This window comes from Stenella coeruleoalba (assembly GCF_951394435.1).
Source record: "Stenella coeruleoalba genome assembly, chromosome: 15".
Taxonomy (NCBI): Eukaryota; Metazoa; Chordata; class Mammalia; order Artiodactyla; family Delphinidae; genus Stenella; species Stenella coeruleoalba.
In genome coordinates, this window is record NC_137161.1 from 5,708,634 (window position 1) to 5,850,627 (window position 141,994).

The following is a 141,994-nucleotide window of genomic DNA, read 5'->3' on the forward strand; positions in this document are numbered from 1 at the left end:
ACGCGGATTCACGTGCCCGGGACTTCCTGAGGATGTGTGTCCAGGGCAGCTGGACGGGGCGGGCAGACGCCAAGCGTGGGGGGTTGTCAGGCGTGCCCAATGCCAAGCTCAGGACCCTGCCTGGTGGGAGTTCTGTCCAGAGTGTGAGTGACACTCGGAGCTCAGCCTACCTGGAGGCAGGGGCTGGACTCTCGGTCGTCGGCTAAGGGCCGCTGGGACCTCAACAGCCAGGTGTCTTGGGCTCCCTGGGCCTGTGACGCAGCAGGAGCAGCTGCAGGAGGAGAGCACAGAAGCAGAGAGGGGCGTCCGAGGGGGCACAGGCAGAGGCTGGCACTTGGCATCTGCAGGGCAGACAGTGAGACCAGGACAATGGATGTTCAGTGGGGGAGGAACCTGCCAGAACCCACAGGCATGAGCTGGAGCCCACGAGGACGGACCGGAACCTGTGTTGGTTCTTGTCCCCTCTGACCATGGTGATGGGGGTGTCTTGCTACGGCCGGGACCTTCACCAAGGAGCTGAACACACGCCTGGCCCGGGAGCTGGAGGACCTGCAGGAAGAGCCAGGAGAAGGGGGGGCAGTGGCAGCCCCCTGTTATGGGTCGAACTGTGTCCGCCCCAGAAGATAGGCTGAAGTCCTAACCCCCAGGGTCTCAGCGTGTGACCTCACTTGGAGATGGGGTCGATGCAGATCCTATTGGGTAATTAGTTGCGGTGATAAGTTGAAGTCCTGTTAGAGTAGGGTGGGCTCCCAATCCAGTAGGACTGGTGTCCTTGAAGGGAGAGGGCAAGGTGGACACAGATACATGGGAGGAAGACGACGTAGAGATGCAGGCAGAGATCGGAGGGGTGCAGCCGTAAGCCCAGAACACCGGAGCCGCCAGAAGCTGGGAGAGGCCAGGAAGGATCCTCCCCTAAAGGCTTTGGCCCTAATTTGATACCTTGATTTTGGACTTCTAGCCTCCAGAATTTCGAGAGAATAAATTCCTGTCATTTTAAGCCATCTACGTTTTGGGTGCTTTGTTATAGCAGCTCTAGGAAGTGAGTGCAACCCCCTACCCAGGCACCGCAGAGGAGGGAGTTCCAGGAAACAGGTCGCAGACTGGCCACGGCAGTGTATCAGAGCCACCCAGCCTCTTAGATGAACGTCACCGCCTCAAGGAGGAGCCCTGAGCTGGGCCCCTGCCCAGCTCCTTACTGGTGCCAGCCGTGCATGGTTAAGTGGCGTTGGGTCACTGGGCATCCTTGCCAGCTCCCCCGGAGACCATTCGTTCTGGCAGACGAGCGTGCCATCTGGTTCCTTCTCTCTGTTGTCTCAGGCCTAGCAAAGTGCCTGGCACATTGTAGGGCCTTTGGTAGCTGACAGAAGGGGGCGGGCTTTGCAGGGAGAGAGACGTGACCATCGCTGGGCTGGCATCGCAGCCTCAGTGGGCGGGGGAGCTGGGGCCTCCTTTTCCCAGACCCGCACTGGTCAGCAGATCAACGTCTCAGAGAAAACCCGGCTTTTCTTCCTTGCTCCTTTGGACAGACAGCCCCCAACCCTGACCTACCAGTTTCCTCCAAGTGCTGATTTATCAGGACAATAATAATCTTGGGGATGATTTATGGTTTGGAGGGATTACCAGCCTGTAGTGGTGGAGCTGATAGGCGTTTATTACCTACTTAACCATTTAAGTCGAACAAAAAAGGAAAGCCTTGTTGCACAAAAGGTGATGAATGTTTCTGTTAAAACACCCTGTTAACATGATTCATTAACATGACAAAGAACGGCTTGGTCTCCTGACACCAGCTATAGGAGGTTGGAAGATCCCACCAGACCTGCGCTCTGGGGGCAGGGAGCGGGGCGGGGGCTGGCGGGAGGCTCCAGGAATTCAGGGATTTGCTTCGACTCTGCTTGGGGTGGGGTGTGGGGCATATCTGCCCAGGTCTCAGGCCAGCTGCTTTGTGGGATTTGGGTCTTTTTGAGAACCCTGACCCACGTTCACCTCCGGCAGCGGCAGCGGCGCTGCAAGCTGTACTGGGAAGGAAGTAGCTATAAAAAGAATCCCAGAGGTTTCCCTCAAATCTCCTCCGTATTGAATCATTTCTAAACAGCAGAGGGGTTGGGCAAGGATGTCACGACTGTGCCGCCTCATGCCAGTGTCAGGTCACTCAGCAGCCGACACAGAGTAGTGGATAATGAGCCTTTAATGAATAGAAACGTGGCAGAAAGCGATACAGTGGAGTGACCAAGAGCTGGAGGTGGGCAGTGGCAGGGGTGCTGTGGACTGGCCTGGGTTTAAACTCTTCCTCCGCCCCGCCCTCCCTGTGCGATCTTGAAGAAGTCACTTCTCTCTGAGCCTCAGTTTCCTTGCCTGTAAAACGGAGCTGACACCTGGACCTAGTTCCAGGGTTGTTGCCAGGGTTCAGTGAAAGAATCATAGCAAAGCTCTTGGGTCAGTTCATGGGTGGAGCGTAGCACAGTGCCTGGCACAAGTGGATACTGAATAAAGGATCTTCGGGGGTATATTCAGGCTGTTTAATGAAATTCCTGGTTCATCAAAGGTACCATCTGGGCAGTGCGCTCAGGATCAGCCCTTCTCTGGAGTTCTGCCAGCTTGTTACTGCTTTTTAAAAAATACAGATGACATTTATCCAATACCACCTCGTCTTTCTCCCTTGATTCTCACCCCATGAGGTCTGCTCTGTCATCAGCTCCATTTTCCAGATGAGGATTGTTGAGGTTCAGAAAGGGTTAAGTGACACCCCAAATCACATGGCCAGGAGAGGATGGGTGCCCAGTTTGAACCCTAATCTGTCTGAATCTTTGGTATTTAAAAGTGTATCCTGCCAGCTGGGAGAGGCAGGAAATGGGCAAATGTTTCTTAAGGAATCACGTACCAGAATCTCTCATGCCCTTTATCTCATTGAATCACTGTGGCAGCACTTCAAAGTGGTATTTTATTAGTCTTGATTTATAGCTGCTTGCTCATAGAGTGTTAGTCCTTCAGTACAAGGAGTGACTTTGGGGAGGCAGGCTGGCTTTGGGGCAAACCACTTTCAGGTTCAGCTTCACTATGGAGCTGTGTGACCCAGCATAAGTTGCTTAACCTCTCTGTGCCTCAGCTTCTCGATTGGTAATCCTGGCACCTACCTCCTAGGGTGGTTTGAGGCTCCATGACTTTATATCTCCATGAGGGGCTCATGGTCAGGGCTCAGTACTTGTTTTCTGTGACAATTGGGCAGCGGCGGGCTGGACTCCGGCAACATGCCCCCCTCTGTCCCCACACCCGTCATTCCTCAGAGGGTTACAGCAATCTACAGGGTTTCCATCACTAGAAACTGTTCACGCCGATCTGACCCCATTGATAACAACTCCCCCAAACACACCTCCCTGTTTCTCTCTTTTATTTGAAGATGAAATTCATATTTCTACTATCTACTATAGGTGTGTCTGAGAGCAAAAAAAAAAAAAAGTAATTTGAAAGCCTGGAATTCAAAACCCGCAAACCTTTGAAGCTAGAGCCAGCTGAAAAAATTGTAGTCAACTGTAGTCATTCATGTTTATCACGAAGAGAAAAAAAGGTTCACTCCAAACAAAGGCGCTTACCGGGGAGAGGGAAAATATGAGAAGTATTTGGTCAAATGCCGTCCTCTGAGCAGCTTACCCAGCAAGGCATTTCACCCACCAGGGGCTTGGCCTCTCCCCCCACCCCAGGAAGTTATTAAGTTGAAAATAATTAAGGTTGCTACGTGATTTCACCTCTTGTGAAACCGCTAGAAAGGAATCCCGTCATTGTTTAATTAAAAAACGAAGAAGGGAAAGAAGGGGAGGAAGGAAGGAAGGAAAGAGGGATGGGGAAGGGAAGAAAGGAAACTGTGTGATGTGCTTAGAGGACGGGGCTCTCCCCGGGGAGGGGGGGCGGGGGGGGGGAACATCACTTCTTATCACAGAATGAGCTCATTTCCCACTCAGCTGGAAAGTGGTCCCTGCCAGGCCTTCCCCCTGTTGCTCCCACCCCTTGCCGGCACCTCTGCGGTTGCCTCTTTCCTGCACCCAGGAGAGAACAAAGGGATTCTGAAGTTCTTTTGGCACCATATGCCAACTTCTTCTAAAGGCACACAGGGTCCCAGTTAGAACCCCGAGCAGAAGTTCTGGATTCAGACTGGCTCCAGCGTTTCCCCGTTATGTGGCCTGGGGAAAGGTCCCTGGCTTTTGCTTGACTATGATTTTACTTACGTGCAAAACAGGATCAGTAATATACTTGTTCTGCCTATGTATTTAGACTGAACTCTTTTCTATTTTTTGGTAGGTCAAAAATGGCCAAATATCAGTAATTCCATAAGGTTCTACCTGAATCAGTTAAAAAGGAAAGAGCATGGGAGTGTTTTGAAAGTGGTTAAGTGTTGTACCGATACAGTCATTAAGTCATCCCACGGGTAGTCGCTGAGTGTCTCCGAGATGCCAACACGGCTAAGTCAGCACGTACTGTGGACCCCGCTTAATCCTGCGACAACCCCAGGGATGGATGTGACTGTTCCTCATTTTATGGATGAGGAAACTGAGGCTCATATGTCCAGAATCACATACCCTAGGACATTCAGCGGAATGTAGAGCAGCCAGAATTTGAACTTGAGCAGTCTGGCTTCCGAACCCAAGCTCTTCATCGTTAATTAATCAATCATCAGTTATTTTTTTTTAAATCTTTATATTCACTCAATAAATATTTATTGAGTTTTTAAAATGGGCCAGGCACTGTTCTAGGCATTGGGAATACAGTGATAAGGAAGATAAAGCCCCTGCTCCTACGAGAGAGAAAGACAACATACAGCAGATGAGTAAAAAGTATTACAGATGCTGGTAGTAACAGGAGGGAAGATAAGGGGTGGGGTGGAGAGGCTATCTATAATGGGAAACTCTTAAAACCTTTGGAATTTTCTGAGTAATAGGGATGATAGGAGCATCTTTTGTTATAGTATTTGGTGTTTGGCTCTGGTTCCTGACACAGAGCTCCTAAAGCCTTTGGAATTTTGTGATAGCAACATGTTTTGCTCTAATGAGGTGACTCTGGGCAGATCCCTGAATAGCTTCCTGATGGGGACTGGTCACCGGAAAGACTGGATCTTGATGAGAAGCTTGGGACTTTCAGCCCTACCCCCGCTCCCCATCTCAGGGGAAGGGCGAGGGGCTGGGGATTGAGTTAATAGTTGATCATGCTTATGTGATGAAACTTCCATAAAAAACTCTAAATGATGATATTCAGGGAGCTTCCATGTTAGCGAACACATCCACACGCTGGAAGGGTGGAGCACTCCAACTCCACAGGAACAGAAGCTCCTTTATAATAAACCAGCAAATGTAAGTAGTCCTTGAGTTCTGTGAACAGTTATAGCAGATTACTGAACCTGAGGAGAGGGGTCATGGGAACCCCCAATTTATAGCTGGTTGGTCAGAAGTGCAGGAGGTCCAGGACTTGTGTTTGATATCTAATGTCAGGTTAGTCTTTTGGGACTCAGCCCTTAACCTGTGGGGTCTAACTCCAGGTCGTTAGTGTCAGAATTGAATTGAATTGTAGGATACACAATTGGTATCCAGAGAGTTGGAGAATTGGTTGGTGCAGGGAAAAACCCACACACACATTTGGTGTCAGAAGTGTTGGGAGTAGAAACGGAGCATATAGTTGGTGTCAGAAGTGGGATTTGTTAGAACAGCCCTGGCTCATGGAAACATGTGGCTTGAGAAGAGAGAGGATGGACGGGTGGGGGATGAGGAACTTTTGATTCCTGGGTGGCCACGTGGTCACCCACAGTGTGGAACAGCAGCAATGCTGCAGTCAGTTACTAAAAATAAAAGTTGCTCATGGAATTCAGAGTTGTATCCAACTCCTAGGGAGTTTGTTCACTGGATGCATCAGGAAATGTAAACTAATAAGAAAAAAACAAAATATATTCAATATAATGCTTTGGTTATTGTTGTCTGTAAGAGCTAAAATGAAATTAAAAGAGAATGCTGGGCTGGACCTTGATGCAAGACAAAGCTCAGATTTCAGTCAGTCTGTGCTTGGCTACCACCCTCAAAGCCACCCATAAAAGGAAAAATTATGTGGGGGCCACAGAGAGTACCCCCAAGGCCTCTAGTCACCAAAAAAGGAGTCCATGTGAGGGGAGGGAAGAGTCAAGAAACTTTTGAAACCAAGGGGGATAGTGTGAAGGAGTTGTCTCATTTTGTGGATCAGTGTCACCAGATTCCTGAAGAACCTTAACTAAAATGAATTTCGAGAGTGATTACCTCAGGGGCAGTAGCCTCAGTTTGTAACACTGCAGAGTAGAAGAGGCTCTTCTGATGGGTGGTCTGGGTGCTGATATTGGAGGAGGCCAGGGTGGCTGGGACATCTGGAATGGAGTAAGAGCAGTAAGGGCGGCCAGAGAGGCAGAGCAACTGTGAACCGTGGCCTGGGCTTCTGGAGGAGGCCAGGGCCACCATCCAGGCAGAGGTGACGGGGGCCTGGGTCTGGGTGCAGGCGTGAGAGGTGGGTGGAGTCAGAATATACCTTGAAGGTAGAGGGGGCAGCACCTGCTGATAGACTAGGTGTGTGAGAGAGAAAGAGAAGGCTGTTGTTTTTGTTATTCCAAGTCCACAGCTAATAACTTGCAGAGGGGGGACTAGAGGTCCAGGCTCTTGATATTGGTCAAATGTTGTCCACCATTCATTCATTTCACAAGCATTGATTGAGTGCTTGCTGTGTGCCTGTGCCTGGCGCCGAGTCAGACCTGCTCTGCTCTCATACAGCTTACGTTCTCGAGGGGAAGGCAGATTCCAAGTCACAAGTGTCCTAATGGCTACTATAATCACGTGGATGTAGAGAGGTGGGGGGTGCCCCAGGAATACAGAGGGGACCTCCTTACCCCAGGCTCCCCTGGACCTGCCGAAGGACAAAGCTGGACCAGAAAGATAGCCAGCGTCTCCTGACCTCCTCCCAAGGGCTGGGGAGTATGCAGAGCAGCTTGCATCCGGGATCTCATTTTAATCTTGGTAAGAACCCTAGGAGAAAGGAATTATGTTTATTCCCCTTTTATAGATGAGAAAGCCCAGGGTTCGGGGGAGCAGGGCAGGTAGCTCAAGGTCACACAGCTGGCCGCGCCGAGACTCAAATCTCGAGATCTGGATCCTAGGTTTCACTGTCTTCTCTGTTCAGCGTTCTCTGATATCAGCCCCTTCCCATTACTTCTTGGAGCAAAAGGGAAGTGATTAATAAATCAATATGTCACATAATAAGCATGGTTTACCTCCAGACAGTCCCCTGTGATAGAAGCAGGTGTGTTTTTTTGGGAGGGGGTGAGCATGAGGGAAACTTGATGAAAGTCCAGAATTTTCCCCACAAAGTCCACATGACCTTTAATTACTTACAGATTTAATAGAATATCATTCCACATGATTTATTCCACTGGAAGATTGATTAGTAATATAACTTGAATTGTATTCCATTTCCCCATGCAATTTAAGATGATTTAGTGCCAAATAAAGACTAACCTCAAAGCCCTTGCTTCAAAGAACAGCAGTCCCCCTTCCTGTTCGAATGCATGTGGGAGGGAGAAATTGTGCCTTCCCCCACCCCCACCCCCCCACCCCCACCCACCCCCCCACCCCCACCCCTCCCACCCCACCCCCCCCACCCACCCCCCCACCCCCATCAGAAAGCAATTCCATCTCTCCTAACCTTTAACTAAGTGAGGATCCGGATCCTTGCAATCTTGGCCGTGGATCTGGGTCACTTTCTCTTAGCCCAGGGTTTCTCAGCCTCGGTACTGTGGACATTTGGGTCCGTTCCTTCTCTGCTGTGGCCTGTCCTGTGCACTGTAGGGCGGTGAGCAGCACTCCTGGCCTCTGCCCACCAGGTGCCAGGAGCACCCCCTGCAGTTGTGAATAACTAAAAATGTCCCCAGGGCTTCCCTGGTGGCGCAGTGGTTGGCAGTCCACCTGCCGATGCAGGGGACACGGGTTCGTGCCCCGGTCCGGGAAGATCCCACATGCCGCGGAGCGGCTGGGCCCGTGAGCCATGGCCGCTGAGCCTGTGCGTCCGGAGCCTGTGGTCCGCAACGGGAGAGGCCACAACAGTGAGAGGCCCGCGTACCGCCAAAAAAAATAAATAAAAATGTCCCCAGACATTGACACCTGTCCCCTGGGAGCAGAATCTTCACCCCTGGCTGAGAACGACCGATCCAGACTTCACTGATGTGGGGAGAACCAAAGTATGTTCTTTAGAAAAGAACAAATGAGCACAGTTAAAATCTCACTTGCACATGTATAATTAAAAGAGGGGAAACTCTCTCGGAGGGATAAATCACACCTTTTGTTTCTTGTGTCTCTGGTCCCTGTTGTTACATAGACAACATCCTTCGGGTCCACCTGGGAGACCCTCAGGGGACACTCAGGTGGGCCTCAGGCCTCAGGTTTTAACAGGGGTGTTGAGCAGGCAGCGCGTTGTGACGTGTGAGTGGCTGGTACATTTCAGTCTGTTTCTTCCCTTCTATGTCAGATCCTGCAGGAACCAATGGGACCCCGAGGCCTCCACATGGAAGCACAGTGGTCAGAATGTGGCTCCCCCAGTGCAGGCTGAGTTCTCGGGCCAGGGAAACCCATGTTGCACTTAGTACATTGGCTCTACCAGCTCCTGGGTTTTCAGCTTTTGGGAACCCCTGTCCCTCTGGGATGACATTTGATGTTACTGTGTGTGTGTGTGCGTGTGTGTGTGTGCGCGCGTGCACGCATGTTTGAGTCTCTTAACACGTTGCAGACACTAATTATGGAAATCTGTGGGACAGTCCGCCTCACACCAGCCCCCTTCCCTTTTCCATTTTAGACAACAAATAAAACAGCCCTGTTCTCCTTTGCGGCAGGACCACCAAGGCTGAGCAAAGGGCCGCCAGCCCCTCCCAACGGTTCCCTTGTGCTCTGCCCCGCTTGGCTCTTTCAAGGACGGCTCAATGAGTGGCCTTGTTGAGACTTCCACTAAGGCCCGGCCTAGAAGGGACCATTAAAAACAGTTTAATCAGAACAAAAGAAGTTCTGTTCTTATTGTCCCCCTGGTTGCAGTTTGGATGCAGCAGCTGAAAATCTATCTGCACTAAGCCACAAATCCGGACCCAGCCATGCCTCGAAGTTCGCCCTCCACGGAGATTTCTGGATGGATCTTTGGAGCAGATAATTTACAACGAAAGCAAAATGCAAGGAGAAGCCTTTTTATTTGGCACAAATGTTTCCCATTAAAAGCCTTCGAAAGCCCCTGGTAACTGGAGTGCTCCTTTTGCTGCCCCAGCTCAAGGTGATCATGTTTATGCGTACAGAGCACCTTAAAAGAATTCCTGGCTGGGATGCCCATCCTGTCTGCGAGGAACAGTGTGGAACCCGATTGTGAAAAAGGATACAGAGGCAGAGGCATGTGAAAGGGAGTGTCTTTCGGTTGATTTTAAATGCCTGCCCTGGAAGCTTTGTGGTCAGTGATTTTCTGCTGCTGAGAAGTTCCAAACAGGTAGGGGCATTTGTGGTAAGCTTCCTGAACCGTCCGGAAACAGGGAGAATTGCCCCGAAGTGGAGCCGCTTGTGTGTCGTGAGGGGATGGGAATTTTTGTGGCCGGCTTTCTGGGACACAAGGGAAGCTCAGTGCTGCCTATTCTTTGGAATAGACCATCTAAAAGAGGTTATTTTTAAATTTTTGGTTTTCTAAAAATTCGTTTTTAATTCTATTTTTTTCTGTATCGGCAAAGATGAAATTCCTAGGGAGACGAGGTTCAGAAGCTCATCTTATTTGACCTCGAGGTTCCTCGTCCAGATTTTTCCAGAATGGGCAGCTCGTGGGGTTGTGGGCTCTTTTTGCTGTGCAGGGCCTAATGCAGCTCAGAACCGTTTTCATCCCAGCTCATGAGTAGCTCTGAACAAAAGGAGTCAAAGGAACAAGTCTTACTGTTTGGGCCTCAACTTGGGGGAAAATGTGTCTGTTAGGCCCGAGGAGGACCCTCCTGTGCAGACATCAAAGAACCAGCCAGAAAGCAACACGGGAACGGCTGGGTGGAAGCATTTCCGTGTGATGTCGAATAAAAGCCCCAAAGGGAATTCAATGCCAGGTGGATGTTTCTCTCCTGGTGCCCAGCAGCCCCAGAGTCCAGGCCCCTGTCATTCTTTATCCCCCGTGGAATTCCTATGTGCCCATCTTGGGCAGTGAGGGTTATGAGGCTGTCATGAGACCAGTACTTGTGATTAGTCACCATTTCTGGTTTTTTTTAATAAATGTATTTATTGTATTTATTTATTATTTTTGGCCGCATTGGGTCTTTGTTGCTGCGCGCGGGGGCTACTCTTCGTTGCGGTGCGTGGGCTTCTCATTGTGGTGGTTTCTCTTCTTGTGGAGCACGGGCTCTAGGTGCGTGGGCTTCAGTAGTTGTGGCACGTGGGCTGAGTAGTTGTGGCTTGCGGGCTCTAGAGCACAGGCTCAGTAGTTGTGGCACATGGGCTTAGTTGCTCCGTGGCATGTGGGATCTTCCCGGACCAGGGCTCAAACCCCTGTCCCCCGCACTGGCAGGTGGATTCTTAACCACTGCGCCACCAGGGAAGCCCTAGTCACCATTCCTTTTTTTTTTAAATTATTATTTATTTTATCTATTTATTTTTGGCTGCGTTGGTCTTTGTTGCTGTGCATGGGCTTTCTCTAGTTGTGCCGAGCAGGGGCTGCTCTTCATTGCGGTGCACGGGCTTCTCATTGCAGTGGCTTCTCTTGTTGCGGAGCACGGGCTCTAGGCACTTGGGCTTCAGTAGTTTGGGCATGAGGGCTCAGTAGTTGTGGCACGAGTGCTCAATAGTTGTGGCTCACAGGCTCTAGAGTGCAGGCTCAGTAGTTGTGGCGCACGGGCTTAGTTGCTCCGCGGCATGTGGAATCTTCCCGGGCCAGGGCTCGAACCTGTGTCCCCTGCATTGGCAGGCGGATTCTTAACCACTGTGCCACCAGGGAAGTCCCTTAGTCACCATTTCTTAAGTAATTAGCATATGATGGGCACTTTCCATGGATTTTCTCGCTGACTCTTCCTGGCAACATGGGGGAGATAAATGAGAGAAGTAAGTCTCCCCATTTTACAGATGGGAGAATGGAGACTCGGCAAGGGTCAGTAAACTGTGCAGGCCCCCACGGTGAGCAGGTGGACGGTTCTGATCAGCAGGCCTGGGTGGGCTTGAGGTTCTGCTCCCAGTGATGCCGGTGCTACTGGCCCACCAACCACACGTTGAGAATCAGGATTTAATGCAGGAGCCGGTCAATGTTTTCTGTAAAGTGTGGTTTACAGATTGTAAATATTTTTGACTCTGCAGACCATATGGTCTCTGTCCCAGCTATTCAACTCTGCTGTGTAGCATGAAAACAGCCATAGACAATACGTAAACAACTGGCGTAGCTGTGTTCCAGGACAACTTTATTAACTAAAATAGGTGACTGAATGTGGTCTGGGGGCCTTAGTTTGCTGACCCCTGACCTAGTCCCTAGACTAGATGCACAGTCTGCACTTCACAGAGATGTAGGGAGGCTGAAATGAGTTCGGCCTGTGATGTGCTGAGGCAGATGCTGCTGGTTGCTGGCCCTGTACCCCTTCTTCCCTCCTTCCTTTCTACCAGAACCAACATGATGCCAATTAAAAATACCCGCTGATTAGCCTCTGTTGCAGCTAAGGATGGCTGTGTGGCCCAGCGATGGTCTGATGAGATGTGAGGATGAGATATGTTGCTATCAGGAAAGGCTGTTGTTTCCCCTTGTCCCCCTCCTTCTTCCGTTCATCCTACCTGGAAGACTGATGTGATGGCTGGAGCTGGGCAACCAGGGGGACACTGAAACCATGAGGAAACAAACCACAGCCTTCGGACAGCAGGGCAGGAAGCTTAAGAAGAGGAAGGTACTTGTGGTGTTTTCTGAGAAGCTACATCAACCTTGGACTTCCTACCTGTACACTTCCAGTATGGGAGAAAACCACACCCTCTTTTGGTCAAGCCATTATGGGCAGGTTTCTGTTAATACAGCCACGTGCAATCCTACCAGTCCAGTTCTGGATGAATAGTGAGTATTTAATAAGTGATTGATATTCAGTGTTGGTAATGTCAGAAGTGAAATCTTTGACCTCTTGGGCATCTTGAATGATGGGTAGGGTGGTAAGGTGGCATGTTTTGTCATGGTATCAATTTTAATGCCTTTTTCCCCCTTTAATTCAGTGAGCAGTTAGGAGGTTGGGTAAAGAAGTGGAAAGAACAATGCCTTTGTATTTTTCATTCTGTCATAATTGTGCCTGTTTCTCTCCTTTCCCCAAAGACACAGTTGACCTCTGTCTGAATCATCCCTGTGCCCCTGGGTACTGGTCCCTGCAACTCACCCACCACATGCTTGTAGAGGCTCGGGGGTGGGGACTTTTTGCCCAATGTGATGGTTAATTTTAAGTGTCAACTTGACTGGGCTAAAAGATGCCCAGACAGCTGGTTAAACGTTATTTCTGGGTGTGTCTGTACGAGTGTTTCTGGAAGAGATTAGTATTTGAGTTGGTCAACTGAGTAGAGACGATCACCCTCACCAGTGGGGGTGGGCATCATCTGATCCATTGAGGGTCTGAATAGGGTGAAATATGGCGGAATTGCCAATTCAGTCTCTCTGCCTGTGCTGGGACATCCATCTCCTGCCCTTGGACATCCTCACTCCCGGTTCTCAGGCCTTCAGACTCAGACTGAATTACACCGCCAGGGCTCCTGTTTCTTTAGCTTTCAGAGGGTAGATTGTGGGACTTTTTGACCTCCATCATTGCATGAGCCAATTCCTACAATAAATATCGATAAATATTGGTTCTGTTTCTCTGGAGAACCCTGAATAATACACTCCTATGGCATCACTGTTGTTTGTCCTTCCAGCAGTCCCTCTCCACCTGCTTCTTACAACAGCAGAGGAGCCAAACCTCGTACTTATTTTCCCAGCCTCCCTTGCAGCCAGGTGTGGCCATGTGACCTGCTCTGACCAATGGGATGAAAGGGAGGTCCACTGGGGACTTCTGGGAAAATCTTCAGTCCCAATAAAAAGAGAGAGGGGCAGAGGAGAGGTTTCCATGCCCAATCCCTTCTGTCTTTGGCGCAGGTTGTGTGAGGGCATAATACCTGGATCTGTGGCAGCCATTTGTGACGTTAAGGTAACAAGTCAGAGAAAGAAAAGCCAACCCGATGAGCAGGGCAGAGAAGGGAGATGGAGACAGCCTGAGTCCTTGGTGACTCTGTTGAATTTCTGAGCCAATTCTAAAACCATTTTCCTCCTTACCTGTTGTTCTTTGAGATCATATAATAGCTGTATCATTTAAGACACCAGCCAGGGTTTCCCTACAGCCAAACACATCGCAAACGCATCACCTTCTATGCAGTACCTTTTTAAGTTTAGTAAGCGGAGCTCTTCACAGGGTCCCCCACCCCCCAACCTCTTCTTCCTCCCCGTTCCCCACCTCAGTCCATGACACCACCCTTTACCTGGTAATTCAGGCCGAAAACCTTGACATCATCCTTAGTCTGTCTTTCCCCCATGCCCTACATCCAGTCCATCTGGAAATCCTGCTATCTGTCTTCAAAAGGAAACCAGAATCCAATCAGTTCAACATTCTTACAAACTTAGTGACTTAAAGTAACACATGTTTATTATCTTTTAGTTTCTGTGAGTCAGGAGTCTCTGTTAGCCTAGCTGGGTCCTTTGCGGGACGGCAGTAAAGGTATTGGCCAGGGCTGGGTTCTCATCTGAAGGCTCAACTGTGGAAAGATCTGCTTCCAAGTTTATGTGGTTGTTGACAGGACACAGTTCCTTGCTGACCGTTAGCCAAAGACCACCCTCCAACTTTGTTCCCTAATGCTCCAGCCGCAGAGACCTCTGGCTACCTTCAACACATAAGCATGTCTTGCTTCAAGGCCTTTGCACTTTCTGTTCCCTTGACCTAGAATGCTTTTCCGCAGGGATGTGAGCAGCTCCCTCCCCACTGCCTTCAGCAGGCTCTGGTCAGACACATGTCCTCCAGGAGGGTTTACCTGGCCACCGTAGCTAAAGTAGCACTCTTGTCTCTCTCTGAACCCACGCTCTGCCTCACTGGGTCTTCTGTCTGACAGTCCCATTAGGATAGAAGGTCAACAAATCAGGAATTGTATTTGGTCCTTGTTGTTCACCCTGTACCCACCATTCTCAGGAGAGTGCCTGCTGGGCACACAGTTATGCTCCATAAGTATTTATTGCATGCAAACAGGCTGAACCTCTAGAAGGATGAACCCTTGCTCTTGAAGAAGAGGAAGAAAAGAGTTTTAAGGTGCAAGGTAGGAGCAAAGACAGGGAAAAGCCAACCAACACACAAGCAAAAACCACTGGCACATGACATCCGCCCCTAATTAGCATCTCCGACCATGTGCCAGGCGCTGTCCTCAGAGCTCAAGGCAGGTGGACTCTGCTGTTTTAGCGAGGGAGGTGGACAAGAGACCAGGAGCTGCACTGAAGCGAGCTGAGTTAGGCTGTGGCAGAAAAAGTGCAGGGGGCTCTGCATCTCCTCTGTCAAGCAGGTATTTATGGAGCACTGACTGTGCAGGGTCCCTAGTTAGACACAGAAAGTATAAAACAACGGGATCCAGTGTGCCTCTGGGACCTCAGAAAGCAATGGGCGCGAGGCGTCCGCCCCTAACGTTCGGCCAGCAGTCAAGCAGGGCTGGGATTTGGAGGATGGAGAGACCACGTGGCAGTGATAATTCTGGCTCCCCAGGGTGTCTGTCTGTCTGCAAAACCCCAGCTCAGCTGGATGCTTGACCAGAGAGGGGATTCTTTGATCAAAGGTGGTGCTGGTATCTGCTCTTTCATTTTCACCCACCTGGCATCCCTTTCCCGCTTTTTCTAGTGACAGCATCCCTTGTTTTGGAGGGACAGCTGCTGCCCCACGGCAGGCACGGGTCTCTGTTGAGGCTTTCAGTACCTTGATCCCCACCCTGACCCAGGGGCAGTCAGGTGACCCAAGTCAGGAAATCCAGGTGCTCCACTAACTGGTCCACGAGGTGAGCCAAGATCTGGACATCCTCTCCTGGGAGTGGATCCCCCCGCCCCGCCCCCAGGGTCACCAGCCAACACTGTATGGTGGCTGAGACCCCCTGCCATGCAAAGAAAGCTTGTCTGTGGTAGGAAAAAATGAACATTCAGACAGATGCTGAATCAACAGAGAGAGACAGAGAGAAACTAAGCCACAGAGAAGAAAGCACGGTAAGCCCCAGTACAGCCCAGACAGAGCTCCCTTTAGCGGCTCCACTTGGATTTGGGCTGATACCACTGGGACTTGAGAGACCCCCTGACTTACTGTAACAGCTCAGGGAAACTCTGCACTTTAATTAAAGACCGAGGAGGCCCGCAGTGAAGAAACCTGTTTATCTTTCTTGAGCTCATCATTTCTTAAACTTACTTGACCAGAAATTCCTTTTTCCGCAGGACACGTGCGGACATTTTGATGACCAGGGAGAAAGAGACGGCACATTCCAGGTGATGAGACAGCAGAGGTGTGGAGGTAACATTTGCAACATAAAAACTCATCTGGGCAATGGGGCTTTGAGGTAGCTTCTTGAAGCCAGAAGTAGGGAATTATCTAAATCCCCCCAAACCTTCCTGCCTCTTGTAGGGTTCACTTCCCGAGTGAAGAGATCTGTGTCCACATGGGACCATTTTTACAAGATGACTTCTCTGAGTCACATTCCGTTGTTTTATCTATAAAAATTCTGCCTCGGAGACAGACCAGCTTTTTAAACACAGGATGGTTTTATCTCCTTGGCCTGTTTATTGCTTAATGCCAAGAAGGCTTTCTGAAGACACAGATGCCTTGAACTAACCTCCGAGCAAGGGGGACTCAGTGTGGTCACGCTCAAAGGATTTTTTTTTTTTCCTCTTTCAAAAATGGAAATGAAAGAACCGAAAGTCTGTAAATTAAATTTTCTGGTTATAATGATGCTTTTGAACCACTGTAAATCATCCTTTTGTTTCTCGGGTTCCCACCTCCCAGCCCCAGCAAATTCCCACAAGGCATCTGGGAATCAAAGAATATTACCCCATAAAAACAAAATCAGGGCCGTAGTGCCAGAGACATGGAGGGACGTGGGAGCCACAGATGACGGTGGGGATGGGGGTGGCTGGAGGCACCAGCAGCTTCTACCCTTCACCGGAGCCTAAAGAAAACACGTCAGACTCAGTGTCTAAACAGCAGCTGCAGGAAAAGGTCTGGCTCTGAGGTGACTGCAATCTCTGTAACCTCTTTGATGTCTGGGAACATCATGCTTCCTGGCTTTGCAACTGCAGATAGCTAACTGGGAACACGGTCTTCAGACGGGGCTGGGCAGGGTCTGGCTGGTGAGGATGCTCAGCTTCAGACCAGAAGAAATGGACGAGCACCCAGCAACACCGAGTCTGAACTCTGCTTGGGGACAGAGGCCCGGGCTGGTTTGGGCTGAGTTCTCTTGGCTCTGAGAATTAGGCATCTGCTAAGTCAACCCAGGGAATATGTTGGTATCGTAAAGACACTCGTGTCCGGGGATCTGGGCACAGGGAACCATCAGACCCCAGGAAAAACTGGAGTTAGAAGTTATTTCTGGAGTTAAGCAGCCCAGATGCTCTTGAGATTCACCTCAGGGCCTTTGCACTGGCTGTTGCCGCTACCAGGAGCAACTGTTCCCTGTTTGTCACATGCCTGACTTCTTCTCAGACATCTGCTTTTCAGACAGGTCTCCCCCTTCTGTTTCCCTCAGCCTCTCTCTTGGCTCTGTTTTCCTCTTTGGAACTTCTCACTCACTCGTTTCTCGTCTGACCCCCCCCCCCCCAACTAGAATATAAGAAATTTTGAATGTCTTTCCACAGCTGCTACCTCAGGGCCTGTATAGAGACTGCCACATGGTAGAAACTAAATACATATATGCGAATGAATCATGAATAAATAAAGTCTCAGGGCTGCCAGGTACAGTCACTCAGGGTGTGCACTGCACAAGTCCAGAGGTCGCCACTCGCAGACAAGGATGGGCATGGTGATCCGAGGGAATGTAGTGCACAACCTCTACCTCTGGACATGGAGGCCCAGAGCTCCTTTGCAATGCCGGCTTGCTCACAGCCCATCATGGCTGTGTTCACTTCACTTTCTACCTCCTGACCTGGACTCACTCCCATTTTCTCATGATAGGCCTCATTTTTCTGGAATTTTCTACTTTGAATACTCAAGAGAGTGAATCTGATAAGCCTGGCTAGTGTCTTGCTCTAAGCCATGTCATTGATCACTCTGGCCAGCATGGAATGGTGGCCCTTAGGTGGCCTCCTCTAGCCTAATCATCTCTGGCTAGAGAAGGGACAGGGTTGCCTGTGGTGGGCACTCGGGCCCATGGAGGTACTTCACACAACATCCCAGCCAGGTGGTACTGTTATTAAACCTATTTTACAGGTGAGGAAGTGGGCTCAGAGCCTGATATCGGGCCATCTGAGCTCATGTTTGATTTTATTGCTTTGTGGTAGTGCAACCCTGGGAAAACTGCTTACCCTCTCTGAACCTCAGTTTCCTCATCTGTAAAAAGGACTGATTTCAGAATACTGATTTCCAAAGTGCTATGACGACTAAATGCGGACATGCAGGTAAAGTGCCTGGAAACCTAGACTATTTAGCTATTGTCGATAAGAATGTCTGTAAGTGTGTTTTCCTTCCATTGGACACGGAAGTGCTTCACACTCTTGTCTGCAGTGCTGCTGGGGGCGGGCAGCTTGTACACACTCAGAACATTGGGTAAAAATGGGAAAAGTTGGCTTTTAGGGTTTGTATCTCCAGGACTCAGTTGTCTGGGGACACGAGCCCTTGGATGAGAAAAGGAAACCGCACTCGAATATTTGAACATGTTGCTTTTCTAATGTGTAGCCACTGTTGAGGTGGTTTTGTCACCTGACCTCCCCTGTGATGCTGGGCTATAAGGTGACATTAAGGACGGTGCCTCGGGGACAGGGTACCAGTGGCAATCCCAGCTCCTGATTCTGAGTCAGGCAGTGTTCCTGACAGAAACCAAGAATTGCTCTCAGGGAGTGCATTCATTTACTCAGCAACTATTTGTGAGTGTCAACTATATACGAGACGCTCTTCTGGGGTCTAGTGAACAAATCAGACCAAAATCTGCACCCACATTCCAGTGGGGGAGAGAAACAATAAACATGTGACTATATAATATTTCTGGTGGTGGTAAGTGTTATAGAGAAAAAGCATTGAGAGAAGGAAAGGAAGGCAGGAGTGGGGAGAGATTGATTCTGGTAGGGTGGGCGGGGAAGGCTTCAATGACATTTGAGCAGAGACTTCTTAAAAATATTTTTTCCATTTCTGTAATTTTATTTAAATTAAATTAAATTAATTTATTTTTTGGTCTGCGTTGGGTCTTCGCCGCTGCGTGCGGGCTTTCTCTAGTTGCGGCGAGTGGGAGCTACTCTTCGTTGCGGTGCATGGGCTTCTCATTGCGGTGGCTTCTCTTTGTTGCAGAGCATGGATTCTAGGCCTGTGGGCTTCAGTAGTTGCAGCACGTGGGCTCAGTAGTTGTGGTGCACTGGCTCAGCTTCTCTGTGGCATGTGGGATCCTCCCAGACCAGGGCTCGAACCTGTGTCCCCTGCATTGGCAGGTGGATTCTTAACCACTGCGCCACCAGGGAAGTCCCTTGAGCAGAGACTTGAAGGAGGTGAAGGAGGGAGCCGTGTGGATATTGGCAGATGAGCCTTCCAAGCACATGGTGCAGCAAGTGCAAAGGCCCTGAGGTGGGCATTTTACTACAAGGCAGAACCTAGGACACAACTGATGCTTCTTGCTTTACCCAGAAGAGCCCCTTAGTGTAGAATTGGCAGACATAAAATACGAAATGTCCAGTTATATTTGAATTTCAGATACTCAATGACTAAGTTTTAGTATAAGTATGTCCCACAGAGTTTGGGACATATTTATATTTTAAAATTAATCATGTGTATCTGAAATTCAAATCTAACTGGGTGACCTATATTTTTATTTGCTAAATCTGGCAACCTTACTCAGCGGTCAGTCATTGTGTGAGCTATGGAAATAAAAGTAGTGGGCTGGCTCTATGGAGAGGTATGGCTGGAAGAAATAAGGGCGTCAGAATCAGGCTGCCCGGGGTTTGAATGCTGGCTTTGGCCTTCACTAGCCATGTGGTCTTAGCCAAGGTCTTTGATGTCGGTGCCTCCGCATCTTCATCTGTGAAATGGGAGACGCGCATCTAATGTCAGGGCCATTCGAAGATCCAAGATAACCTGTAATAGGAATTCCCCGGCGGTCCAGCGGTTAAGACTCGGTGCTCCATGGCAGGGGGCGTGGGTTCATTCACTGGTCGGGGAACTAAGATCCAGCACGAAGTGCGGCGTGGCCGGAAAAAAGAGAGAGAATCTGTGATGTGCTCAATTAATGTCATTAATGTTACTCTCATTAGTCTCGCTGTGATAGATGAGCTGAAATCTGTTAATCTTCCCAAATTATCTTTTTACGTGAGTCAGGACTAACCTGTTTAGAGCGAGGCTGTGCCTGGCAGGGGAGGTAATAAAGATAAAACCGGAAGTAGAAGACAGAATAATTAAAAAACAAAAAAGGGGGGGTCAGAAACAGAGTGAGGGAGGGAAGAGAAGGAAGAAGAAACAGGGACGGAGAGAAGCATGGTGCGGGGCAGTGAAGAGCTCCCAGGACCCTGAAGGCCAGGGGCCCCAGTTCGAATCCCAGCTCTGCCCTGACTTGCTATAGGGTTTTCAGCCCCACAGTTTTCTTCTGGGTCTCAATTTCTCTATCTTCAGGATGAAGGAAATGAACCCCACACCGGGAGGACTTTGGTTGTAACTTACTGGAAACTCAGTACACAATGGCTTAAACTATCAAACGTCTTTTTCAATAAACAAAGAAATAAACTTCCAGCATAAGTATGTCCCAAATAACACATAGGACATACTTAAACTAAAAATTATTCCTTGTTTATCTGAAATTCAAATTTAACTGGGCATCCTATATTTTTATTTGCTAAGTATAGCAACCCTAGACCCCTTTCTTGCTCTATTGAACCAGAGAAGCTCTGTTTCTGTTTTCTGTGTTGAGCATCTGTGAAAAGCTTCTTGACCAAAAGTTTCAGCTGCTGAAAAAAAGAGAAGGTCTGTAAGCTTTAGATCAGCATGATTTCCACGGCCCCTCCCAGCTCCCTGATGCTGTATTCTGCAGGGTTCATAGCTGTGGGCAACAGAAACCATCTGGGGCTAACTGGTGCAGAAAAAGTGCTCAACAAAGGATCATGAGAGGCTTACAGGAGGCCCAGAAAGGCCAGGGAACCAGGCTTGGGGGCTCTGCAGCTGGGAAGATGGCCCCCAAATGCTCTGCAGGATAATAGCTTCTGGGGTGGGTGCCTCTGACTGGCTGAGACTTGGTCACATGCCAATGCTCTGTCTGCAAAGCAAGCTGGGACAGTGCATGTCAGGGTGTTCAGCTCCTATTTGGGGATGGGGGGGCAGGGGCTGCTTCCCAAGATGGGGAATTCCCAAATATAAGAAAAGGTTCAGGGACTTCCCTGGTGGCGCAGTGGTTAAGAATCCGCCTGCCAGTGCAGGGGACACGGGTTCGAGCCCTGGTCCAGGAAGATCCCACATGCCACGGAGCAACGAAGCCCGTGCGCCACAACTACTGAGGCTGCGCTCTAGAGCCCGTGAGCCACAACTACTGAGCCCACGCACCACAACTACTGATGCCCGCGCGTCTAGAGCCTGTGCTCCACAACAAGAGAAGCCACCGCAATGAGAAGCCCGTGCACCACAATAAAGAGTAGCCCCCGCTCGCTGCAACTAGAGAAAGCCCGTGCGCAGCAAAAAAGACCCAACACAGACAAAAATAAATAAAAAAATTTTTTAAAAAGGGTTCAGATGTAGCTGGTAGGAGGGAGGTGCTTGGAAGCAACAATGACCAACACTCTTGCTCCTAAAGAAAGAATTCTGAGTTTTGATGTTTCTGGGTGAATTTTCTGACCTGGGCGGGAGGGTGAGTTTATCCAAAAATCAGTTAGAGCGGGAGTGCCAGGGGGAAGTGACTCTGGAGAGGGTGAGGGTCTGACTTTGCCTGGAGGCGAGGGAGTGGCAGGTTCTGTCCTTTCTGCCTCTCACTCAGTGTTCCTGGAACAGTGAGTTAAATGGAGCTGCTTAGAGATGCCCCAGCCTCGGTGGTCCTTTGGCTTGGGTCAAGGGGAAGGCTGGGTTAGCCCTTCAAATCCAGCAGAGCCCGTTATAAGGCCAGAAGCAAACTGGGTTCCTGAATCAGACTGGTAGATGGGTTTTCTTTGGTCTAACAGTTCAAAAACAAATGGAGTTAGTTGCCAACAAATGCACATTGAGAGTTTTCACATACAAACCCAGATTTCCAGCTTCTCTTGAAAATTAGGACTATCTGGTAACATTGGGATCAAATTCCTGGATGGCATCACCCATGGTAATGTGGTTTCCAGTTCACCTTGGTCCCTACCCCTCCCCTGTTGTATCGGGGCCCCGGGTCCCTCGCCACCTGTCAGTATGTCTGTGCTTATGGTCCCCTTTAGAGGAAAGTTAGCTGTAACTTCAGACATGTACAGCCTTGCCCCTCAGTGTAGAATCCTCAGACCAGCAGCATCGGTCCCCCCTGGGGACTGGGTCAAAGTGCAGAATCTCAGGCACCACTGGGACTGGCCGTGTGGGAATCTGCATTTTGACAGCTCCCCAGGGGTGTGTGTACAGTCCGGATGGAGAAGTGTGGCTTTAGGATCAAGCAGGGGGGAAAAGATCACGAAACCACCAGACGGTGAGGAGTCTGGGCTGTGTAGACGGATGTGGCTTTGGATAAGGGTTCCGTCGTAGATGAGCTGTGTGACTTTGGGCAAGGCGCTCTCGGAGTCTCGATCTCCTTCCTGCGGTCTGAGAAGCCGAATGGGGCCCTCTGTGCCGGAGGGTGACATGAGCTAAGGCAGCACTGGGCTTAGCAGGTGCCTGGCAGAAGGGAAAGCCCTGGACTTGTCAGCAGTTCTTATTCATGTCTGGGAGGGAGGAAAGGGCTCCCTCTAAAGCCGAATTGAGAATCGTTAAGTTCTCAAAACCAAATCAGGTTTCCTCCAATCGGAAGAACTAACAGCCATGCTGGTAATAAACAAAACCGCAGCTTCCCACTAGCTGTTTGGGAGACCCTGAAATCCCTCCTTGGGCATCAGCTTTCTCTGGAGGTGCGTGTGTGTGTGTGCGTGCGTGTGTGTGCGTGTGTGTGTGTCTTTGTTGCCTGTGTTTTCCATTTGGAGCGGTGGCTACTGCCACGTGTATTTAAGACTGATAAAAACTGTTTAGTATCTTACTCCTCTGTTTAAAAAATTGTGCAGAGCAAGTCCCAGCATGAGCGAGCATGAGTTTATCTCCAGTGCGATGAGGGATTTGCACGGAAAGCAACATTGAATTATAGGTGTGCTAAGATCATTTCCTCTCTAGGGTAGATCTCTTTGCACACAAGGATTTTAAAGCCTGTGCGTGAGAAGGCTCTCGGCCCTACTGGGGTCCGAGGCCGAGGTCGTCAGGCCTTGGCCAGGTGGGTGGACAGAGGGAGCAGCCCTCAGGCTCCCTTGGCTGTGTAGGGCGCCCCCAGGGAGCCCTCAGGCCTGCTGCGCTTCCTCCAGGGCAGATGGTATGAGTTCTGCCCATGAAGATGAGGTCCCTATCTCCCGCTGAATGTGCGTGTCAGCAGAATTCTTTTCTTCTTTTTATTGCTTTGGAGACATATGCTGACTTGGTCAAAATCGCTTCAGCAAGATGTGACTGATGATGTATGAAATGAAAACTGCTTACCCAGTGCTGGGAGGCCGGCGAGTGAGGGCTGTGGACACTCGGCCGGGGCTGGCCAGACACAATAACACCCCTCACGTTTCCAGGCCATCTTTCATCTGGGAGAAGCTGGCCCTGGGGTGGAGCAGATTGGGGAGATCGGGTTACCGCCCAGGAGTCCAGTGCTGGGTGCCCCGGCTTGGGGAACCACAGCTGGGGTCGGGTGGCTGGGGCTGTCTGCTGGGGAAATGAGATAGGCCCCAGGGAAGTTCCTGGGCCCCGGATGGCATGGGGCAGGAGGAGGGGGGAGCTGGGGGACAATGAGACGGATCAGAATGCGGGGATCCCCCTTTCATCTCTGATCCCTTCTCCCTCTCTGCCCTGCTCTCTCCTGCTCTCATGCTCTTGCCCCTGCCCTGGATCTCTCCTAGTCAGGATACACTTGCTTTCCTCTGTTTGGCCAAAAAACAGATCATCATGAAAAGTTGCGTTGTTATTTTTAAGCTTAGGAGGCTTTCCTGTTAACATATTTTCCTTTTCATCCAGATGGTAACTAACATCTATCAAATGCTTTCTCTGTGCCCCAGGCACCTTGCGAAGTCCTTTACATGAGTTGAATTAACTTCTGAATCCTCCCAGCAACCCTAGGAAACAGGTGCTATTTGTCCCCCCATTATACAGATGCGGGAACTGAGGCACAGAGAGGTTAAACCCCTGGTACATGGCTGCAAGTGGCAGGGCTGACGTGTGAACCCAGGCTGCCAGCTCCCACCCAAGACTTTCTCTAAACAATCTCGAAGCCTTTGCTGGTGGCCTCTGCTCCCAAACCAGCATCTGATGTGCTTCCAGGCAGATATTCTTGTTTGCATGAGTGCATTCATTCATTCAGCGATCAAGCAAGCATTCAGTGGGGGCCTGGTGCAGCCTGGGGGACTCCTTTAAGGGAGGAAGCAGGGAAAATAAAGAGCCCCCCAACCCCCGGCGTGAATCACAGGAAAAATCAGGTTAAATAGGGGGTGGTGGGAGTTCAGAGGGAACCTGGTCTCCTCCGGGTCTCAGATATGGAAAGCGTATCGTCTCCGTCCCGCAGGGGAAAAGATGGCGTAGCAGAGCAAGGGGGTGGGGTGAGGGCTCACAAGATGCCTTAGCCTGGTGCCTGCGCAGTCAGCCCTCAGTCCCCTGTGCTCTTCAGGTGTTGGCTGTGCTTCCTGCTCTTCACTCAACAGGTACTTCCTGAGCGCCTGCTGTGTGCCGGGCTCGGGTGAGAGGCACAGAAGGCCTTCCCCTGACCGAGGGCGAACAGCGCAGACGCCAGCCAATCAGTTGTTTTCGTTGTAGACTGGTAGCACCAATACCTGCGGCCTCCACCCCCAGCCTCACTTGCTTGTTAAAATCCCCCCCAAGAGATTTGACAGTGGATTAAAAAGCAGAGAAGGCTGCTGCAGAGGAGTAGTATTTCAGACTGGACGAAAGTAACCTACTTCATCCAAGCTGGCATTGGAGGTGGCATAGCAGTTGCAGTGGCTTTGCCCCTGGAAGGCCAACCCCGGGGGCACAGGGAGCTCTGGGGAGACAGAGCCTGGTGGCCGTTCCTCGCTCTGCAGGGCCTGTGTTGCACTTGCTGCTCTCCCTGCCTGGGATGCCTCTCCCTGGCAAAGCCGTGTCTTTCTCATCCTTCCAGGACTCAGGTCAATGGCATCTCCTCCAGGAGATCCCCTTCCCACCTCCCTCCACCTCTCCCTGTTTATTCACTCCTTCTCTCTATCACAGGCTGACATGATCTGGGTTGCATATGCTCTGGTGGACACTGGACCAGCCAGTGCCCCTCTGACTGCCTCAGCAGGTCCCTGTGTTGGTTCTCACTCTCCACAGTGCCCACCTGGGGCTCTCCCCCTCGACCCTCCTGTGTGCCCCGCTTGGCCTGGCTCCAGCAGGTGAGCACACTGCATCCTGCCTGAGAGAACCAATGGCCGAGCATAGCCTCCCCTCCCACCCCTAAACCATGTATCAGCTTCCCGCTTTGTCTCCCCAGGCCTGAAAGCCAGCTTCGTGGTGGAGGCCACTGGGTGAGCTCACTCTCTCCTGTCCCCTCCAGCCCAGCACTGTGCTGGCACTGGGATGGGCCACATAATTTGCAGGGCCCAGTGCAAAATGAAAGCGGGGACCCTTTATTCGTAGATCACGAAGAGCTGCAATGTGGCCATAGCAGAGCATTAAGCCAGGTGTGAGCGTGGGGGCCTGGGCACCTACCGGGTCACACGCCCGTGGAGCCCACCCTGCGTGACGCCCAGGAAGTGCTCAACAAACCTTTGTTGAAGGAAGGCGGCAGTGGAAGAAGGCAGCTGGAGGGGGCTTTCACAGTGCCTTGATTGACAGGTGGGCAGAGGCCCAGCCCTGGGCCGGGGGCCCAGGACCTGCTCCACCTCACAACCTGGAGCCTGTGTAACAGGGCCGGGATGTGATTGAAATGGCTAGGACCCACAGCCTTGCATCTCTCTTCTCCTCACCTGGCCTCTGGCCTCTCCTGTCTCCACCCATGTGGACCCTCAGGCTGCCATCTTGTCCAGAAGCCCCCAGAAGGCTGCGTGGCAAAACCACCTATGCTGCAGAAAACTCCAGAAGATCAGGTTCCTCTTTACCAGCCCTGGAGCTTCTGCCTCCCCCAAGTGAGGCTTAGCCAGATCCCTCCCCCTAAAGGACACCCCTGTCCCCAAACTCAGCCCTTCACCTTTCATCCCAGAGTCCCTCTGGTCACCCTTCATCTAGCCCATCATCGGGCAACCACTGGTTTGTGGGTTTGCCTCCTTGGGGCGGGAAAGGGCGGAGGCAAGATTGAACTTGATCACGGTACTCACTGCCACTCTGAGTCAAGTGTTATTTTGCTCCCAGTTTTACAATGAAACTGAGGCTCTGAAGAGCAGTAGTTTACTCAAGGTCCCACAGTGGGTTCTGGGTTGTCTGGGGCGCCTGTGTGCCATGCCCAGTGTGAGCTGGGCCCCAAGTGGGCAGCTCAGTGTCATTCGTGGGATGAATGAATGAGGGGACGGAAGAAAGGAGGCCAGGAGCATCTGGTGAGGTCTCAGGCACAGACACTCAGAGGTGAACTGGATGCAAGGCCAGCTGTGCGCTTCTCAGGTGTGGCCAGGCAGGGGCTGGTGGAGAAGGTCAGACAGTGACCGAGGGAGTTCCGTGGTGGTCCAGTGGGTAAGACTCCACGCTCCCAATGCAGGGGGCCCGGGTTTGATCCCTGATCGGAGAACTAGATTCCACATCCGCGTGCATACCGCAACTGAGAGTCCACATGCTGCAACTAAGAGTTCGCATGCCGCAACTAAGAAGTCCGCACGCCACAGCTAAAGATCCTGCATGCTGCAACTAAGACCCGGCGCAACCAAAATAAATAGATAAATTAATAAATAAATAAATATTTTTTAAAAAAAGAGGCAGTGCCGGGCCGGGATATCTGGTCTCAGGCTGAGGAATGGTTGGGCCCCCAAGGAGGGAGGTGGGGAGGAATTCTCCAGCTCACACAATTTCAGTCATCCAACAAATAACGACTGTGCAGCCACAGTGGCTACCAGGCCCTGGGCTCAAGGACATCTGAGAGAGTCCCACCTCGGCCCCCAGGGAGCTCTGTTTCTAGTGGGAAGGCAAGACAATAAAGAAGGTACGAATAACTCAGTAATGCCAGACGGTGGGAGGAGGAGCTAAGGAAAATAGAACAGGTGTGCGCGGGGGTGACGAGGGGAAGGGACCTTATCTCCGACGGTCTGGGAGGAAGTGGCACCTGAGTGGCACCTGGAGGTGGAGGCTTGGCCAGATGGCAGGGGTGGGGAGGGAGACTGGGAGGGGAGAGAGTTCCAGGCAGAAGGGCTGGCAAGTGCAAGAACAAGCTGGCAACAAGTTCGGGGAGGGATCCGCGTGTCTGGAGTAAGGCGGGGAAGGGGGGGCAAAAGGCCAGAGGGGCTCGGGTGCCACCTCCGCCAGGAAGCCTTCTCGTATCGCCGCGCTTCCTCCACGCTCCCCCAGCTTGCTCTACCGCAGCGCAAATCCCATGGGTGCCGCTCGGGCCTCCTTCCCTGTCCGGACTACGAGTGCGGAGAAAGCAGGGCCGGCTCGGATTCCTCTCTCCGCATCCCCGCGGCGCCCGGCCCGGCGCTGGGCACCCTGTGGGCACTGGGTAAATATTTGCAGAGCGCACTAGAAGGAATGAATGAACCCATTGGGCGCCGCTGGGGGGAGGGCGGGGCCGAGGGCAGGTGGGAGGCCGCCGACGCGGGAGGGGCCCTCGGAAGCCCGTCCTCCTCCTCCCCCTCCCCCTCCCAGGCCCCAGCGCGCACCACTCTGGGGCTCCCGAGGCGGCCTCTCGTGCGATCAAGGGCGCGCAGGGCTGGGAGAGCGACCTGGGGCCCCTCTTCTGGGCGCCGGAGTTCGGAAGAGGGTGGGTCCCCGCCGCCCAAGAGCAAGAGCGCGAGAAGAGCCGGAGGAAGGAGCGCCCGCTCGCCCGCCGCCTCGCTGCCACCCCGGCGCTCGCTCTCCCGGCTCCTAGGTTTGCTGGCTGCTCCTCCCACCCGCGCCCGCCTCTTTGCTCGCGCTCTCGCTCGCTCAAGCCGGTTTCCGAGCCCCACGGTGCGCCCGGGCGAGTGCGGGGCGAGGGGCCCCGGGGCCAGCGCCGAGCCGGGGGCGGGGGTCCGGGCAGAGCGCAGCCGGCCGGGGAGGGGCCATGTCCGGCGCGGGCGCAGAGGGGCCCGTCTACAGCAAGTGACCGAGCGGCGTGGACGGCCGCCTGCCCCGCTCCGTCACCTGGGGCGGCTCGGGCCCCGGTGCCGGGTGCCCGGAGCCCGGGTCGCGCGTAGAGCCGGCGCGATGCACGTGCGCTCGCTGCGCGTCGCGGCGCCCCACAGCTTCGTGGCGCTCTGGGCGCCCCTGTTCCTACTGCGCTCCGCCCTGGCCGACTTCAGCCTGGACAACGAGGTGCACTCAAGCTTCATCCACCGGCGCCTCCGCAGCCAGGAGCGGCGGGAGATGCAGCGCGAGATCCTCTCCATCTTGGGCTTGCCCCATCGCCCGCGTCCCCACCTCCAGGGCAAGCACAACTCGGCGCCCATGTTCATGCTGGACCTGTACAATGCCATGGCGGTGGAGGAGGGCGGCGGGCCCGACGGCCAGGGCTTCTCCTACCCCTACAAGGCCGTCTTCAGTACCCAAGGCCCCCCTCTGGCCAGCCTGCAAGACAGCCACTTTCTCACCGACGCCGACATGGTCATGAGCTTCGTCAACCTCGGTGAGTGAAGGCGGGAGGGAGGGGTGCGCGTCTCGGCCAGGAGTCGCTTTGGGACAGGGAGGGCGCCGCGTCTTGCATCCAGCCCGCCCATCTTTCCACTCCCGGTAGTTTTCAAAACGGCAGTGCCTGGCCGAGGGTCTCCCACCCCCCTGCCTTAGTGGACCCCAAGCTGCGCGCGCCCCAGGTAGGGCGAGCCGGGCTCCTCTGGCCTGTGGGAGTGCGGGGGAAGTAAGGACCGGTCTGAAGCCTGCTCTGGGTTTAGTCGGCGACTGCACCTCTGGGGCGGGAGGCGCCGGGCGGGCCGCGGCTCAGTTCAAAGCGCGGGGCTCGGTCATGTGAGCTGTGCCTGTACGGCTGGGCCCGCGCTACCTGGATTTAAAGGGCCCTGCTCCGCGAAGCTGACTTCCCGCCCTTTCTGAGCCCCTCTCTGCCCTGCCTGGCCCTGGCATCGCGGGCGTTGCGCTCCCTTCCCCGCCCTGGCAAGCCCTACCTGTCCCCTCGCGGTGCGCCCGCCGTAGCGTGCTGCGCGCCCCGAGCGCCTCGGGGCCCCTTTCCTGACCGCTGGGCGCCCCTCTCGCGCTCAGCTCTCCTGGCTGGAGCTGGGGGAAAAAACGTTGCCATTGCGACCTTTCTATTTTAAATATTTAATGATAGGTCCCGGACTGGCAGAATCCATTTTCAGCGTTTATCACGTGTGGCGCGCAAACCACGGCTTCTGGCTATTGGGTGGCGAGGGATCTCCCAGCAGACGCCGCCGGGGGAGGCTAGGGGACCCGGCTTCCGACTGGAGCCGCGACGGCCCCGGGGATCGGAGGCTGGCGCTGCGGCGGGGGTGGTGCCCTCGCTCCATCTGTGCACATTCACCAGACTTGCTCAGACTAACCCCCGACTGCGCGCTATAGAGCTCATGATCAAATATTTGGTTTCTGAGATAACACGCCCCGATAGCGCTGTTTCCCGAGCCGCTTTCATTCTACAAGTGTCACTTGCTGCGAAAATGCGAACGAAGTCAAGACAGCAAACTCACGCCCACCGGCGCTGTGTCAACAGGGAAATAATGATCCTGAAGCCCCCCGCGGGGCACCTGGGGCGTGGATGGAGGGCGCCGGGAAGCGCGGATCAACCTTAATGCTTCCCGCGCCAGATAAGGTCCCTGGAGTTCCCGGGACGCCATTGTCTGTCCTTAATAATAGCCCAAAATCAAATAGTGAAACGAGTTTCAGCGAGCAAGGGGTGGGAGGTTTAGATGCCAAAATGACTTCAAGAAAGTTTAAATTATACTAGGCAGCCTGTTAGAATGAGACAGCTCCATATGTCCAGATTTAGAACCATCTCCAAGATGTATGGGGTGGAAAAAAGCAAGGTGCAGATCAGTGAGGTTACATACGTGCTCGTATGTCATGCTTTCCCACTGGAGGAAGACGCCATGGATTGGAAATAGATTTTATGGGGGCAGGGCAGAACTGGGGCTGGGGCCTTAGGGATTTTATGGGGGCAGGGCAGAACGGGGGCTGGGGCCTTAGGGATTCGGGAGCTGGGGCCTGATTTTTCATTGTCTGCAGTTTTGTGTATGATTTTTTTTTCCATGTGTGTTTGTGACCTATACTAGAAGCTAAAGAAAAATCCCAAATACGTACATATAAATAAATTAATTAAAGCAGAGCTGTGTCTCCATCCTGAAGCCAGGGGTTAACCAGGCCCTTTCTCTGGCTGGGGATTTATGGTATCTTCTGTTCTGTCGGATACCTGTGACTCCCAGTGAATGCCAGCAGGTCCCAGTGGCGGCCTTCAGAGCCTGGCTGAGGTCATTAAAAAGGTATTTGTAAGCCCTGGCTTCTGTGGAGGGCTCTGCAAACGCAGTGCAGAAAGCACCCCGCTGCTTATGGACCAACCGCGTGGCCAGACACGGGCTCCTCCCATGCCCGAAAAGGACCAGGTTGCCAACTGGGCACCTCTGGGAAACTTGGGGCAGGGCTGTTTGCTGCCCCTTGGTAGGGGGGAGCAAGCTGGGACTTGTTTGGGAAGACCACAGCTGGGTGGTTTTCCTCCTCTGGCTGTACACACACCTTTCAACCCGTTAGTCCCATTTCTTTCATCTTGAAAAGACAAAGACCGGCTTGTCTGAGCCTCTTAATCAGTCAGGCTGGCTTTGGGCTTTGTGGGACAGTCCTGACTTTCTCAGGTCTTGCTTTCTGGAGCATCACTCCAAATTAGATGGCAGAGTGGCTTTTAACAGAGAGCACTGACCTTGTTTGCTTTCTTTCTCAGTCCCTAAAACTTTCTCGGTAATTAGTTGGGTGAAGACCTGGACCGCAGTTGGGCAAGACTCTTCCTGTAGATGTTTCTAAGGTTGCCCTTTAATTTCTGCTCGGCAGCAGCATGGGAATAAACCGCCTGTCCCTTCCATTTTGTGGGGTTCTGGGATTTTGCCGCAGGAGGGGCCGGGGGGTAGCAGTGGGGTTGGAGGGGGCGTGTAGGAGACCTGCTTGGAAGCTGAGAAAAAGCACACGATTTTTCCTTGGATTGCAGATCATACTGACCTGTAACATACAAAGTTTTCTAAAGATGCGTTTAGTCTCACACTTTTACTAAGAGTGAGAAAAACGTCGTTTGTTCATATGCAGCTATTACTTGTTACCTTGCAGGGGACCTGGGGGAGACCTTGAAGGGAGACTGACTTTCTCCACCACCCTCTCCTCCCCTCAAAGCCCCCTCCTCCTTCCACCACCCCCTACTCCCTCATTGCATACCGCTGCTGTCCTGCAGTGCTCTGGGGGACTTCGGCCTGAAGTCTGAAGGCTTTTGCAGAGCTGGTGCGTTTATTCTTCCGTCTGCAGCCAAACTGGTTTTTGTTCCTCTAAGTCGTTCTCCTCAGAATTCAAGCTTTTTGCCAGGCTGAGTGGGATCTAAACTAGAGAGGGAACTAGAGGAGAATTTATGACAAAACCAGGTGCTGAGAATGAGGACCTCAGACCGCACCTTGTGACAAAGACCAGCCTGTACAATAAAGCCCCTGTAATGCTAGCTGAGCTGCCGGAGGGAGACTTACATCTTCCCAGGCTGGGCCTCTTAAGTTCAATGGCGAGATTTGTAAACTGGTTTGGATTAACAAGCCCCCAACTCCTCTGTGCAGACTTAAGTTTGGAATTCAAAACAGGCTACCCTCTCTTAAACTGTCCCCAGGCAATGTGAGTTCTGCAGACTGAATCCCGAAGATAGTTGCCCTCCCCCCGCTTCTTTCTTTGGAGAAGTCCAGCAGCTCCTTTTGGTATCTTCTAAAGAAGCCCCTGGCACTGGGGGTGTGCGATCCACATTTATCTCTGGTCCAGGTTCTGAAGGAACCAAATTTGTTTAATCTTTGAAGCTAAATTGAAAAGAGGGGAAGTTAGAAACCTATCCTTATTGGGCTCAGTGTCTAAAAGTGGCTTTTGTTAATGTAGTCGAGGAGTGGGGAGAAGGCCGTTCAGTTTTACTTTTATTTTATACCATCTGGCGATCCTTTTTGTTGACAAGTGTTTGGCATTAAGATCTCTCCTTTTGCCCCTTCAGAACAGGCCCTACCACTGTAGAGTATTAGAAAAAGATTCTGTTACAGTTTAAAAATTTCCTTCAGGGAGTGCTTGCCGAGGGAGCACAGGCTGCAGGCGCTCGCAGCTGTAACCTGGCTTGTGTTAAAATTTGGAAGGGGCTGCCCCACATTCCAGCACTGGAGTGCCGGCCCTCACTGGTGAGCAGCCAGAGGTTAATATAGATGTCACACAGCCTTCCCTCCTTCTTTCTTTCTTTCTCTCTTTCTGCAGTGTCTTCGCTATAGGAGTGCACCAACAGCTGTGTTTTTAGTAACCCTTTCAACATCACTTCTTTTAAACCTCATTTTCCTGCTTATATAAATCAAAGATCTTCTCCCCCCTCCCCCCAAGGATATATGTGACCCAGGTTTGAACTTTGGGGGGGTCTTTGTATTTCCCTTCTGGAATCAGAGCAGGTTAAGGCCGAAGCCTGGATGCCAGCTCGCGTGGCCAACAGTTTTGGTGTTTATTCCAGAGTTGTCACTTGGTTGTGGGGCGGCCCTTGAAGGGGTAAGGGAGGAGGCCTAGGGAAGCGAAGGGGGGGCTTCTCTGAACGCACAGAGAGAGGAAACAGCTTCTGAGATGCAGCTCCTGCGAGCTTCGGGTCGGGGCCTTCCGCAGCGTCGTAGCCTGTCAAGCCTCTGCCGGGATAAACACAGCTGGCCCGCGAACCCTTGACCAGCAGCGTGCCTGCGACGTGAGCGAATATCACGTGTCCACTGAGCTCGGAGAGGATGATGACTTCATTCCAGGGAGAGCCTCATCTAAGTTGATTGATCACCCCTATCGCTTTAATATCTTTTTTTTCCCCTATTGGGTAAGGTCATATTTGGCCCATTGCAAGAATCAGAGTGTCCTAACACTCCCCCAGTCTCCACCCTTCCCCAGCCTGCCCATCCATTTCACCAGCTGACTATTTTGAATGGAGAGCCCTTTGCACCAAGTGGCTGGCCACGTTCATTCTTTGGCGATCACTCTTCAGACCTAGCTGGGGGCTGTCGGCACGGCTGCTTTTTGGCCGGCCTCTGCTTTAATGCACTCTGGCCGTGTCACCGGGCTTAGGGCACAGGCAGGGATGTGTGGGACCTGTCACGTTATTGTCAGAAGGAATGCATGGATTAGCCTGTAAAACGTGGCGGTGGGAGAGCGCTGCAGCTGTGTACACTTATTATAAAAGATTTAAGTCCCACTGGTAAAATCAGTACGTTGAATTGCATGACCCTCTGCTTTTAATTAGTTTAAGTCAAATGCGCCGGTGCCATTTTGCCCCCTCTCGCCTTCGTGGGGTGAGGAAATACCAATATTTACATAGAAACTCTTAATTTGTGGTAAAAATGATAACACGTTTAGCTTTGCACACCCAAAGTGCTCCAACTGGATGGATCCCGGATCAATGTGGAGTCGTGGGGTGATGTCACCTGGGCGAGGGGGCAGGGCGGCCACATCAGTGACGTTTGTCGCCTGGACCCAGGACCCAGGATGTGGTCGCAGGTGCCTGTACCGGTGGGTGCAGTGCGTGAAGAGGCTGGTCTTTCAAGAAACTAGCCGACTCTGTCTTTGCAAGCCAGATACGTTGCGATTCAACCCCATGATGTAAAATCTTTTAAGCATTCTTACAAAATTGTGAAGCGAAGCGGCAGTTGCCTTTCTGGTTGTTTTGCGTCTGTTCTCCCAGCATGCTGGGTCCTTTGTACTGGGCAGCTCAAGGCACAGTACTTTATTTATTCCAGAGCTTCAGATGCTTTTCTTTCCAATTCCTGAAACAGTTTATAGAGGAAGGGGGGTGCTTTCACTGCAAATGATCCCATGTACAACCACAGCTATTATGTGAACCGTTCGGTATTAGCTGTGTGTTCAGCTGCACTTGAAATCTGGGTTTTGCAGCAAATGGCATTTGACAAATAATATTTGACAAAAAATGTGACTTGGTATTTCTTAATATGGAACAGATATTTCCCAGTTAACCTTCTGCGGGGAAAAATTGCTCTAACCCGATGTGAAATGGCAGTGCCGATGAATACCAGGGCTGCCGCTGTGTGCTTCCCCCGCTCTCCAAAGTGGAGTGTTTATGATTTGGGGGCATATTAGCAGTGCATGAGGCTTGACACTTACTTATGTGAAACTCAGAGTAGCATGTGCGATGCCGTCCTTTCAACATTTGTGTCGGGAGGCATTGCTGGGAGCCGAGAAAAGCCTTTGCTGATCCGCGTGGAGTGGATTGAATTAATGACAACTCCAAGAGCACCAGTTTTAGGGTAAATTGCTTTATTGTTTTGGAGCCAGGGTGCTTATAATCCGGTTCCTGTACAAACATGTTTAACGTGTGTTAATGCATTTGCAAACCAGGGCCTCTCAGCACAACCCTGCTTTTCATTAATTGATGTCGGTAGCATGGTACAGTATTTCAAAGAGCTGGCCAAGTATAAACTGTGTTTCCAATTTCCTTCCTTTCCTGTGTTTGGAATGCCAATGTTAATTTGTTCCCATGCAGGAGCAGGGGCTGCCAACTGCGGCTTTCTATAAAGGGCTTCACGGTGAAGGCTTCCAGCCCTCGCTGATGCTTGGGGCTGCCTGGCCAAGTTTCCTGACACTTTGCAGCTAATTCTGGGTGATATATGGAGTGGGGGGTTGGGGGGCTTCACTGCCGTGTAACGGAAGTTCTCGGTGACAGCAGAGGGTGTGACTTGGCAAGAGAGAACAGAATGGCATCCACACTGATTCTCTTTAGACACAGCTTCAACCCATGTGTCTGTTTCCACTATGGTTGCCTATTAGCTGTGTGACCTTGAGCAAGTTACTTAACGTCTCTGAGTTTGTTTCTTCGTCTTAGAAATCTGGTTAAGAATCCGCTCCTCCACAGACTCTCATGAAGACAAAATCATATCTCTCTTGGGTAGAGTCGGGCACCAAGTAGGTGCACAATAAATGGTAAACCTTGTTTGTACTTTGGTGGCCAGATCACTATTCACTTCGGTATAATAGTCCAAATTTCCCTTTTTAAGTACTTGATCTTAAAGTACCAAGATTAAGCCACCCATGTTGTTTTAGAGATATGAAGAAAATGACCCCAAAGATGTATATCTTTGTATATATGTGTATCCCCCGCTCCCCAACGACACGTGCATTTTCCTCCTCTTCAGAGATCAGTGACATTTGAGCACACCAGACTCCTTTGAGGATAAGTAGAGTCTAATGCTGACTTTCTCTTGATTTTAAGCATCTATGGCTATTTAAAAACTTTCCTACTAGGGAACCTAAAACTCGTATGAGGGGTGTACAGGAACTCTCTACTATCCTTGCAACTTCTCTCTGAATCGAAAATTATTCCAAAATAAAAACTTTTAATTTCAGAAACTCGCATTACTGACATATTTCTTCCCACCCCTTCCTGGAAGGTGGTCAAAGTACAAATTGTCTTTTCCTTGATTCAAGGGAGTGACAAGCCCAAAGCATTCATTAACAGACCAGCACAACTTCCCCACTTTTTATGGGAGCAGGTGCAAGACTGCCCGCCCCCCGCTCTCCCAGCTGCGGTTGGGATAACAAAGTCCCAAGTGGATTCAGTGCCTTTAGAAGCCTCTGGAGACCAGAGGATGGTGAAGGTCTCCGGGGCCTGAGTCTCGGGGTGGGCTTTCTCACACAAGGTTTCCCATAAATTCTCTTCAGCTCTTTCTGTACCGTTAGAAAACTCTGACTTAGCGAGTATTAAGGTTCCCACATCTTTGAGGTCACGTGTTATTCTTTCACATCTTTATCTCCCCAGAGTAGCTTTCAAGTTTCACTCTTTTGTTGTCTGGCTTAATTAAATTTGGCTGTGAATAAAAACTTGCACTGTTTCCAAAATTGTGGACTTGCATGTTTTTAAACATTGGAGTTAGGCCTGTACCATCTTGTAATGCCAGCCTCTCTCTTGCCTTCATGTAGTTTGAAGAAAAAAAAAGAATCCAAGCAGTTAGCATGACCATCTACCTAGAATGGCCCCAGGGCTCGTCTGCCCAGCAATTTAACAACTCACTCAAAGGCAGGAGGGTTTTTCTGTGGTTTCGATGGCTTGTGTTTTGGCCTTTGATAAAGGACTTTTTCTTGACTATTTTCTCAGACGTTCTCCCCGTCCCGCCCTAGCACTGCCTTGCAGAATTCTCATGGCACAGAAGGTACTCGCACATTGGCAGCTTGCGTGCGTGCGAGGGGTGAGGATGTTCCACGGCAGCGTCTTCGAGTGTGTTTTGAACTTGCATCCCCGCTAGGAAACCTTTGAGTACACACCCTAAACACAAATAGATCGTTTAACTACTCCTGTTTTAGGATGGTGTGCACTTTATAAGACAAAGACTAAAATAGAAGTTTAAGTAGGAGGCACTAAAGATAAAAAAATGCAAAATTCTGATGTTCATTAATACACATTTTAACTCATGCATCGTTAGTAATTAATGCAAAGATTACAAGTTTAATTCATTAGCAAGACAAATGTAATTTTGCTGTCCCTAAGATTTTCAGTGTGATGGAATTTGATCTTTCACAGCTCATGGTTCAACAGTTTGGGGTCAGCGAGCTAAAGGTCTGGTCCTAAATTTTGATTATTTTGATCCTTCGTCTAGTCAGCATCAAGAGTTCACAAAGAGCCCCACAATCTCGGTAGCTTGAAACCACAGAGCTTTGTTGTTCTTTTGTTATGGCTGCATCGTGGGTTGGCAGGGGGCTCTGCACACTGGCCGGGCGGGAGGGTGTTCAGATCTCCAGGCCATGGAGCTGCCGCCCTCTTGAAAGTCACCAGTTATGGTCCCAAAGGGAAAGACAGTGTGGCTTGCGCACGGGCTTTTCATCTTGCCAGCAGGAAGCTACACGGGCGCTTCTGCCTGCATTGCATTGGTCACAGCCTGTCACATGGTCAGTCCTGACCCAAGGAGGCAGGAGATGACAGTCCCACCCTAAGCTTGGAAAGGGGAGCACCAGAAAGCGCCTGGGAAGTGACACTCATGACGACCACACTGTCGCAGGCGAAGGCTCTCTCACGGGGTAAAACGATGGAAATAGAACAGGTGAATTGCTGGCTGCGTTACTGAAAACAAGGTCTGTGTTTTTCAGTTTCATCCATCAGTTATGCAGAGATGCTTGTTGAAGCCCAGCCAGGAAGTCCCCATTTTCCCTGACGCCCGTCAGTCCTTGAAATTTACTTAGTTGCGATTATAATCTTTCCCGCCCCACGTCCCAGTGGATCCCTCTTGCCCCCCCTAAGTGCTTGCACCCCATTTTGGAGACCAGTGTTTCTAGAATCTTCCTGATCACTGAGGTATTCACGTGGTTCAACAAGAATAACCACTTCTCTCCATTCCCACTTGTAAAATGACTCGCCTCTTTAGGACTTGTCTTTCAGCAAAAGCACGCTTCGGCGGCACTCGGGTTCACTACCCAGAGAATTAAGGAGCCTGACTCCGGCCCCAGCTCAAGAGGCCCTTGCCCTAGCCAGGGTCTGTCCGGGCTGTGCAGGTGACTGTCTTGTCCTGAGGTCTTGCTTTTTCTTCCTGGGCTTCAGAGGCACTTCCTCGTCCAGGCAGGATCTTGCAAGGCTGAACCTAGAAACTGAATTCAGAGACTCCTTCATTATCTAAACGCATCGCTGAAGTAAATCACAGTGATAACGTGGGAGGGTTGTGCTCTTTCTGTAGCACTAATGGATTTATAACAGCCTCCCTTATCAGGCTCCTTATTTAATTCTCTCAGGTTCTGCAAAGCAAGTCGTAGCATTCCCATTTTAAGGAGGAAGAGACGGAAGGGCCCCGAACTTGCAGAGCTAGGCAGCGGTGGGGTTGGCATTTGAAACCAGCTCTTGCTGAATGTAAACCCATTCACTCTTCCTCCCGGCCCCGTGGAGGTGCGTGAATGGGGGAGACGGGGCACAAGGGCAGTGGTGATGAGACCACCAGAACAGCCTCCAAGCCCTTGACCTTGGCTTTGTGGTTCTGTGCTCTGAAGAGGAAGATAAAGATAAGTTATCCATCCTGCTTGTGGAAACTCCCCTCTGCTCTGTCTCTATGGCTTAAGAATTATCGACGGGGCAAAGGGCCCCGAGTGCCCATGTACTGGGGCTCCTGCATGCACCCCACACCTACTTGATGGGAAAATTCCAGAGGCAGCTAGGGACTGGTATTTTAATAGCGATACCTCAAGACACTGTATTGAAAAGATCATGGAGGTGGTTTTTACCATATGTACTGGAATAAATATTGCATATTGTTTGTAATAGCATCGTCACCACCAGCCTAAATGTCCACGAGCAGGGGATTGGAGAAATACATTTGTAATAAATTTATTTATAAATGTGTAAGAAACCAGAAGGGAATGCAAGAATTTCTTTTTTATGTATCCACTTAGACTCGGACAGAATGTCAAGAGGGAGAAAGCCAGTTGTAGGAGGATGTTTAGGGTGTAAGCGTTTGTCGTTGTGTCAAAACAGACACACACAAGAGCATCAGATAATACTGTGTATCGTTTGTGGGCTCATATATGTGTGGTAACACTATGGAAACATGGCGGTAGGACTCACACCAACCGCCTTTGGGGAGGGAGGCAAGGGATGGGATTGGGGAGAAATTTTAAATAAATTCCAACTGTTCTGGTCAAGTTTCCTTTATTTTAATAATAAGAAACCATTCGGAAGTGCAGTGTGGTATCCTGGACTGGATCTTGGAACAGAACAAGGGCAATAGTGGAAAAACTGGTGCAATCTGAAAAAAAAATCAGGAGTCTGGTTAATAGTAACCCATCGATATCAAATTCTTATTTTTGACAAGTGTCCCACGGTTATGGAAGATGTGAACCTTGGGGGAATCTGGGTGAGGGTCCACGGGAACTTTATACTGTCTTTGCAACTTTTCTATAAAGCTATTCTAAAATAAAAAGTTTATGGGAAAACCAGGAAGCAACCGTGATATTAACTCCTGCAAATTCTTAGTTTTGTGGGTACCTGGATATTAGTTACATTTTCCTCTGCATTCTTCTTTGTGATTACATTTTTCCAAGCACCGGTGAATCAGAAATCTCTCCTACTGGAGACAAGAGAGTCTTGGCCGGAAGCTCAGCCCTGAGGTGGCTCTTGGTGGTGTGGCCCCAGGGAACCCGTCTTAGAGTGTATTCAGGGTATCATGCCCCAAAGGCCAATAACTCATCAATCCACAGACCCATCAACATGACGGGGCCTCAGCCGGCAAATGAAAACCCCACGTGGCAGTGTCCCGAGACCTTCAAAACTCTCCCTGCCTCGGTTCACGAGGTGCCCCGTGTAAGGCAGTCCTCCGTTTATAAGCAAGAAAGAGAGGGGAGGGGGTCGTTTTAGGTCTTTCAGTTTTCCTCTTGGTCCTGAACTTTGTGAAATGTCCCCCCACCCTCTTCCGTCTTCTCAGGTTCCATTTTCTGACTCACTTGACCTAACATTTGTTGAGGGAGAAGCCCTTAAAAATGGCAGTGGGGCCTCAGAACCTTCCAGGGCTAGTAAACGTTTATGGGGTGGAGGCACCCGTTGGTCATTTCCTTTAGGAGGAGACAGTAAATGAAGCCACTTGCCTTATACCTGCTCAAACCTGGGGCTCCTAATTGTCTTAATATACTGGGGGCGGGGGGTGAGGGTGCGGGGGGATGGGAGAGGAGATCCAGAAATCTCTGGTTCTCATGTGCCTCAAACACCCTAGGAACTTGGAAGTGGCCCTTTCACGCAGGTGTAGAGCAGGGTTTCCCAGCCGCAGCGCTGTTGACATTTTCAGCCCGACTCTTCTCTGCCGGGGGGCATCCTGGGCGCTGTAGAATGTTGAGGAGCATCGCTGAGCTCCACGCATGAGCGGCCAGGAGTGGCCTCCAGTTTGACAACCACAGTGTCTCCAGACATAGCCAGATGTGCCCTGAGGGGCAGAGGAGCCCCCGGCGGAGAACCACTGGTTTGGGGTAACTCTCCTCCAACTGGGAAATTGACTTGGGAGCCTGTGCTTCAAACCCATTGGCCCATGGCCGTGAGCGGGGAAAGCGGCATTTTCGGATGGATGGATCGTTTTCCGGTTGAAAGGAAGACAGAGTGCAAGCAAAACGTGAGCCCTCTCCTGGGGACCCAGCTCTGCCTGGATTTGAAACAGCCTGGAGACGAAAAGGAGGTCAGATCTCTCAAGAGCAGGCATTGTCTCCCGGGAACCAAAATATTTTTACAGCACCTTTTGCCCGATGATACTAAAAACTTATTAAACACACACTTAGAACTGGTCTCTCTTTATTCCCCTCCGCCAGCTTCTCAGGAGGAAATAGGGCAAACCTCTCTCTTACCTTGTTCCCCTCCAGCAGGTAACCTGCTGGGGGGAGGGGCGTGAGCCAGGAAGCTGCATTTTCCATTTCTCACTGCAGCTCAGAGCTACGGTAAATAAAGCAGGGAGACCCGCTGATTTTTGTGCAGACTGTGAGCCAGAATGGCTTTTACATTTTTCAAAAAGGGTGATTAAAGAAGAGTATTCCATGATGTGAAAATGAGATGAAATCCAGACTCCAGTGTCTATAAAGCTTTATCGGAACTCGTTTTGTTTGCGTCTTCTCTGTGGCCGCTTTCATGCTCCATCCACAGAGCTGAGTGGTTGCAACAGAGACGGTGTGGTCTCCAAAGCCTAGAATATTTATTATCTGGCCTGCTATAGAAGTTTGCTGACTCCTGCTTTAGACTGCCCATGCCCTCTACCTGGGGAAGGGTAAATAGTAAAAAAAAGTCTGGGTTTTATCTGACCCCTCTGTCCTCTGCAGACGTCCAGTGACACATAGACAACCCTCTCTCTTCCCGGATGTGGGAGGGCCTCCTCTGAGTTTGCACAAACTCTTAGTTAAACAGATTGCTCCTCTGAAGACTTCCTGGCATCCTTCATGTGGGTCGTGCGTCACAAGTTCCCACCAAAGCGATCAGGTAGACTGCACAGCTTTTCCTAAATTCGCTTCATCCCAGCAGCCCCGTCCCATGTTCTCTTTTTAAAAAAATTGTCCTAAGACGTCTCAGGTGATAGTTAAGACTGGCTCTGGGGTCGGACCTGAGTCTAAATCCCACCTCTGCTACTTGTTAGCTCTGTGACCTTGGGCAGGTTATGAAACTCTGGGTCCCCATTTCCTCCTCTGGGTTCGTGTTGGTGCCTGCCACCTGGGCTGCTGTGAGGATCCGTCCCCTCCGCGGTGGCGGGAGGAGAGCTGAGCATGGTGCCCACGTGGCAGCTGGTGCCCCATACGTAACGTTACTGGCCGGCAGCAACGCTGTCACTTGCCTGGCCAAAACTCGGACCACTCTGGGCGTGGCCTGCCTGTGCAGGTCCTCCGTGCAGCTCTCCGTGTAGGGCAGTGGGATGCACCGCCCGGCACCTTCTGGGGATGGGAACGGCGTGGGCACGTGTCCCACCAACTGAGTGCTGTGGGATTTGGGTCGGGGTGGTCCTCCCTTAGCCGGGATGCCCCGTGATGAAGCTGGAAGCTGGCCTCTGTTGACTGGGCACGAGGCAAAGCAGGAAGCTGGTTTTGTTATTACGGGTCCTGTTATACTAGAAAGTTACCTCTTGCTGATTATAATCTGTGTTTATCCGTGCAGAGGTTTAAGGAAACACCAGATCATCAGGGCTAACCCTCCGCGCGTCCGCCAGCTTAGGGCACAGACAGCCCCTCAGATTTAGACACTTGTCTATGGGCGGGCCTACTCTTAAAAAAATGAATAACAAAAATTTTACAGTAAAATTGTACCCTTTTCTCTCTTTTTTTTTTTCCCCTGAACTCTGTTTATGTCAGACTTAGTAGCATTTCCTGTGCCTGACATTTTGTTTTGTTTTTGTTTTTTTGTGGTACGCGGGCCTCTCACTGTTGTGGCCTCTCCCGTTGCGGAGCACAGGCTCGGGACGCACAGGCCCAGCGGCCATGGTTCACGGGCCCAGCCGCTCCGCGGCACGTGGGATCTTCCCGGACCGGGGCACGAACCCGCGTCCCCTGCATCGGCAGGTGGACTCTCAACCACTGCGCCACCAGGGAAGCCCCCGACATTTTTTGATATGGGCAACTGACCTCCACCTGAAGTGAGGACCCACCCATGCCGGTCATTCTTCAAATAGCACGATTTCCACATTTATTCTTATGTGTGAGGAAACTGGGACGCAGGGGTGACAAGTCATTTGCCCAGCTTTGGGGACAGCAGGTCTGTCTGGCTTTGAGTCCCGGGTCACTGGTGTGTGACCTCATGCAGGTGACCGGAGGCATTCAAGTGCTCTGGGACCCAGCTTCTGTCTTGGTCAGCTTGGGCTCCCGTAACAAAACACCATTTTCTGGGTAGCTGAAACATCAGACGTTTATTTCTTGTAGTTTTGGAGGCTGGAAGTCCGAGATCAGGGTGCGTGCATGGCTGGGTTCTGTTCTCTCTGGCTTGCAGACGGCTGCCCTCTCGCTGTGTCCTCACATGATGGGGAGAGGGGTCAAGTCTCTTCCTCTTCTTATACGGGCGCTAATCCCATCGCTTCATGACCTCATCTATACCTGATCACCTCCCAAAGACCGCACCTCCTAATACCATCGTGTTGGAGGTTAGGGTTCAACACATGAATCTGGGGGACCCAATTTAGTTCATAGCAGTCCCCCTCTCATATGGTGTGGCTTAGGGCCCAGGGCAGCTGGGATTAAATGGGGTGATGGCAGCCATCTCTCAGTAAACAGGGGCTGCCCCGGTACTGCCTTTGGAGCCCAGTCTGGCTGCGGAATCTCTTTGAGGTCCTTCTGTAAACACGGGTGTGGCCCGATGTCCTGACTTGTCCTCACTGGGGACGCCTGTAAGTTCCTCTCCAGGTCCTCACACTTAAGACCCAGCATTTTCCTAAGTAGCTTCACGTTTGAAAAACCGTATTTATATTATTTATTCAAATCCCATTCTAGATTTTGACGAGGCCTGGACATTTTAAGAGCAGTGTGATGCGGCATCTGCCCCTTTTTGGGGGCAGTGGGTCAGACAGAAACTGGGCAGAGTGAACATGACCTTTGGAATCCCTTAGGAAGCTGCCGTGTTGGAGATGGACACACTCCGTGTAAGTCCCTGCTGCTGGTTTTTCTTCCAGCATTGGGGTACTTTGCCACTTCTTCCGTGGCCCATGAGATGAAACAGTTGGCTTAAGTTTAGTGCCATATTATACCAAAATACCTTTTTTTTTAAAAAAAAAAATATATTATTTATTTATTTATTGGCTGCATCGAGTCTTGGTTGTAGCACACGGGATCTTTCGTTGGGGCTCGCGGGCTTCTCTCTCGTTGGGGCTTGCGGGCTTAGTTGCCCCGCGGCATGCGGGCTCTTAGTTCCGTGACCAGGCATCGAACCCGCGTCCTCTGTAGTGGAAGGCAGATTCTTAACCACTGGACCGCCAGGGAAGTCCCCGAAAATACTTATTTTTAAACACTAGCACCACTCTCATGAACAGGAAGTGCTGTAAGATATATACATCCCAAAGCCTGCTCCTTGTTTCTGTGGAGAGGAATGATGTCTCATTTAGGACTTGTTCTAAGTCACAGTATACCTGCCTAACAGTGGCTTCAGCATTAAAAACATGTCAGTATCTCCCATAACAGCAATTCTGCGAAGTGATTCCAAGTTTGGGGTAGCAGCTCAGTAATATCATCCAGGTATCCATGAGCTTTCCCCCTTGCCTTCACCCTCCTCTAATGTCTTATGTCTGTTACCTCACGGTTACAGGATGGCTGCTACAGCCCCAGACATCACATCTTCATATAATCTCACGTTCAAGGCAAGAGAAAGGGAAAGGGTCCAAAGAGCTCTCCTAGCTTATCTGTCTCCTGGCTTCCTAGACATTCCCTAGAAGTCTTCTCTGTAAGTCCCCTGGCCCAAACTGGTTCACAAGGCCAGATCTTGCTACAAGGAAGGATGGAAAGGAATGAAACTGGCTTCTGGCCCACACAGTAGGAGGGAAAGCTTGGGGAAGGAAAGTGCATTGGAAGTGTTCGTTATGTAGCCACATTCAAATAATCTAAGTTGTTTCTCTCTCCCTCTTTGTCGTTGTTGCCTCTGTGGTGTATAGGTGGATTTATAGAAGTTATTTGCACATGTGATTTGACTCAACTCTTCACTATGCCCAGATAAATGGGGACCCTGAGCTAGTTTCCAAAGTCTCCAAATAATAGCGTGCCGCAGTGAATATATGCAGAAGTTGGGTTGCATGTTGGCATTAATTCAACCAGACCCTCTGCAGCCCATGGAGGGACTTCAGTTCCTCTTTAAACTGGAACCTGTGAGTAGGTATACCTCTCGCCCTGACTTTGAAGACTGCGTGGGATTCTGGCCAACAGCCAGTTGCCTGCTGAAAACTATCTTTATTTTATCACCATCTCCTTAGACAAGTGGCAAAACTTCTTGAAAATGATCTGAAAAGGTCAGAATCATTGTCCCATGGAAGAAAACAGAGGCCAGGTCTGAGCTCTGCTTGTGGGACAGGTGGCTCCTGTTTCCCTCTGGGTAGAGGATGAACAGATCAAGATACTCAAGGCATGTTAAGAATCTGTGTCTTTGTTGGTAAGCCGAGGGTGGAGAGCTACTTGGATGGAAGCCCTGCTATCCTGGTAGAACCTTGTTTGTACCCTGAAAGCCTGTAAGAACTTTTTCCAGTAAGTGGGTTCTGGGCACATGGGCTACTACTGCTTGTTTCCTAGAGAGACTGATGTGAGAGGGTCTGGGTATAACCCTAGGCCCACTGGTTGGAAGAGATGATCAGTGGAAAAGGAGGTAGAAGGTGTTTTCAGGTGTTATTTCTGTGCAGTGTGTGTTTGGTGTGAACAAAATTATATGTAACAGAATTTTGGGGTTGCAGGCAAGAAAATATATTCAAACTAGTTTAAGGAGAATAAATAGGAAATCAATGCATCCCCAAGACCTGGGAAAGGACATAACAGCGACTAGAATGTCCTTAGAGAGTCCAGGGGTTATTCTCTCCATGTCCCTCGCTGAATAGCTTCCCTCTGACCTCTCTGTCCCACTGGATTCCTCTGCTACCCTGCCTATTGGGAGAAAGATGGCCACCCACAGCAACTTGTAGTCACAGCTCTCTGGCTAGCCACATACTTGCCTTACCAGCTTCCCTAGCAGGATGGAATGGACATGGGATGGTGTTCTAACCTGTGAAGCACCAGAGGAAATCTGCTGGGAGTAGAAAGGGATGGGAGATGGTTCTGAAAAATATTTTGCTTCCTGATGAGTGACAGATGAACAAACAGAACAGTCTATCCTTTTCTCCCTTTTCTTACCTTGAATGTGGTTCTGTGAAGATGTGATGTCTGGAGCTGTGGCGGCCATCTTGTGACCATTAGGCAACAAGCGTAAGGACTGAACATCAATGTGCAGGCGATGGCAGAGCAAAAAGATGGAAGAAACTTGAGTTCTTGATGACTTGGTTGAGCTACTGCACCCAAATAAAATTCCTCGGGAGGGACTCTTAGCTTGAATTACATGTTCACTCATGAATCGGTTGGGTCTAGAAGGTAGATCATGCTTCATAAATAAGGTTTCTGAGAGTCAGCCTTTGGCCCCCTGTGGCTGGGTTGGGGAGTTGGGGGTGTGTATACGATCTAATTATTGCTAAGCGAGCCATAAAAATAATAATAATCTTTGTAGCTAACATTTGTGAAGGGCTTACTATGTGCTAAGTACCCTTTATCCTCTTTACCTATATTACTAATTTAATTCTCATAACAGCTGTTTCAGGTGGGAGCTATTACTATCCTCCTTATTTTAGAGATGGGAAAACTGAGCACAGAGAAGTAAGCAGCTGGCCCAGAAAGTGTATTTGAATTTGGAGGTCCAGTTACTGAGCCCTCCCTCTTAAACTTGATCCCGAGCTGCTCCTCAGGCTTGAAGGATGGGTTTGGAGCAGGTGAATAAACAGCCTTGCTAACGGGAGGGTCATAGGTCAGGGCAGTAGGATGCCACATACATGTTTCCCAATTAGGTGCTTTAGGCATAATATCCCATTTCTTTGATTATCGATGCTTCTGAAACCAAGATGTCTTAAAATTGATAAAGGTGTTAGTATCTTTTCCCCAAACAGCTGGTATGAAATTGCTCTTACTATAGGGGGACTGTGGTGACAGATACTTCTTGAGTACAACTGGAGATGGATAAAGCTAGCCAATACGTATTGTTGATAAAACTGTTTATTGAAGTTTAACTTGTGTACAGAACAGTGCACGAATCTAGAACAGTTAGGAATTTCCACAAAGTGAACACACCCAGGTACCAGTGCCCAGAACAAGAAACAGAACGTGACCAGCTGCCAGAAGCCCCCTCACAGCCTCACCCAAGGGCGACTGCCATCCTGTCTTCTAACGCCATAGACTAGTGTTGCCTGTTTTAAAACTTTATCCATTTAATTGTACAAGTGTTCCCTTAAATCACTACCAATCATTTCCAATTATTTGGAAAGATGACTCCATTTAGACCTGTTTCAAGTAAACCAGAGGAGACTCACTTTGGAAATCTGTTTGCCGCTCTGCCGGTTACATTCAACAGAGAATCCAAACTGTAATTTCAGAACCATTGTTTGGTTTGACCTCGGATTCTCCTTCACTTACCAGAAATAGGTTCAAGGGACAAAAATGCAGTTTTAAGGGTGTTTTGATAGTTCAGCTTGGGAAGTCAAGTTCAGTTTGTTGCAATGTGAGCGTGAAACGAATGAGGGTCTTGAAGTTTGCTGGTTTCCACCAAACTCCCCCCTGCAAGCCCCCGGGGCGGCTTCTGAGCATCTCTTTACAGTCCTACTTGCAGAAGTGGACGCTGATGCCTCTGTGATGAGTGTTTTGCTCCATGTATGGGGTTTAGAGGAGACTCTTATTGTGAAAGGGAGATGGGAGTCCAGCATGAAGGAAACGCAGAACAATCTCTTCCTTAGCTGCACCTGCACTGCTCTGGCCTAATGAGTTTAGGTTGATGGAACCCAGACCTCAGGAAGGATTATAAATTCTCATTTGATTTGATTTGCTTCTAAAATACCTTAAACCAGCTGTGCCTGCCCAGCTGACCCAGGAGTCTCTGGCTGCTTTGGGGGAAGGTCTGAGCAGGCACCCTCCTGTCCTGGGGAGGGGCCCGTGGGCTGCCGCACTGCCCCTCCCACCCCCGGCCGCTCCCGGGGCCTCCTCTGGTCTGGCGCTTGTCCTTGTCATGTCCCATGATCGCTGGCCTCTGTCTTCTTGAATTCTCATGATGGCCCCATATAACTGGGGACCTCTTCGTGTCCCCATTTTATTGAAGGGGAAGCTAAGCCTCCCAGAGATGGGTTAACTTGTCCTGAGTCACTGCTGGTGATTGGCAGAGTCCGAGTCTGAACCCAGGCCAGAAGGCCCCATCTCAACCCCAATTCTCTGCTGCTTCTAGAGCTGAGTGAGACCGAGAGGGGCTTTTCTGCCCTCCCAAGGGAACCCGGGGGGAAAGTTTCCAAAGACTGTTCACTGAGATACTTGAGAACCTGCCCAGGGCCACGCAAGTGAGTATGGTGGGTGGGACAGTGGAGAACCACAAAACAATCAGAGCTGACATCGTTCAAGACTTTTCTGTGCGCCAAGGGCTCCACGGACGGGCTCTATTCTGGCGGTTCTCAAAGTGGGGTCCCTGGACCGGCCGCATCGGCATCTCCTGACAACCTGTTAGAAGTGCAAGTTCTTGGGCCACACCCCAGATCTCCCATGTTACAAATACTGGGAGCCGGTCCAGTGGTCTGTGTTTTGACAGGCTCCCCGGTGGTTCTGGAACACGCCGAAGCCTGAGGATCCCTGGTCTGTTTTAATCCTACACCGACCCAGTGAAGTCAGTGTTAGTCTCATCATCCTCGCATTTGACAGATGAAGAGTAACTTGCCCCAGCGCCCCGTGGGTGGCAGGGCCGGGACTCCCCCCGCAGCCTGGCTCCACGTTCAAGCCTCTTACGTTCTGTACCTGGCTTCTCTCAGGTCTTACTCTGGGAGTTAAAACCTAGAAAAGAAGATGGTTAATAAACAGGTCAACGGGCCAATCAATCAATTCCTTAAGCCCTAGGAAGGACATGGATGGGGAGGGGCGGCTGGGAGGGAGTAAACGGCCCAGCTCAGCCAGCCGAGGGGAAGGGGTCTCGGGGCCGGGTGCGCCTGAAGCAGAGCCCCTGAACTTGCTGGGTCTGATGATTACCCAGCCTGATGTCACTCAGCAAGTGACAAACTCCCAGGTGGCCCTGTGACCGGGGCAGGGGTCGTCATTCCTATTTTACAGACGGAACTGAGAGCCCAGGGGCCACCAGCATCCGACGCAGGCGTCTCCCACAGCTCCGGGATTAAGTTCTCCCTGCTTCCATGGAATTTCTCACACTGGGAACCTGTTTCTGAGGAAGAACCTCCCCGTCTCTCTGAGAACACGTATTTGGACCCTGGTTTGTGATAAGCTCTTTATGTCGTCATGCTGCTATCAGAAACCAGCGCGCCGATGCTGCAGAGCAGCGCTGTCCAATAGCACGTTCCCCGGTGATGGAAGTGTTCTGTGTCTGCCTTCCAGTACAGGCGCCCCTGGGCACATTTAAACCGATGACACTGAAATCAATGGAAACACTGCCACACCGGCCACATGTCAAGTGCTCTGTAGACACATGCAGTTCGTGGCTGCCATACCGGACCGTGCAGATGTAGAATTCGAGTTTAGGTCGAACTACATATAGGTCAAAATTGGTGGAAATTTCACAACTTTTTATGGTACAACCTAACAGAAGTGAAAGGGGACTTCAGGCCAATTAAATCCATTCTCTTGTTACTGAGGGAAGAACTGAGGCCCACGGAGCTCAGGTCCCACGCAGCCGATTGAGAGCCCAGGTGGGACCAGAACTGCCTGGGTCTCATGAGGCTTGTGTGTCTGTTAGCTCCCGGATTCTCAACTTGGCGTGGTTGACAGTTGAGGCTGGACCACCCGCTGTAGTCGGGGGCTGTCCTGTGCACTGTAGGATGCTTAGCAGTGTCCTGGCCATTACCCACCAGACTCCAGTAGCACACGCTCCCTAAGCTGTGACAAACAACAAGGAATGCAGGCATTGCCCAAGAGCCCCTGGGGAGGGGAGGGGAGAACAAAATTGCCCCGGCTGAGAATCACTAGTTTAGCTGAAATAGTAACTAGTTTCCATTCTGTCCCCTCATTTTCAATTAGCTAAGGACGGGGTGGGGACCCAGAGGTCCCTAAGGGCTGGGCTCCCCCGCTCTGGGGAGACGGGTACCCCTGGATGAAGGATGACTGCCTCGATTTATGGCGGAAAGGTTGATGTAAGCTCACAGCCTGTTTTTCTTTTCAGCTCTACCAGCGTCTGGGGCTTTTTAGGCAAACAACTGGCTTTGGCCCTAGAGATAATTAAACCCATCTTTTCTCCGTCTCCCCGCCCCATCCCCTAAACCCTTTGGTCCATTCAATTCACAATGATAACATTGTTCAGGCAACAGCGCACACATGTTGACGCCGGGGTGTTTAATCTCGCGGGGCAGCAATTCTCCGCTCCACCCCCTCCACATCTGCGCGGCTGCCACGCTTATGACAAAGCGCCTGGCCGCCAGCGGGCTCGCCTCCGCACCCGCGGCTCGGGACGCGGCCCCCTGCGTCTAACAAGGAGGCAGTGTCTCGGAAGACCCTCTCGGAGCGCCCGGCGCTGGGGCTCCAGGTGGTCTCGCTGGCAGCCAAAGCATTTGGTGGAAAGTTCGAGAGTTGAAGCGGCAGTTCAGGGGAGACAATGCCGCTTGTGTGCCCTCTGCTGGGCGGGGCCCCGCCCCCTGATTTGGGGGGCTGGGGAGGGAGGATGGGGAGACGGGTTAAGGCTACACCACCTTCAAGCGGTCGGCCTCCCTCGGGGCGACTCTAACACCAGCAGGAGCAGTATTTACACACCAGAGGGACCTGAGAGGAATGCGGAGTCCTCGCTCTCTGAGTTTAGCGTTTAAGGAGATTAATGTTGTGACCGCGTCGTGTGTGCTGAGAGCTTGGTGTGTACTTCAGGGATGTCTTTATTTAATCGTCTCCATGGCTAAGAGGTTGGCGGTGGCTCCCGGCATGAGGGAGAGAGTGTGGCTAAGTGGTGAAGCATTCAGACCAGCTGTGTGGCCGTGGGCAAGTGACTTTACCTCTCTGAGCCTCAGTGTACTCCTCTGTAGAATGGACACGATGCACGTGCTTACTGCTGAGTGGGGGTGTTTTATAAGGATTCGAGGAAATAATGTGTGTGTGACACATGTGATGTGGTATCCAGGCCAGTGGGAGGGCTTTGATAATGGTACCCGTCCTCCTCATATCGTTAGGATGGCTGCTATCAAAACAAAACAAATCGTCAGAAAATGACAAGCGTTGGGGTGAGAGAATGTGGACCAATTGGAACTTCTGTGTGCTGTTGGTGGGAATGTAAAATGGTACAGCCTCTATGGAAAACAGTATGATAAGTCCTCAAAAAATTAAAAGTAGAAGTACCATGTGATCCAGGAATTCCGTTTCTGGGCATATATCCAAAAGGATGGAAAGCAGGGTCTCAAAGAGAGATCTGCACACCCGTGTCTGTAGCTGCATTATTCACAAGAGCCAAAAGGTGGAAGCAAGCCACGTGCTCCCTGACAGATGACTGGATAAACAAAACGTAGGGTATCCACACAATGGAATATTATTCAGCCTTGAAAATGAAACCAATTCTGAAGCATGCTACAACATAGATGAACCTGGAAGACATTGGGCACAGTGAAATAAGCCAGTCACAAAAGTGTGGTTCCACTGTATGAGGTACAGAGGGCTGTCAAAGTCCTAGAGACCGAAAGTAGACTGGTGGATGCCAGGGGATGGGGTGGGTGCAGAATGGGGAGGCGTGTAATGGGGCCAGAGTTTCAGTTCTGCAAGAGTAAGAGTTCTGCGTATTGCTTGTGCAGACATGTGAATGGACTTAACGCAACTGAACCGTACACTTTAAAATGGTTAAGATGGCAGATTTTATGTTGTGTGTATTTTTACCACAATTAAAAATAAAACTTTTAAAACGGTGGCTGTTACCTAGCTCAGGGGTTGGGTAGGTGACAGAGCTGCAATCCAAGTGAGCTTTTATCCACCTCTCACCTCTAGCAGGTCAACAGAGGGCTCTTTCCCCCAGAGCGGGCGGTCAAGAAATACTTGTAGAATGAATACAGTGGGGGTGAGGAGACACCGAAATATTTTCTTGGCCGTGTTTATCGTGTTAGACTTTGATGCAGTTTTCCTCTTCTCTATGTTTAGGACCGTCTCCCTTCTTCTGTAAGAGCAGCACAGTGTATCAACACTCATGTTATTAAGAGAACATTTTCCTGTTAGGGTCATTGGTATGTCTCTTCAGTTCTCTGGGACTCCCAATTTATGGCATGCCTCTGGCGGCTTTTTCAAGCTCCTTAATCTTGCCGTGTAAATCTTGGAATGAATGAAGAACCATCATCAAATTTCACATCCCTGAAGCTGCAGAGCCGTAAATCGCCGAGTGACAGCAGCCTTGGTAACATCAGCTCTAGTGAATTCTGGCGTGGGCCAGAACCTTCTGGATGAATTGTATCCCCGTAGTACAGGAAGGAGCCTGGGGTGAAAGTTTCAGAGTGAAATCGGGGTGGGGAGATGCTGGGCCACAGGATCCTAAGAAGTCAAGGGTCTTTGAAAACTCAGCTCTAGTTTCTGGTTATATTTTGGACTTTGGTTGGTTCTCAGAGCCTCGTGAAAGGCGTCCAGGGGTCTGCCCCCAGCCCATAACTGGAGCTCGTGGTCCAATCTGAGCCCAGGGAAACCGGACGCTGAGTAAAGAGCAGACTTCCAATGCTGGACTTGCAGTTTTTACTTGGAAAGTGTCACTTTGCTTATAAAATATTTAAGTCCTCTCTCATAGTTTGGCGGCATCTTTTGGGGACAGTCAGAGGACCGCATAGTCTGGAAAGTTAACTAAGCTTTTTCTAAAAACCATGAAATTTTGGAAGGAACAGCTGGGCCATTAACTTGCTTACTACTATTTATCAGGTCTTCCTAGCCCTGGCCGGGAGACCGGCTCAAGGAGGGAATGAAGGCAGCTTTGTACGGGCTGACAGTCCCCCCTCCACGACGCAAATGTCTGTCCTCTGCAACTGGCCATCTCTTTGCTTCTCTGCCTTCTGTGCACGGCTGTCTCCACCATTACCACGTCCTGGGGTCTCTAAGCTGCCGACGATCAAACCCTGTGCGTGGCCTCCGTATCCCTGTTACCTGACGCTGGCTACCACCTGGTCATCTTATCCTGCCTGTCTCTGGTCCTGTTCCTTCCCCTGGACCGAGGTCTTGCGGTGGCCGTGTCTTCCATCTCCCGCACAGCCCCCCAGTAGTGGTCCGAGGCGGTGCTCATCTTTCTCATTGGATGTGCATTTTTCCCACAAAACTAGATGCATAAGTGCAATTCAGCAGCCCCCAACTGGACATTCAATTGTCCAGTCAAATTTCCCACTTGGATTTCCCACAGGTCGCCTCAAGTTTAGCTTTCTGCATCTACACGTGTTTCCTTCTCTCCTGCTTCACCTGTGGAGCTCTTCCTCCTGCGCTTATATCCACCACTGGCATTATTGCCCACGAGGCGTTCCTAGCCAGCACTGGGTAGCCCTTCTCCATCTCCCTCTCTTCAAAATGCTTGCCCTTGACCAGTCTTTGGCTTCTGTCCATTCCCACTCCTGCTTCAAGGTGTTTACCCAGTAGAATTGTGTTCACCAACAGGAAGGATGTTCACTGTAGCCCGATTTGTAATAGTCCCAAACTGGAAACTCCCCAAATGCCCATAGAAAAATCAGCAGTGGCCTATTCATACAGTGGAGTCCAATACAGCAGTGGAAATGAGTGAATAACCGCTCCGCATAGCCACGGAGGGTGCGCGCGGACACAGTTAAGTGAAGGAAGCAGAGGCAGAAGGGGAAGCCCCAGGCAGGCAGGGTGAGTCTGCGGTGTTGGGTGTTCGGATGGTGGTCACCTTTGGGGATGAGCAAGGGGCTGGGGTTTGGGAGGGGCCCGGGAGGGGCCCGGGGGGGTGTCTTTGGTGCCAGTAACGAATGTGCCGTGTCCTGCTCTGGGTGCGTTTGCATTGAGAAATGTCACCAAACTTCATGAACACGTAGGATCTGTGTGCTTTACTGCATGTATGTTATCAATAAAATAGTTGACTTAAAGACTAGAAGAGGATCACACGAAGTACTATATTGAATCCAATAGACTAATGGAGCCCTACTAAGCGTCAGGCTGTGCGGGGCACTGGAGGCTCACGATCGAGACGTCGTTGCCCCTGTTCCCAGAGCTCCGTCAGGGGGTCATCTTGTACTTGGAAATTATCCACGTCTGAAGAAAGCAGCTTTCACGGCAAATGGCCACCTGGGCATCCCCACTATTACCTGGGGGTGTTTCCTGCCCATCCATTTCTGGGTGTGTATATCATTGGGCTCGATTGTTTTGCTCAGAGCTGCCTTGGTTGCAAAGGACAGCAACCTGACTCTAAGTAGCTTACACGGGACTTGTCTGAAGGGTCTCCACGTGACTCACAAATTAGAAGAACTGAAACCTCAAACTTCAGGGAGGATGGGGACCACCAGGCCAGGGGATCAAGCCTGGAAGGCTTCCCCCTTAATTCTGAGCTCTGTCCTCCTTGCCTGGAGTCTTCTCACCGGCCAGCTTTCTCTGTGCGGTGATGGTGTGAGGCTGCCCAGAGTGCCACATTACATCCTTAGGGTTTAAGGCAGAGAAAACAAACAGGGCTCTTTCCCACCAGGTGCCAGTAAAAATAAAAGAAATCTTGTGTTGGGCCCAGCTTGGGGCTCGTTCCCTCCCATCCCTCAGCTCTGGGGAAGTAGGTCATGGGACAAGATGGTGGCTCCCTTGGGACCGTTTGGCTCGATTGTAAGAGCCACGATGAAGCTCTCCAAGAGAAAGAGATGGCGTGAACGTGGCACCCGCGGGTGACATCACAGTGAGCTGTGTCTCAGCACGAAATGAACCTGTAAGGAGCAGGAGGAATATTGCATCTTCTAGAGCTCTTCTCCCATGTGTATAAGAGTTTATTGTATTCATTTATCTTTGTGTATTATTATGTGTGCACATCAGTATGTGTATATCGGGGGGCATACCCCTAATTTTTAGGGTGTTAAATACAGTTCTATAAAGTGTGGCTCTGGAAACCTCCACCTAGGTACCCTTTATTTATTTATTTTTAAATTTTATTTATTTTTGGCTGCGTTGGCGCTCACAGGCTTTCTCTAGTTGTGGAGAGCGGGGGCTACTCTTCGTTGCAGTGTGTGGGCTCCTCATTGCTGCGGAGCACAGGCTCAGGTGTGCGGGCTTCAGTAGTTGCAGCATGTGGGCTCAGTAGTTGTGGCTCACGGGCTTAGTTGCTCCATGGCATGTGGGGTCTTCCCGGACCAGGGCTTGAACCCGTGTCCCCTACACTGGCAGGTGGATTCTTAACCACTGTGCCACCAGGGAAGCCCCACTTAGGTACCCTTTAAATGCCTGCTGCCCTCTGCAAGTCTGCATGGCAAGCTGCCTTTGGTTATCGTAATCCGCTTGTGCAGAGGACCCTAACTTAGTGAGGGGCACACTTGGACGTATCGTGTGACTGTAAATGGGAGGAGAAACCCTAGGTGCTGAGAGGAGGCAAACGCGCTTGGGTGATGCTTGGGGATCAGGCTTGACCTGTATGTGGGGCAGAGGTCTTGCCTGACATGTCAGAGGGTCATGAGAGGGGATACCGCCTCCTGTTCCACCTGCCTCTACCCTTCATTGGCACCCTCCAGCCCAAAATTTGCCCTCCCGGGGCCAGCTTTGGGGTTATCATTTCGGGCTTTTGTGAAAGAAGGACATCAGAATCGGCTTTGGGGACAGTCGTGAAGCTGGTTGCTGTCAGGATGGTTTTTCTGGAATCTATTTTCTTTGGACTTAGCTTTTGGTTCTCAGGGGTTTGGACTTTTTTAATCTTTTGAAGATGAAGGTCCTTTGTTCATTCCTGTGAGTTCACTCAGTCAGTGGTGTTCTAGACTATAAAGGGCAGTGGGAGAAAAAGCCGGTTTCCTGGGTTCTGGGTTTCCTTGGGTTGCTTTTCTTAATGGGCTCAGGGAGATATCAACTCTAGACATTTATTTTAAAACTCGAGTCTTGGGTAATCAACTACAGTAATTTAACAACAAAGTGTGAAGACAGTTTTCTCCCTAAAATGCATGCATGTTTCCATCTGCTTTAGTGGTGACTGTTAAGCCATCTTTTTTTTTTTAATTAATGTATTTATTTGTTTATTTTTGGCTGCGTTGGGTCTTCGTTGCTGCGCGCGGGCTTTCTCTAGTTGTGGCGAGCGGGGGCTACTCTTCGTTGCGGTGCGCGGGCTTCTCATTGCAGAGGCTTCTCTTGTTGCAGAGCACAGGCTCTAGGCGTGCGGGCTTCAGTAGTTGTGGCACACAGGCTCAGTAGTTGTGGCTCATGGGCTCTAGAGCGCAAGCTCAGTAGTTGTGGCACACGGGCTTAGTTGCTCCATGGCATGTGGGATCTTCCCGGACCAGGGATTGAACCCGTGTCCCCTGCATTGGCAGGCGGATTCTCAACCACTGAGCCACCAGGGAAGCCCTGTTAAGCCATCTTGATCCCTGAGACTGAAATGGTGTAGACTCCACACGGTGGAGCGGTTTCCATATTAAATGGAAACCTTGGGAAGAGGAGATTTGGGATTTGCTTTGAACTTTGAATTAGTCGCTGCTCTTCTTTTAAAAAATGACTGTTTTTTCTTTGATAAATCACAAGATTATGTAGGTTTCAGGAAGAACAGAATAATGACATGGTTCATCCCTCTCATTGTCTTAAAATGATTAATGAAAAAATTTCACTTAGGAAGCCATGCCAAAGAGCCTGTAAATGTTTGCAAGAAATTTAGTTGGACACTTTATCCATTTATCTTTTTTTAAAAAAGAAACCTTATAACCCTGATATCTTAATTGTCTTAGCAGTTAAGATACGTTTTATCTTACACATTAAAAAAAGTTACATATACACCTGCTGCAGCAAACTATATTTGTGATTATATATCAGTGTTTTCTTTCTTCATTGCCTGTGACTTTAGTGACTGTACCTGTGTTAATGTCATGCTTATCCAAACATTTCTTTTCTGTTTGATCTATTGTAATTTTTTTCAAATAAAGTTATCATAGCTGAACTATGTAAATACCCACACGCACATATTATTTTTTCTGTACTGATTGTCACTCTTACAGCTCATTGTTTGAGAGGCCCTGTAAAAATGACCCATACAAATTACTTCCCGTTCGCCAGGCACTGTTGTAAGTGCCGCCTCCTGTGACCTTCCCTGTGAGAGAGGACCAGTGTAATATCCCTGGAGGAAGGGGATACGCACAGAGGTTAAGTAACTGGGCCAAGGCCACAGGCAGTGCACAGCTGAGATTTGAACTCAGGCCACCCGGCTCCAGGGAGTGTAAAGGTCAAGAGTGGGGTTTCGGAGCTCAGGCACTCACCGAACGTGTGGCCTCGGGCAAATTACCTTTCCTCCCTGAGCTTCAGTTTCCTCATCTGTCGAATGGGGCTCAATCCTGCCTCGCCTGGATCCACCACGTGACGGCCAAGAGTGCTCAACGCGAGAACCGTCACGGAGCACGTGCCTTTCTGCACTTCTGGGTTCCTCAGCCATCTGCATTTGTAAATTGTGGGTCCACTGTCCCATTCTCTGCTCGGGTTGATGGCTGTGTTTGCCAGCAGGAGCTGTGGTGAGGCATGGTCTGTCCCCGCGCTGGGAGCAGGGGCACCGGGGTCTGTCGGGGTCTCGCTGAGTCCCAGGCACCGTGCCCGAGGCTCCTGTGCACAACGGCACGAAGCTGGCTTGCTCGCTCGCTGAATACTGAAGCACCGCACACCTCAGGGGTTCTTTCTGGCCTTTGGGGGTTTGGCTCCGCTGCGGGCGAAGGGAAGACGGTTGGAAATAGAGACTGTATCTGTGCAGTCTGTCAGCATGGGGGGCCACTCCTGGTGTTCCTTAGCTGCATGTCAACTCCTGTAAATGGAAGTATCTAAGGGGATGTTTCAAGGAGTGGCCAGAAGGATGGGGCGGGGTGGGCGGGAGACAACCAAGTGTTCACAGTGAAGGGGACTGCAGGAGGGCAAGGTCTGCCGAGGCTGGAAGAGCCACATGTTGGCCGCTGCTACCTGGAGGTCCAGAAAAATGGTGACCGTAGGGTGTCCTTTCCATTTGGTTGTGGGTGGTCTCTGGTGACCTTGGCTTGGGTGGGGTGCTGGGGCTGGGGGGCGACGCAGCTGAGTTCACTGCGAGCGAGCTCAGGGGGGCAGGGGGGCACCCTCCGGCCGCTCACTGGGGCACAGGGATTCTCTCCAGGAGTTGTCGCCTCCCCTCAGCCCCCCACCCAGAGTCCCCTGCAGAAAAGTACCTGAGGAGAACAGGAGTCATCCCCAGACTGTGCCCACGTCTTTGGCAGGACAGACTTGCCTTCTTCCATCACCCCCGCCCCCCGTACATAAAAGTGCTCGGGCGCGATATCGAACACGCACAGCTCCACTTCCGGGTGTGCCTGCCCCCCGGAAATACGGGTGCCCGGATGTGCACAGCAGCGCTGCTCGCAGAGCCCCAAACTGGAAACTACCCAGACGCCCGTGTCCTGTGGGATGGATCCGTGAACAGGGCTGTAATCGAGCTGTGGAATACTGTACAGCAACGAGGAGGAATGAACGTCCACAGCAACGTGGATGAATCGCACAAACGCTGTTGAGTGAAAGAAGCCTGGCACAGAAGAATAGATACTGTATTATTCCCTGTTTATAATGTTCAGAAACAAGCAAAACTAACCTCTGGTTTGAGAAGTTGGGGGGAGAGGAAGGGGCACTGGTAATGTTCTGTTTCTTGATCTGGGAGAAGGTCCCATGGTGGGTTCACTGTGACAGTTCACTGAACTGCACCCCTGTGGTTGTGCACGTACAACACGTATGTTGTAATGCAGTGAAAACATTCTAACAGACACGCCAAGGAACTCCCCTTGCTGAGCTGTCAGCGCTGCCACTGAGATGTGTGGTTAAGGCCTCGGGTTGGGTGGGACCTCGGTTTCAGTCTCAGCTCCCCGACCCTGGGAGGCCGCACCACGCCTCTTGGGTCTCAGGTGCACCCCTACCCCTACCGACGCGGCATTGTGCTCACCTCCTAGGGTGACGTGAGGGCTGAATGAGCTAGAAGGGTGACCAAGACTGGCCCGGGGCATTTCCCTAGTGACAGAGGCCCCCTTCCCCTGGGGTCCCCTCCCGAGGCTCCCTCGATCCCCCGTGGGGGGCACTTTGCAGAGGCTGCCGCAGTAGACCCTGCATCCTCATCTTCTCCATAAATCAAAGTGGAAATGCCCTGGGCCAGTCATATTATTAAGGTTTAAAACAGATTTTTGGTTTTTAAAGGGCCTTTGGGCTGCCAGTGCTGTGAACCTCCTTCCTCAAAGGCATTCACGCGTTCTCGTCCTGCTTGTACCTGTGGCAGCCCTAACCCCCCAGCCTGAGGGCTTTCACGCTGAGAAAGCTGAAGCTCGCTGGTCATGTTTCTCCTCCCTTCTGGCCAAGCTGGTTGCACTCTCCCTCCCTGTCTCTCTGGTTCCCCACCCCCGAGGCAGGAAGTGGAGATTGGGCTGTATCTCCCAGGAGATGAAGGGTACCTGCAGGTGCTGCAGGCCCACCTGGGCTTGGCCATCCTGCATCTTTGCAACACCGACGATGCTCACCTTCGTTGCTGCTCCATGTTAGTCCAAAGGATGCACGATCCTTGGGAACCAGCGGCCCACTCCCCGAAGCATCGCTCTCGCACTTACATCCATCTGGGTGTTCGCCGTCTATGAAGTGGACATAATGGCTTAGTCTAGTGTCACTGCCAGTATAAGGGAGAAGGGCTTGGTCCCTTGACCTTGTTTTGTCCTGAAGTCCTCTTCCAAACCCCCCACCCTCCCCGCCAAGATGCTGCCATTCACCTCTTTTTCTTCTTTTTGTCTAAGGCTGTGTAAACCCTGGCTGCTGTTAGAGACATCTGGGGTGCTTTAAAAAGTACAGGTTTCTGGGCCCCTTCCCCAAAGATAGTGATTCATTTGGTTCCGAGAGGGGCAGGGTGCTGGAGCCCACTTTGTGCCAGTCTGCCCACCACTGTTCTCAGTGACTTCACTTTGGTAGCTTGAAATCTTCCAAGATGAAAATTGGCAAACACCGCAGATCGGGTCCTAGAGAGCCGGTTATTAAACGTTTACCAGCCCCCACTGGGCTAGGGCATCAATGTGTTCTCAAAGTTCCCATGGTGATTGTCACACGCAGCCAGGGCTGAGCACCACTGGCCTAGGTAACCCATGATAGGCATAGTAAGGTTGACGTTTACACTGTAGCTCACAGCTATCCAGCGCTTCCAGTGGTTAAGCTATTTATATGAATTAGATCACTTAACTCTCACAGCAACCCATGAAGGGGGATTATTATTCCCATTTTTCAGATGAGGAAACTGAGGTCTGGATAGCTAACCTGGCACTTGTCCAAGCCCACCCAGCTTGGTAGTGGCTGAGTCTGGATTTGAGCCCAGGCCTGAGTCCCCGGAGCCCAGGCCTGTCCAGGGCCTCTGGGATGACTTGGTCAGTACCCCACTCTCCCCAGCAAGTTGGTGCAGAGTTCATTGTTCTTATTGTCCAAGGTGACCACGGGGTCTGAGCCTGTGACCTGTAGTCTGCTGCAGGTCAGCCTGGAACAGGCAGTCATCACCAGGGGTCACCGGCTCTGGGCAAGTCTCCATCGAGCTTAGGCAAGATGCTTGGACTCTGAGCTGGGAGAGTGAAACCCAGTCACTAATGAGCTTTTGGTGCCGATGTGTGTTTTCTCCCCTTTGCAGTGGAACACGACAAAGAGTTCTTCCACCCACGCTACCACCACCGGGAGTTCCGGTTTGATCTTTCCAAGATCCCAGAAGGGGAAGCGGTGACTGCAGCCGAATTCCGGATCTACAAGGACCACGTCCGGGAACGCTTCAGTAACGAGACGTTCCGGATCAGCGTTTACCAGGTGCTGCAGGAACACTTGGGCAGGTGGGTGCTGTACTGGTGCCTGGGAGAGGTCCTGAGCTGCTTCAGCTGCAGAGGAGCTGGTGGCCAGAGGATGCGACCAGACTGGTCATGACCGCTCCCCCCGTGGATCACCAGCCACGTGCCCTGGATGGAGTATCTTTTTTTAGAGGTGGTGTATGGTGTATGTCTCCACCTCTTAAAACTATCACCGTCAGCAGATCGAGTTAGGAATAGGGGACAGCCAGGTGAGCCAGGGATTGGGTGGCCCCCGTGGGGAATTATGGGTAGTCTGGGTCAGCCTGTGTTTAGGGGGAACGAGGAAGAGGAAGAAGCGTTTTTGACGGTCTGCTTCTCTCCCATGTGATGTCAGGCCACCAATGAAAGTGGCCATTTGTAATAAAATGCTAGGGGATAAAAATCCCCAAATCAAAAATAAACGGTCAGAGAACTCTGAGCCTTCCAGGAATCTTGAGGTCAGGAACGAAAAGCTTGGGTTGAAGGACTTTCATTTCTTGAGACCCTTCCGTTTCGTTTCAAAGTCCTCTGAGAGGTGAGAAGGCTGAGAGAATGGGCTGGAACTTCTTTTTTTTTTTTTTTAACATCTTTATTGGGGTATAATTGCTTTACGATGGTGTGTTAGTTTCTGCTTTATAACAAAGTGAATCAGTTATACATATACGTATGTTCCCATATCTCCTGCAGTCCCGAGGTGGTGCTGCCTGGTGGCTGGGTTTTTGGACATCGCGGGCTCTTGGACTTTTACTCCCACCGGCACCACCTGCCACTCCTCATGACGGAAGAAAGGTGGTGTGGACGCCCCCTTCTGCTGGGCTGTCCTAGCGTCTTCAGCAGGAAAGGGGACCTCGTAGCACGTTTGGGGACATAGCGACTCTCAGCACCTGGCTTGGCAGGCACTGTCATTTGGAAGGTCATCTTAAATACTAAGAAAACCAAGCTTGTCTTGAGTGTTTCCAGTGTTTCGCCTTCGTTAACTGCCTCTGCGCCCAGTTTCTCGCGTTGTCTCAAATCAGCAGATACGTGTGCATTTATATCTTTTCACAAGTGATGTCTCGTCATAGAGTCTCTCCTGCACCTACTTCTGTCACTAAACCTTGACAGTCTTGACAGTAAACCTTGACCATCCTTCCACGTCCCTTCCCAGGGGGCATCCTCGTTCTTTTCATCACCACGCATCTCCAGTCGTGTGGGTTGTGCTCTAAGGTATTCAGCTAGTTTCCTGCGGGCACAAGGTGGATTCTCAACTTTTCCGAATTATAGACGGTGTGGGTGGGGCGTATAACACACGTGCTTGTCTATCAGTCGGATATAGTTCTAGAAATAGAATTGTGGGGTCGGGGGCGCATACCTTGGTGACTCTGATAGATTTTGCTGAACTGCTCCCTTTGGAGGCTGTGTCAATATATACTTCTGCCAGCCACATGGAGGGGGCCTGTGGCCCCATGTGCTCCCCAGCATGGGCTCTTATTGCACTGTTTTGATCTTAGTCTGTCTGATGGGTGACACGTGGCGTCTCAGTGTGGATTAAGTTTGCATTTTAGAGCACCCGCTTGAATGCACTGCCCTGTACTGCTCCCCTGCTAGAGAGGATGGCAGACCCTCCCTGAGGGGATGGCACCTTTCTGGAATGTGGGTGTGGCTCGGAAGGGGGTGCGGGCAGCAGACAGCCTTGGCAGTCACCTCCGAATCTTACTAAAGGCACTCAGGTGCCCCACTTCACCCTGGTGGGCTGGACCCTGGCCCCCAGACCCAATTTCAATAAGAAGCATTGAGTTCAGTCCCCCAGGGTAACATATGTTTGCTCTGTACTCTGACAGATCCCCCGGGACTCTTGAACGAGAGCACATGTTTGGCTGTTTTCTCCTGAAGGCTGACCAACTGGGGCGAGGCAGGTACCCAGAGGCTATCTGTCAGTAGCACTCGATCGGTCCACTTGTGCAAAAGCCAAGCCCTGCTCACACCCCAGGGCCTCCTGGCAGGCTCCCCAAAGCTGCCTCAGAAACCTCCACCCAGAGGTTTAACCTCAGGAACGTAGCTGCCCCGATGGCCTTTGGCTGAGCGGGACCGGAAGGGTTGGCTGGTGTCGCCTGTGCAGCTCTTCCCCCAAGTTCTCCACGCAGGAAGGCATTCGTCCTCCCTGGCCGGCGGTCTCTGGGGTCAGCTGGGATGCTGCTGGCGTGGGCCCCTCCCTCACGTGCGTGGGAGCTTTCTTCGTGTCTGGAGCATCCTCAGGCCCCGCCCTTGACGCGAGGGGCACCCCACCCCTCGGCCCCACGCCTGCCGTGTGCGCCCGTTCCACTCCACGCGCCGGGAAGAGCAGCGGAGACCCAGCAACGGGCGAGACGGGCCTGGCGTGCACGTGCCTCCCTCGCGGGGCGGGTGGGCTGCGCAGAGGCCACTGCATTTGGAGAGACCCGTGGGAGCCCAGCCATTTGCTTATTCAACCACTGCTGCTAAACCGCTGGAATAAACCAGCCCGGCTCACGGGGGCAGGGACCTCGTCTCAACTCTGTGTGAGGGGTGTACCGGTTTCCCGCCCTCACGAAGCACCACACACTGGGTGGCTTGAAACGATAGAAATGTGCTCTCTCACGGTGCTGGGGGCCGGAAGTCTGAAATCAGGGTGTCAGCGGGCTGTGCTCCTTCTGAAATTTGCAGGGGAGGATCCTTCCTGCCTCTTCCAGCTTCTGGTGCTGCCGTCGATGGCGTTCCTGGCGCTCGGCGGCGCCGCTCCCATCTCCACCTCCGTTGTCACATGGCTCTGGCATCCTCTCTGTGTGCCTCTCTCCTCTTCTGATAAGGAGACCAGTCATCTTGGCTTAGGGGCCGTCCTGCTCCAGCATGACTTTTCATTACTTAACCGATCATGTTCATAAAGACCCTAATTCCAAATAAGGTCACATTCAGAGACACCAGTGGTAGGACTTGAGCGCATCTTCTTAGGAGACACAGTTCCATCCATAACAGGGGGTGAAGACGGGCAGTCAGCAAATAAGCAAATAAATAGGCCCACTGGCCAGACAAGGTGACTGGTGGTCCTTGACGGCCTGTTGAGCTGGGGATATTTGAAGGACTAGAAGGAACTGAAATGGGGTGCGGGGAGAGTATCTCCGGGGAACCGCAAGGGCCACCGTCCTAAGGTGCAGACAAGCATGTTTGTTAGAAGGACAGAAGGGAGGTGATGATGCGGGGGTGGGTGTGAGCCACTGGGTCCTCACTTAGAAGAAACACAAGCCTTTGGCTTCCCTAGTGCCTGCTGGCAGCCCCTCAGCCTTCTGTCTGTGTCAACCTGCTGACTTCGTGGGCACTGGTTTGAAGTGGCTGCCTCCTCAGCCCTGCCTTAGCTCCATGGGGTGGATCCAGAGGCCCTGGGAGGGGAGAAGGCCTGAGTCACTGTGGTTGGAAGAGGGACAGGCGGGACAGGACAGCTGTCAGTGGCTCTGTGGCCGGCGTGGCAGGTTGCCCCGAAGAGCAGCTTGGCCACAGGCCACCTCTGGGGACGCTCAGGCCAGCGTTGGGAATTCCTGCCTCGGGGGGCTTTGGGCTTTGCTGGGAGACCGAGTCCCCCCTCAGCAAATGTTTGAGTACCTGCTGTGCTGGGCGATGGTGGACGTGACCAGACCCCAGTCCGAGCCCTTGAGGAGGTCACATTCAAACAGAGGAGGAGACGCAGGAGGACACGGCAGGTGCAAAGTATGAAGCAGAGCAGAGAGTGGACCGAGAGGCCGCAGGAGGGCCGGAAGGGGCTGCTTGCTTTAGATTTCTAAACTTCCTATCTGTACTTTTTTTTCTGGAATTTATTTATTTTTGGCCGCGCCGGGTCTTCGTTGCTGCGCAAGGGCTTTCTCTAGTTGCGGCGAGCGGGGGCTACTCTTTGTTGCGGTGCGCGGGCTTCTCATTGCGGTGGCTTCTCTTGCGGAGCACGGGCTCTAGGCGCACGGGCTTCGGTAGTTGTGTCTCGTGGGTTCTAGAACACAGGCTCGGTAGTTGTGGCACACGGGCTTAGTTGCTCCGCGGCATGTGGGATCTTCCCGGACCAGGGCCCGAACCCGTGTCCCCTGCTTTGGCAGGAGGATTCTTAACCACTGCGCCACCAGGGAAGCCCCCTATCTATACTTGAAAGAAGGAAGCAAGGCCCTCATGCTCCAAGAGTTAAAAGGTGAACATTTTTTCCAAAAAATTACTGATTTTTCTTCTGGGTAGGTTCTGTTTTTGACTCCAGAGCAAAATGATCCTATTATGTTGTTCCCCAGGTGGGATAACCCAGCTTTGAAGAGTATAGATTCGCATCCCGACATTATGTACCAGTGTGACCTTGGGAAGTAGTAACCCCTCAGAGCCTCGGTTTCCTCCTCTATACAATGGGGATAATAACTGAATCTACCTCCCAGGGCTGTGGTGAGGATAAAGGGAGTTACCATACCTACTTAGAACATAGTAAGCTCTCAATAAAGGCTTCCCCGCTATTAGAATCATCACCATCGCTGCCACCATCACCACCATCCTCACCATCACCACCACCATCACGGGGAACGCAGAGACCTGCTTAGGAAGATGAAGGGCTCCAGGTCTGGGTGGTGGTACTGCCTTTGCCCTCTATGCTAAATCCCTTAATTTCGCCGTTTCTGATGGGGATGCAGGCCTAAGCTTGCTTGGAGGTGGAGCGCTTGTTTGCGTTTCCACAGCCTGGACCACACATCCTCTTCAAGCAGAAGGCCTTTGGCTCATCTGAGCCCGAGAGGAGTTCTGATCCGGCCCCCGCCGCCCTGCTGTGTGGCCCCCTGCTCCCTCTGCTAAGGGAGCCGTGGCCTCCCTGACACCGACCGCCCAGCTGCGCAGAGCTCGGAGCTGGGACATCTGGCGAGCCTCTGCCTGAGCTCCAGGAAAGCCCTGGGCGTGCCGGGGCTTAGCTGGCTTTGGGTCGGCCTCAGCATCGCTCCCCCTGTGGCAGCCACTTTCTACAGACTCCTCTTGATCTCTTGGAATCCAGATTAAATTCCGATAATGAGCCGAGCTGGAGGCCTTCCACGGCCTTTGGGCTCCACTTGCAGCTGGAGAGGCCGCCCTTGGCCGGCTGTGGGGTGAGCGGGGGCCGAGAGGCAGGTCTGGGGATGGTGGCCTTGGCTCCAGTGGCCTTGCTGGGGAGGGTGGGGGGCGGCGAAGGGCTTGGAGTCTTGCCCTCCTTTTAGGAACCCTGGGTCAGGGGCTGGCCAGTCGGGGCTTGGCTTCCAGGAGCTGGTCCCACTTCTGTCCCCCTTGGCTCTAACCCTGGTTCCAGCTCAAGATGAGGCTGTTTGAGGTGGGCGTCCTGCAAGCTAACGGGCTTCATTCGTGGAACTCAGGCTGGGCGTTTTCCAGCCTCACTCCGCCCCAGCCCTCTCCTCGCAGGTCCATGCTTTCTCCCTGCAGTGCAGCCCCACTGGTAGGGGGTCCAGCTGGTCAGTGAGACACCCTGGGGCCCGCGGGCCAGCAGAACCCGCTTGCAGGGAGTCAGTCACTGCCAAGGTCGAGATGAAGTTGACAGCTGGATAAAAACTGTCCCTCGGTCTGTCTCAGGGACCTTGGCTGCCAGGAGGTGACCTCAGAGTGGTCTCTGGGGCCAAGATTGGATCAGCCGTAGCCTGAATCACTCGAGGAAGAGGGAACCGTCCCCGTGACGGGCCGGAGGGGGAGGGGGGCCGAGGGGCTGCTCGCCAGTTCCCTTCGCCCCAAGGCAGCCGCGGGCATTGAGGAGGGTGGAGGCCAGCGCTGTGCCCGTGCTGCCCACGTGGGGACCTTGTAACCTGCAGCCCCGCCAGCAGCCCCGCCCCAAGGCTCCCAGCTCCCTGCACAGAGGAGGTGCCACGGGTCTCCTCAGCCGGTGTCCCCACCCTCCAGGAATTCGCACGCCTGCTGCAGCTCCTGCCTTCCCTCGAGAAGGAAGCTTCGTCCAGAGCTTCCCTGACCCAAGCCCAGGGCCATCCTCGCCCTTTAAAAGCTCAGCTCAGTGACACGGCTCCTCCGGCATCAGATGAAAACGCAGGTTCCAAGTCAGGTGGCTGGGGTGCAGCCTGAGCTTCTGTGTTTCTGACAAGCTCCCAGGGGATGCGATGCACAGAGGCGGGCGAGAAGGCGCCGGGTGGACAGGGCCCCCCACTGTGGGGACATTGTGGTCCCCATGCCCCAGGGTGGCCTCAGGGCGGCGGGTCATCGGACCCTTCCCAAGTCTTTGTCGCATCAGATAAAGGTAAAGAACTTGGTAACGAGACTGCTTTTTTTTTTTAAATTATTTTATTTATTTTATTTATTTATTTTTGGCTGCGTCGGGTCTGCGTTGCTGCGCGCGGGCTTTCTCTAGCTGTGGCGAGTGGGGGCCATTCCTTGTTGCGGTGCGCAGGCTTCTCATTGCAGTGGCTTCTCTAGTTGCAGAGCACGGGTTCTAGGCACGCGGGCTTCAGTAGTTGTGGCTCGTGGGCTCCAGAGCGCAGGCTCAGTAGTTGTGGCGCATGGGCTTAGTTGCTCCGCGGCACGTGGGATCTTCCCGGACCAGGGCTCGAACCCATGTCCCCTGCATTGGCAGACGGATTCCTAACCACCACGCCGCCAGGGAGGCCCACGAGACTGCTTTTTATCTGACTTCAGTCACCATGAGCATGTCTGGACCAAGGGGCGTGGTCGCACCGCAGGGCACTTCACCTTCCTTGAGGACCTTGGAAATGATTCTGCGAAGGCTTGATATCCCCATTTTACAGGTGTAGAGACCGGCTCAGAGGGGAAGTAACTTACCTGAGATCCCACAGCTCAAATGGGGCAGAGGCGGGACTTAGCCTTAGGTCTCTTGGACTCCGGGGCTCGTGTTCCTGGCCACGGCAGCACCCTGGGGCTTCTTGCTTGTACGGATTTCCTTCCCTGGAGTAAACAGGCTCAAACAGGGCGACTGTGAGTCCCCAGCTGCGGTCCTCACCCCTGGCCGTGCATTAGAATCACCTGCGGGGGGGGGGGGGGCTTTTCCGACTCTGGCTACATCAGGGTCTGGGGTGTGGCTGGGCCTCAGTATTTTCTGAGCTCCCAGGTGCTTCTCTGTGTAGCCAGGTCTGAGAACAGGTGGCTGAGCTCTCTCTTCTCCCTCCCCTGTGGGCTGTCCTATGCGCCCAGGAAAAAGAAGGGGAGAGATTTCTTCTAGCCCAGGCCCCCAAGTTCCTCTTGCCTTGGTCTCTCCAACAACACTGTTTCTCTCCCATTGGACTGAGCCCCAAGTGTGGTCCAGGCCCTGATTAACAGTGTCAGTGGCACAGGGAAGGGGCAGGCTGAGGGTGGAGGTCCTGCGGGCTGTGGTTCTGAAGGCTTCCGGAATCTCCTGGAGCCTTCCTGCTGAAGGCCCGCGTGCCCGGTTCCACTCTCCTGGCTTTCACCTTGCATCACAACCCTCCGCCGCAGGGCGTGAGCTCCACAGAGGGCAAGGAGGGAGCACTGACTGCCCAGGCACGGCCGGAACGTCCTGGAAGGTCCAGGGAGAGCAGCTTGGTCCAGGGCACCCAGGCACTTCTGGCTGCCTTCCCCCAGGCCCCCTCCAAATCCCAGCACAGAGCGGCTCCAGCAGGAGCCAGGGCCCCTTGGGATCCACTCAGGTGTCCAACAGGCTCACTCTGGAAAAAGCCTGCATCCGGCGCCCCCCCCCCCCCCCCCCCCACCGCTGAGCAGATGGCAATCTGCTGTGTCCAGCCCCCGCGTCATGCCAGTCAAATCGCAGTTGGGCTGCCCTGCTCGGCAGCCCGGGACCAAATGTCCACATGTCCGTCGGTTTCCTGTCCTGCAGGCTAAGGCCATCGTGGGCCTTGTTGCTTTTTAAAATCTCGGTGCCTTTTGTTTCCTTCCGTAATTCATCCCCTAACTGGCTTCACAGGGAAGATACGAGCGGTGGTCAGGGAGTCGGTGGCGACAAACTCTGTGCGTCAAGTGCTTGCAAGTTGCACGCACGCTAAGTCCTCACGACGACCTTGAGACGTCTATATCCTCCCGTTCTGTGGATGTGGTCATTGGGGCACAGAGAGGTCAAATGACCCTCCCAAGGTCCCACCCTCCCTGCAATTCAAAACCAGGCACTAGGTAAAATTTCGGGGCCCCACCCCCAGAATTCTGATGTAACGGGTCCCAGTATCGCCTTGACACTGGTTTTTTTTAAAGTCCCCAGAGTGGACTTGATCCTGTCCTTTCCTGTTCCTTTGAGGATCTGCGGGACCTTGCAGGAGTCACGTCATCCGTTCAGCGTGGGTGGAGACTCCTGCCCTGCGTCCCCTCCCGGGAGTGCGTGAGATGTGGTTGATGCTGGTGAGTGCCAGTGTGGGATTCCCCAAGGTGAGCGGATGGCAACCTAGATGCCTCTTTGGGAGAGGAGGTTACAGACGATGACGCTGGGGAGTCTTTAGGAGGACCTTCTTCTGTGCCTGCCCTGTTCCCATCATTCCATATGGATTTAATGCTTAATGACCGTGAAGGTCAAGGAGACCAAATGTCCCGTCAGTCAGTCCCCTTGCAGACCCGCCTTGTGGAAAGGGCCGCTCCTTTACCTCTTGTCCATGAGGCAGATGCCTTCGAATTCACGATGTAATATACACGCTCCCGGGTGGATAACAGTTCTCTGAACTGAGAGAAGAGTTGGCTGCCTTTGCTGACGGTGACGATGACAAAGCTGATTGTTCAGAGCACTCTGTCCTTCCCACCACAACCCCCTGAGGGAGGTACCATCACCCACCCCATTTTACAGGCAAGGAAACTGAGGCACAGTAGTAGGTTAGGGTTAAGGAAAGGAAGTTTGCATCTGTCCCCAGTCACATCTGGTTTTCCTCCTTGGCTGATGGATACACATTTCCTTTTCCCTTCATGGCAATCCTAGGAATTGGGTGATGGGAGGGAAACGTATTTTCTGCACAAGAAAACTGAGGCCGAGAAGATGGAAGACCTGCCCCGCTTGCCCCAGTGATGCTGTGTGGACAGCTGGTAAAGACCAGGGGCTTTGGAAGCAATTGGATTTGCCTCCCACTCCACCACTTGGAAGCTGCGTGAACTTGGGTGGGTCGTGGCCCGCCATGAGCCTCATCGGGCTTTTCCGCAAAGATCTGAGTGGGAGCCGTGGTGACCGCGATGGTGGCCCAGCAGCAGGGCCAGAGACGATCTCTCCATGAGGGCAGGCGTCCAGTGTGTTTTGCTCACTGTTGTATCCTTAGTACCTGGAAGCTGGCATATAGTAGGTGCTCAGCAAAACACGTGTGCATGAAGGATCTGCCCTTCTAGCCGTGGGCTTCCTGACTTGACAGACTGTGGCTGCGTCTTGCACAGAGGAGTTTCAGTACCAAGCACGGGGGCTGGTACGAGACCGTGTGAAACAGGTCCCTGCTGGCCGGGGGAGCGCCGGCCCTCCTCTCACACTTCCCACACCTCCCACCTTGGGCCCGTCAGTCCCAGCAAGCCTTCCAATGTGTTCTCTCCTCCAGAGCTGAAACCCGAGAACACCTCGTTCGCAACCTTTCCTCAGCATCTGAGCCCAATTTCCAAAAAGTGAAAATTGCCCATAATTATAATACTTTTCAATCCCAGGGAAGTTTCCCTGTGATGATTATAATTATATTATTTTGAGCTTGTGTGCCAGTGGGTACCCAAGGGTGGATTGGTTCTCGTCTGCAAGTAGGGGACATGTCAGCGTGTGTGCCATGGCCCCGGATTCCCTACACTGGAATGAATTTTGGAAGAATGGGCTTCAGTATTGGGGGCTGGCTGTATAACTTGATCCCAGCGCTTTAATTCCAAAAGCACTTCATACTTGGACCTCTGCTCGTCCATAGGAGTCTATTTTTCCAAATGTATTAACATCTGTGTTTCATATCAGGGCCCGTAATTGCTTTAGCCTTTTTGGCAGGAGACAGAGAGAATTAATATTTTTCAGTTTGGTCATGAGCAGTGGGTCATCTGTAGCTGGGAAGAAAAGTGCCTGCTCAGATGTGAACTCAGTAAGGATGGGAAATGCAGGCTCACCGGGAAAGGGACGTTTTAAAAGGAGTCAACCATGGTTAAGGAAGCCCTCGGTTATTTCAAGTTCAGGCTGGAGGTCAGCATCTGGGTAACTGCTCAAGGTTCTTCCAGACACTGGTCCTTCCTTTGTCTTCCTGCCACCAGCCCCCAGCAGCACCATTTTCTTCTTTTCTCCACAATGTCCAAGGCTTTGCCTTTTGTCACTCCAAAAATGGAGGAAGGAAAGCTGACACCTGGCCTGCAGTCCAGCGAGCGTGCCACCACACCCCCTCAGGGACCCAGGGCAGGAATCGCTAATAGATCACAGAGCTCCTTCCTGCCTACCCAGGCCTTGGCCTGAATCCTCAGTACAGCTCCGCTAGCTGAGGCAGCTGCTGCTAGTTGAGTGAAGCTGCCGTCGAGTGAAGCTGCCGTCGAGTGAAGCCTGCTGGCCACCCGTCTCAGGTCAGGCTTCCCTGAAGTCAGACCCTGAGCTGAAGACTGTGTGAAGGGGCACGATCAGAAAACGTTTCCAGAAAAAGCAGGTGCATGGGGAAGTGGGCCTGGAAAGACAGGCAGCCAGGCAAGGGGGTGGTGCCGGGCAGAGCCCCGCGGAAGGTGACTTCGGCTCCCTCGTCCTGTAGGGACTTCTGGAGGGGTGAGTCGTACCCCTCCCTGCACTCACGGGTCAGGGAGCTGACGTGCTGCTGCCTCCTCATCCGCCAGTGCTGTCTGAGGCAGGTTTCTCAACCTGGCATCACGGACACTTGGGGCTGCCCTGTGCACTATAGGGTGTTTAGCGTCCTCCCTGGCCTCTGCTCGTGAGATGGCACTGCCAGGGTGCGACAACCCAAAACGTCTCCAGACGTTGTCACATGTCCCCTGCGGGACCCCTGGGGAGGGGGAGGTGCACTTCCACCCTGGATGTTCACAGGTGAAGGGGTGCTGGCCCCTGGGAGGGAAAGCCCCCGGGAGCCAGGGAGCCCAGGCAGAAGCACCTGAGATGCTGCGCTTGTGGATAAGCCGGAGGGGGTGCTGCTGGCCCTGACCCAGGCTTGAGTGGGGAGTCCCTCCCCACCCTGTCTCCTTCCTGCCTCCCATTCATCGTGCTCACTGCTATCCTCCCCTAAAGCCCCACTAAGCTCCAGCCACGTACCTGCTCACACGGGTCCATCCATCGGCCCCATGGTCTGGGATGGGAGGGCCCAAGCTGAGCTGTTGTCAGGACCCCCTGGGACCACGTTTAAAGAGAAAAATACAGATTCGTGTGTTTAACCGCAGCCAATCTGGTGTAGGGACCGGAAGTCTTTGTTAGCATTCTTTTTTAAAAAAAAGATTTTTTTTTAGAGCAGCTTCAGGTTCACAGCAAAATTGAAGGAAAGATACAGAGACTTCCCCTATAGCCCCCATTCCCACACGTGCACAGCCCCCCCATTATCCACATCCCACACGAGATGGTACATTTGTTACAACTGAGGAACCTCCATCGATACATCATTATCACCCAGGGTCCCTAGCTTACATCAGGATTGACTCTTGGTGTACAGTTTATGGCTTTGGACAAATGTGTGTGACATGTATCCATCGTCACAGTATCTTTATGTAGAGTACTTTCACTGCCCTAAAAATCCTCTGTGCTCTGCCTGTTCATCCTTCCCCTCCCCTCAGCTCCTGGCAACCACTGATCTTCTTACCGTCTCCATAAATTTGCTTTTTGCAGAATGTCATACAGTTAGAATCATACAGTATGGAATTATTATTATTAATTGTTAAAAAGAAGCTCCCAGGACTGGTCACATACTTTGTGAGACCCAGTGCAAAACGGAAACATGGGACTACTTGTTAAAAATGCATTAAAGGGGACTTCCCTGGTGGTCCAGTGGTTAAGACTCTGCCCTCCCACTGCAGAGGGCACCGGGTTCGATCCCTGGTCAGGGTAAGATCCCACATGCCATACAGCGTGGGCAAAAAAAAAAAATGCATTAAGGATTTCAAGGCAGTGACTGCAGAGCATTAAACCAAGCACGAGCCCTCGTATGTGTGGGCTCCTGGGTGATTGCCCAGGTCACATGCCCATGAGGCTGGCCCTGCAAGCGACCTGGGTATAGATATCTGTTGCTGTCTATACACATATGAATGCTTCTCATCTGTACCTTGAAAGCCCAGTGCTTTAGTGCAGGGATGCACACCTGCCACAGTCCAGCTCCAGCCTCACCTCCAGCTGCCGCCTGTGTACACACACACACAGAGACACACAGGCACACAACACACACACACACACACACACACACACACATGACCTGTGGTCCAGCCAGCTTGGCTCTCGCACACCCCCCTTTTCTCCAGAGATACCTTGTTTTCTGGCCTCTGCTTTCCCCCAGCTGGTCTCCCTTCCCTGTCTCTTCAGTCCTCACTCTAGTTTAATCCTTCCACCCCCCTGGAAACCAGAGTTTAGAAAAACATAATTTACTTTTTATTACTAGATCGTACTTTTCAGAATGGGTTTAGATTCACAGAAACATTGACTAGGTGGCACACAGAGCTCCCATACGCACTGTAGCCGGGCTCCCCTGTTAACCTCTTACATTAGTTTGGTGCATTAGCTATAGTTAAGGAACCCATGTTGATGCATTATTATTATGAACTGAAGTCAATAATTGACCCAGATTTTCTTGGTTTTTACCCAGTGTCTTTCTTCTGCTCCAGGACCCCTTCCAGGACATCATATGACATTTAGTCATCACGTCTCCTTGGGCACATCTTGCCTGTGGGTTTCTTAGGCTCTGCTTGTTTCTGATGACCTTGACAGTCAACCAGCTTTTTTTTTTTAATAAATAAATTTATTTATTTATTTTTGGCTGCGTTGGGTCTTCGTTGCTGCGCGCAGGTTTTCTCTAGTTGGCAGTGAGCGGGGGCTACTCTTCGTTGCAGTGTGCGGGCTTCTCATGGCGGTGGCTTCTCTTGTTGCAGAGCACGGGTTCTAGGCGCGTGGGCTTCAGTAGTTGTGGCGCACGGGCTTAGTTGCTCCGCAGCATGTGGGATCTTCCCCGACCAGGGCTCGAACCCGTGTGCCCTGCATTGGCAGGCGGATTCTTAACCACTGCGCCACCAGGGAAGCCCCTCAGCCAGCTTTTGACGGAGCGTTTGTACATAATCCTCTCCCACTGTTGCTTCGTCTATCTCAACCTTACCTCTTTCAAACTCCAACTCGAATCCCACACCCTCTGAACCTGGACGCAGGTGGTCAGGATCGCTAGGTCCTCAGCCTGGAGCGCCCTGTGGCCTCTGGGGCTTTCGACCAGTGCACACCACCCCTTTCTGGTGCCTGGCACAAAGCCTGTGGTTTCCCTTCTTGCATGGAAACTAGATTATGAGAGCCTTTTCGGAGTTAGGATTTTAAATTTTTTTGGTTCTTCCTCAGAATCTAGTTAGGGACTCTTTAAAGATGACACTTGGGTCCAAAAGCAGACTTCTTATTTCCCCTTGATGTGAGGTTAGAGGTTTGGGCTCAACCTTTGGCTCCAGGGTTGGGCCTGTAGGCTGGGGAACTGTAGGAGTGCTGGTCTGTGAGCCAGGTTTTCGAGCGGGACTGAGAATGAGCAGCCTGCAAGGGAGTCGGTCATTGTCAAAGGGAAGGAAATGGGGTTCTCCTTGGACAGCGCTTTCCAGCAGAGCCCTGCTTTGTCAGGCATTACACGTGCAGCGGATCGGGGTGCATCCCAGTGACCCTGAATTCCCAGGAGAAGAATCTGTGAGGCCCATAGTCTTGATTCCTGGGCTGCAAGAGGGACCGCCCACCGGCTTCCCCTTCAGCGCTGGGTCTTCTCTCCCAGGTCCCACCCCTACCAGCCATCGTGGGAGGGGGGGTCCCTGCAGTTTCTCCTGCAGCCCATGTCTGGCCTCCAAGGGTGGGCAACTCCTGCCGTGTTGGCCTCGCCAGCTGTGACCTGGGACAGGGCCTCCGTCCTTCCTCACTGCAATGGCTGACGGGCGCTGCACGCGAGATACTTCCGCTCAGCACTGGCCTCTCCTGCCCAGGGCTTTCTTTGCCCCAGGAGTGTGTGCAGCTCACTGCAGAGTCAAAGCCCCTCACCTTCCATCGCAGGTGGATATATAGCCCAGCCTCCTCGCACCCAGGAAGCACCACGCTGAGCTGTGTTCACGCAGCGCCCCGGGGGCCCAGCGGGTGTGAGCCCCAGAGGCCCACAGCTCCGTGTTTTGGCCCCTTTCCATCCCTGCCTCACTTCCCGCCCCGCTTCAGGTGGTTCCTGGGGTCACTTCTCAGATGAACCACTTGCATTCAAGTCCTTGACTCAGGATCTGCTCCCGGGGGGCCCCAGAATATGACAGAGGACGAGAGAGTGTGCACCTGGTAGGCTGTCGGGGGTCCAGCAGCGCAAGGCACCTGTGGCACCTGGCACAGCAGGTGTGTCCTCAGCCTCGCCTCTTCCTGCCGCCACTCTTTGGTTTAAGGAGCCACTGGTCTCAGACACCCCCTCCCTCCTCTGCATCGAGCTTCGGGTCTGGCCTTTGTTCTCGAAAACCTTGACTGTGGTGCTCAGGACACTTGCTTCTGTCTGCAGACTCCACTGCTGAGTTCATTTCCTCTCTCCCTTGTCTGCCTGGTTCACTTAACTTTTCTTCGCCTGGGTTTGGAATCTTAAAACAGCCTGTGGTTGTTTTTAAAAAAAAAAAAAGTAGGAAAGATGACACAGCACAAACACTGGGTTTGTGCTGGTGTGTTTGTTCCTTGAGTGTGCATGAAAGAGGCTGCACTTACCTTGTGCTATTTCCGTCCGGAGCTGGAGGCCGGAGGAAATGGGGCAACCGGGGAAGGTCTTGAAAAATGAGTCTCCCGTCCTGGGCGTCTCGCCCGCCCACCTCCACGATGCCAGATGCCGGCAGCTGCCCGGCCACGTGGGATTTCCCATCTCAGAGCTCCATGGTGCTCCCCACAAGGCCTGGTTGTTCTGGGGCGGCCCCGGGGACCTTCATGTTTCACCTCCGAGCACTGAAATCCCCAGCGCGGCTCACTTCTCATCGTTTGGTTTCTGTATGGAGCCCACCCAGGGTGAACAGAATGCCAGGTCTCCAGGGTTCTGGAAAATTCTGGGGCCCAAACCTTGGGATCGTAAGTAAGGAGGAGCAACAGTTGGGTCCCAAAGTAAATTTGAGATTGACTTTCTTCCCAGCCGCAGCCCCCTGCCTGTCTGCGTCCTGTTGGTTTCTCCTGACAGGTGCAGACCAAGGAGCTGACCTTGACAGGGTGCTGAGGGCATAGAAATGGAGGAGGTGAAGCCCAGGCAGCCGGGCAGCCTCCAGCTGGGGGTTGGCTGGGGGAGGTTTGGCCACCCTGTGATTACCTAGCCAGGACCTGTGGAAGGTGGGGAGCGTGGAGGTGCCTGGGGACGGACCAGTGTGTGTGACCAGGCAGCCTAGTGCCCGTGACCTGGGAGGGGGCTCCCGGTGGGTACAGGGTGGATGGTGGGCAGAGGCCCAGGGCACTGGAGGCAAATGCATCTCTGGAAGCACCTGAGTCATTAGAAAAAACATTCACTCTTCCTTTTTAATAACACAAACTACAGAGAGTGACATCAGAAAACCTCCTTGGCTGATAGAAACTCCAAAGATACCAGCACATTCATTCAGAGGTCTTCTATTTGAGACCTACTGTGTGCTATGTTGTTTGCTAGGTGCTGGGACTCCGACGGAGGTGAGCAAAGTAGGACTGGTTCTGGCCGATAAGGAGCTTAAAATGTGTTGGGGAAAGAGGAAAACCCAAAGAACCACATGAACACATTTAAACTCTAGCCTGAGTGCTGGAAAGGAGAGGCTGCGAGGATGTATAATGAGGACCTACCCATCAGGGTGTCAGTGGAAGCTTCCCTGAGGAGCTGCAGGGTGCCCAGGGACGACAGAGGCGAAAGGACAGGGAACAGTCTTCCAGGCAGTGGGAACAGCATGTACCAAGGCCTGGAGTGGGCCAGAGTCTGGTATAGATGGCAGCCTGAAAGGAGGCTGGAGTGGCTGGCCCTGGGGGGCAGGTGGAAGGACAGTGGAGTGAGAGGAGGTGTCGGGGAGGGAGGGGGGCCAGACCACCCAGAGCCTATAGGGAGGGTGACTAAATGCCCCCATGTGCCCACCTGGAATTAATAATGGCCTCCTTCCTCTCCCCAGAGTCTCCCAGTTTGGACCGGCAGTTACATCATCTCCCTTATCATGGAACACATTAGTGAATTTTGGCTTTTTTATCCTAAGACCTAATAAAGGGTTTAGGGCAGGGCAGTTAGCTGTTCAGAATCGGGGTTCTGACAGCCTAGCCGGCTGCTGGGGACAGACGGAGTGGGGGAGGAGGAGGGTGGAAGGAAGGCTCTGAGGTTCCTCCAGGTGGCTGCTCTCCCTCCACCCCGGGAGCGTTTGGAAGCTTCCCTGAGCCTCAGTCTCCCACCTGTGCAAGGGGACAACAGCACCTGCCTGCCTCTCAGGTATCGTAGGGTTCGGTGGGCCGTCTCCACGCCAGACCTGTTCTGTGATCATTGCCTCTCGAATGAGAGTCAGAACGATGTGGCTGTGAGTGAATCTGCTGCACCCTGGAGCCTTCAGCCTTGAGTCTTCAGCTCTGTGCCGGCATCTCGACTGTCCCATCCCAGTTGATGCATCCTTAGAACAGTCCTCATCGTTACCCCCACATTACAAACAAAAGAACCTGAAGGACAGAGGTTGGCTTGCCCTGGGTCACTCCACAGGGATTTGATTTCGGCTTTCCTAGGACCCAAAGCCTTGTGTCGTCATGCATACATCCCTGACCCCCCAAAGTGTGACCCAAGGGCCACCCTGGCGACGTCATCACAAAGAGGCTCCTGGGCTCCACTTAGACCTCCTGACTGTTGCCTCCTGCTGGGAGCTGCATCCCATTTTTAGGTGCCGACTTGATCCCTTTCCCCTCCTGCCCCCGTGACCTGCTTTCACACACGAGTTGGAAAGCCTCTGCAAGCGCGCTCCATGGCTGGAGGAGACATTTCCTTGCAGCAGGATTTCTCAGAAACTTTAACGAGCCAACGTGCATTATGAAATCTCTTAAGAAGCAGTGATCACGTGATGCTTCCTGATCTTACTTGAATACAGAGCCTTTGTGATTTTCAGCCGTGTCATTTTACCCCTTTGGACATCTTATTCATGGGAGGCAGGGTTTTTTTTAAATTAATTAATTAATTTATTTTTGCCTGTGTTGGGTCTTTGTTGCTGCACATGGGCTTTCTCTAGTTGTGGCGAGCAGGGGCTACTCTTCGTTGTGATGCGCGGGCTTCTCATTGCGGTGGCTTCTCTTGTCGTGGAGCACGGGCTCTAGACACGTGGGCTTCTGTAGTTGTGCTGTGCGGGCTCAGTAGTTTTGGCACGCGGGTTCTAGACTGCAGGCTCAGTAGTTGTGGGGCACGGGCTTCGTTGCTCCGCGGCATGTGGCATCTCCCCCGACCAGGGCTCGAACCCGTGTCGCCTGCATTGGCAGGCAGATTCTTAACCACTGCGCCACCAGGGAAGCCCGGGAAGCAGTTTTTGAGACCTTGGTAAACTCCAAATCCTTCCTCTTGCAGACGGACAGATTGAGCCCCAGGCCTTAACGGCTGCTGATTTGCTCCCTGGCTCCAGTGACACAGGCCTCTTGGACCCTGGACAGGGGTGTTCTTGACCCTTCTGTGAATGCCCAGGTGGAGGATGGGGAAGGGAAGAGAGGAGGGAGAGACAGACAGACAGACAGGCAGACAGATGGTCCTGGGGCAGGGACGCTGTGGGCTGGTGACTCGGGCTCTGGCTGCGGGAGGAGAATATTGTGCTTCTTTGTGTATTTTTCCACCTTTCTCCCCAAATGACTTAATTTTAGTCTTCCTGGACAGGCGCAGCCTTAAAAAAAAAAAAAAGTGTTTAAAAAAAGCCTTGGACCTCTCTGACTTCACCTTCCCGCCCCGGGGACACCAGGGACTGTCTGGGTGACTTGGGAGAAGGTGGGGCATTCCCTGAAGCCCCAGGTGGGGTGCGGGGACCTGGGCTGGGTCCTCCCTGACCCGGGAGCCTCATGACAGCCACGCCCTACTTCCTCTGCCGGCTCCTTTGATCTCCTTCCCGGCTTCCCTGCAGGGCTGGTGTTTGCAGGCTGGGCTGCCTCCAGGTGCACAGCGGGCTGCTGGCTTCCCAGCCTGACTCAGCCTTAGCAGCGCCATGAATGCCCCGCTCCGTGACATCATGTTAGCCTGGGAAAGCTCTGGCTTCTCCATCACTCGCTGCCTTCTGAGGAATGTTCTCGAGGCCCAGAAGCGGTTTGCAACATGCAGGGTTTTAAAATAAAATGTCCAGCCATGCAGTTTCCCAAAGAGCCACAGGGTGAGGGTCAGAGCAGGGGTGAGGGAGAGTTTGCCCAAAGCCAGTTATTTCCACTCCCTGGTTAAAACTCTTGCCAGCCTCTCAGTTCTCCCAGCATCTGAACCTTCCCGTGGCCAGGACGCCCTGCAGTTCCGTGCCGCCGCACGCCTCTGCGCTCACCAAGTACCTGCACCCCCTCCACGGTAGCCTCTCTCATGAGGCTTTGCGAATTCTGTTCCCTCTGCTGCAATGCCCTTCCTGCCCTGTTGGCTGCATCGGCCTTGCTCACCCCTCTGGCCTCCCTCAGGAGACACTTCCCTGGACAGCCTCGCCCCCCCCCCCCCCCCGCCCAATCCAGTGCTTTGCTCTGTCTTGGTCACGCAGAGGGCACTTCCCCTCCTCCACTCCACTTAGTCAGTGTTTACTTGCCCTCACTATGGGATGCATTCATGGCCCATGCACCCAGAGCTCCGTCTGTGGCTGCCTTTGTACCTCTGGTTCCCAGCAGAACTCCTGAGACATAGGAGGTGTTCAGAGTGTGTTTCAGGAGGGAAATTCTTAAGTTCTTCTGGCTGCTGTAACAAATTACCGCGAACTTAGTAGCTTAACACAAATTTGTTATCTTTTAGTTCTGGAGGTCAGAAGTCTGAAATGGGTCTCGCTGGGCTAAGAAGGAGATGTCCCCAGGGCTACCTTCCTTCTGCAGGCTCTACGGAGAATCTGTTTCCCTGACTTTTTTTTTTTTTGCGGTACGCGGGCCTCTCACTGCCGTGGCCTCTCCCGTTGCGGAGCACAGACTCCGGACGCGCAGGCTCAGCGGCCATGGCTCACGGGCCCAGCCGCTCCGCGGCATGTGGGATCTTCCCGGACCGGGGCTCGAACCCGCGTCCCCTGCATCGGCAGGCGGACTCTCAGCCACTGCGCCACCAGGGGAGCCCTGTTTCCCTGACTTTTCCAGCTTCTAGAGGCACCTGAATCCCTCGGCTGGTGGCCCCCGCCAGCAGTCACATCACTCGGCCCTCTGCTCTGCCTGACATCTCCTTCTCTGACCCTCCCGTCACCTTCTTTCACTTATGAGGACCCTTGTAAAATTACACGGGGCCCACGTGGATAATCCAGGGTCATCTCCCATCTCAAAAATCCTTGATGTAATCCCTTTTGCCATGTAATCCACGGGTTCTGGGGATTAGATGCGGATGTCTTTGAGGGGGGTATCATTCCGCACACCACGTAATCTCAAGTTCTTTTCCCTTTTTCTAATGGCATTGAGGGGAACCTTGGCACTGGGCCAGCCGCATTCTCTCTTGGATCCTCTCCACCTCCTCTAACCTCAGGGAGGGATTCTTGGCTGGGGGCACCGATGTGAAGAATGGGCCCATGTGCTTCCTGTCACTTCCGGTCGGGGGCCGGCCGGTCACTAGCTGAGGATGCTGTCTTAACTCCCCTGCAGCTCAGTTGTGTCATCTATGAAGTAGGGGCTGTAATTATGTCTACCTGGTTGGAAGAGGAATGATTAGGTGAGAGAACGTCACTCAAGAGCTTGGCGCACAGTGGGTGCCCAGGATACGGAGCTGGGGTGCTGATGCCCCCTGCCACCAGCGAGGCCTCCTGGAGAGACCTTGGGTGACTCCGAATGTGGCCCTTCCGAACCCCAGCCTGCGTCTGCACCCTGTCGGTGATAGACTGTGTCCGAGGGATCCTGGAGGGAGTCAAGCTGGGTCTCGGCCTCCATCACACTGGCCTAGACTGAGGCCCAGGACTGGGTTCTAATTCCCGTGCAGCCACCAGCGGCCTGTACACCAGACTCTGGTCTTCCGGGCTGAAAATTAAAGCATCTGGAGTGGATTTCCAAGGTCCTTCTTGGCTGTGAGGACCCTGCACTGCTGGGCCCCACTGGCAGGTGGAAGGCGGTGTCCTTCCTACAGCGCTATAGGGTCAGGGGGAAGGAGAGTGAAACTGGATGCTGAGACTGGACAGAGACAGTCCCAGGTGACCAGGCAATGGGCACTGGGTGACCCCGTTGGAATCTGTTTCCCATGGGTCCTGCTCCTGCCTGGAAAACCCCAGGGGTCAGAGGACTCCCCAGGCTTCCAGTCTCAGTCCCGGGGCTGTTTCCCTGGGATCTGAGTGTATGCAAAGCATTAACAATGTCTCTGAGGCCGTGGTCGGAGCCGGTGGCGTCTTGCGTGGGGTCTTACTGCTCCGGGAGAGGCTCGTGGGCGAAGGCCCTTGAGATCACAGTCTCTAAATAGTCTCTAAGGAGCCAGAGGGCAAAAAAAAAAAAAGGACTTTCCACCTTCCCACGTTGGAGATTTTAAAATACCCACTTTTCCGTTGTGGTTGGACTTTCCAGGGGAAGGTGGGCTGAGATGCTGGAAACTAGGTCAGGTGATGGTGTGGGCTTCCTCCTGCTTCCCCCATGGGTTAGATTTCGGCCGCTCTCATGGTGTCCCTGGGAGGAGGAGCCCGCATGCCCCAGCAGCACTGTGTCCCGAGGCCGGTGGTTAAATATTAACGCCCCTTCTGCCACGGAGTTGGGGTCACTGGCGGTTCACGCCTCGCGGACAGCAGGGCTTTGGGGGAGGCTGGGTTTCAGGAGGGGGTGAAGTCTGCCTTCTGGGTCTCCCCCGGCTGCCTGTGTGAGCCTGGAGGAACGGGCAGGACTGTCCCCAGGAAAACATGGAAACAATGTGGACCTCGTACTATCTCACTTCTTTCAGAAATAGATTGTGCTTGCTGACTTGCGACAACATTGATGTGTGTGTGTAGAGGCGAGAAACAGCCTCAGGGGGGGTTGTTGCTGCAACTCCAGAGTACGTGCCTCTAGGCTTTCCACGCATAGGTGTGTTAACCTTAAAGAAATTGTTAGCATCGTGACACCGTGCCCTACATTTTGGGCTTATTCACTCTTTAAAATATAGCTTTATTGGGATCTATTTCACATCCCATCCACTTCAATCTTGCAAAGTGTGTTATCCATTGGTTTTTAGTATATTCAGAGCTGTGCTATTTAAGGTTACCCTATTTAATCTTAGATGATATTCACCACCCCAGAGGAAACTCCATACGCACTGGCAGCCAGCCTCCCCTCATTTTCCCCCATCCTCGGCTACTGGCAGCTACTAATCTCTTCAGTCTCCATGGATTTGCCTGTTCTGGACATTTCATTTAAATGGAATCCTACAATATGTGGTCCTTTGTGTCTGACTTCTTTTACTTAACATAATGATTTCAAAGTTCACCCATGTCGTAGCATGTGTCAGTGCCTCATTCCTTTTTACTGCCAAATAGTATTCCATGGTATGGGCTTACCATGTTTTGTTTATCTGTTCATCACGTGATGGATATATGAGTTGTTTCCATTTTTTTTTTGGCTCTTATGAGTAATGCTGCTATGAACATTCATGTATAGGATTTTCATTTCTCTTGGGTAGTAGTAAAATTATTGGGTCATTTGGTAACTCTATGTTTTACCTCTTAAAAAACTGCTCTTCTGGGCTTCCCTGGTGGCGCAGTGGTTGAGAGTCCGCCTGCCGAGGCAGGGGACACGGGTTCGTGCCCCGGTCCGGGAAGATCCCACATGCCGCGGAGCGGCTGGGCCCGTGAGCCATGGCCGCTGAGCCTGCGCGTCCGGAGCCTGTGCTCCGCAACGGGAGAGGCCACAACAGTGAGAGGCCCGCGTACCACAAAAAAACAACAACAAAAAAAACTACCGTTCTGTTTTCCAAATTCACTGCACCGTTTCATGTTCCCACCAGCAGTGTCTGAAGGTTCCAGTCCCTCCACATCCTGGCCAATACTTGCTATTGTCTGTGTTTCTGGTTTTAGCTATCCTGCTGGCTGTGAAGTACTAACTTACTGTAGTTCTGATTTGCATTTCCCTAATGGCTCATCATGTTGACCCTCTGTTCATATGTTCACTGGCCATTTGTATATCTTTAAAGAAATGTCTGTTGAAACTGGCCTTGTCCATCTTTGGAATCAGTAACATGCTAGCTTTACAATACTGGTTCTTACTTTTCCCTCTTCCATTTTCTCGACCAATTTGTACAAGAAGGAATTCTCTCTTTTTTAAAAAATTTATTTATTTATGTATATATTTTATTTTTGGCTGTGTTGGGTCTTCATTGCTGCACGCCATCTTTCTCTAGTTGCGGCGAGCGAGGGCTACCCTTTGATGTGGTGCACGGGCTTCTCACTGCGGTGGCTTCTCTTGTTGTGGAGCGCGGGCTCTAGGCGCACGGGCTTCAGTAGTTGTGGTACACGGGCTCAGTAGTTGTGGCTCAAGGGCTCTAGAGCTCAAGCTCAGTAGTTGTGGCACATGGGCTTAGTTGTTCCGCGGCATGTGGGATCTTCCCGGACCAGGTCTCGAACCTGTGTCCCCTGCATTGGCAGGCGGATTCTTAACCACTGTGCCACCAGGAAGTCCAGAAGGAATTATCTCTTGATAATATGGCAAATATACAGTATAAAACCATCTGGGTGTGGGGAAAGGCCTTTTATTTCAATTTGTTAGTGCATGTTGGGTGACTCAAATTTTCTATTTCCTTTTTTTTTTAACCAATCTTAGCATATTGTATTTTTCCAGAAATTTGCATACTGTTTTATGACACCTTTTTACTTAATACCGTGTTTCCCTCTTGTCAAGAAGTATGGATTTATATGGTCCTTTGACACAGCTGTGTAGCGCTTGGATACACCCCCTGTTTTTACCCGTCCCTCTCAGTAGATGGTTCGTTTTCAGTTTTTCTGTTCTGAACAGTGTAACTGTTGTTTGGGTTCTATCTCCGTGGTGAACAAACCACCTACAACGCAGTGGCTTAAACAACAATCATTTAATTGCTCAGGAATTTGGGCAGGGCTCAGCTGGGCAGTTTTTCTACTCTTGGTAGCGTCTGCTGTAGTCCCTGAGGAAGCTGAGAGCTTGGCTGGGGCTGGAACACCCTGGACGGCGTGTCTGCTGAGGGCTGGCTTGGCTTTTCTCTCTCTCCCCTCAGAGACCCCCCTCCTCCGCAGCCTCTGCCCCTTCCCCTTCCATGTCATCTCTCCCGCAGAAGAGTCAGGGTTGCCAGTGCAGTGGGCAGCAGAAGCAGATCTGCTAAGCCTCTTGCGTCTTCCTCCTGGACATGGCAGGGCCTCCCTGCCACTGAGTCCACGACAAGTCGGGTGGTCAGTGCAGACGTCAGAGGTGGAGCAGACCTCCCCGACTTATGAGAGAGCTGCATGTGGGGAGGGAGGGGAGGAATTGCTGACGGCCGTATTTGCAGAAAATCTCCCGACTGCGAACACCCGGAGACCCTTGTCTGATGAGTGCTGGCGTCCAAGGCGAACGTTGTTTGAGTGGATGTGTGGTCTGTTGTTGCACGGATCTTGGGCAGTCATGTAATGACTGGGCCCAAGACAGATAAAGTTCCCCTCCCAGAATTTCCTACCGTCCAACAGGGAGTGTACACCGGCACTTACATGACTTGTAGTAATTATAGCGTTGCTCCAGGAGCCCTGGGAGTTTGTCACTAGGCTAGTCTTCAGTCGGCTTCCCCAGCTGCTGAAGAAGAGGGCGTTCTCTCCACTTTACAGAGGAGGAAAGTGAGGCTCTGGAATGAGCTAGCTTGCCCTACTTGCCTTCTCTATTCCCTGCTACCTGGACGTCATCCCCCCTCTGGTATTCTCTCTACTCCACACAATGTTGTGACAATAACATGCATCGTGCAGCATTGAACAACCTCCTGGGTCTCTTGTCCCTTGGCCAGAGGGTGAGTTAAGGAGGTGATGGGGCTTAAGTACCAAGTCCTCAGGTCACGCTTCCGGCGCTGTATCCTGGTTCTGTCACTTAGAAGGTTTATTGATGGGCAGTGGGCTTCCCCTCTCTGAACCTCACTTCCCTCATCTATAAAATGGGAACAATAACCTGACTGTTGGAGATCAGGGAGCTGGTGCGTGGAAAGTACCTAGATTCTTAGCAGTGGGAAAGGGGAAGGAGTGCATTTAGGTTCCCCGGGGCTCCCACCCTGAGCCGTTCTGCCTCTGCTGTCACCTGGGCTCGTCAGGGAGGCCAGTATGTTCATGGTAAATAAAAACATCCCAAAGGGCTTGTTGGTTCCTCCCAGTTGTGAGAACCATGGTGTTCGAATAAGGTGCTGGAGGTGGCAGCGAGGCATTCCCACTTTCCCAGCCGTCAGTCCGGACACGGCTGCTGGTTAATTGCTCCCTTGTCCCGTTCACGCGGCCAACCTGGGGCTGGGCTTTCTGTCTCAAAGCAGAGTCTGTGTTAGCATCTCACTCCTCCCGCCTCGACAGGGCTTTCCTGTCCCGATGCCTTCCACGAAGGTTTGGCTCTTCCCAGCAAGCCCGGAACGCACTGCGAGCTAGGACTCAGGAGAGGGAGTCCGCACACGCACACATGTTGATTCATGATGAGTCAACGCGCGCCTGTAACATCTGGCCCGCGGTGTCCTGGCTGTAACAAGAGAACGTGTAGTACCGTTTGGCAAGGCGCTCACTGTTCAAAGGCCCAATTCCATTCCCTAAGTTGCTATTCATTGTTTGACTGTCAGTCAGGGCCTATCCAGATATCTGGTCACATCTTCTGGCAAATAATTTTCCAGCGAAGTTGCCACCCAGGTCTGTGACTTGTGCTGTGCTGTAGAGGCTTCCGACCGGGGCCCTGGGTGCCTGAGCGAGGGAGGGAGTTGTTTGGTTTCGGAGTGGTGCTGCTTCTCTCATCTGTTAATTATCTAGAGCAGCGAACGCGTGCGTTCACAGTCTTGGTAATCTCCACAGCCAGGAAAGCCATCAAGGCAGATTGGAGATGAAGACAGTGGAAATTCTTGTTTGGAAGTTTAAAATCTGTGTGGACGTGCCCCCAACACAGTTCTGAAACTACCTCTGAAAAGGCACTGGGAAGAAGTAGAAGTAAACGGGTCATGAAAGATTGTCTCGTTATTTTAATTCAGTTTGGCCATGAAAGTGAGTGTCCTCAAAATATTCGGTGGCTCTAAAAAGACGTCCTTGCCCCTCTGATGTTTCTGTATTACAGAGGCAGCAAGTGTCCTGCAGTCACAAGGGACTGCGGTTTGGCTGGTCAAGAGACCATGCACTGTCTTGTAGTGTGGCTCCGTTCTGCCGGCCGTACGATCAGAAGTCGTATCTCGTTCACATGCGTGGCATAATATAATTCAGCATTTTCTGAATTGGGTTCCGGCGATTACTGAGTATCACTTAAAAAGTGGGATTTGGGGGGGCGTGAGGTGGGGATAACCCCTGTTTCCATCTTGTGGTCCCGGTGATGTTGTCCATCACCGTGGAGTGCTCAGCCCTCCCGTGGCCAAGGGTGGGGCAGGGACTTGACGAGGCCAACTAGATCCTCTGCCCTCAGACGTTTGGATGGAGACGGTCAAAGAGGGAAATACAGGTCAAATTCATTCCCTCACTCCCCAAAGCTGTGCCTTGATGAGACAGCCCTGCACCCTCACACCTGTCTTGGCTCCTGTCTGCTTCTGAGCCTGCTTCTCCAACCTGTGTAGACTTCTCTGAGTGACCTGTTAATCGCCCGGTGCATTTCCACTGGGTTCCGAGTGAAAGTACACTTGAGACACTGGGTAACATTGCCAGTTTGTTTTCTGCATGCATGCCTTCTCTGAGTCTCATACATTTTAATATGCTTGGTAAATGTCTAATGTGTTATGATGCAACAGAGACCTCACCAACTTGGAGGTCTGCAGACCACACAGGAAAGATGAAGAGGTGGTCAGCCCTAGTTTTTAGGAGAGAGAGCGGGGGATGGGGTCAATAGGGAGATCGTGCCTCATCTCAAGGAGCGGGTATCTGCCGCTCGCTTCGGCCGAGGGCTTAGTGAGTTATATACGATGGGTTTAATTCGCCAAAGGCTCTGAAATGATGACAGCTACACTTGAGCAAAGGCAGCGTCCAGAAGACCTTCTCTTCTTGTATGGTTGCAAGCCTCCCAGGGGGCCCGGTGGGCTTCCAGTCCTGCCTCAGCTGCGTGCTAGCAGCGTAACCCTGCGCTCGCATCTTTGCCTTTCTGAGCCTCGGTGCTGAGACCCGCACAGGGGTACAGTTAATATTACCCACCTCAGAGAGTTATTGTAGGAACTCAGTGACATGATCTGGGCAGGCGGTGCAACCCGGGGCTTGGCAGGCGGTAAGTGCTCAATCAGTAGTTGATACATCTGATAAGGTGTGAGCAGAGAAAATTCACCTTAATTCCCAGGAAAATTAGATCCCTCCAGGTACGACAGAGACTGTCAGTACCCTGGGGCAGGAGCTGGTTGGGTGCTGTTCATCATTGTACCCACAGCCTGGTAGAGTGTAGGAGCTCAGATATCCTAACTGACTATCGAAGGACTCAGAATATTTAAACTTTGAATCCTTATAATTAAAAGTGCAAAAGAGACATTAAGATATCTTACATACTAGAATTCTACTACCTAGGAATGTAAAAATCTATCCATCCATCCTTCTGTCCATCCATCCATCCATCCATCCATCCATCCATCCATCCATCTTCCATCTATCCATCCATCAATCTTCTATCCGTCCATCAATCTTCCATCCATCCATCTCTCCATCCATCCATCTCTCCATCCATCCATCCATTTCCATCCATTCATCCTCCATCCACTACAAGGTCAATTGTGGTTTTACCCATTTTGCTACTACAAATCTGAGGAAGAGAGAATTAAAGGACTCCCTCTATTAATGATGTCAGTCTGCATGGGGGTCCACCTCCTAACACGTGGTGGGCTCATGAAGAAGTGGCACAGTGTGGAAATGAGGCGCGTTTGCACTGGTGCTCAGCTGCCTGGGCTCCAACCCCCAGGCTAGCAACTTCCCGGCTAAATGACCTTGGGCATGTCATGGTTTTACCATGGATTCATCGGAGATGATAGTACTCCCGCAGCTTAGGGTTGTGAGAACTGAATGAGAATGTGCGTACCACACTGGGGACAGCGCCTGGCAAGTGGTGAATAAGCCAACGAAAGGGGACTTCTGTTTCCTGAAACTTGTGGCATCATGGAGGCTGTGTAATTGCTGCCTTCCTGTGCTCTGTCTCATTGGCATCCCCCCTAATGAATCTGAAGGGCGCATCGGTCTCATAGCGGTGCGTCTGTCTCCTGCACGTATCTCTTTACACCTCTTCTGCACTCTGTCTCCCCACCACGGCTGCTACCTGGGGGTCTCCATGGCTGGATCTTGGTCTGATGAACCCACTTTGGGGGGACTGGCAGACCTCCTGCCAGCTCCCCTGCCTCACAAGTTCCTCCTGTCCATCAGTGGCTGGCTGGCTGACGGCGGGCGGGGGGAGACCGAACCATGACCTGCTGACCCGGAGCCTGTGTCTCTCTCCTCTCTTGCAGGGAGTCAGACCTGTTTCTGCTCGACAGCCGCACCCTCTGGGCCTCGGAGGAGGGCTGGCTGGTGTTCGACATCACGGCCACCAGCAACCACTGGGTGGTCAACCCACGGCACAACCTGGGCCTGCAGCTCTCGGTGGAGACTCTGGATGGTAAGTCCACACCAGCACCCCAGCTCGTGCCGGTGCGGCCCGCAGCCGTGGACTCGAGGAGGATCTCGGCAGTCCACGTGCTCGTCTCCATCAGGACCAGGCTTCCCCTGCCCCCTCCCCCATCAGTACTTACTGTCCAGCTTTTTGATCCACAGTGAAAGCAGTCCCTACCTCTTTTGCATAAGATGATTACACAGTTGGCCAGAGCTGGGTTGGGTGAGGCCTCGTTGCTCACAGCAGCATGGGTGGCCTCCCCCTATTCGAAATGCAGACTCTCTGGCCCGTCCCAGGCCCGCGGCGTCAGAACCTGCACTTTTGCTGAGCCTCCGGGGATGCCCGAACACAGAACGTGCTGATGCAGGCTCCTCAAGCTCAGGACACAGGACATTCTGGGGCGTCCTGGGCATTGTTGGATGTTTAACAGTATCCCTGGCCTCTACCCACTAGATAGATAGATAGCCTCTTCCACTTGTGACACCCAAAAAATGTCTCCAGACGTTGCCAAGTGTCCCATGCGGGCACAGTTGCCCCAGTTAAGGACCACCACACGGATACGAGGCATTACCGTCTTCCAAGAGATTGGACGTGGTGCCGAGTCCCAGATACTTGGAGAATGCGCTGTCCGCCCGCCCTCCCCCAGCCCCTCACCCTCACCCCACGCCCATCTTTTCTGAGAAAGGCAGACAGGAGAGCACGTACAGGACTAGGGTGGGCCCGGCTGTGCCGATTTCTCCTTCCCCAAAGCGTATTTCTTATTAAGTGGGGATGCCTTTAGGGTGTGGGTAACTTCTTCCTTACACCAGTTTACAGAAGAATTATTTTAGGATAGGTAATACATGTGCCTGGTTCAAAATTCAAAAGTTACAGCCGTGTGCAACAGTGAGTAGTTTCCCTCTGACCTCCTTCCTCCAGCTGCTGAGTTCCACCTCCCAGCGGCAGCTATCTCCATGTTATTGGGTGTCTTTCTCATCGGAGATGCCTTCTGGGTGTCTAAACAGTTACATATAGATTCTGCTGTCCTTTTTTTTTTCCTCCCACAAATACTATCATAGTATATACAGTGTTCTTCACTTTACTTTTTTCACCGGACAACGCATCTCGGAGGTTGGTCTTTTTTCCACTGTTACAGAACTTCCTTAGTCTTTAGAGGCTGTTGTGTTTTTGTATACATGTGGAATGGATGCAGCTCTGCCGCTCACCCGCTGTGTGACTTTTTGGACAACTTCGCTAACGTCCCAGAGCCTGCACTCCTCGCCTCCAACCCTTGGGTCATCAGAGAGCCTGGGTTATTGGGTTGTTCCGAGAATGAGTGAGTTGATACAGGAAGAGTTTTAAAAATAATGCCCTAAGGTATAAAGGAATTCCCTGGGACTCTTGTGAAAATGCAGATTCTGTTTCAGCAGGTCTGGGACGGATGGGAGGCTGTGGTCCAAACAGCCCCCAAGTGATGCAGAGGCTGCTGGTCCCTGGACAGTGCTTTGAGTAGTGAGGGCTGAGAACAGGACCCGGCTCATAATACACATGCCCTAAATGAGAGGAGGAGTTGTTGTCGTTGTTTTTGTTGTTTTACTACCACCAAGAGTAACTCATCCAGTCCACCCGGGATGGACGTCTAGGGTTTTTCCATCTTCCGCTCCTATAAACAGGGCTGCAGTGGAGAACCTCAGCGCACGTGTCCTTGGACACTTGAGTAGGTGTAGGTCTAGGAACAATTCCTGAAAGTGGCATGTCTGTAGTTTTTTTTTTTTTAATATTTTATTTATTTGTTTAGGCGGCACACAGGATCTTTTAGTTGCGGGACACAGGCTCTTCGTTATGGCACACGTGTGGGATCTAATTCCCCGACCAGGGATCGAACCCGGGCCCTCTGCTTTGGGAGCACGGAGTCTTACCCACTGGACCCCCAGGGAAGTCCCTGTTTGTAGTTTTGATCGGTATTGCCAATTTACCCTCTGGAGAGGTCTTTCCATTTGCGCCCCCACTGGCAATGCACGAGGGCACCCGTGTCCCCTTCTTTGTCGGGACAGCCTCTCAAATGTACCTGTCTTTGCTAATCCGATAGATGATGCGTGGGATCTTGTAGTTTTGCTTTGCTTTTCTCTCCTCTGTGCGAGGCTGAGCCCTTTCTCGAATACGCTGTTTGCAGTTTCCTCCCTGGGAACCTCTGTCTCCTCTGCCCATTGCTCGCATAGGGTGTTGGTCTTTTTCTACTTTATATTTTAGGGACATTTTGCCCTTTGTGATTTGAGCTGCAGATATTGTTCCAGCTTTTAGTTCTTCTTTTTACTGTGGTTAATGCTGGGTTTGGCCAAGTGGATTTGGAAAATGTAAATAAATTTTATAATTTTTTCCCCAGAATTATCCGCCTAAGGTCACATGCTGTGTGGGAGGGGGCCACAGAGTTTAGGACCACACTTGTCTTCTTTCCAGTCTGGTCTTCTTTCTACTGATGGTCTCCCCCAGGCTCCCCAGCCCCCCAAACCTTCCCCTTTTCATGCCCCTGACACTTTATAGTGAGGTCCTAGAAGATGCTGGAGTTTCCCATTGCTCTATACTGGGTTGGCAAACTATGCACGGTGGACCAAATTCAGCCTCCAGACTGTTTTTGGGTGCCTGTGAGCTAAGGATAGTTTTCAAATTTTTAAATGGCTAAGAAAAATTTTAAGAAGAAGAATATTTTGTGACACGTGGAATTATAGGAAATTCACATTTTGGTGTCCATAAATAAAGTTGTATTAGTACACAGTCACACTTACTGGTTTACGTATCACCTGGTCCTGCTTTTGTGCTGCAGCAGCAGAGTTGAGTAGTTGTAACAGACGCTATGGCCCACAAAGCTGAAAATATTATTTTTAGAAATACCATTTACAGAAGGAGTTTGCAGCCCCTGCTGTATACTAGAGTTTCTCAAACTGTGTTCCGTGAAGAGTCATGATCAGTTAAGTGCAAGAAATGCTAGGTTGGATAAACTAAACGGGTTTCACTGCAGGACTTATCAGAGCCTTTATTTTGCTGATGTCCATTGTGAATCTCCTGATAGGGTATACAGCATAGAAGAATTCCAAACTTATTTGGCAATAGAATCATTCAACTCTTGCTTGTCCTTAAAAGTCCCTGTGGAACACAGTGGAGATGAGGCACAAATGAGGCTAAGGGAGACTTGATTGACCTTTTCAGAGTGACCATTTCCCTGAACTTGTGGGTATTGGCTTGACCTGCCAACTTGATCCAATGGGTCACGTGCTCCTTTATCCTGCCTGCCTTTCTGGCTCAGCGTGGCACAGGTTTGGTTTTTCTCTTAAGTGACACTCAACCCAGGCCTGCCATCCCCTTTCTCCCCCACAGTCAGGGCCTTTGTCCCCCTTTTGCCTCTAGCGTCTGCTCCCCCCCAACCCGTGGCTGACGCTCAGTGTTTATTGACGTGGCACAGCCTGATGGTTACGTGGGCTTGGGCTCAGGAGCTGGCCAGACTCCCCAGGTTCAAGTCCCAGCTCTGCTGTTTCTAGCCACATGACGCAGGGTGAGTCACTTAATGTCCCTCATCTGGAAAATGGGGTTAATAATAGTTTCCACCTCCCAGGGTGGTTGCAAAGGATTAGATGAGCTCATGCAAGTGAAGAGCTTAATTGCTTAGCGTGTGGCAGCTGCTAAGCACAAAGTAAGTGCTTTCTGCCATAGTCTCATGTGATCCTCACCGTTACCAGCGGGGTAGATGCTATCATTAACATCCCCAAGGGACAGGTGACGAAACTGGGGCCCCTGAGAGGTGCTGAGGCCTGGGGACCCCTCTCCAGCCAGGGGGAGCGTAGCCTAGTGGCCGCAGGATGCTGCCTAGAGCCAGGGTAAGGCTTAGACACCATGCCCCAGACTTGAGGCCCCATCTCCTCCCCTCCTAAGTGGGGCCCTGGGGGCTGGGCATGGATGCCGCCGCCCTGAGACCCGTCCTGTCCAGGTGCTGTGCACGCCGACGCAGCAAGTTTAAGCTGGTTGCCTGGGTCAGGGAAGGCTCACCCACCCAGACCGTCAGGGAGGAGGAAGGTATTCAATGGCCAACTGAGGGTATGAGTTTTTGCATCTTTGGGGGGATGAGATATGAAGCAAGTGAGCCCAGCATTTCTGAGACCACAGGCTCCTGGCTGGGAACTCGTTTCCCTCCATGGTGTTTCTCCCACGTGTTGTCCATCACAGTCCCCCTGGGTGGCACGTTGAGCATACAGATTCCCGGGCTCCACCCCCAGACCCACTGATGGCGATTCCCCAGGGATGGGCCCAAGAATCTGCCTTTTCTCACAGGCTCCTTCTAACTTGGGGTCTGGCCCAGTGATAACACTCCGCCCCATGTTTTGGGGTACCCTGTTTATAAGATGGTGCCTGGGCTGGCCAACTCCATTCAGCTCTAAACCTGGGTCAGAACCTTTTCACGTTGGATGCCTACACAGGTGAAAGACCAGCAAGGCCTGCTGGGGAGTCCGTGGACTCTGGGGTGCATTTGATGGGCCGGCTGATGCCCACATACTGTGTGCCAGCCCTGTGTTGCCTGTAGGGACAGCCTGGCCCCTGCCCTGGGACCACCTACTGGCATTAACATAAACTCCTACAGCACCTAGAGAAGACGGGGTTTCAGGGCGTGGCACCCGTGCCCAGCTCCCAGTGCCCCGCCTGGGAGGGGAGGAGATGGGGCACTGAGTCGGGGTGCAGCATCTTGCAGCCACTGGGCACCTGCCAGAATCCGGGGCCTCAGTTTCCCCACCCGTACAATGGGCATGTTGATGACAGTAATTCGGACCAGCTTGCTTAGTGAGGCACAGACGTCACAGACCCTCTCTCCTGATGTTTGGTGCGGCGTGAGGTGAGCCCCGGCTCACCGGATCTCCACACGCTGCCTGAGACCACCCAGGAAGCGCGTGTCTGTCCCCTCTTCCTCCAGCTGCGGCCCTCCTGTTGGTCGCCCCTTGGAGCGGAGCGGAGCGGTGCAGCTGAGGCCTCCGCCAGCCGGCGAGCCTGTGTGGGGAGAAGCCCATAAACTCCCCGGGCACCTGGGGTCGTCAGGAGCCCAGTAGGGAGCCTCGTCTCATCTCCGAGGACAGGACGCCGCGGGAAGGAGGGCTGGCGTCTGCTGTCTTTCCTTGTACAGAGGACAAGAGGAGAGGCAGCCCCTCCACCTCCCAAGCCACACAGGCTGCGCCCCCCTGAACCCCCAGGGCAGTGGGAGAGGGGAGAAGAGGCACCCTGAACAGAGGGGACCTGACACCAGTGTGGAGGGCTCGCCAGCTGGCAAGGGGGCTGTGTAGGCGTCGCTGGTGAGAGCTGCGCCCTCACTGCCGGCCAGGCCCCGTGCTCAGTTCTGGTCCGGGACCAGAGTGGGGGCATTCTGGCGGCTCCTGCACCGACTCCAGCGCCCGATAGCCTGACGCTCCGCGGGGCGGCCTCGTGTGATCTGGGACGGCTGGTCCAGCCTCCTGATGCCTTGTCCCTTCATCTGTTCCTCGGGCATAATTATGGCTGGGAGGAAGAAAAGAGTGAATTCATGTAAAAGTGCTGAGCCCTGGGCCGGCACCCTGTCCACGCTCGTGAGTGTTAGATATTATTATTGCTGTTATCGATGTGTTTAATTCTCACAGTGACCCTGCCCAGGTAGCACGTTTGTTGTGGCCAACATCTTACAGATGAGGAGACAGAGGCCGAGAAGGCCAAGCAACTTGACTAAAGTTACTCTGCTCCCAGGGTAGACCTGGGCGTGGCTTCAGATTCTGACTCCAGACTTGCTCGTTGCAGGAAAGCCTTCGAGGAATGTGGTCACCAGCGGCCACACCTTGAGGGGCCGTGTGTAATTAACAGGCCCCTGCTGGGTGCACGGCTGGGCCATCCAGACAGAGAGCCTGGGACCCTATAGCATCCTGGTTTCTGCCTGGCTCTTCTCTCCACATCCCCTTTCCTGCGAAGAGGGTTTGAAAAAGGACCCGGAAGACAGTGGGCTTCCCACAGGGCTAACTGGAGGAGCCAGCGTCACAGAAGTGGCCGGGGGGTCCTCCCTGCATTCAGAAATGTTAAAACTTGGTTTATGACCATCTTGATATAACGATGAATATAATCCTGGCTGGATTAAAAATGAAGACATTTTCTCCAACACTAAAAAGTTCATGTTTTTTCTTCTGATTTTAAGAGACACTATAACGTTTTCCCAGGTCCCTAAAAGTGCTGTGGGTCTGGCCGTGGTGCCTGACGGATCCCAGCCTGCAGAGCAATGCTGAACCCTCCCAGCCCCCGCACCTGGTGGTCAGAACCGGCTTCCTACCGTCAAGAGCCTTTTGCCCATGTTGAAAGCACTCAACAAACATTCACTCAACAAACATTCACTCAAGAAACATTTGTGTGGAGCTATGATGGACCTGGGACTGTTGCAGGCACCGGGGCTACGGCTTGGATAGGACAAGGCTTGTGCTCACATTCTCATAGGAAGAGGCAGACCGTGAAGGGACCATATGCTGAAGGTCAGGGATGAGGCCATGAAGACAAGTTCTGAGGTTCCGAGGATGGCTCCGGAGGGCTTCCTGCACACTGTGTTCCTGGTGCCGCTGTCCGTCCCAAAGCGGCGGGGAGGTGAAGACTGCTTTGGGCTGGAGACTCCATTGTCTTTGCAGATACAGAAGCACCTAGTCCTTTGTTCCCAAGGCGAGGACTCCAACATCTTGTCCTCGTTGACAGGGTCCCCCTCCTCTCCCTTGTCCATGGAAGAAATCACTTGACGGCTCAGGAGGCCCGCGGTGTCGATCAGCCCTGGCTCTCTGACCCAAGAAGACGACCCGGGGGCCTCGCTTCCCCCCTCACACTCCCTTGCTGGGGGCCTCCAGCCGCTGCTCGACACCCCCGGAGCTCCAAGACCAGGAGGGCCCCTTCTTCTCCCTCCAGAAGGGCAGCCACAGGCACATCCTGGACGTCTGCATGCAAAGAGGGCCTCGGGCTTCTCTCCGGGGCCCGCGAGAGCACATATCACTGTTCTTGATCATCCCAGATGGGATCAGATGGGATTGTGAGGCATTTAAAGGATTGAGGGCGTATGCCGTGCAAGCGTGATGCCGGCCGCAGCAGCTGAGGACGGGACCCGGGGGCGAGCCTTCGCCCGCGGAGGCTGCGGAGACTAAGCTCCATAAAGCCGAGGTTGGCGAGCGATCCCGCCCACGGCGCAGCTGGCTCCCAGGTGCCTTTGCCCTTGCGGTTGCTTCACATCCTGTTCGTCCAGAAGCCGAAGCAAGAGAGCAAAGAAGAGGCCCTGGTGACGCAGAGGCTGGGATGGGACCTTCCAGGGCCGGTGGGCAGTGGCGGCTGCGGTGGCCTTGGGTAACTGGGCCAGGCGGATGTCACAAGTATTAACTGCGTTCTCACTTGTCACTCAGGCCTCGGTCCATCAGGAGAAGTGGCTGGAATTAATGTGTTTTGCACAATTAAGGAGGAACATTCTTATGCCGTGGGCCTCCTAGGGGCACCCGACGGCTCTAGCCCTGGAAAACACAGAGACCACAAGAAAACCAAGATGCCACCCTCTCCTGGGCGAGTTACATCCCCTCCTTCCCTAAGAGGCCCCATGTGTGCTCCCTGGCTGCTCCGGGGCTCTTCTGGACTGGGCATGCTCTTTCTGCCCGGGCCACCCAGGCCTGCCAGTGGTGGCCCGATGCACTGGCTCGACCCTGTCCTCAGCTCAACTTCCCAGAGTCCTGTCTCCACACCCCTGCCCACCTGGTTCGCCTCTGGGAAGGGCCTCCCCTCAGAGCCTCGGTGGAGCCTTCCTACCCCTGGAGGCCCCCGTAGGCTGCCCACATCCATGCCTGGGCAATCTCTCCTTTCTGCATTTCCATCCACCTTCCCTCGGCAAAGGTTCGGGGGTCAAGTTCGTAGCCTCGAGCCAGCTTTCCCCGTCTGTAAATGTGGGGCCAGTAGTCCTGCCCGAGAGCAGTGCAGGGGGTGGGCTCCGCACAGTGCCTGGTACAGAGCACACACTCAGTAATCTTCGCTGTGAACCAACAACGGGCAGAACCCTCTCTGCAAGGAATACGTTCATTGGCAAATAATAGATAGTAAAGGCATCTTATCTCATCGGGACGCTTTATGGCTTTCTTTACAAGTCTAGAATTCAGTGGATCTGGGGCTGGTTAGAGCAGAGGTCAGCAAACGCCTTCTCTAAAGTGCCACATAGTAAAGGCTTTAGCTTCGCGGGTCAGACACTCTCTGGCCAGGTTCCTCATCTCGACCGTTAAAGCGGACAGTACATATGTGCACGGGTGTTCAAAGCTCTGTTGCAGTAAAGCTTCTTTGTTAACTTTTTATCTTATATTGGAGTATAGTTGATTAACAATGTTGTGTTCGTGTCAGGTGTACAGCAGAGTGATTCAGTTATATACATAACATGTATCTATTCTTTTTCAAATTCTTTTCCCATTTAGGTTGTTACATAATATTGAGCAGAGTTCCCCGTGTTACGCAGTAGGTCCTTGTTGGTTATCTGTTTTCAATACAGCAGTGTGTACATGTCAATCCCAAACTCCCTCCCCCGCCCCACCCCATAACTGTAAGTTCATTCTCTAAGTCTGTGAGTCTGTTTCTGTTTTGTAAATAAGTTCATTTGTATCTTCTTCTTCTTTTTCTTTTTTGATTCCGCATATTTCTCTTTCTCTGGAGAGAAAGAGAAATGTCCAATAAAACTTTATTTGCAAAAGCAGGCGGTGGGCTGGATTTGGCCCACGGGCTGTTGTTATCAACACCTGGTTGGAGTGTGAACAGCAGGCAGGGCTTCTCCCCCGGCCCCCGTCTTGCGTGTCTGGAGACTCACCTTAGCGCCGCTGGCAGGTGGCTGTCTCCACGTGCCCAAGCCTGGAGGAGGGGAGCAGGGGCCGGATGAAGGCTGTTCTCTGCCTCTTTAGGAGGAGGCTGCAGCACCCATCCTAGAAGGAGCGGCACAGGAGGCTGGGAAGGGTCTCCTTTGCAGCCTGCTTCGGTGGAGGAGGGCCAGGCAGGACGGGGCTGGGCACGGTGGCGGGCGCGCTCCTGGGGTCGGACCTTCCCGGCTCAGCTCTGCAGCCTCCCCGGTCTCTCCAGATGGCAGGCGGGTTGATTCCAGCACCGACGGACACCTCGAGTGTGCGAAGACTGTGGGGAATAGGCCACACCAAGGATTTCACCTCTGCTTCACGTCACAGAAATGAAAGGGTAGGTCCACACAGAAACCCGTACGGGAACGTCTGTCATGATGTTCATGCTTACGCACACTGGAAGCAGCCCGGGTGTCCTTCGGCAGGTGACTGGGTCACCAAACTTCGTGCATCCACACTGTGGACCGTGAAACATGCAGCACCGCGAGTGAATCCCAAAGACACGCGGGTTGAAATAAGCCGACGACAAAGACTGTGCGTCCATGTATATGAAATGTCTAGAAAATGCGAAGCTGTAGGGATTAGAACAGGTCAGTCGTTGAGAGTCCGGGAGTCGGGGAGGGGCTGACGGAGAAAGCAGGGTTTCTCCCCCGCGGCACTGTCGGCGTGCTCTGTGTGTGTCGGGACGGGGTGCGTCCTGTGCACTGTACGATGTTTAGCAGCATCTCTGGCCTCCACCCGCTTGATGCCAGTAGCACCCCTGCCCCAAGTTGCGAAAACCAAAAATGTCTCCAGACGTTGCCAGTGTCCCCTGGGGTGGGGGGGGGGGGGCGGGCTCACCCCTGGTTGGATGCACTGAGGTAAAGCAGCACGAGCGAGTTCTTTGGGACGCAGGAGCTGCTCTGTATCCTGAGAGAAGTGGTGCTAACATGAACCTACGCACGCATTAAAACGGACAGATCTGGACACCAAATAAAAGTCAATTTTACTAGATGTTAATTTGAAAACTAAGATTTAAGAAAAGCCAGAAAACAGGAACAGAAGCAAAGCACTCACTCTGCTAGAGGCAAAGCCATGAATCCTAAGGATGAAGAAATCAGCAGAGTCGTTACCTGCTTGTTGGGTGGGCCAGAGACCCCATCATGGTTGCTACAGTGTAGCAGGGTCAGTTACCATCACAGGCCAGGAAAGGCTTTCTGTCCTGACTTAAGGGGCACCTCTTGGCAGATAAAATACAGATGCACGCTTAAATTTGAATGTCAGATAAACAACAAATAATTGCTTAATATAAGTTTGTCCCACGTATTGCAAATGTTATTCATTTATCTGAAATTCAAACTTAACTGGGCATCCGGTATTTTTATTTGCAAAATCGGATAATCCCATCCTTGGGCAAACCTTCAGGGTTTTTTTAACCTATTAATCCTTGTCTAGAATATAAATCTTTTTCGAAGATACAGACCTCTGTTCAAATATTACGCGTATCTTTTCTTCCTGCCTAGATGAATGAATTCACCCACCTCAGCCCCTCTGCCTGATACGTTTGGCCTGGCTCCCTATTCAGTGTGGCTTGCTCTGGAGGTTTAAATACAAATAATCAAAACAAATACTTGCAAGTGCTAAGTGAAGCCTTTATATTGTAACAGCATAAAATGAAAAGGAATTCCCCTCTCAGCTAACCCACACGTCTTCTCTCCCAGTGTAACCTTTCTCTGCCCTTTGTGGGAGTATTAAAACAGAAATAAACTTTCTGTGTATACATATCCACATCTGTTGGTATACGCTTCAAATTTCTTTTCTCCCACGTGGAATCACACTGTATCATGTTCTGCCCCTCACTTGGCAGCCCTCCCTTCTGTCCGTCCCACAAGAGCCTGGACCTGTCTTGTCCCCGTGGTAACCCCCAGGGCGCAGAGCTTTGCTGGGCCCGGGGCGTGTGAGCCAGGAATATTCGTAAATCGATGAGTGAATTGTTTAGGTGGCTGGGTGGTACTTCATGCCCGCACGCCCTCATTTAATTATCCTGTCGTAACAAAGCACCACATTGTCTGTGGGTTGCGCAGCGAAAACCTTGACCACAGTAGCGTATCTTCGCATGTCTCTGCTGCCTGCCTTACTTCAGGAAGGGTTTATGTAACACCTGGCTCTCGACCTGGGACGTTTTGCCTCCCAGGGACACTTGGCAAGGTCGGGAAACATTTGGGGGTGCATTTTGGGGAGCAGCCAGGGACGCTGCTGCACATCCTACAGTGCCCACGACGGCGCCCCAGAGGATCATCAACCCAAACGCCCAGTGCCCGGTGGAGAGGCCGGCTGTGTTTGCGATCGCCTGCTTGGCGAACGTGCTTTGGGCCCCATCTTAGAGCTCTCACCTGTGCAGGGACGGTGGGTGAAGGGGACCATCCCTGCCCTGAGTTGCTGAGCCTTTGGAGGAAGGTGACGGGGCCTTTGGAGGAAGGTGACGGGGCAGGGCCCCGAGAGGCCGCCCTGAGCGTTACGGGGGTCCAGAGGAGGGTGTGGTGGGATGGGGCTGGTTTCTGGACCTCCACATGGCTTTCTCTCTCCCCACCCTATCTGTTCGCCACACACCAGTCCCAGGGGGCCTCTCATCACAGAACTCTGGCCACGTCCCCCTGCCAGACCTAGAACATGAACCGAGGCCCCGCGTGACCCGGCCCCTGACCGGTGCCCCCTTGCCCCTGAGCGCATCTCCCTCTCTGGTCAGCTCCTGGGGGCTGTCACCTCGCACCTGGCACGGTGCCTGGCACACAGAGGGGGCTTCAAGAATCGTTGTTGACTGAACTGCTAAATGGATAAACAAGTTGTTTGTTCAAGCCTGGGACGGAAGAGGATGAGGCAAAGGGATTTCCAGACGCGAGGCCCCTCTGCAGCCGCAAGACACGAGATCAACATGTGTTTCATTGACGAGGGAAGATGCCCACAGTACGTTGCCCCCAACCCAGGTTTATGTGAATCAGCAGGGACACACATCTCAGTTATGAGGAATTGCACACACGTGTTTCCGTGTGTCTATACGTGCATGACGGGAATGGCTTCATGGGTGTGTGACCCGCACAGGACCCTGTACTAGGACCCCATGCTGGGTTTGATGCTCTGCTGTCTCCGTCTTGCGATTTTTAATAACATTAGGTCAAGGGGTCCTGCATTTCCACTTTGCACTGGGACCCGCAGATGCTGCAGCCAGTCCTGGTGCCCGGAGATGGCTGGGAGGTCAGTGCATCTTCTAGAACCCCAAATGGGCTGTGAACAGCAGGGCCCACTCTCTTCTCTGCAGTTTGCTCCGGTTGCAGACACCAGGCAGAGTTTTTATAACCCTCCCACCCCAAGAGGAAGCCGGGGGGATGAACTCAGTTCAGGGTCCTTCTTTCCACATTCTTCCAAATGACCGTGGTCGCATAGTTGACCTTTCAAGGAATACCAGGGAGGTGAAGACCAGCCTGGGAGAAAGCTGTCTCCTCTCCACCTCCAGGTGGCTCTTTGAGATGCGGTCCTGGGCCAGGGGAACCTCCGAGCTCACATGCAGCTCCCACCCTGTGTCGGGGAACCTTGACCCCTTTTTAGCACATGCGGCAGCCCAGGACACACTGGTGTGAAGCTGAGAGCTCAGACTTTGGCTTCCAGCAGAACAGGGTTCGAATACTGGCTCCACCACTGACCCGCTGCAAGGCCTTTATCGCGGGAGCCTGTTCCTCTTTGACAAGTGACATCACGATGTCTGCCCCGTGGGGCCGTGGAGGGGGCTGGCTGGGCTGTGAGCTCTCGGCCCACTGTTGGCACAGGAGACGTTTGTTCATTTAGTAAACGGTCACCAGGAGCCCACGAGTGCCGGGCACTATGACGGACATCCTTACACTGTTTTATTAGCAAAAACTATCCCCCGGGGTTTGGTTGATGGGTCATTCCTACTCCTGTTTTTTTTTTTTGTAATTTATGTACTTCAAAAGTTAAGATATAGTTCACATACATGGACTTCACCATCTTAAAGTGTACCGTCTAGTACTTTTTAGTACATTCGCCGTGTTGTGCAGCCATCCCACTAAACAATGCCAGAACATTTCCGTCATCCCCAGAAGAGACTTGCTATCCATTAGCGCTCCCCCCATGCCCTGCCTTCTCCTGGGCCCTGGCAGCCACTAATCTACTTTCTGTTTCCATGGATTTACCTGTTCTGGAAATCATACAACATGGGATGTTTGGTGACTGGTTTCTTTCACGTAGCGTAATGTCTTCAGAGTTCATACATGTCGTACCGTGGATCCGTACTTCATTTCTTTTTCTGGAGAATAATATTCCATTGTACGGATACACCGTGTTTTGTTTATCCACTCATTAGCTAATGAAACCGTTAGCTAATGGACACGTTCTGGCTATTATGAATAATGCTGCTGTGAGCACTTGCGAACCTATGTTTTTAGTTCTCTTGGGTATGTACTTAGGGGTGGAATTGCTGGGTCGAATGAGAGCTCTCCGTTTAACTCTCTGAGGAATTGCCAAACCGTCTTCCAACACATCTGTGGCGTTTTTCTAACCCCACCAGCAGTGTAAGAGGGTTCCACTCTCTCCACATCCTCAACAATACTTACCTTTTGTCTGCCTTTATTTTAGCCATTTCAGTGGGAGCGAAGTGATATTTCACTGTAGTTTTCCGTATCGCTGTTTTTTGTTGAAGGTGAATGTCTGTTGTGGTGACAGTCAGTTTTACCTTGAAAGCTCTCATCTTTTCTCATACTTGGTGATAGAAGGGGAATGATCCGTACCTGCCCTGTGAGTGCCTGCTCTCTGCCAGGCCCAAGATGGCTTGCTACCCTGTTCCCTAGTTCTCCAGCCTCTGAAAAAGGGGCAAGGATGACCCTAAAATGGCAACTTGGACTGAACAATCAAAGGGGTTTATTCGTTTGGCTGGCCGGGGCAAGAATTCAGCTTCAGGAATGGTGTGATCCAGTGGCTCGGTGATACCACCAGAGATCACGTGTCTGTTTGTCTCTCTGCTCTTCCCTCCAGCAGGTCAGCCCCATTTGGAAATGTGGTCTACTTGCGGTTGCCAGATGGTAGCTGTTTCTGGGACTCTCTCCATCCCTCCTCCCTCAATCCTGTCCAGGGAAAGAGAGGGCTGCTCTGGACTTGGAAACTTCTAGGATACCTGTGCTCCATTCATTGACTAAATTGGGTCACGTGCCCACTCCTGAACCAGTCGCTGTAGCTGGAGGGTTGGTTGCCGCGTATAAGGCCGCAGGTCCTGCCCTCTATAGCCAGGCTGGAGTCACGCTAAGGCACGGCTGCCTAAATAAAAATTGGGTTGGGTAGAAAAAAAGAGGGCATGGGTGAGACAGATGGCATCATCCCTATTTCACAGATGAGGAATGGAGGCCCCGGCACGTGACTTCCCCTCTCTCAGCCCACACAGGCTGGTCAGCGGCAGATGTGGGTTTCAACCCCCTGGAGACCCTCTTCTTTCCTTTCTGTCTGCCCATTTCTCAGCTGAGGCTGTGCGTCCCTGGACGTGGCTGTCCTGACAGTGGCCAGAGAGAGCCAGACACCCGCCCTCAGATGCCCAGCGACTGCCCCCAGGGCTTGGGTTTACTGGATCTGGAACGGGATCAGGTTTTCAGGGAGGCATTTTTATTTTGCCCTAAAAGCCTTCCGGGGGGGACGCAATTCCTAAGGGCTCGGCTTTAATGGTTTCTTTTATAGAATCATTCAAATTATAGATGGGTGAACTCGAGGAAACCCCACTAAAGAATGCAGGAAAGCCGGCATTAAAAGCGACTAAGGTAAAGTAGTGGTGAGTGGAAGAGCTCCCTCTTTAAACATTTGTTGTTAAACAGCCAGAGAGAACCCCCGATGCTGGTCTGGTCCTTGGGAGGCTGGGTTTCGGGACATCTGGCCCGTCTGGAAGGCTCCAGGTGAAGCCGATTCCAGATGTGGACGGGCCCAGGGCCTTCAGAAGCACTGCTTTCGCTGACCTCTGACTCTTCTCCCCCAACTTGCAGGCACCGTATTTGTTGTGGTTAAGCAGCCTCACCTGGGTTCAGATTCAGCTTCCCTGCTTCCAAGCTGGGTGTCCTCGGGCAAGTTATTCAGCCTCTCTGAGCTGTTTTGTCATGAGTGAGATGGGCTTTCTTTGTCCTCTTGCTTTACCTTCCTTTGGAATACTTATCACCACCAGATGTGATGTTAAGTATATACTGGCCAAGGGTCTCATCGTTGCCGGAGCTGGTAGCCTGTTCTAGGCCCCCGTCACACTCGACCCGCCCGCAGAGCACAGGACACTATGACTGCTTCATCCGCCTTCTTCCCCAGAATCCAGAGCCCCACATCCTCCCGGCATCCCCCTTCCTCCTGTTCAAGCTTCTTCCAGATCCTTCCCCGTCGGGCACTCGTGCACAGCCTCTGCCGCATTCCCCGGATCTCTCGGGTGGAGACGGGGCATCTGGGCTCGGTCCTCACGTTGCTTGTCCAGCTACATGCTCTCCCCGGGGTGCAGTCTCCACTCCGGCCTGGACCGCTGCCCTTAGCTGGTGGTTAGCACTTCCGGCGTGCAGAGCTCTGCTGGGAGGAGCATCTGTGTTGAGTGGCAGAGGTGGGGCGTGAACCCAGGAAGGCGGGCCCCGGGCCAGAGCACGTCTTGGCTCCAAGGCTGTCTCTCCCCCTAGATCAGGAGCCAGGCCTGGGCTGGGATGTCCTGCTGTCCCCTGCCCGTTTTCCTCGTGCGTCCGGTGGGGATTTCAGAGAGGAGCTGCTCAGTCGCACTGTTTTGTCCTCTGTCCTCCACTTCCCAGGTCTTCTCCCCACCCCTACCCTCCGCCTTGGTTTCCCCACCTCCTGAAGGGTACTTGGGGCCTCCCTGTACATTTGTATCACAATTTCCTGTGAATCTGTAATTATTCCAAAACAAGACACTGAAAATAAAATAAATTCTAAAGATGAACTTCAAAATGAACCATCGAGGGTCTGAGGGTTTCCGGCCGCCTCTGCCCTCACTGCCCCCCGTCCAGTGCCTGTCACGTCTTCCTGCGCTATTCCGTCGCCCCTGCCCGGACTCGCACTTCCAGCCTCGCCCCCTGCAGTTCAGTCTCCAGCAGTGGCCTGGGTTGGTCTTTTACAAACAATTGCAGCTGCCCACTCCCCAGCCGAACACCCCGTGGTTTCCACTCATGCAGACAGGGTGTGTGTCCTGGACTCAAAGCAGCACAGCTTTATTCTGCCACGGCCAGGAGGCTGCAAGTCCAAAACCAAGGTGTCCTGAGCCACACTCCTTCCAAAGGCGCCAGGGAAGAGTCCTTCCTGGCCTCTTCCAGCTTCTGGTGGCCGTCGGTGTTCCTTGGGCTCTGTCTTCACAAGGCTGCCGTGTGTGTGTGTGTGTGTGTGTGTGTGTGTGTGTGTGTGCGCGCGTGCATCTCCGTGTCTTCACGTGACCTTCTAAGGACATCAGTCATTGGATTAGGAACCACGTTAATCCAGTATGATCTTAACTAATTACATCTACAAAGATGCTATTTTCAAATAAGGTCGCATCCTGAGGTTCTGGGTGGACATGAAGTTGTGGGAGTAAACGGAATAAAGGTAAAGGGCTCGCTGATGCCCCCAGGGCCCTGCGTTGCTTCTGCCCCCTGCTGTGCCCACCATTTTTGCCCTGAACTCCCCCGGCCCTCTCACCCTTAGTCTCTGCTCCAAGAGGAGGCCAATTTTCTCACTGCGCCCCCGCCACCTCCGGGCCTTTGCCTTTGCACTGCCCGCTTCCCTGACATGTGGCTCCCTCCCTCGCTGTTACCCACCTCTCTGCTCAAGAGGTCCCTCCGCGCAGAAGGTGGCAGTCACTGGGGCTGCTTGTGACTGTTCCCACCCACCTAGGCACCAAGCGGGACTGACCCCACCCTTTGAATTTAGGTGGATCGCATGACCTGATTTGGCCAATGAGATGCGAGTGGAACTTCCACCAGCTGGAGTCCTTCTGCAGACATCAGCGTCCTACCCCTCCCCTGCTCCGTTTGTCTCCACACACGTATCACCACGGGCTCCCTGCCCTGCGTGTTTCCTGGCCGCCTTCCCCACCAGTGGGCGCACCCAGGGGCCAGGGAGTTTTCTCTCTGTGGTTCCCACCGTGTTCCAAGCTTCTAAAGCAACCTGGCTAGGGTCAGAGCTGAGGCCACACTTGCGATGGACGAGTGGTGGGCGCGCGGATGGATCGCGAGCCTCGGATGAAACGGAGTCTGTGCAGCCCTTCCCACTAACCGCCTCTCCTGTAACCGCTCCTCTGTGCATTTGACTCCTTCCTGTCTAGGGCAGAGCATCAACCCCAAGTTGGCAGGCCTGATCGGGCGGCAGGGGCCCCAGAACAAGCAGCCCTTCATGGTGGCCTTCTTCAAGGCCACCGAGGTCCACCTCCGCAGCACCCGTTCCACGGGGGGCAAGCAGCGCAGCCAGAACCGCTCCAAGACACCCAAGAACCAGGAAGCCCTGCGGGTGGCCAACGTCGCAGGTACGCCTGGGGGCGGGAGGGTTAACACGTGGACACCCGCCCCCCCGCCCTCGAGGAGCCCACAGGGGGCCCCCTGTGGGACCCCAGCTGGGGTGGGACTCAGAATCCACGCATGTGCTTGACAGATGGTTCTGGAACCAATGCAGCAGGAAGCACAGCCCACAGAATCCCTTCCACCCCAGAGCTCACCGTCTTCCGGGTATAAATTGTGTCATAAATTCATTTCGAAATGCAAGTAGCAAAACATGAGTGTAACAAGATGCCAATCATGTAAATTTCTAAGCGGCCGAAACAATAGCTCCAAATAAATAGAGGGAGGGAGGCCGCTGCCCGGGGAGCGGGGAGGAGGAAAAGGGGGGAGTGTGCTGCATCTTTAGTTTTATTTCTTCAAGTGAAAAACAGTTGAAACTCATGGCAAATTTTAACACTTGTTGAATACGGCCGGTACGATTTTCCTGTGGAGCCGTCCCGGCTCTGGGTTCATCGTGAGCTGGGAGAGGCCTGGGGCTGGTCGGAGGAAGCGTGGAAGGGAGACATGGGGGGTGTTTAGAAGGGTGATGGCGAGGTGGGAAAGCGGCCGCCACCCTCAGATTCACTTATATTGTCAATGGCTTCTTCTGCCTTACCTGGACAATTTTGAAATTTCTGTTCATTTTCCTTTTCGAGGAAAAAGAAAATTACAGTTACTGCGGTTGGTGACGTTTTCGAGAGCAGGGCATCCTGCTGGGTGGGTACTAGTGGGTACGTGTGGCTTCAGAGCTTGTGTGCAGAGCTTTTGAATCGAAAAGGATCTTTAGATTCTTTTCTGGCAGGTGCATCCGTTATTCTTTAGGCTGCTCCGAGGGAATCTGTGATCCCCCAAATCAAAGCCCAACTGAATCTCTTCATTTGTATTAGGAGCCTCCTCTGCGCTGGGCTCCTGGGGGCTGGGATTCACCAGTGAAAGCCCAGCCGTGGTGCAGAGATGATTCAGGATGGGCAGGAGGCGGCCATCATTCACAGCCACACTGACACCAGGCCCGGGAGTTGGAACGTGGTGACGAGGGACTCTTGAGGGGGTGGTTCAGAGAAGACTTGCCAGCTGAGAGCTCCGAGGCGAGCTGGTGCCCCAGGGGCCAGGCCCGGTGGGCAGGAGGCCAGCGCTGCAGGCAGTGGGACCTGCAGGTGGAGGGAGTTTTCGGGGCAGCTCTGGGAGGGAGGGTGGAGGGGGGCAGGCCATGTGGCTGGGCTGGGGAATGAGCACGGTCAAGTGTCCTCTCGGGAGCCACATCTTGAGTTTGAACTTCATCCAAAGCAAATTTGGAAGCCTTTGCAGAGTTTCCAGCTATGATTCGGGGTGGGGTTGATAAGAAGCTCATTCTGGCTGCTCTGAGAATGCTGGGGAGCAGGGCGGGGCACTCAGGGAGGGTTGGAATAGGAAGATTTATGAGAGGCTTTTCTATATCAATCAGGCAGGAAGGGCTAGCAAACGTCATCCCCGCGGAGACTCCCGTGGCTCGGAGGTCTGTCAGGTGTAACGGTCTAACCGAGGTAGTGAAAGGGGAGGGACTGGTCTCAAAATCTTAAAATTGGACACTCAGCTTCCCCCACTGCGTCCTCTGGTGAGGACCCCCATCAAGTCTGCACTTACATAACCCCACAGGACGGAGCTCTCACTATCTCATGTGGCAGCTGTTCTACCTTGCCTGGGATCCACTTCCTTGCTCTGGATTTCTGCTTCCTGGCCCTGTTTGAAGTTCACCTAAACGCTGCCTGGGAGTTTAATTTTAAAAGAATACCGAAGCCTGGGCCCCACTGCAGGCTTAGTAAACCAGAACCTCTGAGTGTGTGTTTGTACACACATGCCCGGTTGAAGTGCTTTGCCTCCTGTGATGAGCTGGGAATCCTGCTGCAGGGCCACATGAGTACAATCCTCTCTGCTGTGGCAGCCCTTGTGTGCTAGAGAGACACGTCCTGCAGGCCAGCCCCACCCCGCAAAGGCCTTCCGCTGCTCTTCAGACCGTGTGGTTTGGGGCGAGAAACTGGGTCCCTCGCCTCCCTTCCACTTGCCTCTCACCCACGACTGGACCCAACTCCCTAGTCATTAGCCATTTTCACCAGATGACCCACGGGGGTGGGAGCTGAGTCCCAGCCCCGGTTGTAGCTTCTCAGCTGCTCTGGCCGGGTTTGCGGAGGTGGGTGAGCAGTTGCCTCTCCACTCCTGCTTGCCTGCTGCTGCGGCCTGGGATGGGTGGGCAGGACAGGAGGAACAGGGGAACTAGGATTCTACTTCTTGAGCATCTCTTTTCTTCCCTTTCCTCGTCTTTCTGCTAGTAAGAGGTCAGAGTGAAATAGGAGTTCCAACCACTTCTTCCTGGAGCAGCCACGTTCCAAGGAGGCCTGAAGGACCCAGGTGTCTGAGGTCCCTGATGGCAGGGCCAGGGCCCACCCCGTACTGATATGCCCACAACTAGCTTCATGAGCTGCTCTTGTCCTTGGTCTGTTGGGCCTTGGGCTTCAACATGAAGCCACGTATCATTGCTTTGTTTTCAGACAGGGCTGGGAAAAGTGGCAGTAAGGTCCCTACTCGCCCTTCCTCTGCTCATGGCAGACATTGCTAATCAATCCTGGCACATTCTTCTCACTGAGCCCACACAAAGCTTCGGATCCTTCTTTACTCAGGGCAACAAACAGCCAGCAGTGTTGGCCCTCCACGCACAGCTTCTTTGCCACATCGCTGGCCTAGGCTAACGTGCTCAGACCTTTGTCTTGTTCAGGTTGCTTCACACAACATCACTGGGCTGAGGGCTACTCCCCCACTCTCCCCTCTACCTTCTGCCTCCCTACAAGGAAGGAGGGGAAGAAGGCTTGGGGGGTGGCCGCCTGGGGCCACAGGCATGGCCACAGCAATGGAGGCCTTCCTGGATTTCCACTCAGTGTCTGTGTCTTCCATATGGCACAGTGAATGGTCCAGAAGTTTCCTGGGCTCGCCTCTGATGGTTCCCTTGAGCTTGACCTTTGTATATCAGTGACCACCTGGCCCTCCAGCAGCCCTAGTACCCCTGCAGCTGGTTTTCTCTATCTCAAGGCCCTCAGGCTAGGTCCCAAAGTGGGGAAGGGGGGCCCAGGACTCCCCATTCCTGCTCCATCCTCCCTAACCTCCCTACCCCCCAGCCGTGGAGCTCAATCCAGCGAAGCAGACCTCCCCCCTGCACGCCGCCGGCCGCTGACCCCAGCGCTGCCTCCTCATTCCTGGAAGGCTCTAGTGTCTGCTGCCCGTCCCTCTGCCAACCGCCACTCCTGTCCTGGTTCTTGCCGACTTCCTAACCCTTCTCTCCATCCTGCTCCGTCCTCATCCTGGGACCTCCTCCCTTGGATTCCTCCCTGGCCCGCCCTCTCACTTCCTTTCGTTCTTACACGAAGAACATCACCTCCTCGGAAGGCCTTGGTTAGCGCCCATGGCACAGACCCCTCAGCCCGCCCTTCCCGTCCTCCTCTCCTCCCTTAGTTCCTCCACGGCGCTCATCTAGATGGAATGGAATTGGTGTTTCCTCATGTGGGCATTATCTGCCTCTCGCTGGAGGACAAGCCCCTCAGTGGCAGGGCTTTGTTTTGTTCACACTTGTAGCTCCACTGCCCAAAACAGCATCTGCAAATCTGTAGACATTAACAATTTGTATGAATGAATGAATGACATACCAGGCCCCAAGGTAATGAGGGCCCGAGATACCCGAAGGTGGCTGTTCCCACCCCCCCCCCCAGTCCTGGCCCCCCTCACTGAGATCCTCTCACTGGTCCTGAGTGTCTCCTAGGAGCCAGGATCCCTCCTAGAAAGACACATGCAATTCTGTCATAATCAATTGTGTCCTTTCCTCATTGGTTTGTACATTTTTAAAAATTGCTCTTCTGAACTCTAGATATAAAGATACATGTACAATTGGGGATATTCAAAAAAGCTGATAGGAAGGCCCTGGGAAGTTTTAGGCGGAGGAGAGACAGGTCGTGGTTAAGAAAAAAAATGAATCCCTCTAGCTTCTGGGTTCAGGGGAGGTTGTGCAGTGGCAGCTGTGTGTGTGTGTGTGTGTGTCAGAGACAGACAGAGACAGAGAGAGACATAGACACAAAGAGAGAGATAAACAGATTTCTACATGTTTACAAGGGCTCAATTCCTAACCCAAAGTTCCTACAAACTTTACATACTTCTGGAAAACCCCAGTGCATCATTTTCGTTCCTCAGAGAAACCTCAGTATTGTTTTTCTGGCAGGTCAGTGGGGCTTGACTTTTCACCCTGTCATTTCTTCTCGATGGTGGGGTTTGTCCCAGGCCCTGTCCGTGTCTCCTGCTGCCCGCTCCTCGGGGCTGAGCATCGTGAGGTGGGCGGGCCTCACAAAGTGAGGTTGAGTGGAAGCAACCGCTCCGAGCAGGCTCCTGCAGCCAGCGTGTGGGATGTGGACGGAGATGGACTCCCACACGGAATCCATGCAGACGTCCACATCCAAACAAGAGAAAACAGTGTCCACAGAAGGATCCAGAGAGAGCTGTGAGCTAAGACTGCGTGAGAGAGACGGGGGCGTGGGTGCCTCCCTTACAGAGGCCGTTTGCTGGGGATGGAAATGAGTTTTGAGGCTACAGGTGCTTGAACGGCTTCTGTGTCAGGAAGGTCACCCTCCAGCTTTCAGAGTTTGCTGGGATCACACCACTGTCTTAGACTGAGGAAACTCTAATCTGTGTGTATTTCCTTTTCCTCCCCCCGGTGCCGCTCCTCAGAAAACAGCAGCAGCGACCAGAGGCAGGCCTGTAAGAAGCACGAGCTGTACGTCAGCTTCCGGGACCTGGGCTGGCAGGTAAGGGCGGCGGTGGCTGGTTCGGCCCCGGATGTGTGAGGCCTCCAGTGTGGGCTCCCCCGGTGGTGGGGCTGGGTCCCGCATGTGCAGTGAGCCGTGTTTCTCATCTCTTGAGACTCCAGTATCGCGTCCTAACTAGAGGCTCTAGGGACGCCCCATGAAACCCAAGAGCAGAAACACGGTTGAGACTCAAGCTAGAACCAGAAACCCAAACACTGTGGACTCTGAACCTCATTCTCCACGTGAACCCCATTTCCATCCTGCACTGGCTGCTTCTCTCAGACGTGGCCGAGTCCGTGAGCTGGAATCCAGCTGCCTGGAGGACGGGCTGCCACCCTCTGCCCTGTCTGCTTCTCCCTCCCCCGTCTGTGATTCCAGTTCCCAGAGAAGGTGCTGATTGGCCCAGCTCGGGTCAGGTGCTTGTTCCTGAACCGATCAGCTGTTTCAGGGCTGGGGTCATGTCCTAGGACTGTGGCTGCCCGTCTGGAATCATTTGACTGGAGCAGGGCAGGGGATGAATCCTAGGAAAAGAGTATCTCAACTATTTATGAGTATCTATGACATTCTGGGCCCTTTTCTAGGCACTAGAGGTGCAGCCCTGGGCATAGCAATGTGCCTGCCCTCACGGAGCCCAAATTTCCCCGGAAAGGGTGTTGTCATCGTAGGGTCCTCAGGGCCGCTGCTTTTGTCGTTCTCCCTTCAGCGAGCTTGTAGTTCAGTGGGAGGGTCCAGGTTCTTCCCAGGTCATCATGTCCTCAGATACACCCCCAGGGCACTTGTGCACACAGCCGGCCTGGAGTCCTCCTGTGATTTTGTCCTCACTCTCAGGACAGCATCTGTGGTCTAAGAGGCGCAGGCCGTGCTGGCGTCCTAGAGCGGGAACAGAGCCCCAGATGCACTCGAGTCCCTGAGGGGTGTATGTGTTGCTAACCCGACCCCGTGCGTCCTTGACAGAGTCGCACACGTGTACCAGGCACTGTGCTGGGTCGGCTGTACTGTCATGTCTCTCCTGGGTGGGTGAAGTGAGGCCTGGAGGCTTTGTTTAAAGCAAACCGCCCACGGGTTACCACCTAGCAGGGCTGAGGTTGGTGCCACCCTAATCACCCCTCTCTGTGCCACCTTCCGATGAAGAGCAAGCGTTCATTCTGGGCTCAGCCCAGCCCCCGGTGGTCTTTCCCTCACTCTGCAGTCTGTTGGGACCATGGAAGGCTGCCTCTGTAGGAGCCCAAGCTGCACAGGAGGAGGTGGGCCGTGCCTTTGACCTCTGGGAGCTTCGGAGTCTGGCCCACAGGAGGAATGTTTCGGCCTAGAGGGCAGGACCCTGCGGCTCCCACTTTCCACGTGGTTCTGAACCCGCCCCCCGCCTCGTCCTCCGCTCTCTCCCGCAGGACTGGATCATAGCGCCCGAAGGCTATGCCGCCTACTACTGCGAGGGGGAGTGCGCCTTCCCTCTGAACTCCTACATGAACGCCACCAACCACGCCATCGTGCAGACACTGGTGAGTGGCCTGCGCGCCGGCTGGGGTGTGGGCAGCTGGGGGAGCAGGGCCACCACATCCCGCCTCGTGCTCCTCCGAGCTGGGGCCACAGCAGGTCTCTGGCCAAGACCACGTCATGGCTTTCAGGAGCCCAGGGCACTTTTGCTTTCGTGGGCCCTACCTCCATAAAACAAGACTAGAAATTATAGTTAATAACATGTATTATAATCTTCGTGTATGTCTTCAACCCTAGAGTGCATTTATTTCTCCTGATTTTAGAAGCAGTTAGAACAGTTTCGTGGGCTCCTAAAGGTATCGTGGGTAAAGGCCACTGTGTGTAACGGCGGGCGCCCTGGCCCTGCCTCCGTCAGGCGACCGCTGTTCCTGGTTGTCAACATTCACATCCACAGGCCCTGCAACGTCTGGTCTTCCTCCAGGTCGGGTAGGCTTGAGGGCTCATCCCCTCCCAGAGCTCGTGGCTTTGCCTCCTGGCCTTGAACTCTGTGGTTCAGCCATTCAAGGGTGTTTGTTGAGCATCTACTACATGTAGACCCTGCGCTGACAGCTGGGGACGCTGCAGGGAACAGCATACAGGGAACATCACAGACGTGGTCCCTGCACTCAGAGCCTCATTTTCCAGGCAGGGAAACAGTCAAGTGAACAAATGCGGGAACTTCAGGGAGAACAGAGAGGGGAACGACAGGAAGGTAGCAAACAGGACAATAGGGTAGAGAGATGGGGGGGCAGCCATGGGGCTCTTTGAACTTTCACGGGGTCATTGGAGGATTCAGTGTGATGATGCAATTAAAGCTCTTAACGGGGTATCCAGCACAGAGGACACTCAACAGATGTTATTTTTACTACTTTACCAACAACAAGAGTGATACGAGTTAGAGACTTTGTTCTTTAGCTTAGAAGCTGAGGCTCAGAGACGTTGTTTATCTTCCTCCTTGCTGTGAACATGATCTGGGCCTTCCCTGACAACTGGTCATCCTCTCTGGCTTGAATGCTTCTAGTGATAGAGAGCTCACTACCCAGGCCCATCTCCTCTGTACCACGGGTCTGTCTGTTGCAGAGCTCTGTGCTTCTTTTGCTTAGTAACCTGCCTCCCTCTTCCCTGTCCCTGCCCCGTGTGTTACTTCTCGCTCCCCTGTTCCGTTTATTCGGATTAGGCTCTGCCCTTTGAGGGAAGGCCTCTTTTTTGAAGCATTGCTTTGCCAGGACCCCTGCTCCCACAGCAGTAAACTCTGAAGCCCTATTCAGGACTGAAGGTCTTCAGGCTGGAAGTGAAGAGTCACCCCAGCCTGCTCCTTGGCCTGAACTTGTCCCCCGTGCCAGTGTCCCCCTGTTCTGTCCTGCTCCGAGGACCAGAGTGACGGGGGTGTCTCCCAGGCTGCCAGGAGCACACCTCCACCCTTCTTTGAGCCCTGCCCACGGAGCAGAAGCCCGGCCGCCCTGTGACACTCTCTCCATCTGCAATTCACCAGAAAGCTCTGGGATCAGAATGAGTCCTTTGATTATTCTGAAACGAAGGTCATGTTTGAAAAGGAGGTGAATCCCTGCTTTCTAGAGAGTCCTAATGAAATACAGAGGAAGTGAGCTAACATCTGGGATTTGCTTTCACATTATTCAAGGATGGAGGAGATGGGGGAAGGTTTAGATTTGTAAGGTTTGAGATTAAACATAAAAAACAGTTTAAAAAGCACGCTGACCTACGTGGGAGGTCATAGACTGGGGCTTGGGGGCAGAGGGTCATCCACAGGGTTTCCGGTTGGCCTACGTGGTGTGTTGGAAACCTGGAAGTTTCTCATAAAAACAAAACAGGACTTGACAGCTGGCCTGAGCACTCGGCACATCCGATCGCACTGGCTTTGGGCAGCTTGTGTCCATCTCCCTTTGGTTTGCCCCGGTCCTCACCGTCCCCTATGGTCTGACTCCTGGCCCAGTTTGGTCATCCGTGGCGCTTGCATGGCCGCTGTCGACGTTTGAATTAGTTTGTCCCCGAGCCCCACCACCTGTAAGGTGCGTAGGCGCCCACGAGCCAGACGGAACAATAAACCTGGGCAACTGGCTGACTCCTTTCCTCGTTCTTACCTCTGGACCTTCTCCTTTCTTGTGGACGTCCACCCAAGGGTTTGCCCAAATTCTTTGCCTCTCGTTTTTATTGCTTAAGATGCAGAACAGTCTAATATGGTCTAGACTCACACCATCCAATACAGTGACCACTTCTGTGTGGTGCCTCTTCAGTGAGTACTTGAAACGTGGCCAGTCTGAATCGAGATGTTTTGCAACTACAAAATACACACTGGGTTTTGAAGACTTAGTATAAAAAAAATGTAAAATATCGCATTAATGATTCCTTATGCTAAGTATACGTTGAAATGATAATTTTTTGAAATCTGGGATTAGAGTAAACATACTGTTTAATTTCACCTCTTTCTTTTTCACCTTTTAAAATGTAGCTACTAGGACGTTTTAAATTACACATGTGGTTTGCGTGATAGTTTTCTTGGACAGGACAGGTCTGGCCCAGAGGTTGGCAACCTTTTTCTGGAAAGGGCCAGATAGTAAATATTTTCAGCCTCGAGAGCGGAAAGTCTGTGCCGCACCTCTTCACCACAGATGCTGTGTAATGCAGAAGCAGAAGCAGCCACAGATGACGTGTAGATGAATGGGCGTGGCCTGTGCCAATAAAACTTTATTCATAAAAGCAGGCGGTGGAGCAGGGATCGGCCTGCAGGCCAACCCTCGTCTAGCCCAGTGGTTCTCCACTTGGGGCAGTTTTGCCTCCCAGGGGATATTTGACAATGTCTGGAGACATTTTTAGTTGTCACGGTGCGGGGGTGGGGTGGAGTGCCTCCGAATTCTAGTGGGTGTAGCCCAGGGATGCCGTCAGACATCCTACCGTGCACAGGACAGCCCCACATCCTGGCCCCAAGTGTCTTCCTAGCCATGTGCTGGGTGACCCTCTATGCTTTGGTTCTCTCATCTGTGAATCAAGAATAATCCCAGAACTGAGTTAGTTACCCAGCAAGCGCTTAGAACTGGGAGTGACCGGTGAGTGTCACCTGCGGGGCACTTTTGTCCAAGCAGCACCTGTTCCTTTAGGAATACTGAGGCCAGGGAGGAGCGACTCACCGGCTCTCACCACTGCCGCCGTTTTGGTGTGTGTTCCAGGTGCACTTCATCAACCCGGAAACGGTGCCCAAGCCTTGCTGCGCGCCCACGCAGCTCAACGCCATTTCCGTGCTCTACTTCGATGACAGTTCCAACGTCATCCTGAAGAAATACAGAAACATGGTCGTCCGGGCCTGTGGTTGCCACTAGCCCCTCCTGGAAGTCAGACGCTTCGGGGCCACGTTTCTCCAGATCCTGGGCCCCTCGCCGCCCAGCGTCTCCCACCACCTCGGCGAGGAGCCCGCAGCCCAGCTGCCTTTCGCGAGGCCTTCCCGTCCCCCTCTCCAGCTGCAGCGCTGTAGGAGCGTTAAGGAATCTGAGAGGCAGATGGCTTTTGATCCGTTTTTCGTTGGCATCCTACAGACAAGATCCTACAAGCTGCTGCAGGCAAAACCTAACAGGGAAAACATATACCAAGAAAAATTGCTGGGCCCCGATCGCTGGCTGTGAAGTCTCAGCTATGCACCGACTCGTTCCCAGGGGTAATGATGACACCCTTCAGCCCGGCCACCAGCAGCGGGGGGAAGGGGCCGCGGCCAGGGGTGGGCACGTTCGTCTCTGTGCGAGAGGGAGACTAACGCGGAAGTCCCTGTAATAAATGTCACAATAAAACGAATGAATGAAAATGGTTAGGATGGTAGAGATATATTTTCCTAAACAATTTATCCCCATTTCTTGGTTTACTCTGATTTCATAAACAGAAGCTGTGGCCGGCGGAGGGAGGGGAGGCCCCCTCTCCGTGCCATTCCGGTTTCATTCTGAGGCTTGCTGAGGCCCACTGTTTACGTAAACTCACCCAGAAGCCAAGAGTTGGCCAGCAGGGGAGAGGGAAATTTTCTGCTTGGAGTTGACCTTGAAGAATAAATAGGTTCCATCATTCAGCTGAGTGCGTGGTGGCAGAAATTAAAACAGGCACGTGAAGCACCGGCAGACGCCTGGAATTGGTTTTCCAACACTTCCCATGGTAGGAAGTGAGGGAGGGTTGGCAGATGGAGGCGGACAGCTCAGGACAGAACTTGCAGCTTGATCCTGAGTTCCGGCCACCATAGCCCTACTTTCAGAAGCACGCTAGCCTTCAACAGGGGTGGGTGGGCAGGGGGACCGTCAGTCCCCCAAGCCAGCTCCTCCGTTGGTCATCGATAGCAGCGTCCTGGAGTCTGGGCTCTGATGAGGGCCTCCGTGGTCGCCTCTTTTCGTTCGCAGACCCGTTTTTGAGGACTCTGCGCAAGAATCGGCCCCTTGACGTAAGGGAAAGGTGACACAGTGGGAGGTCTGCTGGATGCAGGGTGTGCAGATGTGAATCTCAAACAGAAGCCTCCAGAAGCTGTCGTGAGAGTGTCCTGACTCGAAGGTGCCATTTCTGACGCGGCTCTTGGCGTGAGCCCCCCTTGCCTTAGCCGGTGGGTCCCCTAAATGGCGTGCACCCAGCCTCCAGCTGCAGTGCAGCCTTGGAGACGACCAGGCTCTCTGTGAACAGAGAACAGGGTTATCCCGGTGAGGCCTGTGGCCCCTGGGATCTGGTCTAGTGGGAAACTGCTTCTCCATGTTGATTGAGTTGGTTCCTGGAAACACAGGGACGCTGTTTTCATTTTCTTTTATGTTTTCTTCTTCAGTAGCTTGGGCTGCAGCCTTCACTCTGCCTGGTCAATGGGGAAGAGTCGGTGTTTTTGTTACATTTTGTTTTGTCTGTTGACAGATCTGGGGGTTTTGCTGTGATTCCCTCTTGGTGCAAGTTTTGTCACCACGTATACCCCAGCCGACATCTGGCTCGCATCATTTGTACACTGAAGCATGTAAATAGTTGTTACTAAACAAAGAAATTATTTATGTCCGTCTGAAGCTCATTTTAGACCCTCTCCAATCCCTTGTTCAGGACGATGAGCTTACCCGCTTCCTTCCAACCTGTTTATTTTCTTATTTAAGACTATTTATTAATGGTCAGACCGATGTACCTTCAGCCGTTGCATAGAGCAGTCCTCAGAGAAAATGCTGTATAAATAGACAAAATAAAAAGGGTTCTGGTTTCGGGCCTGTGTATGTCTGTGTTGTTTTTTCTCTCAGCGCCTGGATATCGGAGTTCTCTTGGTGCGCTGAGAACTCTTTGCCTTGGCCTCCACCATTAACACGCTGTTTATCATTCAGGCCCTGGGGAGAGAGGGACGCTCGTCAATATTTGATGCAGCTGTGCGGGGCTCCGGGCAGGAGAGATGGAACCAAACAACAAATGTGAATTTGGTAGGCTCGACTACAAAGATCCTTGATTGAATTACAGTGCAGCTGTCAGCAGCTGTTTCAAAGAGGCAGGGGGTAAATTAGCTGTGTTTACTGCTAACATAGTTGAAAGATTTAGTCATCCCAATAAAATAGAGGCACAAGAAAGAAAAAGAAATAGTCGTGGGGGTAGGGGGAGTGTACACCCAAAACTTTAAAGCAGCACGGACCCCGGAGCCAACGCTGTCCAGCGCAAATTTATTTCGGCGGCTCGGGGGCTGCTGCTGGCTCCCGGCTTGAGCCATAGGTGGCCCACAGCGGGCCCGGTGAAGGGAGCCAGGGGCCCGCTGTGCATGCAGGGGCATGCGGCCGTGCAGCGTGGAGCAGCGTCTTGGGTCCCTTTCCGCTTTGAAGTGCACGCTGAGGTCACCTGATGGTGGTTAGAATCTGGGCCCATTCCCTGGCCGGCTGCTTGCTCTTGCCCTGTTGTCTCAAATGAAGCAGCCGCTCCTAACAAGTTCCAGCCCCTGTGATTTCCAAACCCTCCTGTCATTGTCCTGATGCGTGATCTAGCTTTTGTTCTGTTTCCAGGCTGAAGACCAGAGCTGCAAACCAGAGGGCCAGATGCAGCCTGCAGACGTATCTTATTCCTCCTGCATGGTTGAATTCGTTGCCAACACATTTTTGAAACTTAGAAGATTGGGGTGAAAAAAACCTCAGATTCTGCCTTCCCTTGAGCAGTCTGCAGATCTGGCCACCCTGGGCCCCGTTCCTGCGTGGCAGCTCCCGGCTGGAGCCAAAGAGCAGTTGTTGCCACAGTCTCCACTGCTCCCTGTTGTCTGTCTCATGAAGGTGCGAATGTTAGTTGCTGTTTTAAAAATTGTAGGTATTTATTGATTTGTACCCACATCTCTATTAAGAGTAGGAAAGTAAAGCCTGGACTGAAAGAGCCATGCACTTTGGGGGCAGAGGAGAAGCCTTTTGTTCATTTCTGGCTCACTTTCCCCTTTCCAGCTGGACCCCTGTAGGCAGGCGTGTCTGTGGCTGCAGCACGGCAGGTGGCCTCATCTTTGGCCTCCACCTTGCCCTCTCCTGGTTCCCACCTCTCTTGCTCGTTGTTACCTTGGAGCATTTTGCGTTGGTGCCCCTCCTCCCTGTCCCACTTACGGAGCACCTCTGTCAGGGACCATGGTTCCCACCACTTGGCCTGACATCGTGGCTGGCCGTGCTGAGAGGGCCTGAAGAAGTGAAGGAATTTACTCAACGTCACCGGCTAATAATTGCTGGGACTAGAATTGGGACCCAAAGCCTGGCCTCGATCCCATGCTCACCTGAGTTAGTCTCCTGGGTCTGCTCACGAAATGTGGGGATTCCCGGCCCCCAGCCCTGCCTCTCCAAATGACCTTCCCCAATTCCTTACGTCCATCCCTGAATCCGTGCCAAGTTCCTGGACCACAGGCTCAGGCTTTCGGTCTCCCTCCTGCTTCCAAGCAGCTCTAGGACCTTCCTCTGTGAGCATGTTGCCGAACTTCTAGCTTCCCCCCTGGCTGGGCCCGCCAGCCCTGCCTGCTGTACATATAGCTTGCCTCACCTCTGATTTCTGCTTCACTGCCTGGTGACGGTAGTGTGTGGACCTTGCTGGGAGCCTGGGAGGGTCAGCAGTGGTCACTGGGGCCATCTGCTTAGAAAATTCTCACATGTGGGTCCTTCCCTCTGTCCAGATCTTTTGGAGAAGCTGAGTGTATTAATTTCCTGAGGCTGCCCTCACAAAGTACAAACTAGTGATTTAAAAAACTAGAAATGTATCCTCCCAGTTCTGGAGGCTGTAAGTCCAAACTCAAGGTGTCACTGGGGCCGCGCTCCCTACAGATGCTTCAGGGGAGGAACCTTCCGTGTCTCTTCCATCCTTTGGTGGCTGCCAGCAGCCTTGACTTGTGGCTGCATCTCTCCAATCTCCGCCAGTCTTCACATGGCTTCTTTCTATGTCCTTCCTCCGCATGTCTCTTACAAGGACACTTGTCACCGGATTTAGGGTTCACCCAGATGATCCAGGATGATCTCCTCACCTTGAGATCCTTAATGACATCTGCAAAGACCTTTTTTCCAAATAGGGTCACATTCCCAGGTACTAAGGACGAGGATGTGGACATATCTTTTGGGGTAGCACCGTTCGGCCCCCCGTCATGAAGCTACACGTCCCGCTCCTGAGGCCTTGCCCCCACTTTCCTGCTGCAGAGTTTTGGGACCTCGTAGAGCACTGTGGTCCTCAGAATGCCCCTGGCCGCCATCCGCGCTGCTGTGTGAGCACTGCAGCTCCGTGTCTCATCCCACGACTAGAAATGGGCTTGGGAGCCCAGCCCAGCTTCCCCCCAATTCTGAGCCTTCACCCAGTCATGCTGCAGCCAGGTACAGCACAGGGTGCCGGGCCGTGTCAGCTCTGGGGGAGTGGGCAGACCATAAACAAGGACGGCTGAGCCACGGCGCCCTTCACAGGTGCAAAGCTGTCTCTGAGGGCTTCACAGCCTTCCTCTTTGGCCAGAAGCCGTCATTCACTCATTCACTAGTTCCTTGTGCGTCCTCTGTGTGCCAGGCTGCGGGCACTGGAGATACAGGAGCAAAGCATCCGCTCAGGGGAGCACATGTTCGAGGGCACAGGAAACATATAGTACCTGGTACCGCACCATGGCTGCGTGGGCTTCTTCCTCCATATAAAATAATACAGATTTTCCTTCATGATTGCGTTGGTATAGAGATGAATATTAACAGGGCTGCATCATATTTTTTTATCTTCTCATTTCAAAAGATATTAAAATATTTTTGTGGGCTCCTAAAAGTACCGTGGTTCCCGAGCACGGTGTCTGCTGTGCCTGATGGGCAAGCCGGCTAGGGGTGACCCATTTAGTGATGAGTGCTGGGAAGAAAGAGTGAGCCAGGGAAGGGTGGGTGGTGTCAGCAGAGAGGCTCTTGGAAAGCATGGTCAGGGAAGGACTCTGAGTGGGGAGCGATAGGGGTCCCCATGGGGAAGAGCATTTCTGCCTGAAGGATTTGCACATGCAAAGGCCCTGAGGTGGGACTCGCTTGCCAGGTTGGAGGAACAGCAAGGAAGCCTGCCCTTGTGGCCGGAGCAGAGTGAGTCAGGCAGGAATGAAGTCAGCGAGGCAAAGGCTTTGAGGGCCCCAGAGGGACTTTTCAGTGGGGTCGTAGGACGTGCTAAGAGCAGGAGAGGACTTGATGGGAAGAGCTGGGGGTGGGTAAGGGAATAAGGGAGGGCTTCAAGGAGGACGTGGCATTTTAATCTCCCCTGCCCCAGTTGAGCCTTTCCCGTCTCCCATCTGCAGAGGCTGGAGGTGGGGTGAGCACTCAAACCCCTCTGCCTGGTGTTTGGGATGGGAAGTGGCACCCGGTCAAGGTCACACACGGAGGCAGCTGAGAGCACGCTCGCTTCCCCTGGGAAAAGACCTCTGCTGCCTTCTTACACGTATTTATTTGAGATGGATGTGAATCCTCGTGCCACAGAGGGAGTGCATGCTGGGCAGAGGGGCCTGGGATCAGCGCCAGCTCAAAGCCTAACTAACCAATTTTGTTAGCTGTGGGACCTTGGGCAACTTCCTGCCCTCTCTCCCAGGACCCAGTCCTTCTTGGGGCCCCAGCCCTGCACTCAGGTTGGAGCCCGTCCACCCCTTCTAGGGATACTGACCGTGACCTAGACATGCTTCCCCTCTGCCTGTGGATCGGGTCCTCCTGGCTCAGACCCCTTCAGGACTCTGGCCCCAGCCTCTCTCGGTCTTAGATTTGAGGACATAAAAATAGAAGAGGAAAAACACAGAACTCTCCAAAGTCTATGGATTTGCGACAGCTGTTGGGACAAGAAAGTGCACCTGGCCCGGGAGGACAGCACTGCCTTCCCTGGCACTCAGTCCTTCCCCCCCGCCCTCTCCCAGCCACGGCTCCCTGGTGACAGAGGAGGTGGCCGAGTGGGGCAGGGTCTCAAGCCCCCCACTCCATGGAACGCAGGCCCTGGGCTGGCCCTACTTTAGTGCTGTGAGCCCTGCAGTGTGGCCACAAGTCATGTCCCAGCATCAGCGGCCAGTGCTGTGAAATGGTACCAGCTACCCGCCCCCCCTCCCCACCACGAGGGCGTGTGGCCTGGGCAGTCACCCGGGGCTCTGTGCCCCAGAAGGCCCTGCGTTTCCATGCTGCTCCAGGTCCTGAAGCTCCCGTAGCCAGTCCTGTGCCCAGTAGACAGAACAAGAACTTTGGTGTCAGGCCCAGGGTCCGATATGTCCTCTGCCACATCCACTGTTCAACAAGGACATTTGGGACATATATGGGCTGCGGACAGTGTTCTGGGCACTGAGGATACGCTGTGAACGGGGGAGGGGGGAATGAGGCCCCCCTCTCTTGGATGGCGCATGCAATGGCAAAGAGAGCAGGTGAGCAAATGAATGGTCAAGGGAGAGGCCAGACGATGGCCAGCGTTGGGGGAAGGATTCGCACCAGCTGAAGAGATGTTAGCCAGGTGTGCGGTCCAAGTGTGCAGAAGCCCCAGGTAGAAGGCCCTGAGCCCACGGAGCTGAGGACAGACCCCAGGGGAGAAAGCCAAGGCCGGCGGAAGACCTGTGATGGGAAGAGGTTAAGTGAGGGGCTTCTCAGCCTCGGCACCACCGGCGTGTGGGGCCGGGCATTCTCTGCTGCTGGGCCGTCCTGTGCATTTTAGACCGCCACCCTCTAGCCACCAGCAGCATCCCCCTGTTGTGACAACCACTAATGTCCCCAGATATTGCCAAATGTCCCCCGGGAGGCACGATCGCTCCCAGTGGAGAACCACCGAATTACGGAAACTGAAATCAGGCCAACAGAAGCCTGGGAGCTATGGGGAGATTTTGAGGGGTGGAGTCCACTTACTTAAGAACTCACAGCTGAGGAAGGGAAGGAAATGGGGTTGGAGCACCCCCATCCGGCCTCCTAGAGACATCCCACCCCCCCAGTGATGTCCAGCCCCTGGACTGGCGCTCAGGAGTCTGCCCTCTGGTGTCTGCCTCTTGGGAAGGGCATCTGCAGGAGACAGTGACGGGGGAGAGGAGAGAGCTGGGCATTTATTTTAGGGACGGTTGAGGGGAAACTCCTACAGTGAGTGGGGCCACTAAACAAAGGATCCTGTGTGCCCCGTTAAACGATGAACTTGGAGCCTCTCATGAGCTGACTGACCTTGGGCACACCGCATAGCTCCTCAAGCCTCAGTTTTCTCTTCTATCAAGTGGGCACAACAATGATAACTTCTTAGGCTTGCTGGGAGCATTAGATGAGGTAAGCAGAGCACACCTTGGCAGCCAGAGTGATGCTGTTAAACAAGAATTCTCTGCTCAAAGCCCCCCACAGGCTCCCACCCTGCTCAGAGTAAAAGAACCAAAAAGAACCTACAGGATCTGACCCTCGCCCCCGACCAAGTTTCCCGTTACCAGTGACCGCGGTAACAAACTACAGTCGTGCCTCGTTTTCCAGGACCCCTCTCCGTATTTGCGTGTAACCTACACACCTCCTTCATACACTTTAAATCATCTCTAGATTACTTAAAATACCTAATACAGTGTACATGCTCTCCACACGCAGCAAGTTCAAGTTTTGCTTTTTGGAACTTTCTGGAATTTTTTTCTGACTATTTTTGATCCATGGTTGGTTGAACCCATGGATACAGAGGGCTGAGTGTACCACAAACTTAGTGCCTTAAAGCAACACAAATGTATAGTTCTAGAGGTCTGAAGCCTAAAGAGGGCTGGCGCCTTCACCATCTCCAAGGCCCGCAGGGTAGCACCTTTAGGTCTCTTCACATCTCTTTGTCCAGCCCTCCTCCGTCTTCCAGGGACCCTGTGGTTACATCGGGCTCACCCACACAACCCGGGAAAATCTCCCCATCTCAACGTCCTCAATCACATCTGCAAAGTCCCTTTTGCCAGGCGGGACATAATAGGAAATAAATATTTGGTCTTCGGTCTCTGATTCCTGGCACAGAGCTTCTAGACGCCTTGGAATTTCCTGAGTGCCGGGAAGAATAGGAGCTCTAGGATTGTCTAGTTTTCGTAACTAGCTCCTTTCAACCCTACCTGAGTTTATGCTAATGAGGTGACTTGACTGAGCAAAGAGACTCTGTGATTGGAGGGTCGAAACCTTCAGCCCCACCCCTGACCTGAAGGAGGGTTTGGAGAGCTTCCAGGTTGGTGACCGCGTGGAGGTGAGGGGCAGTGGTGGTTGGGAAGGCCTGGGGTCCACGGGCTCCTTGTCCCACTGCACTTTTCCCTGACCATCTCTTTCATATGGGTGATCCTGAGTTGTATCCTTTATAATAAAGTGCAAAGCACCTTCTTGAGTTCTGTAAGCTGTTCTAGCAAATTATCAAACCTGAGGAGGGGTGTGTGGAAACCCCTGATTTATCGCCAGTCGGTCAAAAGTGCAGGTGACAACCTGGGATTTGCATTTGGTGCCTGAGCCCTTACACTCAGGGTCTGTGCTAACTCCAGGGAGATAGTGTCAGAACTGAATTGAATTGTAGGACACCCAGTTGGTATCCAGAGATTTAGAGAACTGGTTGGTGTGGGGAGAACCACCGCCCCCCCCCACCGCCAACATTTGGTGTCAGAAGTGTTGTGAATGAAAATGGTTGATACAGACCAACGTACGTCACCTTCCGTAAGGTAACATTCGCAGGTTCCAGGGATTAGGACATGGCCATCTTTGGGGGGCCATCGTCAGCCTCCGTCACCCCCACTCTACCGCCCCTCCCCTCACACACTCTGCTCCAGCTGCAGCACCCCTGTTGCTGGTCTCCACATCCCAGGTGTGTGCTCCTGCCTCAGGGCCTTTGCACTTGCTGCGCCCCCCAGCCAGGAATGCAGTTCCTCCAGATGGCTGCAGGCTGTTCCCTAAGCTCCTTCAGATCTTTTCCCCAGATCGCCTCGTCCCCGAGCCTTCCTCTGCCACCTGCTGGTGATTCCACTCCCCCCACCCCACCGTTCCTGTCCTCTTCCTTGCTTACTTCCCCTCCGTAAAGCTCATGGCCACCTGACAAACTGAATGTTTTTACTTATTTATGTGGCTGTTGTCCGTCTTGGTCTACCAGAGGACAAGGGATTTTGTCTGTTTTGGTCGCTGTGGTGTCCCCATGCCCAACCCAAGTCTTGGTGCACAGCAGGGCTTCCTTGACACGGTTTGATGAATAAATGCCTGTATTGCTATTAACAAGCCCGGAATCAGGAGACCTGGTCTCTGCTCCTCGTAGCTGAAGGGCCTTGGAGAGGGCTTTAACCCTGGCCCCCTGGGCCTCGCCCTTTCAGATCAAGGTTAGATCGGGGGTGTCTGCCGGCACCACCTCATTGGTCCCTTTGGCATCTGGGCAGCGTCTCGGGATCATCTGTGAGACGTTTTCTCAGGTGTACCCAGGAGTGTGCTTTACTGGAACGGTGAAGTGACCCTCTGAGTTTCATCCCAAACCCTGTGGTCTTTTCTGCTTTTCCTGCTCTAGGAAGGGGCCGGGGGAGTTTAGGAATGATGACTCTGGCCTGAGATCCATGTTCTCCCAAACTCACGTCATTATTTAATGGCACAAACAAGCCGCCGAGCGACAGACTAAATAATTCCCGAGAAAAGTTGGCGCGTGTGTGCTGGGGTGGGGGTCTGGGACGGTGGCGGTGAAGGTGGAGGTCCGGCGGGCGGGGCGGGGAGACGCGGCCACCATTTGCTCAGAGGCCCACATCCTTGCCCTTGACCCTTGATGGTGCGCATAGAACTTAATCACGTTATAGAAATGCTGAATAAAAATGGTTTCAGCTGCTAAAGCCAACAGAGAAACTGCATATCTGAGCTCTGACCCTTCCTAACCAAATCCAGATCCAGATCTCTCTATTTCAGGACGTCTTAGCAGAAATCATCTCACCCTTTTTGTCCAGCCCGGAGTTGGGGAGCAACGGCTTTGCGCCTCCACCTGGCAACCCACTTGGCCTGGGGGTGGGTGGGTGGCCCAGAGGTGCCCTGAGGGGGACGGAGAGTCGCTCTGAGCAAATTCCTTCCCCGGGTGTCTTTGCGGAGGATAATTTTCTGGCTCGGTGGCCTCTCCAGCCCTCCAGACAAGCACTGGTCTTTGTTCCATTCTTGTTTCGAGTGTTGATGAAGGGAAGGATGACAGATGACCCGGGCCTCCCTCTCATCCTGTCCTTCTGAGTGGTCCCTAAAATAACACCATTAGTGGGCCAGGCGGAGGCTCCTTATCTTCAGAGGGGTCTGCTGATAACACCAAGTGGGGCTTCTCGGATGCCCTGGGCTGAGACCGGGCGGCGGCCGTGGCCTTGATGCATTACAAGGGTCTTCGCTTCCCGGCGGCCTGGTGACATTCCAGGGGTATAAATAGTCCAGCAGGCTGGAGGCCTGCGTGCACGGGCGTGATGGTGGCGGCAGAGCCTGGCACGCCTGGTTCATGACACCCGCCGGCAGTCACGTGTGTACGCAGACCTGCCACTGCTCCTGCCCGTGTGTCCTCAGCCAGGCGGGGCCTGTGAGCAGCGGGGTGTGGGGCAGACTCATCTGGGCAGCATTTCTTCCCAGCCCTTGCCCAGCCGTGACCTTCCATCCCCGCCATCGGCTACGGGGTGCTCGACTTCAGCGTCGTTCCTTAAGCCTTTCTCTGGCCGCCTACGGCTCATCCTCAGAATACTACTTTGGGTAACATTGATCATTCCTGATCAGAGATTTGGAAATATAGAACAGCTCACGGGAAAAGGTAACAAATGACCCATCCATCTAATGTTCTCCCCCTCCCTGGATGTAAACATGACGCACGTTTCCACTCCTCTGTTCTGTGGACAGATATCTGACTGGTCCGTTCAGCATCTGATACTCACAAAGCCTCCTTCAGCTCTGCCTCTGCACCAGCCGCTGTTACGGAAACGACACAGAGCAGGAGGAAGGCAGACAGGCCCCTGCTCTCCTGCGCTCACAGGCTGGGCGGCGAGGCAGGCACGACACAATCAACCGTCGGCACCAGACCGGCAAGTGACAACACCAGCCAGAGAAAACAGCCCTGAGAGAGACAGTGACGGGTCGGTAGAGAATTCACAGGCTGTGGTGGTGCCAGTGGCCGCTTTGGGACAGGTTTTCAGAGGAGGCTCCTCTGAGAAGGCAACATCTCAGCTGAGACAGGATGTTGGGGAGCCTGGTCTCCACAGCCCTTGGATGAGGGAAACACGATCAAGATGATGTGACTGTAGTTACTTTCAGTTTTCTACTGAAGTATGATATCCATGCAGGATGTGCAAAATGTGAACACAGAGTGACAGTTTCTGCACCTGGAACAAATCAAAAAATAGCATCATGGTCCCCAGAGTTGCCCTTCTGGTCATCACCCCGGCCCCCCAGAGTAACCACTGCCTGCAACTCTCACTCCGTAGGTTGGTTTTGCCTATTTTAGCAAGTTATACAAACAAAACAGTATAATACTTGTTCCACTGCACCTGGCCTCTTCTCCTCAATGTCATGACTTACCCATCTTGCTGTGTTTGGTTGTAGTTTGCTTCCTTTTCGTTGCTGTATAATATTCCATTATGTGAACATAGCAAATTTGTTTCTTCATTCTACTGTTGATGGGCATTTGGTAGTTTCTGTCTAATAAGAAAATGCGGCTGTGAACACTCTTGCATATGTCCATGCATGTCTCTGCTGGGTCTCCTCCTAGGAATGGACTAGCGGAGCTGGGTCACAGGATCTGTGAAATGTCTGTTCTAGCTGATTCTGCCAGACTGCTTTCCAAGGTGATTGAAGCTACATCCTCACCACCAGCAGGTGAGAGTCCCATTTGCTATACATCCTCGCCAACGTTTTGGTTTTGTTTTTGTTTTTGGCTGCGTTGGGTCTTTGTTGCTACGCGCAGGCTTTCTCTAGTTGCAGCGAGTGGGGACTACTCTTCACTGCGGTGCGCAGGCTTCTCATTGCGGTGGCTTCTCTTGTTGTGGAGCACGGGCTCTAGGTGCGTGGGCTTCAGTAGTTGTGGCATGAGGGCTCAGTAGTTGTGGCTCGTGGGCTCTAGAGCGCAGGCTCAGTAGTTGTGGTGCACTGGCTTAGTTGCTCCGTGGCATGTGGGATCCTCCCGGACCAGGGCTCGAACCCGTGTCCCCTGCATTGGCAGGCGGATTCTTAACCCCTGCGCCACCAGGGAAGTCCCCATCCCCGCCTACATTTGATGTATCTGGTTTTTTTGTTTGTTTGTTTGTTTTCACTTTACAGATGCTCATGAGCCGTTCAATTGAATTTTGAATTTGCTAGTTTGAATTAATTTTTTGAGGGGGATTCACAGTCACTCAAAAGTATTTAAGGGCAGGGGCAGGACCAGGGATGGAAAAGAGAAAAGGTCTCTGCTAGCTGCTGCTTCGTGCACTGCAAACCTCCTGTGAGCCAGGAGCCGCTCTGGGCAATTGCACCCACTGTTCCAGTCCATGCTGTAAGGGAGGTGCTGTGACGGCCCCTGCACTTTGGGGACCAGAGAAAAGGATTTTGGCCCAGAGACACTAAGCGACTTGCCACTGTCACACAGCTAAGGGCGGAGATTTGAACTCAGGCTTGTCCTGCTCCAAACCCTGCTCCCATTCCCGGCACTATTCCACCCGTGAAGGCGCTCACCCTGCCCAAGAAAGGGGAGACCAAGATGCTTCTACTCCCACAGACCAAAGGTTGTTTCTTGTTCCTTTTGGCGTCTGCCCCAAGCCTTGAATGTCACAAATGTGGGGGCCACCATGTGAGAACTTGAACCAGAATCCAGGGAGACAGCTTATTGCCCAAACCTGTATGCGGGTGAATTAAAACCAAAACAAGTGACCTCCTTGGTCATTTACCAGGCACAGCAGGAAGAGGGGACTTGGCAATGTCCTGCTCACTGACCAGTCTAGAGGAACAAACCTGATCATTCAGGCTAAAGAATTCACTTGCTTCATCAGTCCTGACCCATCGGGAAGCCTGGCAGCTCTGCCAGGAACGCTGCTCTCGCCAGGACAGCTGTGGGAAGGAGAGTGATGTGTTTATTTATTTCGGATTTATAGATGCACTGCTTCCCAAAAAGGTTTTGTGGGAGGCTTAACAAAAAACTTAAACATGTGAAAAAAATAGGAAGATTTAAAATAAAATTGGAGTAAGAGGTTTTAAAAAAAAAACAATGAATTTAACAGTGGTGGGCACCTGGCATGGGACGACCACACAAATGTTCGAGGGGCCACCTTGGGGAATCTGAGCGAGATGCTGAGCCCGAGGAAGGCAGAGCAGAGAGGCAGAAAAACTGGGCTCTTGCTAAGGTGACCAACCATGCTGGTGTGCCTGGGACAGACAGCTTTCCCTGGAGCGTGGACATCCCTGTGCTAAAACTGAGATCGTCCCAGAGTGGGTTGAGTTGGCTGCTCTAGCCCTTGGTGACGTCACTTGAGCTGCTAAATCCAGCTGTGCTTGAAAGCAGAGCTCCCTACCGTCACCCCTTGCTTTGCCGACGTATATACCAGTCAATTCCTCTTATTCCTCTTTTTACCCATAGAAAACTATCCTTTCGTTACTCATTAAGTTTAATTTCTATTTGTGCAGAGGTAAATAAAAAGTTCAACTCTAACACAAGGTTTATAATGAAGAGCAGCTGTGCTCTACCCCCCTCTTCAGCACTGGCTCCAACTCCCAGTGGGGATTCAGATCAATATTCATCATTTTGAAATGTATTGTCCTGGGTACTTGATGGGCACCTTAAGTCTGGACATTAGTGCCTTCTAGAAGAAGCACCTTTTCTTTCTACTCTTTTAGCTGTTTCTTCTCATATAAACCTCTGTGTTTCTAAATAATACGCTCACCCTCTTCTTTCTTGATTTCCTATTTTAGACATTAACCATTGACCTCTCATATGGAAAATGAGAATTGAAAACCTAACACCACTTCCATATATAGGCTTCCCACATCCTCTTGATCTATTGATCCAAATGTTTGGCAAAATGAACATTTAGTGTTTATGTAATTCTGGCCTTGCAAATACTGTTTACCTCTACCCAGTGTAGTATGGTATGACATCATTTCCTTTCTGACACAACCTTTTGTTTTTCCTGGAGTTGATAATTACCTTAAGAAAGTAATCTGCTTAGTTTTCTTTGTATCCATCATGTGTCTTTCTCCAACCCTCCAAAAGAATTCTAAAACTTTTCTCAGCACGAACATATCAGGTAATCTATTGGGTGGTTTTTTTTGTTCATTACTTTTCAGTTATTGCTCCTGGTTCCCAGTCAGTGGCTCGCAGGCCTGCTGCAGCGCCGGGACTTCCCCTCACACCATCCCGGGACTTGCCCTCACCTCCCTTCTGCGATGGGTCGCCAATTCCTGGATCCTGCTCTTTCCTCCTTCATGGTTTACACTACTGTGTGATTGGAACAGGTTCTCTAGGAGCTGCCTGGCATGAGATACAAGGGAGGCAACTTTTTGAAACATCTAATATCTGAAAACATCATCATTCTATCTCACACTTTGATTGTTTAACCTAATATAAAAGTCTAGTTTGAGAATAATTTTCCTCCAGGTATTTGAAGGCCAATAAGGCTTGGCGCCGTGCACTTCATAGTTGCGATACTTCCAGTGCTACTGTTAAGAAGTTCGGGGCTATTCCGATTCCTGTTCATTTGTACATGACATTTTCCCCTTCTTTCTCTTTGAAAACTTGAAGTGTCTTTTTTTTTTTTTTTTTTTTTTTTGCGGTACGCGGGCCTCTCACTGTTGTGGCCTCTCCCGTTGCGGAGCACAGGCTCCGGACGCGCAGGCTCAGCGACCATGGCTCACGGGCCCAGCCGCTCCGCGGCATGTGGGATCTTCCCGGACCGGGGCACAAACCCGTGTCCCCTGCATCAGCAGGCGGACTCTCAACCACTGCGCCACCAGGGAATCCCGAAGTGTCTTTTTTAATCTCCAGTTTTCTGAAAAATTTTAATGCTGTGATAATTTCTTTTTATTGACGTATAGCTGGAATTTGGGTCCCAGGATGGAACCTCTAATTTTCTTACCTCTTACTTCTAGTTTCCATCTCCATATTTTTATGCCAAGATTTGGGGGTATTTCTTCACCTTTATTTTCTCAATTATTCTATTGATGCTCTTTTTACAGCTTTACAAGAGTGCATTCTTCTCTGAAAAAAAACTTTTAGGTAGCACTTTCTTCTTGTTTCACCCATTCCATCTTTTATCTCTGTGATAATATTAGCCATGTCTTTTGGTTTTTTCTTAGGCATGTTTCTTCTCTCTGCATTGTCTTTGTTTCCTTACGTTCTGTTGTTTTCTGCTGTGTGTTTCGGTTTCTGGCTTTGATGTGGAGGTGGTCCCCGTGATGGGAGGAGCGAGCGTGAGGCTCACCATTTCCCACACGGACTCGCACTTAAGTATACCGTTTTCACAACAGGGTTGCCCCCTTTCTCTGTGCTGGCATCCCTGGTTTTGGAGTCTCAGGTTTAATCTCTGCAGGGTTGATCTCCCATCTCCTTCCAGAGAGGGGCTAGAATTAGGGAGCCTAATTTTCTGGGCCATACTTCTTAGAGCTCAGCTTTTCTGCTGGCCTACGTGGGTCGTCCCCATCCATTTGACTTCCATTTTCAAATATTTTGTGGGCGTCCTTCAACTGCTGTCGTCCTCTCGTCTATTCATATTGTTCTTTAGGTTTATACCTTTATTTAAAACTTCATCTGTGGGCTTCCCTGGTGGCACAGTGGTTAAGAATCCGCCTGCCAATGCAGGGGACACAGGTTCAAGCCCTGGTCCGGGAAGATCCCACATGCCGTGGAGCAACTAAGCAGCCCACGCGCCACAACTACTGAGCCTGCGCTCTAGAGCCCGCGAGGCACAACTACTGAAGCCCGCGTGCCTAGAGCCCGTGCTCCGCAACAAGAGAAGCCTGCGCACTGCAACAAAGAGTAGCCCCTGCTCACCACAACTAGAGAAAGACCACGTGCAGTAATGGAGACCCAATGCAGCTAAAAATAAGTAAATAAAAAATTTTTTTAAAAAAACACCAAAAAACTTCATTTGTTAACCTTTTTAGCATGGTCTCTGGATGGAGCAAAGACAAACACACATGTTCAATTCCCTGGGTTCACCAGGAATAGGGTAACCAACTTATCCTGGTTTGTCCAGGAATTTCTTGGTTTTAAAACTGAAAGTCCTACTGAGTCACCTTGCTGTACAGCAGAGATTGTAGATCAACTATACTTCAATAATAAAATTTAAAAAATAAATATCAATAAATAAAACTGAAAGTCCTGCATCTCAGGAAATTCCTGAGTCCTGGGAAAACGAACTTCTCCAGCTGTAGCTTCTGAGTCTCCTTTACCCCATCTATTGTCTGAACCCATCTGTCTGGTATTCCCTGAACAGCCACTGAAAGTGCCCTGGCTCATCCGGGGGTGGTCCTCACAGCCTCGGAGAATGACGCGGACTGAATCACTCATGTTACAGGCACTCACAAGTGTCTGGAAAAGTCCCTGTATTTCTGGAAACCCCAAAGATAAACGGCAGGCATGACTATCATTACTGAAATTGCCGGCTGCAGCGGAGACGTGCAGGTCTGGTGGCCGCCCGGAGGTGCAGCCCCCGCCTGCGCAACCTCTGTAATTATGAGAGAGCATTTTAAATTGTTCCAGTCCAAACAAGACCCGGAAATGCAGAGAGCAGGCTGGTCGTTAGGGCTGGAGAGGAACGGTCTCCATGGGAGAGCCTGGAAGGGCTTACTCACAACACAGGGCAGGGCTGGAGGTGATGTTCTCACCGTCTCTACAGCAACAGGGGTTGTAGTTGGAAGGGGAGTCGGCGGATCTTCCTCAGCACCCCCAGTCTGTCCCCTGGGAACAGGCATGGGGGGGTGCCTTTTTGTTTGGTCGGTGCTACGCTATACCCCACCAACCAAGCATGCATTTGGATGGACTAGCATTTAAAATTAAAAGGCAAATATTTTTATGATGAGTTGAGCTTAGCAGTCATCCACACATTAGCATAAGTTAATTTACACAAAGAGGGAGGGGCGCCCAGCACAAGGCAGACACTAGAGGGCAGGCAGGAGGGTGGCTGGTGGAGAGTGCGGACCAAGGTGTGTGTCTTCATGGTGGATACCACTGTGGCTAAGTCCCAGTGCCACCCACGTATTGGCTGTATTATCTGGCCTCCCTGAGCCTCGGTTTCCTTATCTGCAAAATGGGTATAATTATAGCATGGACTGCATAGCGCTGGTGTGAAGATTAGAAAGAAAAATAAATACCGTGTGCTTAGCATGTTATGATAATGGAACCTGATAAGTGCACTATGACTGGTGTTATTATTGCTGTTGTCGTAATTATAAGGCTTATTTTGCCATTCTCGAGGGACCCACCTGGCTCTGAAGGTGGGAATTAACAAATGGGGAACAAACAAGGACTTGCTCAGCAGATCCTGGGGGAGGGCGGAGCCCGGCCAATGTGGAAGCATGTCCACCAGCCTCCATCACTCCAGGTGATGCTCCAGGCTCTGTAACAGCACAGGTGCTATGGGGAGGTCCAGTCAGGCTTCATGGGTCCTGAGTGTGGAGGAGAACCAGACCAGGGTATCACAGCAAGATTCCAACATCAAGGGGTCATGGAGAAAGCAATGTTCATTATCTCCATCACCTCTGGCCCAGAGATTTCTGATTGTTTGAGCTTTTCTTACCCAGGATCCTCCTCTGGAAAGCATCACGGCACATCCCTGCATTCTTTCATTTGTCTAACGAACAGGCAGCACACTACACTCCCAATTTTGGTTTTTTTTTTAGGCCACGCCGTGCGGCACGTGGGATCTTAGTTCCCTGACCAGGGATTGAACCCGTGCCCCCTGCATTGGAAGCACGTATTCCTAACCACCGGACCGCCAGGGAAGTCCCCTGGATGCCCCAGTCTTAAAGAAACTCCAAGACCCCACAGTCTCACAAGGAGGTTGACAAGTCCAAGGCAGTCACATCACCATCTGAGGAGTCCCTTAGTTCTTGCTGAAATGAGGGAGGGAATCAATGGGGCAGTGAGAGAATGAATGAATGAATGAATGGGCTTTCTTGGTGGCGCAGTGGTTGAGAGTCCGCCTGCCGATGCAGGAGACGCGGGTTCGTGCCCCGGTCCGGGAAGATCCCACAGGCCGCAGAGCGGCTGGGCCCATGAGCCATGGCCACTGAGCCTGCGCGTCTGGAGCCTGTGCTCCACAACGGGAGAGGCCACAACAGTGAGAAGCCCGCGTACCGCAAAAAAAAAAAAAAAAAAGAATGAATGAATGAACTAAAACGCTAGTTGTGGGTGGCATAAGTGCAGGTTTGGTGGAAACACAGGGCTGAAGGACCGGGACTGTCACAACTGCCAAGACTTCCCAAGCTGAATTAGTCCCTCCCTTTCCCCTCCTATGCCTCCTGCATCGCCAATCCCTCTGCCTCTATCTATTCTCCCACTTGTATTTCACAGAAGCCCAGGAACAGGCTGGGCACTCCATTTAGAGCAGGAAAAAAAGGAGAAACTTGAGCAAGCAAAATATATAATCCTTTCGTTGTGGTGGTTTGGGATTCTTTGGTAAACGAAGGAACACTCAAATATTTATTGATTTGTGTCTCTGTCACAAATACCTGGAAACTATTTTGAGGCATTGCTTAACGTTCCTTCTGCCTTTCCTTCCTGCCTGGAACGTGGATGTGATGTCTGGACGCATAGCTGCCATCTTACAGCTATGAGGTGATCAACATGCTAATGAAGGGAGAACCGGGGAGAGATAGGGAGAGAATCCGAAGGTCAGAGATGGACGTACACAAAAACTGGGGAAGAGAGAGGGAGAAAGAGAGAGAGAGGAGGAGGTGGCCCCACCTAAGTCACCACAACGTTATTTGAATGTTGACTTCTCTGGGGAGCCCCCCATCTGGGCACCACTGTCCTCAGCCCTCTGTCATCTGCAGCCTGAACCAAGGCGGGAAAGCTGTTCACCTCCTGATAAGGTTGGAAAGTCATCCCTGCCCTGGGGAGGGGCCAGAGAGTCCACCTCATGTGACCCACCAGAGCCTCAGTGGGAAGGAGGGATTCCTCCTGGCTGGTGTATTTATTCGGGACCTCTCCCTGGAGGACCTGGCAGCAGATGTATTTTCCCAAAGGTGAAGAATAAATAGGGAGAATCCAGCAGGGGAGTAGCGCAGGTCGGGCACACAGGCAGCCGGGACCCGTGTGTCCCTGTGGGTGTGAGTGTGTGTGCACATGCATGTGAGCACTGTGCTGTGATCGTCATCATAACAGCCACTGTCCAGCCCTTTGGAATTTACGAAGCAGCTCTTAAATATAACATCCGTACAAGTCACCCACTTAAAGTACACAATTTAATATTTTTAGTATTGATATATTCACAGAGTCGTGCAATCACCACCACAATCCTAGAGACTGGTCAACCTGTGATTTGCATCCAGGCCCTCTGGGTCCAGAGCCCGTGCTCCTAACCTCTGCAGGGCATGGCCCCTCAGGCCCCTTTGCTGCAGTGGTGAACCCGCTGACCAACGAGCCTGGGTTCTCAGTGCCGTCCTGGACCTGCCAACATCGCTGCTGTCCCTGTTGCTGGCCTGGGCTCCGTGCCCGCAGACCGTGGTGGCTCTGTAGGGCCTGGGTTTTTATCGCCGTGCTGTACACTTCCTTGGCCCCCTCCCACTCTGGCTGGGGCTCCTGCCACTTTGATGTGGTTCCTGTTTCCCGTCCTGCATCTGGCCTGCACATGGAGGGCCGGGCATCTGAGCCGGCCCACGCCCCCCACCCCGTGTCCCCTCTGCTGCTTCTCCGAAGCTGTTTGCGATCCCAGCATCTTCCAGGTTCTGTCTTCCCGCCTGGGGCTTTGCATCTGGAGGGGCTTGGGAATCTAGGGAGGCAGCTCCTGGGGAGATACAGGAAACCCTGGCACCTGCCTGCTTTCCGGGGAGAAGAACTCCGGCTGCAGTGAAAAGCTGCAGGTAGGCAAAGAGCATTGCTTTGAACCCTCCGGGCATCCCTCCCGTTGCCCCAGATCCTCCCTCACTGCCCCCAGTCCGGCACCTAAAGTGGCAGCATCAGCCCAGTGGGGCGGCCAGCACCATCTTCCTACTGTGTGTTGCTAAATATTTTGAAAAGCACTTTGCAAAAGTGGGAGCAGGGCTGGTGGGGGGCGGGACATGAGTCTCTAGGGACAATACAGAGCCACCAGCCACGGGCCATGGTGAAGGAGCTCCGAGCTCTGTGGCCATCAGTCAGTGGTGGCCTCCACGTGGATGCATTCTGGGGCTGAGTGTCTGGGTTTGAATCCAGTTCCTACTCTCAGGACTCTGTGACCATAGCCGGTGACAGAACCCCTCTGAGTCTTCAATTATGCATCTAAATCTGTTCATGGTAGCGCTCTCCTAGCAGGGCTGCTTGAAAGATTAAGTTAAACAGTATACTCTAGTAGCGCCCAGCATATAGTCGGCACTCCAAAACTGTAGCGTTACATACGAACTTCAAATAAATAGGGACATCTGTGCTGATTTGTAACCTGCTTTGTAAACTGAGCTCATGGAGTTTTCCATGCTAGTGGATGTATTTCCACAGCATGAGTTTAAGCCATGGTGGGTGAGAGCACAGGCTTTGCGACCAAGCTGTGTGATTGCAAATTCCAGCCTTGGCAGATGGGAGCTGGGTGACCTTGGACAAGTCACTTAACCTCTCTGTGCCTCAGTTTCCACACCTATGAATTCTATTGAAATGGGAATAAAAACACTACCCAGATCAAAGGATTGTTGTGAGAATTAAATTAATACATAGAAAATGCTTTGCCCAGTTTCTGGCATGAAATCAGCTCTTTGGACCAGTTGGATTTTTAAAAATTATTTCTCCATGGAATAGATATGCCTTTCATGTATTTAATTTGACTTCTCATTAAGCAACTTGCCCAGAGCCGGGATTTGAAGCCAAGACCTGTCTGTATGATACCGAAGCCCATCGAGCTAATCAAGGTGGAAGCCTAGAAGCTTTTAACATTGGGAAGGAGAGCTAAACGCACTGCATAGATACCTGAGTTGCAAGAAAATGGTTTCTTGTAATAGAAAGAGCGTCAGACTTGGCATCTGAGTTCAAGCCTGGCTCTACCTTTAGCCGAATGATCTCAGTTGAATCATGCCCTTCAATAAAATTAAAAAAAAAAATCATGACCTTTCTCTGAGCCTCAGCTTCCCTCTCTACAAAATGGAGATAATGAACGTATCTACTCGTAAACCTATGAACCTGTGAATCAAATGCAGTAATGGATATAAAGGCAGAGAGTCAATAAACCTCTCTGGCTTTAAGGTCACAAAGAGCTGGACTGGCTCCCAGACCAGCCTCTTCCTCGCTACTTACCAAGTCAGCCCACCTGTCCGAGCCTCAGTTCCCTTACCTAAAAAACCCGAGAGAAAACAACGATTTTCCTGAGAATCAAACGTAGGTCAGATGATGTGCTAACCCGGTATCTGATACTGTTGGCCGAGGGTCACTGTCACTGTCGGCCAGACCTCAGGGGCTGCGGAGGGCATGAAAGCTTCCCAGGATGGCTCAGCTGAGGCCCTCAGAGTCCCCATCACTCCGGTCCCTGGGACGGCACAGCCCTTGGCTTCCGAGGCTCAGCCCCTCCCCCCAAGGTTAAACTGATTAAAGCTGAGCGCTGCTCTGTTGGGGTGTAATGCCATCACTGTGTTCACTGATGTTAAAAATAACCTGCAAAGTAAGAGCTGCTTAAAGCATGTGAACCATTAATCATGTGGGTTTTTTAAAATACACTTGCTTTTAAAAATCATTTGGCATGTCACAAAGAACACACATTACTTTTATAATGAAATAAAATTAAATCAAGAGAATATAAAAGTTAACATAAATAAATGAGGGTTTGTGTCATATGATCTGTCTGCAATTTCTCCCAAGCCTCCTTTATGGCCGGCAGGGGACACCAGTGGTTATGGCCTCATGGCCTGGATTCAAATCCCACCCTAACACTTACTACTGAGTGATCTTGGGCAAGTTTACACCGTGACTCAGATTTCTCATTTGTCAAGTGAGCTTAAAACTGTGTCTAACAGGGCTTCCCTGGTGGCACAGTGGTTAAGAATCCGCCTGCCAATGCAGGGGACACGGGTTCGAGCCCTGGTCCGGGAAGATCCCACATGCCACGGAGCAACTAAGCCCGTGAGCCACAACTACTGAGCCTGCGCTTCTGGAGCCTGTGCTCCGCAACGAGAGAGGCCGCGATAGTGAGAGGCCTGCGCACCGTGATGAAGAGTGGCCCCGGCTCGCCGCAACTGGAGAAAGCCCTTGCACAGAAACGAAGACCCAACGCAGCCAAAAATAAATAAATATCTTTAATAAGATTGACTATGTAGATTATAAAAAGTTAAAAAAAAAGAAAAACTGTGTCTAACAGGGCTTCCCTAGTGGCACAGTGATTAAGAATCTGCCTGTCAATGCAGGGGACACGGGTTCGAGCCCTGGTTAGGGAAGATCCCACATGCTACGGAGCAGCTAAGCCCGTGCGCCACAACTACTGAGGCTGCGCTCTAGAGCCCGTGAGCCACAACTACTGAGCCCACAAGCCGCAACTACTGAAGCCCGCGCGCCTAGAGCCTGTGCTCCGCAACAAGAGAAGCCACTGCAATGAGAAGCCTGTGCACCACAACAAAGAGTAGCCCCCGCTTGCCGCAACTAGAGAAAGCCTGCGCGCAGCAATGAAGACCCAATGCAGCCAAAAATTAATAAATAAAATAAGTAAATTTATTTAAAAATAAAACTGTATCTAATATAGTGTTCCCATACGACCGAGAAATTCCACTCCTAGATAATATAACCAAGAGAATTGAAAGCAGGTGTTCAAAAAAAGCATGTACATGAGTGTTCATAGCAGCATTATTCACAAGAGCCAAAAAGGGAAAACAACCCAAGCACCCATCAACTGATGAATGGATAAACAAAATGTGGTGTATCCGTACAATGGAATATTATTCAGTTGTAAAAATGAGGGAAGTATTGACACCTGCTACCACATGGATGAACCTTGAAGCTAAGACGCTAGGTGAGAGAAGCTAGACACAAAAGGCCACGTATGGTATGATCCCGTTCATAGGAGTTGTCCAAAACCAGCGAATCCGTAGAGGCAGAAAGTAGATTAGTGGTTGTCAGGGGCTGGGGGAGGGGAAACGAGGAATATCTTCTTAATGGGTATGAGGTCTCTTCTGGAGAGATGAAGATGGCTGCCATTAGATAGTGATGAGGGTTGCACAAGATCGTGAATGCATGAAAGGCCACTGAATTGCACATTTTAAAATGGTTAAAGTGCTGAATTTTGTTAAATGAACTTTACCTCAATAAAAAACAAAAACAAACAATATCTACCCCCAAAGGGCTGAAACTGGCATGAAAGAGCACCCCTGAAGCATTTGCACAGTGCCCGCCACAGAACCAGAACTAGCTGAACTTAGCTCGCTGGAAGTAAATGGTAAGACTCGTACAGTTCTAGAACCTTCCATTCTCACCACCCAGCCTGAAAATCCTGCTCAAACAAGGCAACGATCTGTCCTGGGAAGCCGAACAAAAGCCCACTCCATGAACCCCTCCAATCCAGTTCACATGGCACCTGAGGATTAAAAGGAAATTAAGGCCAAACAGGGCAACTGCAGGGGAAGTAACCGCAATAAAGGCGGACAACCTGGAACAGTGGTGCGTCCTCCTTCTTCATGAAGACCAGCTCAGGGAAAATAATAGTCCTGTGCGTGGCATTTTCCCCCATCTAATAATAAACATCGTTAAACTGTGTCCCATAGAAAATATATACTCTGACAACTTGGGCTATATACTGTTTTGAACAACATTGTAGTCAAGCGCACAGGCTGGGGAACCAGAATGCCTGGGGTCAAATCCTGCCTCCAAGGCAGAGGCTGTGAAGCCTCAGGTGAGTGGCTTAACCTCTCTGTGCCTCAGAGTCCTCTTCTGTACCTACCTGCTCAGATGGTGGTGAGGATTACATGCGAAGCCGTCAGGCCTATGTCTGGCACAACACGAAGGCTCTAGAAACGTTTGTTCTTATTAACGATATTATGATAGGATGTCTATTCATGAGACAACAGTCCCCATGTTTTAGCCAGCAAAGTGTTAATTTCTGGAGAATCTTTAGGAATACGAGCGAGACAGTTTTCCAGTCCTTCAGTCTGAGATTTGATTTCGTGACGTGAAGTGGGACATCACTAGGGTGGAGCAGGGTCCTCAGCCCGGGCACTGTTGACGTTTGGGGCTGAATCCTTCTTTGCTGCGGGGCTGACTGTGCCCGGCAGGGTGCTAAGCAGCACCGTTGGCCTCCACCCCCTGCTCGCCCACCCCCCCACCCCCATCCGTGACACCCAAAATGTCTCCAGACGTTGTCACATGTCCCCTGGGGGCCAAGTCACCCTGGTTGAGAACCACTGCTGTAGAAGGAAAAATAAGAACAAAGTGATGATGATCACATTTGATCGTGTTTTCTCTGTTTCTAGAGAAGTCTCGAGAAGCGCTATATTGGGGCAAGTTTGCAAACATCACATTTTAGCGATAGAGACATCTTAGCCCAGTGGAGGTGACAGACTGAGAGTTAAAAAATCCAGCATCTGGGTCCTGCCTCTTCATCACCAGACGTGCGACTTGAGATGTGTATGTCTTGCTGCCCTCCCTCTGTTTCGTCACCCGTCACCTGGAGACAACAGCACATGTCAAGTTCTTTCTCTGCATTTGTAGCCATCCGTGAGCAAAGTGCTCTCCAAACTCAGTCACTTCACGATTTTTACCTGTACCCATAAAATAACCAAATTATCGTTCAGCATTTTATATAAATCAACTGCACCCTCTCTTTTATTTTTATCATTTAAGTACCCACTTTAGTCTTGACTTAAGCAATTCATGTATTTGATGTACTTGTTATATTTTTGCCAATACAGTTAAAAGCAAATATGTAACATTTTAAAAGTCTGTGTCCTACCTAAACCCATCTCATCACCAGGGATGTTCAGAACAGCCTTTGTGAAACCTGGACATAAACTTGTACAGGTGAAAATTCTTTGCAATATAAAAATGTTATTTTATGGGACTTCCCTGGCGGTCCAGCGGTTAAGACTTCGCCTTCCAATGCAGGGGGGTGCGGGTTCGATCCCTGGTAGGGGGGCTAAGATCCCACCTGCCTCCTGGCCCAAAAACCAAAACATAAAACAGAAGCGATATTGTAACAAATTCAATAAAGACTTTAAAAAATGAATAAATAAATAAAAATAACAAAATATTATTTTAAATGGAAGATATGACTTAATTCAAACCAATATCTGCTAACAAAATTGACTTGGCGTATTTGAAATGAGACCGGCTGCTTCCTGTTCTGCTTTGCGGCCATTCCTAGCTCCCACCAGGACGTGGAGCTCTGACGGGGTGTCTGTCCGGCGCTGGAACTGCCGTGACCCACCTTTCCCAGGCTTCACACCCCAGAAGCTCTCCGGTGGACAAGAGACTCACCCCACACAGGGGAGCTGAGCCAGCTTTGAAACCGTCTCTGACGGTCCCTGATCCTCTCCAGAAAACCTCTCATTTGCCTGGACGAGGACAGCAAATTTGATGAATCCGAGAAATTAAAGGGTCCCCAAGCAAGCTCCCTCGTGGTCGGAGGGAGGACGAAGCATGAGAAGCGGGCTTGCTTGTCCAACAAGGCAGCTCCGTGTGTGCTCAGAGCCTCTTCTGCATCCCCCTCCGCCCCGCAGCTATGGCTTTTTCTAAATTTCCCCAGCCTTCCCTAAATCCTAACCTCCAACTCCCCAGAAGCAGGGAATGCTGCTGTACAAAGCAGACATGGGGAGTGCCCCTCCAATGGCCTGGACCTGGTCTCCCCGATTCCACTGCCCCCACTGGGGCCCACAGTCTCATCTCCAACCAGAGCCGGAGAGCTTTTCGAAACGAAAATCAAATCTCACTACTCTCACTCCTCTAATGGAGCCTTCACACTCAGAGCAGCAGCCGGGCTCTTGGCCTCCAGAGCCTTCCACATTGCTGTCCTTGTTTCTCCAGCCTCTTCTTCCACCACTCTGCTCCCTCGCTTGCTTCCAGCACCTTCCAGCGTCTTGCTGTAGCTTGAACACCCCCCAAGCCTAGTCGTGCCTCAGGGCCTTTGCACGGGCTTCGGCCTCTGCTGGAACATCCTGCCCCTGAGTGTTTGCCTGGCTCATTCCATCCTCACATCATTCAGGGCTCAGCTCCAGTATCAGTTCCTCAGAGCGGCCTTCCCTGCCCATCAATCTTGATCCCTTTAGGGCTCATCTCAGCCTTCTTGTTCTCTCATTAGCATCATCATGACCTAGAGGGTTGTTCTAAATAATTACCTTTTATTGGCGTAGAGTTGATTTACAGTGTTGTGTTCGTTTCGTCTGAACAGCAAAGTGTATCAGTTATACATGTACATATATCCACTCTCTTTTAGATTCTATTCCCATATAGGCCATTACAGAGTATTGAGTGGAGTTCCCTGTGCTATACAGTAGGTTCTTATTAGTTATCTATTTTATATGTAGTAGTGTGTATATATGTCAATCCCAATCACCCAATTTATTCTTCCAGCCCCTAGAGGTTTTATTATTATTATTTCTAAGTCTACTTGTTTCCTTATTAGTTAAAGTAGATTTGTCCAGAATGTAAGATCCACAAAGGCAGGGACCTGGTCTGTTCCCCACTGTATCCCCTGTGCCCAGCCCAACCTCTCTGAGTATCTTCAGAACGAGTGAATGGAGTCCATTTTTCGGATGAAGAAACTGATTCCTGACTCTCCCCAAAGCTCTGAAGGAGTTTGCTCTGAGCTCTAATCTGGGACCCCCTTTTTCCAGGGAGTCCCTGGGATTTTCCATTTGAAGATTCGTGTCCCCCCATCATTCCAGCTCCCGCACCCTCTGTCTGGCTCTGATTACCGGTTGCTGCCACCCACCCGCAGACTAACAAACGTGGAACAGCTGTGCCGCAGGAAATCGCCTCCAACTCAACCCTGATGCTGCAGGGATGTCTTTCGTTAACGTAAATAGGCTTTTAACATTCATTTTTTTCTCTTTGTGCAAAATACCTATCATTAATTCTGACTTGTGAGATCAAACGGTTAACAACGTGTTGATCCTAGCTTACTTTCAAGTGATGTATTGTATCATTTCAGAGAGTTATGGGAGGTCGATACTTTCTTTGACAAAC

General features: G+C 52.2%; 1 protein-coding gene across 1 annotated transcript; it reads left to right on the top strand.

The window, feature by feature from the left end:
- Nucleotides 1-27,205: 27,205 nt before the first annotated feature.
- On the top strand, nt 27,206-115,571 carry BMP7 (bone morphogenetic protein 7). The gene is made up of 7 exons (XM_079944140.1): nt 27,206-28,136; nt 59,628-59,820; nt 87,534-87,682; nt 104,849-105,046; nt 109,794-109,870; nt 111,259-111,369; nt 114,526-115,571. Exons 1-7 carry the CDS (start codon nt 27,719-27,721, stop codon nt 114,673-114,675), a joined length of 1,296 nt encoding a protein of 431 aa, XP_079800266.1. The 5' UTR covers nt 27,206-27,718; the 3' UTR covers nt 114,676-115,571.
- The last annotated feature ends 26,423 nt before the right edge of the window (nt 115,572-141,994 follow it).

Bases quoted from the DNA above. Each gene is read 5' to 3' on its own strand.
- BMP7 (XM_079944140.1), top strand. From the start codon at position 27,719: ATGCACGTGCGCTCGCTGCGCGTCGCGGCGCCCCACAGCTTCGTGGCG. The intron at 28,137-59,627 runs GTGAGTGAAGGC...TCCCCTTTGCAG, and splicing joins CATGAGCTTCGTCAACCTCG to TGGAACACGACAAAGAGTTC. The intron at 105,047-109,793 runs GTACGCCTGGGG...GCCGCTCCTCAG, and splicing joins GCGGGTGGCCAACGTCGCAG to AAAACAGCAGCAGCGACCAG.